Here is a 144,179-nt window from a genome sequence, read left to right as displayed (position 1 = left end):
GATTGTGTCCCCTTGTTCTTGTGTTCACTTTCCTATTAAAAACACTTCCCTCCTGGACCTTATTTAACCCTTTAACATATTTAAATGTTTCGATCATGTCCCCCCTTTTCCTTCTGTCCTCCAGACTATACAGATTGAGTTCATTAAGTCTTTCCTGATACGTTTTATGCTTAAGACCTTCCACCATTCTTGTAGCCCGTCTTTGGACCCGTTCAATTTTGTCAATATCTTTTTGTAGGTGAGGTCTCCAGAACTGAACACAGTATTCCAAATGTGGTCTCACAAGCACTCTATATAGCGGGATCATAATCTCCCTCTTCCTGCTTGTTATACCTCTAGCTATGCAGCCAAGAATCCTACTTGCTTTCCCTACCGCCTGACTGCACTGTTCACCCATTTTGAGACTGTCAGAAATCACTACCCCTAAATCCTTTTCTTCTGAAGTTTTTGCTAACACAGAACTGCCAATACAATACTCAGATTGAGGATTCCTTTTCCCCAAGTGCATTATTTTACATTTGGAAACATTAAACTGCAGTTTCCATTGCTTTGACCATTTATCTAGTAAAGCTAAATCATTTACCATATTACAGACGCCTCCAGGAATATCAACCCTATTGCACACTTTAGAGTCAGTTTCTCCAACATCCATTAGACCAGGACTCTCCAACCTGTATGACAGGTGGACTTTCAACTCCCCAGAATGCCTCAGCCAGCCATGGGTCACCAATCTTTTGGCTGCTTTATGACGTGGGGATATCAACTCCAGCCGGCCTCTGAACTTGCGAAATTGAAGCCTAGTGGCCAAGGTTGTGAAGACCATTAGAAAATCACTTTCACTATGCGATATTCTCGGCAGGCAGCAATGGACGGAGAAGCTAAGCCAGTCCTGGTTAGGATTTGACAAGAAGGACCTCAGGGGACACCCGTCAGCGCTCGAGGCGAGACACACAAGGGAAGGCAATTCCCTAGAAGGAGGCACCTACAAATGACTTCTGTACCACTGCCAGAAAAACTGTGTAGATATGTCTGGGCAATCTCCCGCACTCCAGCTGGAATTGAAGAAGACTTTGCCTGAAACCAAGAGAGACAGGAAACCAGGGGAGGACTTCGCTTTATATTAGCTCAGCTACCAGAGATTTATGTGGCCGTTTCCACAGTGCGCTTAAGCCCAGCTACCTTGTGGAAAACTCAACTTGCAAATCTCTCCGGTCCAAAGCTAGCATAGATAGATAGATAGATAGATAGATTAGATAGATTAGATAGATAGATAGATAGATAGATAGATAGATAGATAGACAGACAGACAGACAGACAGACAGACAGACAGACAGACAGACAGACAGACAGACAGACAGGAGAGAGAAGAGAGAGATACAGATAGATAGATAGATAGATAGATAGATAGATAGATAGATAGATAGATAGATAGATAGATAGATAGATTTGTTTATTTAATTTGTTTATTTAATTTTTATGCCGCCCTTCTCCTTAGACTCAGGGCGGCTTACAACATGTTAGTAATAGCACTTTTTTAACAGAGCTAGGATATTGCCCCCACAATCCGGGTCCTCATTTTACCCACCTCAGAAGGATGGAAGGCTGAGTCAACCTTGAGCCAGTGATGAGATTTGAACCGCTGACCTTCAGATGTACAAGTCAGCTTCAGTGGCCTGCAGTACAGCACTCTACCTGCTGCGCTAGATAGATAGATAGATAGATAGATAGATAGATAGATAGATAGATAGATAGATAGATAGATAGATAGGATGGATGGATGGATGGATGGATGGATGGATGGATGGATGGATGGATGGATGGATGGATGATAGATAGATAGATAGATAGATAGATAGATAGATAGATAGGATGGATGGATGGATGGATGGATGGATGGATAGATAGATGATAGATTGATTGATAGATGATAGATGGATAGATAGATAGATAGATAGATAGATAGATAGATAGATAGATAGATAGATAGATATAGATGAAAAAGAGAGAGAGAAAGAGAGAGAAGAGAGAGAGATACAGATATACTGATATAGAGTATGAGCAATTACAAGTACTCCATGGCTCAAGACCACAATTTAACCCCCAAAATTTCTGTTGCTAATCGAGACAGTTGTTAAGTGAGTTTTGTCCCCATTTCAGTGGCTTTCTTGTCACAGTTGTTAAGTGAATCACTGCAGTTGTGAAACTACAGAAACTACTAGATTTTAAGCCATCCCTGGGTTGGATTCGGCGGCTCTCTACAGGAAACCCCCCCCCCCCGCCGCTTTTGATCTACTTTAAGAGGATTTCTGAACTTGGGGAAAGTGACACCCCGTTTCAGATGAAAGAGGCTTGCATGCTAATTGCAACTCAAGCCCCACAAGAAGCCAAATAAACGTTGCATCTGGCTTTGCGCCGGTCCCGGCAGTTGCCAAAACGAAGGTGTCTGCTCTGCTCTGTAGTTAACCAGAGAGGCATTTCTGGGATCCTGCAAACTTGCAATTTCATTATGCTGGGCAAATAAATGAAACCGCACTGCAGGCAGGCAGCCAACCTGAAAGACCCACCAGGGCAGGGTTACAAAATCGAAAGGACTCCTGAGTCATTTGGGGGGGGGGGATCTCTGGCGTTGAGTTTTTAACTCCTTCGCTGCCCTCCCGTTTCTAAACAAAGGAAAAAAAAACCTCGGTGGGAGTTTCGCGGGAGCTGCTGCGCAGAGACTGACTTCAAGAGAACACATCAAATGCCAAAGCGCAATTAAATAGGTTCCTGGGTATCAAATGCTTCCCTCCCACCCCACAGATAAAGGAAACTGCCAGGAATAATAAAGCCACTGTTCTGAACAAGTAGAACAACTTTCCTTTCCTCCCTTTTATTATTTTTCCTTTCCCTTTCTCCTTTCCTTTCCCTTCCCTTCCCCTTCCTTTTCTTCTTTCTTTCTTTCCTTTCCTCTGCTTTCCTTTACTTCCTGGGGAAATTAAATACAGTGGTATCTCTACTTATTGTTCTGTCTGGGTCACTCCGGAAGCTATGACCAACCCAACAAGATAAGCCAGACACACCGGTAAAATACAAATACAGTTTTATAATGTTCAAGGCAAACGAAGCTAACAGAAAATGTCCTTACAAAGCAAGAAAACACTGGAACTCCAAATATAGACACGAAGGCAATTGTCCATGCATCAATATAGGATTCTTGCTGCCAAGACGAAGCTGTAGATAACAGACATACACCTCACACGGTTCTTCAAGACTGCTGGGCCACAAGCCAGGAACAGAGACGCCGAGAAACAATGCAGGTTACAGGAACTCCAAACTGATAACGCTCCACATGGCTTCAAGAGCTTGCCTGCCTTATAAACCTTTCCCTGCTAATGAGGACCACACCCAAGCCCTGGTGTTCCTTATTCAATGCTGATAATATTTCCTTAATTGCTCCTTCCTTTGATCTAAACGCCTCTGTCGCATGTCAATGACAGCTTGTGCCTCGTCACCTAATGACTCCAAGCTACTGGCAGGGGAGAGCCCCTCCCCGGGGCTCCCATGCTGTTCTTCCTCGTCACATTCCTGACTGGACCCTCCCCCGTCCGACTGCTCAGCCCCCTCCTCTTCGCTGTCAGCCTCCTCCGGGCATGGAGCCAGCAGAGACGCAGCTGGCCTTTGATCTGCCTCAGGCTGAACCACAACACTTATGAACTTAATTCATTCTATGACCAGGTTCCTAAGTAGAAAAGTTTGTAAGAAGAAGCAATTTTTCCCATAGGAATCAATATAAAAGCAAATAATGTGTGCGATTGGGGAAAGCACAGGGAGAGTGGAGGCCCTGTTTCCTCCCAGGAGATTCCTAGAGAGGTCCCACGGAGGCTTCTCCCCGCCTTTTCCTCCCAGGAGATTCCTAGAGAGGCCCCACGGAGGCTTCTCCCCACCTTTTCTGGCCCTGTTTCCTTCCAGGAGATTCCTAGAGAGAAATTACTTACACATTACTTACATCCAAAGAAATCTCTTTGGTCATGTGGCCGGCAGAAGTCAACGCCCAGGGCGCACGGAGCGCTGTTACCTTCCCACCAAATTTGTTCCCTATTTTTCTACTTGCATTTTTTACACACTTTCAAACTGCTAGGTTGGCAGAAGCTGGGACAAGCAACGTAATAGGAGCTCGAGTTGTTATGCGGCGCTAGGGATTCAAACCACCGAACTGCCGACCTGATCGATAAGCTCAGCGTCTTAGCCCCTGAGCCCCTGCGTCCCTGAGCAGCCCTTTAAAGACCTAATAAAAATGGTAATGGGGATGCAAAAATATCTCATAATTATCCTTCTGAGCTCAAGCAAAATCTTCTGCATTTATTCTTTTTTTGCAAAGAGAGAGGAAAAAAAAGCATCAACCTTACCCAGCCAAGAAGGATGATCGTATTTCTCACACATTACTTACTTGTGAACAAAAACCTAATTATTACCAATTAAGAAAGGGTGGGGGGGAGGCTTTTTTATATATTTATTGCCACTTCACCTTCTTATATGGCTCTTGCCTAATTCCTTAATTGATTCCTCTCTTCCAACAGGCAATGAATGAGTAATGAGGCTTCCGTTACAGGAAGGGTCTGTGACTTTCACACTTGCCAGGTTTCTGTGGAAGGAAGACCAAGGTGGCAAGCCAAACCTTAAATCAGGGAGGGGGGAGAAGAAAAGAGGAGAATACGGTGAGGGCCCTGATTCATCAAAGACCCTCGAGATCCTGGCTTTTAACTCTGGAGGGGCCCATTTTGCCCAGCACTTCACTCCACTAGACAAAACAGATTGATTTCCAATCAGACATAATTACGCTCAGTCCCTCTCTCTCTCTTTTCCCCCCCTCCCTTTCTCTCTCTCTCCCTCCCTTTCTCTCTCTTTTTCTCCCTCTCTCTCTCTCTCACACACAATTTAAGCAAATTAAAGCAGAGGGAGGGGAGGAGGAAGAAGGACAAGGAGAAGGAGAAGAGGAGGAGGAGGGGGAGAAAATGAAGAAGAAGAAGAGGAGGAGGAGGAGGAGGAGGAGGAGAAAAGGAGGAGAGGAGGAAGAATAGGAAGAAGAAGAAAAGGAGGAGGAGGAGGAGAAGAGGAAGAAGAAGAAGAAGAAGAAGAAGAAGAAGAAGAAGAAGAAGAAGAAAAGGAGGAGGAGGAGGAGGAGGAGAAAAAGAAAAGGAGGAGGAGGAGAAGAAGATGAAGATGAAGAAAAGGAGGAGGAGGAGGAGGAGGAGGAGGAGAAGGAGAAGAAGAAGAAGAAGAAGAAGAAGAAGAAGAAGAAGAAGAAGAAGAAGAAGAAGAAGAAGAACAGAGAAAAGAAACAAAGAAAAACAGGAGGAAGGCAGAGGAGAGAGAGTGGCCATTCGCATTTTACCTGGGGGAGGGGGTTCATTCTCAGTAAGGTGCAATTTAGAAGCCATTCTGGGAGTGAATACCATAGATATCCCTCCTCCCACCATATTGGTAAAAGACTGTAGGAGTCTATTTCAGTCAAGTCCATTTCTTCCCCCAGCATCCTGCTAAATGCACTAGTTCGTCTTTCCTTGTTCATTTTCCACCCATTATTCCTTGTCTGGCGTTCTGGTGCTTTGGGAAATAGCTCGACCCCCTCCTCCTCTCTGTGGCAGCCCCTCAAATATTGGAAGGCTGCTCTCATGTCTCCCCTGGTCCTTCTCTTCCCTAGACTAGCTGGGCCCAGTTCCTGCAACTGCTGTTCATATGTTTTAGTTCCCCTGGTCCATCTTAGTTGCTCTTCTCTGCACTCTTTCTAGAGCAGTGTTTCCCAACCTTGGCCACTTGAAGATATCTGGATTTCAATTCCCAGAATTCCCCAGCCAGTGAACACTGGCTGGGGAATTCTGGGAGTTGAAGTCCAGATATCTTCAAGTGGCCAAGGTTGGGAAACACTGTTCTAGAGTCTCAACATTCTTTTTATAGTGTGGTGTCCAAAACTGGATGCAGGATTCTAGGTGTGGTTTTAGTAAGGCTTTATAAATTGATATTAGTAATACTTCTATTGATCTTGATTGAATCCCTCTGTTAATGCAATTTAGGATTGCACTGGGGGTTTTTGGCTGCCGTTTCACATTGTTCACTCATATTTAAGTGGTTGGGCACTAAGACTTCAAGATCCCTCTCAGAGTTACCGCTATTAATGATCACAGATGCTGGAACTTTGAAAGTTGGAAAATGCAGAGATGGAGGAGCTGGCTTGTCCTTTGGGCCACCAGACGAGAAGAAGATCCCGAGTAGATTTGCTTAGGAGTCCACAGAGTCCATGTGGAATTGGGCGGCATATAAATTAAATTAGATTTAAATGAATGAATGAATGAATGAATGAATGAATGAATGAATGAATGAATGAATGTAAAGAGGGGCAGCATACAAATCTAATAAATTATATTTAATTTTAATTTTAATTTTAATTTTAAATAATAATAGTAATAATAATAATAATAATAATAATAATAATAATAATTATTATTATTATTATTATTATTATTATTATTATTATTATTATTATTATTATTATTCCACTCTACATAATTACATAAAAGTGTTCAGTTCTGGAGACCTCACCTACAAAAAGATATTGATCAAATGCAACGTGTCCAAAGACGGGCTACAAAAATGGTGGAAGGCCTTAAGCATAAAACATATCAGGAAAGACTTCATGAACTCAACCTGCATAGTCTGGAGGACAGAAGGAAAAGGGGGAACACGATCGAAACATTTAAATATGTGAAATGGTTAAATAAGGTTCAGGAGGGAAGTGTTTTTAATAGGAAAGTGAACCCAAGAACAAGGGGGGCACAATCTGAGGTTAGTTGGGGGAAAGATTATAAGCAACGTGAGAAAATATTATTTGACTGGAAGAGTCGTAGATGCTTCGAACAAACTTCCAGCGGAGGTCGTTTGTAAATCCACAGTAACTAAATTTAAACATGGCTGGGATGAACATAGATCCATCCTAAGATGAAGTAGAGGAAATGGTATAAGGGCAGACTAGATGGACCAGGAGGTCTTTTGCTGCCATCAATCTTCTATGTTTCTATGTAACATGAGAAAATATTATTTGACTGAAAGAGTAGTAGATGCTTGGAACAAACTTCCAGCAGACATGGTTGGTAAATCCACAGTCACTGAATTTAAACATGGCTGGGATAAACATAGATCCATCCTAAGATGAAATAGAGGAAATGGTATAAGGGCAGACTAGATGGACCATGAGGTCTTTTTCTGCCATCAATCTTCTATATTTCTATGTAACATGAGAAAATATTATTTGATTGAAAGAGTAGTAGATGCTTGGAACAAACTTCCAGCAGACGTGGTTGGTAAATCCACAGTCACTGAATTTATACATGGCTGGGATAAACATAGATCCATCCTAAGATGAAATAGAGGAAATGGTATAAGGGCAGACTAGATGGACCAGGAGGTCTTTTGCTGCCATCAATCTTCTATGTTTCTATGTAACATGAGAAAATATTATTTGACTGAAAGAGTAGTAGATGCTTGGAACAAACTTCCAGCAGACGTGGTTGGTAAATCCACAGTAACTGAATTTAAACATGGCTGGGATAAACATAGATCCATCCTAAGATGAAATAGAGGAAATGGTATAAGGGCAGACTAGATGGACCATGAGGTCTTTTTCTGCCATCAATCTCCTATGTTTCTATGTAACATGAGAAAATATTATTTGACTGAAAGAGTAGTAGATGCTTGGAACAAACTTCCAGCAGACGTGGTTGGTAAATCCACAGTCACTGAATTTAAACATGGCTGGGATAAACATAGACCCATCCTAAGATGAAATAAAGGAAATGGTATAAGGGCAGACTAGATGGACCATGAGGTCTTTTTCTGCCGTCAATTTTCTATGTTTCTATGTTTCTAAAAGCCTGAAGGAGGACAGCTCTTCTGGTCTAGGAAAGCTCCTGTATTTCAAGGTGGGGGGGAAGGAGGAGGAGGAGGAAAGAAGGAAGGAGAAGAGGAGGAGGAGGAGGAGGAATAATCCCATAAAAACCAAGGCACTGAGTTAAGGCAATAGATTTTATGTGAAATAGCGTATGGGTCATAAAAATATGATTTAAAAACTGCAAGGCTTGACAAGCTGAAGAGTAAAGGTGGCGCACAGCAAATGCGCTGGATGAAAGGTAATTGAACGCGGTGAGACAAGAATGTAAGTGTTTCTTTTGGGGGGATTTAATACAAGGGTATTAAAGCCCGTATGACAGTGGAATCTGTTTCTGAGATACCAGTCAAGGAGATTAAATTAAGTCTAGAGATGAAAGAGTGAACACACGCCGGCTAATGGAAGGCTCTTCCACTTGAAGAACGTGGGGAAATTTCAAATTCTTTCTGCTGGGATTCCTTTCAGCTGTTCTCTCCTCTCCCCCTGTGAACACGAACATCAGGCAGTTCACAAGAATGCTGCCTATCTTGACCGCTGCAAGACTGCCCTGTGGCTCAATATTGGAAGGAACTGGAATATAACCACAGAAGTTGAAGTTCTATATAAAATATGCTAATGTGAATGGAGATGGACAGACTAACGTTTTGAATTGAAAGGAAAAAAAATGAGACTGAACTTGGAATAAATTATACCACTGGTGGGAAGAAAGGAGAACCAAGATCTCAAATTAAGGAAGTCCAAGGAGAAGTAACATTTATTATTTTATTTATTCATTTGGACTTATATGCCGCCCAACTCCCAAAGGATTCTGGGCGGCTTACGACCAAATACACATTAAAATGTAATATAAAACTCCCTAAAAACAGTACATACCCTTTGTACCCAAATAAAATGAAAATATAGAAACAAGCACCATAAATTGATGGAACCTAAAACCACTAAAAACGAATTTGTACCTTCCTCAGAAATATCCAAACTGAATACAACATAGTGTACAGAACTAAAGAAAAGGAGCAGGGCCTCACTCCTTCTGTTATCTTTTTTTTCCTTTTGGACCAAATTCTTCGGAGAGGGGCGGCATACAAATCTAATAAATTATTATTATTATTTATTATTATTATTATTATTATTATTATTATTATTATTATTATTATTGCTTGGTGGGAAATGTCTCAGTGAAGAATGTGAAACGTTCATAAACATCCTCAAACCTCATTTGTGGGTGTCTCCCTAAATAGTCAGGAGTAAGGGGGCTAATTAGATAATCACTACAGTGGAACCTTTACCTAAGAAGGCCTCTGCTTATGAACTTTTCTAGATAAGAACCCAGTGTTCAAGATTTTTTTGCCTCTTCTCAAGAAGCATTTTCCACTTACAAACTCGAGCCTCCGAAAGTGTAACCTGAAAAGGCGGGGAGAAGCCTCCGTGGGGCCTCTCTAGGAATCTCCTGGGAGTAAACAGGGCCGGAAAAGGTGGGGAGAAGCCTCCTTGGGGTCTCCCTAGGAATCTCCTGGGAGGAAACAGGGCCAGAAAAGGTGGTGAGAAGCCTCTGTGGGGCCTCTCTAGGAACCTCCTGGGAGGAAACAGGGCCAGAAAAGGCGGGGAGAAGCCTCCATGGGGCCTCTCTAGGAATCTCCTGGGAGGAAACAGGGCCAGAAAAGGCGTGGAGAAGCCTCCATGGGGCCTCTCTAGGAATCTCCTGGGAGGAAACAGGGCCAGAAAAGGCAGGGAGAAGCCTCTGTGGTGCCTCTCTAGGAATCTCCTGGGAGGAAACAGGGCCTCCACCCTCCCTGTTGTTTCCCCAATCGCATGCATTATTTGCTCTTACATTGATTCCTATGGGGAAAATTGCTTCTTCTTACAAACATTTCTACTTAAGAATCTGGTCACAAAACGAATTAAGTTCGTAAGTAGTGGGACCACTATACTTCGATTTACTTTAAAACAGGAAAAAATGAGGGGTCCCTGGTGCTCTCTGAGTTTGGTTGTTTCATTACCCAACTATGGAACATCATCGGTGCTAGAAGGGAGGGGCATATATGGAGTTGAGGAGAGGAGGAGGAGGAGGACTGTGGGGTCCTTGGGGCTCTCTGAGCTTGGTAGATTTCTTGCAGATGTTTCATTACCCAACTATGGAACATCATCAGTGTTTCAGGGTAGTGGCATATGCTCCTTGTTTATATATACGCGGTTTCCCATTTGTGCTGAGGTGATCACATGACCGACGGACACTGCAAGAATCATAAATACGAGTCTAAACTTTGATCCCATGACCACGGGGATACTGCTGGCAGTTGTGACAAACAGTCGTACATAACAATCTTTAAATGAATGGTTAAGTCGAGAACTACCTGTGATATTAAAATATCCATTATGCCTTCTCAAAAAAAGAGCGGATTCAAGGACCGGCAATAGCTGTTTTCTAAAGCTTTGGCCAATACTCTCTACGAATTTCTACTTTCTCATCCCGATAGTGATAATGACAAGAATGCAATCCATGAAAGCTTCATGTAAACAGTCTCTCAAATCTCTCTCTCTCCTCTTTCTCTCTATTTCTCCCTCTCTCTCTCCTCCTCCTCCCTCCCTCCCTCTCCCTCCCTCCTTCTTTCTCTCTCTCTCTCCTTCCTGTTCTCCCTCCCTTGCTCTCTCTCCCTCCCTCCCTTTCTCCCTCTCTCTCTCTCCCTCTCTCTCTGATTTCTGCATGCAGCTCTGCAAGGCAATAAATTTCTGAGGCCTTAACGATCGGCTTGCGTGGTGAGAGCCAACACTGTAATTCCCAATTGATTGTAGATGTTAATCTTCCAAAGACTCTTGTTCTCATGCCACGATTTATTAGCCAAATGAATGACAAACGGTTGTGCATGAAGGGGAAGGCCTGCTTTACATGGGAACTCAAGGAACGCCTGCCGAAGGTCAGGGCCCTTTCGAGAGAATCCCTGACCCGCAGAAATGAAGAAAAATGCCAACGATTTTGGAAACGGAGAAGCTCAAGATGGCGCAGACGGAGGCAGATCTAGTTGTCTTCCATTTCATCAGGCATAAATACACGTGGTCCTCAACTTACGACCACAATTGAGCCCAACATTTCCGTTGCTAAGCGAGACAACCCTTAAGTGTCTTTTCTCCCAACTTCCTTGCCAACTTTGTTGTTAAGTGAAACTCTGCATTTGTTAAACGAGTCACACGGTTGTTAAGTGGCTTCCTCATTGCTTGTCAGAAGGTAACAAGAGGGGGTCGCGTGACCCCCAGCAATACTGCATCCGTCATAAACATGAATCGGTTTTCTCTGTTCATGCTGAGTGCATATTTATTTAATGTATTTATCTGCTCTATCATAGAAACATAGAAACATAGAAGTCTGATGGCAGAAAAAGACCTCATGATCCATCTAGTCTGCCCTTATACTATTTTCTGTATTTTATCTTAGGATGGATATATGTTTATCCCAGGCAGGTTTAAATTCAGTTACTGTGGATGTATCAACCACGTCTGCTGGAAGTTTGTTCCAAGGATCTACTACTCTTTCAGTCAAATAATATTTTCTCATGTTACTTTTGATCTTTCCCCCAACTAACTTCAGATTGTGTCCCCTTGTTCTTGTGTTCACTTTCCTATTAAAAACACTTCCCTCCTGGACCTTATTTAACCCTTTAACATATTTAAATGTTTTGATCATGTCCCCCCTTTTCCTTCTGTCCTCCAGACTATACAGATTGAGTTCATTAAGTCTTTCCTGATACGTTTTATGCTTAAGACCTTCCACCGTTCTTTTAGCCCATCTTTGGACCCGTTCAATTTTGTCAATATCTTTTTGTAGGTGAGGTCTCCAAAACTGAATACAGTATTCCAAATGTGGTCTCACCAGCGCTCTATATAGCGGGATCATAATCTCCCTCTTCCTGCTTGTTATACCTCTAGCTATGCAGCCAAGCATCCTACTTGTTTTCCCTACCGCCTGACTGCACTGTTCACCCATATTGAGACTGTCAGAAATCACTACCCCAACCTCATTGGAGATTATATGTAGGATCAATACACCACCTAACTTTAGAGTTTTCAACAATCGGCAGTATCTCTAGGTATGTCTCCTCCCATCACATCTGAAGGTGTTAAGCTTGAATCTGAGACCAAGCAAAATAGGATGGTTTTGGATAATTAGCAAGGCTGGAGAGACCCTCAAATCTTGCCCAAACACCAGCGCCAGTTGCCCATAAAGTAAGAACAAGGCAGCACTGAATTTCAAATTGAGATATTACTGCAGAAAAAGCCTTTTTAAGAGCGAGCATTTTTCTAACCAACTATATTATACTCCACTGAATGGAGTCGCTCGGCTTCTTTCTAATTCTTTCTCTGCTTCCAGAGCTTAATGTGTGTGTTTTGGTTCCATCACCATCCCTGCTTCTTCGCTCCAAGTTCACCCCCACAACACACAGAGTTGACACAGAGTTGGAAAAGCCCTTGGAGTTCTTCTAGTCCAGGGGTAGGCAAAGTTGGCTCTTCTGTGATCTGTGGACTTCAACTCCCAGAATTCCTGAGCTAGCATGGTTGCCTCAGGAATCCTGGGAGTTGAAGTCCACAAGTCATAGAAGAGCCAACTTTGCCTACCCCTGTTCTGTCTGCTCAAGCAGGAAAGCCTATGCCATTTCAAACAGATTGTTACCCAATCTCTTCTTAAAAACCTCCAGGGATGGAGCACCCACAACCTCTGAAGGCAAGCTGTTCCACTGACTAATTGTTCTCACGGTCAAATGTCTCCTTAGTTCTAGGTTGCTTCTCTTCTTGATTAATTTCCAAGCATTGCTTCTTGTCCTGCTTTCAGGTGCTTTGGAGAGTAGGTTGACCCCTGCTTCCTTGGGACAGCCCCTCAAATGTTGGAAGACTACTCTCATGTCACCATAGTCCACCTTTTCATTAGACTCCACACTACTCGAACACTGTGCTGCTATCATGTCTCCCCTAGTCCTTTTGTTCATCCAACCAGACATACCCAGTTCCAGAAACCGTTCATCGTATGTTTTAGCCTCCAGTCTTCAGAGAGGGGCGGCATAAAAATCTAATAAATTATTATTATTATTATTATTATTATTATTATTATTATTATTATTATTATCTCCACATCTTTTTTACATTGCGGTGGCCAGTAATGGATGTGGCTTATTTTCTGGGTGTGGCTTAATGGTCATGTGACTGGGTGGGAGTGGCTTGCCAGCCATGTGATCAGGTGGGAGTGGCTTGAATGACCATCAGCGTTCAAGTGAACTGTTAAGCCCTCGACTTACAACCTTCCCAGTGTTGCTCGCTGGGGTGACAATTTGCTCCGCGTTTCCCGCGCTCTCCTTCCTGGGTCGCCCCCTCGCCTCAGGCTGGGTAGCTAGGCGAACGGGTGCTGCCAGAAGCATAAATGCTGCCAGTATCGCTTCCTCCCACGCCTTCTGCTTGCAACTTAAGCAGGAAGTGGCCGCGTGAGGCTGGGACGGAGCCGGGCAGGATAGAGGGAAGGTCATCCAAGGCCAGGAAGGAGGAAAGATCTGGAATTTTTGGTTAGTGAAAGCTGATTCAGAATTGTTAGAAATTCTGTTTATATAAAGCACCACACAGAGCAAACAAGGAGCACAGTCACCACGTGCTTTACTGCTCAACTACATGACTGTAACAGAAAACAGAAAACTCTCCCAGAAGGTAAAGAAAGCATAGGTTATAACCATAGATGCACCCCAAACACTGCCATCTTGCATTGGCATCCTTCAGTCTCAAAAGACCATGGCATCATGCTCTGGATCCCCCTTAAAAGTGTATTCAAAATATTCCATTGGCTCAAGGTTGACTCAGCCTTCCATCCTTCCGAGGTGGGTAAAATGAGGACCTGGATTGTGGGGGCAATATGCTGGCTCTGTTAAAAAGTGCTGTTGCTAACAAGTTGTAAGCCGCCCTGAGTCCAAGGAGAAGGGCGGCATAAAAATCAAATAAATAAAATAAATAAATAAAATAAATAAAGAGGAAAAAAGCAAGGAGCGTAGACGCAGCAGCAGCAGCAGGGAAAAATAGGACAGCTGAGCCAAGACCAGTAATCCAGGAAGCGACAGCCGCCAATCAGCTGGAGCTGAACACGCATCTTCATTTCTGCCGGTGGAGCTGCGTTCCACCCCATCCTGCCTGATGCCCACCCCTGGCAGTGACCAAAGCTGGATACAGTATTCTAAGTATGGTCTCCCTAAGGCATTATAAGGTGGTACTAACAGTTCACATGATCTTGATTCTAGCCCTATGCAAGATTTTGGGGAAAGGAAAAAGGATACTGGGGGGACAGAGAGAGAGAGAGGGAGGGAGGGAGGGAGGGAGGGAGGGAGAGAGAGCAGGTATGATTCACACAGGCCACCACCAAGGGAGGCAAGATGACACAACTTGAAACACCAACTTCTGGCTTATTAAAAGCAAACCCTGGCCATCTGCTGGTGGTCAGGCTCGGGGAAGTGGCAATCAATTACAGCTGTTATCTCATCGGAGCATGGACAGATGTTTCTCCCTTTGATTGTACAGTAATTACCGCAGAGTTGCCAGCAGGATCTTGGGGTTTAATTGCGGTGCTAATTTGGAACTGACGGAACACAAGAAGGAGAAAAAGCAGAGACAGAAATTGAGAAAGAAGGTGGGCCAGGATAAAAGAAGGGTCATGTTACAAGATGACATGGACTTCAACTTGACTTTGACCAAGAGAAGAATGGTTTGTATCATCAACTGAGGTGATGGGAATTCACAGCCTTCCCCTAAAAGGCAGCCAAAGGTTGCTTTTGCATTTTTACATACCAGAATGATTGTTACAGAAAGGAAGAATACCCAAGTACTTCCTGAATTTCTATTAATTAATTAATTAATTAATTCATTCATTCATGCCTTTAGTAAACAACTCAAGTGATATATGTGATAAGCAACACAATGAATTGCATCTGGAGACGGACTGCAACCCGGTGCAGCTCACAGGGAGTTGGTGTGATGTGGGTGTACCTAGGTGCACCCACAACTGCTCACACGGCTGCGTTCGGGATTAGTTGAGGTCTCCGAACGCTTTATTTATTTGCATTATTGAATTTATTTGCATTATTTCCCAAAGAGGCTGGGTACAAACCAACGTTGCCCCAGGCTGATGTTTAACATAACAGGCTTCCTCCTCCTTTCTTCCCCCAGCCTGTCTTAAAAGCTTGGAAGTGGAAGGGAAAGATAAAATACAGCCAGGGACAATAGTAAGTCTTTCAGATTGAAGGGTGGGGGTGGGGGGTTCTCTCCACCCCACCCCCCCATTCCCAGCCATCTTCGCATCAGCATGAGGATGGTAATTTGACACAGAGCATCAGACTACCACCCTTCAAGAAAGAAAAAAATGCAATAAACATGAAATAAAACTGCAGGAGCCAACCATTGGGCTTAGGCAGTGCCTCCCCCCGCCCCACCTCCCAAAATGCAAACCAGCTTCGAAAGATTAAGATCAGTGGATGGTGGACGGTGGACTTGGGTCCTTGGATATCAGGCTGTTCACCTGATGTTAATCTGATTGTATGGGTGCCTTCTTCCCTCTGAGAGATGGGGCTCCTCCGAGAGGGAAAATGTGCGTTGCGTTTAAAGTCAGCAGTTCAGAAAAAATCACCCAGGAGGAATGTCAGGCTGCTATGACGGCTGGATCTTTAAAAGGCCTTTTCACAGAGAGAGGGAGGGAAGGGCGGTGATGGGGTGGCGGAGAGAGGGGAGGGGGAGAAGAGGGGAGAAAGTGGGGAGGGGGCAACCAGCCACTGAAACCAGCTCCTCTCTCACGTGGTGGATCGTCTGTCTCACTGACTGTCGTACAGAGGAGATAAAACTGGTAGGAATGAACAAGCAGCTTTTTCTCAGCTAAGGTTTAATTCTGCTTCTGCTATTCAATAATATTTATTCACTCTAGTATTAGCCTATCTATCTATCTATCTATCTATCTATCTATCTATCTATCTATCTATCTATTTTTCTATCTTTCTTTCTATCTATCTATCTATCTATCTATCTATCTATCTATCTATCTGTCTGTCTGTCTGTCTATTTTTCTATCTATCTATCTATCTATCTATCTATCTATCTATCTATCTATCTACCTACCTACCTACCCACCCATCCACCCACCCATTGTTCTTTCTTTCTTTTTCTTTCTTTCTTTCTCTCTCACTCCTTTCTGTCTTTCATATTCTCTTCTTTCTTTCTCTCGCTACTTATCTCTATCTATCGCCATCTGTTTCTATCTTTTTATCTCTATCACACTCTCTCAACAGCTGTCTCTCTCTCTTTTTTCTTTCTCTTTCTCTCTCCCTCCCTCCTGTCTTTATTATTTTCTTCTTCCTTCCTTTCTTTTTCTTTTTTTCTTTCTTTCTCTTGCTACTTATCTCTATTTCTATCTATCACCATCTGTTTCTATATATTTCTATCTTTATCACACACTCTCAACAGCTGTCTCTTTCTTTCTTTCTTTCTTTCTTTCTCTCTCTTCCTTCCTCCCTCTCCCTCTTTCCTTCCTCTCATCAACTTTCTTAAAACATTCAAATTGAACAACCTCTAAATCTCTTTATATAAGCAAACATGATATATTTGTACAGTTGATACTCTTTGAGTTTTTTAAACACGCGCACACTGTCCCTTTAATGGGTAGAGATAATCTACTTTTTTTAAAAAAAATACAATGGTAACACTAAAAATATAACTTCCACTTCATGCAGCTGAGCATTGATCCTCTATAGACAGGCAGGCAGACAGATTTTTTTCTAATCTGGGTAAAATCCAAAGGAAAACAGAGGATAGTTTTCTTACTTTCAGTTGGGCTCAATCTGAAACATAGGAAATCCAAACTTGTAACTGTTCTGTCGGGCTCTCTGGTAGACTCCGCCCAAAAATTCACAGCCCCACCCAACCACAGGTGGCCTCATTTTCTTTGATAATAATCTCTCAGTTGTTGTTGCCTATGCATCGCTCTCCGCATGCGTGGCTGTATCATTAACTCTTGTTCTGAATCCAAGGAGGAGCTAGATAATTGATCTCCTTCTGAGCTGTCTGCCCCACTCTCCTCCTCCCTGTCACTCATGTCTTCTTGGTCAGAGGAGCCTTCATCAGCAGATTCCCCCAGGGGGGTGCAAAACAGGCCTGCAGCTTGTGGATGTCTCCCCCACATCCACAGTCCTTGGGGCAGGAGCTGGGCCAGAGCTAACCACAACGGTAACGAGGAGGGGTTGCCTGAAACCAGCGACATGCCAATCTGAAGAACAGCCGGCCTCTAAAGATCATGGAAGCTCCATCTTTGAGGGCTTTCATGCAAAGGTTGACCTCCCAATGGACTAGAACAGGAGTAGGCAAGGTTGGCCCTCCTATGACATGTGAACTTCAACTCCCAGAATTCCTGAGCTTAGCATGATTAGCTCAGGGATTCTGGGAGTTGAAGTCCACAAATCATAGAAGAGCCATCTTTGCCTACCCCTGGACTAGAAGATCTCAAGCCCCTTTGATCCCCAGGATTCTATGATAATATGAATGACTCGTATTTCCTTTTTTTCAAAAAATTCAATTGTCGGTACAAAGCCCTGGGTCTGGAAAACCAGAAGATAAACACCGAAGACGAATTAAACTGTGTTTTGGATATTCCCAAACTGAGCCTCTCTTCTATTTAAATACTGTCAGATGTTTGGAAAGCATGCCCTGATCTTTTTGGCTCCATAAATTAACAAACTATGCAGCAACTATGCAGCAACAAGGGCATTTTAAAAAACAAACAAACCCTTAACAGTCTATATCACTCAAAGGAGAAATGAATCATTTCATTATTTTTTGTCTGCTTGCCAAGACCTTATTAGAGGACTCTCTTCAGACGCTCAGACACATTTCTGGAATGCACCTAAAGGAGGGTGCGCATCACCACACTCGTGTATACAAAGGGATGTGTATCAATCGCAAAGGTACACCTTGCTCCTTAGGCAATACAAACACAGAGAGAGAGAGAGAGAGAGAGAGAGAGAGAGACGCCAGTAAACATGTGCAGGAGAGCATGGATACCTGAGAACAATGAGTGCAATTCTTACTGCAGAAAAAGCAATTGCTGCCAACCTGCCTTCCACTGAGGACCTGTAGACTGCACGAGTCAAAAAGAGGGTGGGAAAATTATTTACTGACCCCCTCGTATCCTGGACACAAATTTTTTCAACTCCTACCCTCAAAACGTCACTACAGAGCACTGCACACCAAGACAACTAGACACAAGAACAGTTTTTCCCCCAAAACGCCATCACTCTGCTAAACAAATAATTCCCTCAACACTGTCAGAACTTTTGCTTAATCTACACTTCTATTTCTACTAGTTTTTCTCATCATTCCTATCATCCTTTTCCTCCCACTTAGGACTGTATGACCGTCACTTGTTGCTTGTATCCTAAGATTTTTGTTAATATTGATTGTTTCTTCATTGCTTACTTGACCCCTATGACAATCATGAAGTGTTGTACTTCATGATTCTTGAGAAATGTATCTTTTTCTTTTATGTACGCTGAGAACATATGCACCAAGACAAATTCCTTGTGTGTCCAATCACACTTGGCCAATAAAGAATTCTATTCTATTCTATTCTAAAGACAGAGTTGAAACCTTCGCCACAATGAGGAGTTCTTGGTGCCCTTTGAGCTTTGGCTGGTGTGTTGTTGGTTTTTTTGCAAATCATTACTCAAACTAGGGAACATCATCAGTGCTCAAAGAAACATCCCCCCATCCCCTCCTCCTCTCACACATAGGTCCATGTTCAACAACTTCCCATACCTTGTGGGTCTACCTCAAAGTTCTCCGTTGCCTCCTCCTCAAACCTCACACCCTTCTAGCGTTAATGATGTTAATTAGTTAAGTAATGAAACATCTGCAAGAAACCACAAAGGTCAGAGAGCACGAAGGACCCCACAGTCCTCCCCCATTCCATGCACACACACACACCTCTCTAACATTGATGATATTCCCTAGTTGAATAATGAAACATCTGCAAGAAACCACAAAGGTCAGAGAGCACCAAGGACCCTGCAGTCTGTCCCCTGAGCTACCAATATTGTCTTTTATGGGTACTTCACCAGTAGGCAAAGGTCTTCCTTGAAGATTGACCCAAACCCATCCGACCGAACTTAAAATGTGCCCAGCTCCCCTCCCCGGACACCTCATTAACAATTAGTCCTTGACAACTGCTTTAAAACACACACACACACACACACACACAAAGAGCTTCCAGACAAACTGAACTGGCTTTTGAACCATCTCCCTCAACAAGAATGACCTTCACTTCTAATTAAAAACTCCTTCAGTCACACCAGGGAAAGTCTATTACAGATGCTTTGTCACAGAATATTATCAGTTCCACTTACTTAACACATCACTCAACAAGCAGGGGGAAAAGAGGAGCAGGAGGAGGAGGCCCCGGGCCTAGAGAGTAATTAATGTGAGGCTCTTGGACGGAGGGGGTGCGAAGAGGAGGCCCAGCCCAGCTGCCCAAATTTTAATCCCTCCCCAAAGGATTAGGGTTGAAAGGTTGGAGATGGTTGCCCTAAACCCAACAAAAGAGTCGGATGAATGAAGGAGGGACGTTAGGATGGAGGAGAGAATCAACCCTGAGTTGGAAACAGAAGTCTCCAGTGAACGGCTCCTCCGCTTCCCATATCTACAAAAAGAGGTCTATTCATCATTCAGATCAGGGCATATTAATCTTCTTTCCTCTGATTCATCTCCTTCTCCCCCCCCTTCCCCTTTCCCCATCTTAAAATTTTGATTGGTCTCCTGGACCAAAAGGATGAAAGTGTTCCACTTTCAAAGGTTGAAAACTAAGTACTTGGGGGGTTTGAAAAGGGAATATTTGCTTCAATAATAATCTTTAAATCACTAACAGAATAAAGGGACTGAAAGAGGGAAAACGCAGCTTCTCCCCTCTCACAATCGCCTACTTTCTAAAGAATTTGGGTCAAAAATGAGTACTATAATAAGATTTCAGTTCATGAGAATATTATTTATTTCCTACCTTTATTATTTTTGTAAATAACTCAAGGCGGTGAGTACCTAATACTCTTCTTCCTAAAGTGGGACAAAAGTTTACAGTCCCCCAGCCAGCTTTGATGGCTAAGGCAGGACTAGAACTCCCAGTCTCCTGGTGATTGGCCCAAAGTCATTCAGTTGGCTTTCATGGCCAAGGAGGGACTAGAACTCCCAGTCTCCTGGTGATTGGCCCAAAGTCATTCAGTTGGCTTTCATGGCCAAGGCGGGACTAGAACTCCCAGTCTCCTGGTGATTGGCCCAAAGTCATTCAGTTGGCTTTCATGGCCAAGGCGGGACTAGAACTCCCAGTCTCCTGGTGATTGGCCCAAAGTCATTCAGTTGGCTTTCATGGCCAAGGCGGGACTAGAACTCCCAGTCTCCTGGTGATTGGCCCAAAGTCATTCAGTTGGCTTTCATGGCCAAGGCGGGACTAGAACTCCCAGTCTCCTGGTGATTGGCCCAAAGTCATTCAGTTGGCTTTCATGGCCAAGGCGGGACTAGAACTCCCAGTCTCCTGGTGATTGGCCCAAAGTCATTCAGTTGGCTTTCATGGCCACGGCGGGACTAGAACTCCCAGTCTCCTGGTGATTGGCCCAAAGTCATTCAGTTGGCTTTCATGGCCAAGGCAGGACTCGAACTCCCATTCTCCTGGTATTACGCCCAGTCACCCACCTGACTGAATTTATATATTTGCAAAAAGAAGTAGTGATTCAGTAACTAAGATACTAAGCTTGTTGATCAGAACGGTTGGCAGTTCGGCGGTTCGAATCCCTAGTGCTGCGTAAGGGAGTGAGCTCCCGTTATTTGCCCCAGCTTCTGCCAACCAGTTCAAAAGCATATAAAAATGCAAGTAGAAAAAATAGGGACCACCTTTGGTGGGAAGGGGTTCTGTCGGGCTCTCTGTTAGACTCCTCCCAAAAATTCACAGGTACAAATTTCAGACACACACACGTTTGAAAATTCAAAACAATGTTCTTTATAATGAAAATTCACTTAAACCAAGCCCTCTTTTGGTATAGCAAAGAGCACTCATCTCCAAACAAACTGGTAATTTGTACAAGTCCCTTATCAGTTCTGTGATACTTTAGCTTGCAGCTGTGAGGCAATTCACAGTCCTTCTTCTTTCACAAAGTGAAACACACTTTGCCCTGGTTTAGTTTCAAAGCGGGGAAAAATCAGCACACAAAAGGTCAAAGTCAGTAAAGCAGTCACAAAACAAAAGATCAGATAATCCTCCACAATGGCAGCCTCACTAATTACCACAGCCCCCACCCAACCACAGGTCGCCTCATTTTCTTTTATAATAATCTCTCAGTTGTTGTTGCCTATGTATCGCTCTCCGCATGCGTGGCTGTATCATTAACTCTTGTTCTGAATCCAAGGAGGAGCTAGATAATTGATCTCCTTCTGAGCTGTCTGCCACACTCTCCTCCTCCCTGTCACTCATGTCTTCTTGGTCAGAGGAGCCTTCATCAGCAGATTCCACCGGGGGCAAAACAGGCCTGCAGCATGTGGATGTCTCCCCCACATCCACAATCCTTGGGGCAGGAGCTGGGCCAGAGCTCACCACAACAGAAGGGAACAGCATTCAGTGCACCTTTGGCATTTAGTCATGCCAGCCAGATGACCATGTCTTCGGACAGCACTGGCTCTTCGGCTTAGAAACGGAAATGAGCACTGCCCCCTAGAGTCGGGAACGATTAGCACATATGTGTGAGGGGAATCTTTAGCTTATATTTGCAAAAACATTTTAAGAACCGCATCCGTGCAACAACTTTCAACATCACATGATGCTGTTGATCAACCGCAGCCAGAATCAGCATTGCACAAAATTGGAAACAGAAGGAGACACCGGACAATCATTCACTGATTAGAAGAATTATGAACCATGCAGTAGCAGATATGATGACAATGAAACTAAATGACAAAAGACTCAGAATACTATAACATCTGGAACACATTTTATGAATGGTTAGAACTAAGAAGAAAGCAAAACTAGAGTATATTAATTACATTAACTAATTATAAAAGTAATGATATTGACTTTGTCTAATGAATAATCTTTTTAAAATAGTACTTAATAGAACGTATGATTTGTATTAACGGAATAATTTCAAAAATAATAACAGTAAGGCGGAATAAAAGTTAAAAAAAAGAATAGATATAAGATAAATAACCACAGTAATTAACATGTTCATAGAAAGAGCCGTAAGAAAACCCAACGGGGAAAAAGCATAAAATATTAATATATTAATTAATGATGTAACTGGAAGGAGAGAAACTTTTAAAACTTTCTCCTTTTGAACTATAAACTTATGTAAGATGTTTTTAGATATGCATTCGTACCTCTACATAAGAACACCTCGACTTAAGAACTTTTCTAGATAATAACCAGGTGTTCAAGATTTTTTTTCCTCTTCTTAAGAACCATTTTTTAGCCTGGAAAAATTTCCCATGAAAATTGCGAGCGGTACGAAGGCCTGGCCAGTTTCCTGCCATTCCCCTTTTAATCCCGGCCATCTCTGGCTTTTCTGGGCTGCCAGAGGAGCCTTTCGGTGGCGCTTGAGGAGGCTTTGGCAGTCCAGAGCAAACGATGCATTTTCCTTTCTCTGGGCGCTTGGAGAGGGAATAAACCTCTGCCAGTGCCCAGAGAAAAGAAATGCTTCCTTCGCTCTGGGCAGCGACTGTCCTCCTCCTCTTCTTCCTCCTCCTCCTCCACCCAAATTCCGAGCTTTTATTTCTTTCCTAATGGGTTTGCACACATTATTTGCTTTTACATTGATTCCTATGGGAACAATTGCTTCTACGTAAGAACTTTTCAACTTAAGAACCTGGTCACGGAACGAATTAAGTTCTGAAGTAGAGGCACCACTGTATATGCTGTTAAAATGTAGATATATATATTCTTAGTTATGATTGATTATGATAATATATGCGTTTTCATTTATGTATGTTTGAAAGGTGCAGAAAAAATTAAAAAACTTGTACCCCCTCCCAAAAAAGAAAACTTTCTCCTCCGCCCCCACTCCCACCCCTTCCTCCCCAGCCCAACTGCAGGGGGACATGTTATACAGCGTATTTCCAAAGCGGGGGAATGGAAGACTTTGAACTTCGGATGTCTAGACTTCACAGCAGGCTCAGAAGGAACCCGTTGCCTGCGGGGGAAGGGTGGGGAGGAAACAGACAGACTAAAACCACAAGGCCTGTAACCCATTACTTTACAAGCCCCGGTTTCTATGCCTCATTGCTCAGGTTAGTGGTCAGGCTTTTAAAAACAAAAAGGCAAAACAAAAAAAACCACTCACCCCACACACCAATTTTCACTCCTGTGGGGATGTAAGGATGGAGGTGAAATTATGGCTTGGAGAAGTGAAAAAGAGTTTTTTGGGTGCGAACGAAAGAAGAGGACAGAAATTGCAATTATGATGTTGGAGGAGGGGGGAGTCGGCCAGAATTAACAGCCTTCCCCTTCCCAGGAGGAGGAGGAGGAGGAGGAGGAGGAGGAGGAGGAGGAGGAGGAGGAGGAGGAGGAGGAGGAGGAGGAGGAGGAGAAGAGGAAGAAGAAGAAGAAGAAGAAGAAGAAGAAGAAGAAGAAGAAGAAGAAGAAGAAGAAGAAGAAGAAGAAGAAGAAGAGAGAAACATAGAAGTCTGACAGCAGGAAAAAGACCTCATGGTCCATCTAGTCTGCCCATATACTATTTTCTGTATTTTATCTTAGGATGGATCTATGTTTATCCCAGGCATGTTTAAATTCAGTTACTGTGGATTTACCAACCACGTCTGCTGGAAATTTGTTCCAAGGATCTACTACTCTTTCAGTAAAATAATATTTTCTCACGTTGCTTTTGATCTTTCCCCCAACTAACTTCAGATTGTGTCCCCTAGGAGGAGGAGGAGGAGGAGGAGGAGGAGGAGGAGGAGGAGGAGGAGGAGGAGGAGGAGAGAGAAGAAGAAGAAGAAGAAGAAGAAGAAGAAGAAGAAGAAGAAGAAGAAGAAGAAATAATAATAAGAAAATAAGACTTTGCTTCTCTTCCTTCCCTGGATGTATTTACGCGTAATCACAAGTTTGGGACAGAAGATTTGAAAACAAGAGGTGAGTTGTGTCCTTTTGTTGAATGTGAGTGCTGGTTTTCTAAAAAAAGCTTAAAAGAGTGAAGGAAAAGCAAATGATGTAACTTCCTATGTAGGCCTTAGTATGGGGGGAGGGAAGTGTGTAGTTTTTATGATGTGTTTATTTGCAATTTATTTATTTATATATTTTAAGCTCAGCTTGTCAAGGGTTAGGGGAAGTCGAAGCTAGGAGCAAAGCCTGGCAGTAGACAAAAAAGGTGACATCAGCTGGGTTCTCTCTTTTCTTGGCTGTGGTCACTCCTCCTGAAAATAGAACCCACACGCCTGAAATTTGGAGAGAGTTAAATATAAAGGCAGCGATCCCACACGTCTAGGCCACAAAGATAGACATGTTTGGTGTTTTTCTGCCATGATTAGGATGAGCAAGATCAGCTCCAGTTCCTTTCTTGGGAACTCTAACCTGATAAGGAACCACCAGAGTTTTCTTGTATATTTCAAATTAAAATCGAAGCAGACCTCAGAGGATGGATATATATCCATCTCTTCCAGGATCTTCTTTATGAAACTGAAAACTTAGAAGTTGGAGGTAAAAGATTGGTCCTCCCTCCCTCCCTTCTCCTTTCCTTCTTTCCTCTCTCTAATCTTTTTCCTTCCTTCCTGCTTTCCTTCCTCCCTCCCTCCCTCCCTTCTTTTTGCTTATAAAAGCATAAACTCAGCTGAGGACTCCAAGAAGAACTTGGAAGAGAAAGAGATAGAGAAAGGGGGACCAGCTGTAAGTAAATAATAAATACCACTAATAACCAGGGTGAGATTTTAATCATTAATCATTAATGCTAATATATGTTTCCACTCAGCTTTCAGTGTGTGCTCAGATCATGCCATACAAGATAGCAAACATCTGCTAAGCATCTCTTATTCTCTCTCTCTCTCTCTCAATATCAATCTGTCTCAATATCTCTCTCAATTTTTTTCTCTCATTCCCTCTCTCTCTCAATATTTCTCATTCTCTCTCTCGTTCTCCCCCCCTCTCTCTCTCTGAATATCTATCAATCTCTCTCTCTCTCTCTGAAACTCTTTCTCTCATTCTCTCTCAATATCTATCTATCTTTCCATCACCCTCCCTCCCTCCCTCCCTCACTCCACACACACACTGCAGCGAAATATATTTATAATACATTTACGGCAGGGTTCTAGAACATGCAAGCAAACAAAATCTTAATCAGATTTCAAAATAACCAGGATGACCTCAAGCATCCTAGCATTAGAGTCCAAGATGTAATTGACTTACTATGTTTTTCGGCTTATAAGATGCACCGGTGTACAAGACGCACCAAGATTTCAAAGAAGTAAGAAAAAAAAGTTTTTGTCCGCCCCAGCCCCCCAGGAGCATTCTGTAAGCCTCCCAAACTCTCTACACACACCCTTTTTTCCAAAAACAGATCCATTTTTCACCCATTTTTGAGAAAAATGGGGCATGTAGAGGGTCAGGGAAGCCTGCAGGGTGCTTAGGAGCTGGAAGAGGAGAGGCAAAATTGCCCCCATTTTTACAAAAAACTGATAATTTGTTTTTTGCAAAAGGGGGTGTTTTTGCCTTCCCCCAACCTCCCAAAAGTACTCTGCAGACCTGCCAAACCATTCTTGCAAAAAAAAAATAATGGGGGGCATTTTTCTCAAAAATGGGATGCGGGGGTGGGGAGGCCAAAAATGACTGTATTCAGTGTATAAGACACACTGATATTTCCATCCTCTTTTGGGGTTGGGGGGAGGGGAGATGTGTCTTATACTCCAAAAAATATGATAATCTACAGGGAATCGCCAGGAAGCTACACTTCCATTGGGAGAGATGATAGCAAGCCTGAGCCCTTACAGTTGGTTTAAACCATGATTTAGTTGTATGAAAGAGGGGATCTGGAAGGAAAAATTAAAGGAGGAATGCGAGTGACCATTATAACTTTGAACCAAGTCATAAGTATCTCTGGGGATGTCTATCCTAACTTCAAACAATCGCTAAGCAACCAGTTTTAAGTCGATGACTACCGTATCCATGTTCCAAATATCACCAACCTTCTTAACAGAACACAATTGCTGGATTCATTGCTTTCAGACTTGTTTCCCTGCTTGGTAACACTCACGAGGCTAACCTCAAATTTTTTAACTGTCCCGAGAATTAGAGCTAAGTTAGTAGCCATCTAAACATTTGAGCAGAAATTATATTCCTGGACAGAGCCACTTCTACCTTTAGCAAACTCACCCTGTTTTCCGGATTTTAATGGCAATAAGAACAAGGTAGCGGAGCCCAAATCCGAGACAGATGTTCGAATACGTCTGACATCTAATGACATTCAGGCTTTTACTACTCTGTAATTTTAAAAGCTAATTATGAAATTATTGGCTGCATCGAAAAAAGAATTCTCTTCCAAACCAGAGCTTAAATTCCTTATAAACATGCTAAACCATAGCCACTTGTCTGGAGAGAAAAGGGCCTTTATGTTAAAAGGAGGCAATTTCCATCGCTGACCCCTTTCCCCGAGGTTATCTGGCAAAGCACCAATAATGCATCTAATGTATGAATACTCTCAGCAACCAGAGGTTAAACAAAACACAGATGCTGTGTTAATATCCAAGCAAGCTTTGGCAACTCCAAACACAACATCGCAAGTGCCAGCAAGCTTGCTACCCCTTAGGTTTTCTGAAGGTGTCATCTGAAATAATCAGACTAATAAATTTTTAAAAACCACCTTTTCCTAAATCAAAACCAACAAGAGAGCATCTGTCACAAGAGTATCTGTCTGGGGGAAGCATGTATTTTGGAGAGACCCAGACTGTGGAGTTTATGCAGTGGTGAAATCCTTTTTTTTTTACTACTGGTTCTGTGAGTGTGGCTTGGTGAGTGTGGAGTGGCTTGGGGGACATGGCAGGGAAAGAATACTGCAAAATCTCCATTCCCAACAGACTCTGTGGCCAGCCAGAGGTGGTGTTTGCCAAACTACTCAAAATTTCCACTACTGGTTCTCCAGAATCTGTCAAAACCTGCTGGATTTCACCCCTGAGTTAATAATAATAATAATAATAATAATAATAATAATAATAATAACAACAACAACAACAACAACAACAATCCTAAGATTTTTATTAATATTGATTGTTTCTTGATTGATTGAATCTTTGGAGAGGGGCGACATACAAATCTAATAAATTATTATTATTATTATTATTATTATTATTATTATTATTATTATTATTATTATTCATTGCTTATTTGACCCCTATGACAATGATTGTCATAGGGGTCATGATTCTTGACAAATGTATCTTTATCTTTTATGTACACTAAGAGCATCTGCACCAAGACAAATTCCTTGTGTGTCCAATCACCCTTGGTCAATAAAATTCTATTCTATAATAATAATAATAATAATAATAATAATAATAATAATAATAATAATAATAATAATTATTATTATTATTATTATTATTATTATTATTATTATTATTATAAAAAATAGATTTGTATACCGCTGCTCTCCGGAGACTCGGAGCAGCCATAAAATCGAAAAGAAGGGAAGAAGGGAGGGAGAGGGAGGGAGGGAGGGAGGGAAGGAAGGAAAAAAGGAAGGAAGGAAGGAAGGAAGGAAGGAAGGAAGGAAGGAAGGAAGGAAGGAAGGAAGGATACTAAGATGGCACTTGGAAAACCTAATCTACTCCTACAGCCAAAGAAATGTGCAGAGAAGCAGAATGGGTAGGCCTCAGAGGTTGCCAGGGGCAACAACGAAATTCATTTTGAAAGGGGCAGCCTTTCAAATGGTTGAAACTGTTGAAAAGAGAAAGCAAGCTGTATACCCAGACAAGAGGGAGAGGGGGAAGGGGAGAGTGGAGAGAGAGAGAGACAGAGACACACAGAGAGAAACAGAATTAGTAATTCAGAGATAGAAATATTTTCAAGGGCACTAGAATGATTGTCAAAAATACAAACTGAGGCACATAGAGAGACAGACAGATATATAAGGAGAAGGGACAGGAAATCAAAATACTGCAGACTGACCTAAAAACTTCAAATATTTTGCAAAGGGCAAAATTGGCAAAAGAAAAATTCATCAAAAAGTTCATTACTGAGTGGAACTCAAATTGCGGTTTTGTTACAAATAACCTCATTGAAATATTGTTACACCAACTAAAGGGAAACAAAGTGTTGTGGAATGTGACCACTAGAAGAAAAAACATGAAAGTAAACAGTTCCATACCATGCTGGATGATACTCAATGAGAAGATTTAGATTTAGATTTAATTGGATTTGTATGCCGCCCATCTCCAAGAATTCAGGGTGGCTCACAGCATATACTACGGAGTCTATGCAGAGGGGCAGCATACAAATTTAATATAATAATGATAATAATAATAATAATAATAATAATAATAATAATAATAATAATAACAACAACAACAACAATAACAATAATGAGCAAACAAAACTACTGTGGGACTTCCGACTTCAGACGGACCGAATTCTGAAGCATAACACACCAGACATTGTGATCGTGGAGAAAAAGAAAGTATGGATCATCCACATCGCAATCCCAAGAGACAGCAGAATTGAGGAGAAGCAGCTAGAGAAATACGAAGATCTAAAAGTCGAGCTGCAACGACTCTGGCATAAGCCAGTGAAAGTGGTCCCAGTGGTGCTTGGCACGCTGGGCACAGTGCCAAAGGATCTCAACGGACATTTGAAAACCATTGGAATTGACAAAATCTCCATCTGTCAATTGCAAAAGGCCGCTTTACTGGGATCGGCAAAAATAATTCGCCGCTACATCACGCAGTCCTAGGTGCTTGGGAAGCGCCCGACTGGTGATGAAATACGACGGTGTGACCTGCACTTGCTTTTTGCTTGTACCTGCATGTGCAGTTTTCCATGGATTTCAGGCTACAGAGCTGGCACCTTTGTGTGTTCCTGGTACAGTCTCTCTCTCTCTCTTTTGCTCTGCTCTTACTCTCCCCAATGATGTAATCAGCATCTCACGTATTAGCATATTCTCTGTTCTGATAACCACCAGCCACGACAGCCTGCAGCCTTTGCTCCAGGCACCTTTCCAAGAAATGAAGGAAAGCAAAGGAAGCAGAAGAAACTAGAGGTGGTGGTGGTGGTGGAGGAAAGAAGAAGAAGAAGAAGAGGAGGAGGAGGAGGAGGAGGAGGAAGGAAGGAAGGAAGGAAGGAAGGAAGGAAGGAAGGAAGGAAGGAAGGAAGGAAGGAGAGCCAGCAGATGATTTACAGGTAGCTCATCGGCTTGGCAACGCTTGTCAAAACCTCACTGAGATTTTTCTAGTCTTGAATTAATGCTTTCAAGTAATTCCCATACACAGCAAGTCATCCTTCATATGAAAAGAAACTAATCCTTTCTCATTTCAAGGGACAGATGAGATTTATATCTGGAGCGGGTATCTTAACTAGGCTTGTATTTCCCAAGGTTTAAGCGCACTCTGGTACATCCGAGCGCATGAATTTCTCCCAGACTAGCAGCAGGAATACTTGATGTACATCACAAAACCCGGGCTCTCTCCAAGCATAACGTATTAATGATGGGAGATGATCTTATTTAACCGATTTATCAGAATTACCGTCTTCCTTTGACACATCAAGACTGACTTCTGGGGAGCGGAAGGAAGGGAGATAAACCATTTATCCAGATTTGTGTCCTTTAGGGTTTTTTTAACCACTGTGGCATGTTCAGTGCAGGTAGTCCTCAACTCACTGCCACAATTGAGTGTCAGGATATTTAACTGTCAGGAAATTTCTCCTCAATTCTTCTCTCCTTAGTTAGTTTCTATCCATTGTTTCTATCATCTATCTATCTATCTATCTATCTACCTACCTACCTATCATCCATCCTATCTATCTGTCTGTCTGTCTGTCTGTCTGTCTGTCTGTCTGTCTGTCTGTTGTGGTTGGCTCTGGCCGAGCTCCTGCCCCAGGGAATGTGGAGGTGGATGCAGGGGAAACTTCAACATGTCATAGGCCTGTGTTATTGCCGACAGAGTCAGTTCAGAGTTTAGTTTCCTTGGATGAAGAAGAAGGTGGGAGTGACTTGGAAGAGGGGGGCTTGGCACACAGCCCAGGCAGTCAATCTCCATTATCTTCCATTGATTCGGATGAAGACGTTTTGGACCAACGCAAGCGCAGAATTATGCGTAGAAGAGATCAAGTAAGGACATATTACAGGAGATAAGAGAGGCCACCTGTGTTTGGGTGGGGCTCCAGTAATTAGGGCTGCTGCTATAAATATCAGCGTGTGGGTTTGGCCAGTTGTGGAAGAGTATCTGATCGCAGTTCTTCAGGAATTGTGTGTTGCTGTTTTCTGGACTTTGTTTGTCGATTTTTCACACCTTTGAAACCAAAGTAGAGCAACCTGTGTGTGTGTCTCACTTCGGTGGAAGAAGAAGGGGTGTGAAGTTTATTCACAGCTGCTAGCTAAGTACTTAATGACTGCTTAAGGGAAATTGTACAGACTACCCGGTTGTTTTGGGACGAGTGCTCTTTGCAATACAAAAAGAGTGCTTAGTCTATTTTGAATTTTGTGATAAAGAACATTGTTTTGAATTTTCAAACGTGTGTGTGTGTCTGAAATTTGTACCCTTGAATTTTCGGGAGACTCCTACCAGACAGCCCGGCAGAACACTATCTATCTATCTATCTATCTATCTATCTATCTATCTATCTATCTATCTATCTATCTATCTATCTATCTATCTATTTTTAGAGTTGAAAGGGACCTTGCAGGTCATCAAGTCCAACCCCCTGCTTAAGCAGGAAATCCTACAGCACCCCAGTCAAATGACAGTCCAATCTCCTGTTGAAAATGTCCAGAGTTGGGGCATTCACAACCTCCGCTGGCAGGTCGTTCCACTGGTTGATCACTCTGACCCTCAGGAAGTTCTTCCTTATTTCTAGGTTGAACCTCTCCTTGGTCAGCTTTCAACCATTGTTCCTCATCTGGCCCCCTGGTGCCCTGGAAAACAGCGTGACACCCTCCCCTCCGTGGCAACCCCTCAAGTACCTGTAGACTGCTATCATGTCAGAGGTGGTCCTTCTCTTCCACAGACTGGCAATGCCCAATTCCTGCAACCGCTCTTCCTATGTTTAATTTCAACCCTCCTTGCCTTTCGTAAGCTCCTTAAAACCCACCTCTGTCGTCAGGCATAGGGGAATTGAGATATTCCCTTCTCCCTAGGCTTATAAAATTTATGCATGGTATGTCTGTATGTATGATTGGTTTCTTAAATTGGGTTTTTTAACATTACTTTTAATATTAGATTTGTTCATATTGTCTTTTTACTGTTGTTAGCCGCCCCGAGTCTACAGAGAGGGGCGGCATACAAATCTAATAAATAAATAAATTAATTAATTAATTTCAAGCACCCCACAGGCTGGATCTGGACCCCTCTTTTGAGACTTCTGCTCTAAATATTCATGGCCCATCTCTCCCCTCCCGGCCAGCGGGATATAAGTAGCAGCTAACTGGCCTGTCTAGTTTTCCTTCCTTTCTGTCCTCTGGAGGGGGCATTCGAATCTTCTCTGCCCATCCGCAGCTCACTTACGCCAATACTTTTAGTGTTTGCTTCCTCCCCTCTTATCGCTTTATTGCTTCCCATTAGCAGAAAATGTATTCCCAACCAGGCCTAGAAGCTCCTTCCAGGGCAAAAGAAACATTTGTTCCCACAAATGCTAATTTAATTCTGTTCCTGTCCTTCTCTGACCCAGTCGGTGATATCACTCAGCAGGGAGTTTGGGATTTTAAAAAGCCAGTAAAAAGCAAGATGTCTGGAAGCGAGGGAGACCTTTTCAGGAGGAGGGGCGGAGAAAGAATTTATGGCAAGATCTTATTTCTTCCGTTCAGGTCGTGCCCAGAAGAAAGTCGTCGGCATGTTTACAGACTTCAAAAGCTAAGCCTTTCTTTGGTGATCGTGTTAAACCATGACTTGTTCCCATCGTGGTTTGAAACATCCGTAGCTCCAGCATCTGAATACATAAGCAAATCTTTATTTAGAATGGAGGGGTTTTGATGGTTTTTAGTCTATCTTTAAAAGCCAAGTTTTAAGATTTTTCAGGTTTGCTTGAACAACAAAGACAGATGAGAAATACAGTGATACCTCGTCTTACAAACGCCTCGTCATACAAACTTTTCGAGATACAAACCCGGGGTTTAAGATTTTTTTGCCTCTTCTTACAAACTATTTTCACTTTACAAACCCACCCCCACGGTTGGAATGCCCCGCCTCTGGACTTCTGTTGCCAGCGAAGCACCCGTTTTTGCGCTGCTGGGATTCCCCTGAGGCTCCCCTCCATGGGAAACACCACCTCTGGACTTCCGTGTTTTTGCGATGCTGCAGGGGAATCCCAGCATCACAAAAACGAGCGCTTCGCTGGCAACGGAAGTCCGGAGGTGGGGTTTCCCCGCGAGGGGAGCCTCAGTGAAATCACAGCATCGCAAAAACACAGGCGTCCGGAGGTGAGGTTTCAAGGACTTTAGTGTTTTTGCAATACTGCGATTTCACTGATGCTCCCTTCGCTGGGAAACCCCACCTCCGGACTTCTGTTGCAAGCAAAGCGCTCATTTTTGCAACACTGGGATTCCCCTGCAGCATCGCAAAAACACAGAAGTCCAGAGGTGGGGTTTCCCATGGAGGGGAGCCTCAGGGAAATCCCGGCAGCGCAAAAATGGGCGCTTTGGCTGGCAAAAGGGATGAATTTTGGGCTTGCACGCATTAATCGCTTTTCCGTTGATTCCTATGGGAAACATTGTTTCGTCTTACAAACTTTTCACCTTAAGAACCTCATCCCGGAACCAATTAAGTTTGTAAGACAAGGTATCACTATATAATCTGAACCCTGCCTTGCCCAAAAGATATTTGCGTTTATAAACATTCACTGGCAGGACCTTTAGTCAGAAGGTGTCATCTAAGTCAGTGTTTCCCAACCTTGGCAACTTGAAGAGATCTGGACTTCAGCTCCCAGAATTCCCCAGCCAGCATTCAATTCAATTCAATTTATTAGATTTGTATGCCGCCTCTCTCCGAAGACTCGGGGCGGCTCACAACAATAATAAAAACAAATCTAATATTAAAAAGTACATAAAACCCTATCATATTTAAAAAAGCAAACAACATATACATACCCAAACATAAATATAAAAAAGCCTGGGGGAAAGGTGTCTCAACTCCCCCATGCCTGGCGGTGTAGATGGGTCTTGAGTAATTTACGAAAGACAAGGAGTGTGGGGGCAGTTCTAATCTCCGGGGGGAGTTGATTCCAGAGGGCCGGGGCTGCCACAGAGAAGGCTCTTCCCCTGGGGCCCGCCAAATGACATTGTTTGGTCGATGGGACCCGGAGAAGGCCAACTCTGTGGGACCTTATCGGTTGCTGGGATTCGTGCGGTAGCAGGCGGTTCCGGAGGTCTAAGTTGGGGATTTTTTCCCCTCCTGTCTTTCATCCTTCCAAAAACAATTTACCCCACTAGATAACATCATCAGTGCTAGAAGGAGGGTGGGGTTTGAATGGCCAAACCATTTGTAGATAAACAGAGAGCAGACCACATTCCTTTCTAGCACGTGTGTCGTGAAACATCTACAAGGAAGCCAGCAAGCTCAGAGAGAACATATACCACTACTAGCAATAGCAATAGCATTTAGACTTATATACCACTTTACAGGTTCGCCATCACTGTCCTAGGCCATCAGACTACTCTTTATCTGTTCTGGGGTGGCGTAGTGGTTAGAGTGCAGCACTGCAGGCTCCTTCAGCTAACTGCTAGCTGTAGTTCAGCAGTTCAAATCTCACCACGGGCTCAAGGTCGACTCAGCCTTCCGTCCTTCCGAGCTGGGTCAAACGAGGATCCAGATTGTTGGGGGCAAGAGGCTGACTCTGTAAACCGCTTAGAGAGGGGTATAAAAGCACTATGAAGCAGTATATAAATCTAAAAGCTATTTCTACTGCTATTGTTCCGTGCGCCAAGCAACTCCTTCAACTGGAGTTGCCAATTGTAAAGGCCAATTGTATGAATGGTGCGTATGTGTATGAGTGTGACCGCCATTTCTTATAATAACTTTTCTATGGGGTTTTGGTTTGTTAATATTTTAGCCTTATGTTCGTCATATTTTACTGTTTTGTATCTATTTATTTTGTACCCATACTTTGGTTGTAAGCCGCCTTGAGTCCTTCACGATTGGGCAGCATAGAAGTCGAATAAATAATAATAATAATAATAATAAACTCTTCAAGGACCCTGATTCCAAATGCTTAGTTCAGTGATGGCAAACCTCTTTTTCCTCGGGTGCCAAAAGAGTGTGTGCATGCATTATCTCGCATGCATGAGTGCCCACACTCTCCCAGAGGCTCTCTGGAACCCAGAAATGGCCTGTTTCCCAACATCTGGTGGGCCCAGTAGGCAATGTGTTTTGACCTCCCCAGGGTCCAAAGGCTTCCCTGGAGCTGGGGGAGGGTAAAAACGCCCTCCCCCATCCTCCAGGAGGCTCTCTGGAAGCCAAAAACGCCCTCCACATACTTCTGGAGGCTCTCTGGAAACCCAAAACGCCCTCCACCATCCCTCTGGAGGCTCTCTGGAAGCCCAAAACACCCTCCACCATCCCTCTGGAGGCTCTCTGGAAGCCCAAAATGCCCTCCACCATCCCTCTGGAGGCTCTCTGGAAGCCCAAAACGCCCTCCACCATCCCTCTGGAGGCTCTCTGGAAGCCCAAAACGCCCTCCACCATCCCTCTGGAGGCTCTCTGGAAGCCCAAAACGCCCTCCACCATCCCTCTGGAGGCTCTCTGGAAGCCCAAAATGCCCTCCACCATCCCTCTGGAGGCTCTCTGGAAGCCAAAAACACCCTCCCAGAGCCTCTGTGCAAGCCAAAACTCAGCTCGCCAGCACACACATGCTCATTGGAGCTGAACTGGGGCAACGGCTCGTGTGCCAGCAGATATGGCTCCGCGTGCCACCTGTGGCACCCGTGCCATAGGTTCGCCATCACTGGCTTAGTTGCTTCCCCTCCATTTACACACACACACCACCACCAGGGAAGCAGCCAAGCTAAAGCTCTAAGTTGACTTTCAGTTGAAAGCCACCTGCATGTGCTAAGTAGACGCAAGTGTTGGAACAAGCCATTTTAAGCACCGACAGGAAGGAGAAGGAGGAGGAGGAAGGGGGAGAAGAAAAAGGGAGAGAAAAAAACACAACACCAACTAAGCAGATCCTCAGTTAAATATTTCAGCAGCTTCAGCCAACATCTGCCTTCCGCTTTACACTTGAGAAAGCCAGCCAGGTAACAGACAAATCGCTCAATTATCATCAAAGAGGGGAGTTCAAAGCGAAACCCAAGAAAAGGAACTGCGATCTCACCCGAGACTTCCAACAGATGCTCCTGGGAGTTTGCAAAAAAAAACCTCTCCAAAATAATAGAAATCACTCCGATGGTCACCTGAGTCAAAACAAATCTGTGCTTTTCCCTTTACCGTGTCTCTGCTTACAAGAGCGGTGTGTGTGTTTGTGCTTGTGTGTGTGTGTTTTTTTTCTGTGCTAGCAGGAGGAAAAGAAACCCCAATCAGAGCCACGCGTTGAAACGGTGTCATCCCTCCATGTCCCTGAATCTGAAGGAGCAGGAGAGGGCGAGGGCAGCCGGCTTTGGTGCGGCTAATGAAATCTCTCGACAGCCGGCTTGCCTAGATGAACAGCTACTTATGCAAGCAAGACAAGAAGCCATCCGCACATGGAGCATCGCCCAAGGAGCTCGGTCAAATGTTAACACAACAGCCGCAACAGCAGCGGCGGCGGTCCAGAGCGAAAACAAGAAGAGGGGAATAAGAAAGCTCCCTGTCCTGAGATGGCCTGGGATTTCCTGGCCAAGTCCAGGGCTTCGTTGTGCTTTTTGGACCTCCTCAATTGGGGAGAGATTGTTATATGTATGTATGTATGTATGTATGTATGTATGTATGTATGTATGTATTCAAACTTACAAAGAACTGATAAAGAAATAAAGGGAGACTACTATAGACCCTTTTCAAGCTATTTAGCTCTCATCAGCTAGCCATGCCCTTCTAGGATTTGAACTTGGGCTACTTGCCTTGTTAGGCAGTGCTTTTACCCTTCATTATCAGCTGAGCCAGGGAAAAGATTAAATGTTTTTCTCTCAAGTCACCTGGTATATCGAAACATGGGAGGGAGCATATATCCTCTGGCTCAGCTGATAAGGGTGGAGAACTTGTGGCTTAGAGGGTTAAAGCGCTGCCTAACAAGGTAAGTAGCCCAGGTTCAAATCCTAGAAGGGTATGGCTAACTGATGAGAGCTAGCTCAAGGTTGACTCAGCTCTTTTTGTTTGTAAGCAGATAAGGAAGGAGGGGGGAAAGGGAGGGAGGGAGGAAGGAAAGAAGGAAGGAAGAAAGGAAGGAAAAGAGGGAGAAAGAGAAAAAGAAAAGAGAAAGCAGAAGGGAGGGAGGGAGGGAGGGAGGAAGGATAATATTCACACAAGTGGGGGCCATTTTGAGAAAGATTCCCAACTTCCAATACACAAGGACTTCAACCAACCAAAAAAACCATGGTTATATTAGAAAGCAAACCATTTATAAACCATTTGACAACATATTCAGGAGGAATAAGATGTTATCAAAAACAACCACCAAAGCAACAACAGAACCCCCTTGAGGGCAGGGGTCAAAGCTGCCTAGAATCAACTGGGGGGGTGAGATAGATTTATTTATTTTATTTATTTATTTATTAGATTTGTATGGCGTATCAATGCAATAAATAAGTAAATAAATATACTGTGTTTCCCTGTCTTTTCTTTTGATCCCCAAAATATGGACTTGGGACTTATTATCCGGGGGAGGGGAGGTTATTATTTTGGAGGTGCAGTAGGCGGTGAGCGTGGGACAGGATGTCCCAACACTGCCGTCTACCCTCCCTGTTTTTGGTGCCAGCCGAGCGGATGGCCCTCTACCGCCTCATGGAGCAGGACTCAGCAAGGCTTGTTATGCTGTCGCATGCATGAATTGCAGGACTGCAACGGGCTACATCATGCCGGCACAACTGGTGCCCTGCCACTAGTGGCTGTGCCAGTACAGGGGTACCTCTACTTAAGAACTTAATTCATTCCGTGACCAGGTTCTTAAGTAGAAACGATTGTAAGTAGAAGCAATTGTTCCCATAGGAATCAATGTAAAAGCAAATAATGTGTGCAGACCCGTTAGGAAAGAAAAAAAAGCTGGGAATTTGGGTGGGGGGAGGAGGAGGAAGAAGAGGAGGAGGACAGTCGCTGCCGAAGGAAGAAGGGGAGGGGAGTCAAAAAGATCCAAAACTTTAAGGCAGTTGTCCCCAAACTATGGCCCGCGGGCCACATGCGGCCCGCTGAAGCCATTTATCCGGCCCGTGGGTGAGTGACAGGAGCACATCTAATTTTCCATGAATAAAATGCGGTATTTTGTTAGTAACTAATATCAATCATCAAAAAAGTTGGAAAAGGTTTTTTTTCTAATTTTGTCATCCAGTTACATTCATTTTCTTTTAATTAAATTCCCTCCTCAAAAAAGTACAACACTAATTATATTTCTAACTTATTAACCATTATGCCAAAGTGCTTCCTTCTTTCTTTATACATTTTTCTATAAGCCAAGAAAACCTTGTATAGCCAATCGAACGTTAAGAAAAGAAAGTTAAAAACAAAACATAAACATATATGAATTTCAGACTTCTTTCCCCGCCCCCCTCTAAATAGTACGTTCCCATTTTGTTTTTTACTTTAAAATAAGGTATGTGCAGTGTGCATAGGGATTTGTTCATAGGGGTTTTTTTAATAGTCCGGCCCTCCAACAGTCCGAGGGACAGTGAACTCCCACACACCCGGAGCGAGGCTGCCTCCCATACACTGCGCCAGAGAGAGAAACCCAGGGGGAATGGCAGGAAATAGGCGTTGATTGCTTACCTGAACGCCTCTTCTCGTACGGTGAGCGGGTACAGCAGTCACATGGGTTGCTCATGTCCAATCCGGTGGAACTGAGCCTAGTATTAAAAAAGCTTGCCGGATCCGCCCCTTCCCCAGAATTCGCGAATCCATAGACTAGGCTCAGTTGTGAAGCTCTGTAGTGTTCAACTCTCATTGTTAGAGGAAGAAAGATATAGAAAGGTAAAGAAGACACATACAAGGGCGGGAAGTGACTGCTGTACCCGCTCACCGTACGAGAAGAGGCGTTCAGGTAAGCAATCAACGCCTATTCTCCGTACTGAAGGAGCGGGTCCAGCAGTCACATGGGACATACCCAATAGATGGTCCCTAGGGTGGGATTAGCTTGCTATCGTGTGAGATAACGGATTGGAGTACCCTTCTGCCGAAGGCAGCGTCCGCTGAAGCGTAAGAATCAATCTTGTAGTGCCTGATGAAGGAATTTGGCGAGGCCCAAGTGGCTGCTTTGCAGACCTCCTCCAACGGGGCTTGAGTCGCCCAAGCGGCCGAGGTGGCTGCGCTCCTGGTGGAATGCGCTGTGATGTTCCTTGGAACTGAGAGGGAGGCCGACTCATAGGCCTTAGATATAGTCCCTCTGATCCAACGGCCTATTACTGTTGAAGACACTTTGGCCCCCATGACTCTGGGATGATAGGCTACAAAAAGTGCTTCTGACCTCCGAAAGGGTCCTGTGCGTTGGATATAGATTCTCAGCGCTCTGGTGAGATCCAGGGTGTGCCATCTAATTGCCAAGGGATGGTCTCGTTGGAGGCAGAAGGAAGGTAGGACAATATCCTGAGATCTGTGGAACATGGAACTGACCTTGGGTAAGAAGGTGGGGTCCAGTCGCAAGACTACCTTGTCCTGATGGAATTGACAAAGGTCCTGCCTGATTGAGAGGGCAGCCAGCTCCGAAATGCGTCGGGCAGAGGTAATAGCCACCAGGAATGCTACCTTAAAGGATAGGTACCTGAGGGACGCCGATTTTAGGGGTTCGTATGGTGCCTGCGTGAGGGAATGGAGAACCCGTGGCAAATCCCAGGATGGATACCTGTGGACCTTGGAAGGTCTGAGGTTGGCTATGCCCTTGAGGAATTCCTGAACTTCAGGGAAGGATCGGAGAGGCTGTCTGCGGGGACCCCCTAGGACAGATGAAATGGCTGCCAGATGACGCCGGAGGGTGCTGGTGGAAAGTCCTTTATGGAAGCCTTGCATAAGGAAGGAAATTATTCTGTGTATGGGAATGCACAGAGGGGAGAGACCTTCCTGTAGACACCACTGGTGAAACTTGGACCACGTGTGGTCGTAGATTCGATTGGTCGAACCCCTTCTGGCCTTTAAAATGACCTCCACTGAATCGGGGTCATGACCACGCAGTTCTAAATCTCTCCTGATAACAGCCAGGCGGTGAGGTGGAACCACTCCGGGTCTGGATGGAAAGAGGCCCCCTGCCGCAGCATATCCCCCGAAACGGGGAGTCGCCAAGGGTCCTGGACGGACAGCTGTTGGAGATCCGCGAACCAGGGCCGGCGGGGCCAGTGAGGGGCGATTAAGATTACTCGGGCCCTCTCGGTGAGGACCTTGTGAATCACGTCCGGGATGATTGGAATTGGAGGAAATGCGTAGAGTAGGCCTGGAGGCCATGGACTCCGGAGGGCATTGATTGCTTCCGCTCCCGGGGATGGAAATCTGGAATAGAAGCGAGGGAGTTGGGCGTTCGCATTGGTCGCGAAGAGATCCAGGATTGGTAGGCCGAATCTGAGGGTGATTTGATGGAACAGGTCTTGATGGAGGTTCCACTCTCCTGGGTCTATCGTTGCTCGGGATAGCCAATCCGCCTGGACGTTGAGACTCCCCGAGATGTGATCGGCTAGGAGCGACTGGAGATGTTTTTCCGCCCAAAGGCCCAACTTGAGGGCCTCCCTCATGAGAGCTTTGGATCTCGTGCCCCCCTGTCTGCAAATATGGCTTTTCGTGGCAATGTTGTCGGTGAGAATGAGAACGTGCCGGTTGGGAATGCGAGGAGAGAAATGCTTCAGAGCCAGGGAAACGGCTCTTAACTCTAGCCAATTGATTGGCCTGGAAGCTTCCTCCGGGGACCACGTGCCCTGGGCTATCATCCCCTGGGCGTGGGCGCCCCATCCCGATAGACTGGCATCTGTGGTGATGACAAATTGATCCGGGCACCTGAACGGAGATCCTCTGTCCATGGCCGGAGACTTCCACCACTTGAAGGATCTGCGAACACTCAGTGGGATGACAATGCGTCGATTTGAGTTGCTGTGCCCTGATCTCTGAAAAGGTAACAGGAGCCACTGGAGTTCCCTAGCATGAAGGCGAGCCCAGGGAATGATGCCTATGCATGACACCATCTTCCCCAAAAGGGAAGATAGAGTAACTATGGAAACTGAAGAATTAGATAAAATGTTAGAAATTAACTCCACTATACTGAGTTTTCTCTCGGGAGAGAGAAAAACCTGGGAGGATTCTGAATCAATAATGGATCCCAGGTGAGAAATGGATGTGGAAGGTTGGAGGTGGCTTTTATCAAAGTTGATGGAAAATCCATGGTCCTGAAGGACTGACATGGTGACAGAAAGGTCTGTTTTCACTTTCTCTAGGGAGTTCCCATGAATCAAAATATCATCAAGATAACATAAAATGTGGATGGGAGACGCCCGGATATAGGCCGCCAGGGACCCCAAGAGCTTTGTAAAGACCCGAGGGGCCGAGGAAAGGCCAAATGGCATCGCCCTATACTGGAAATGCCTGCCTTGAAAGGAAAAACGTAAAAATTTTCTGTGGCATTTGGCTATAGGAATGTGAAGGTAGGCCTCAGTGAGGTCTAAGGAGACCATGAAATCTCCCGAGTGAATGGCGGCCAAAATAGAAGACAAGGAGTGCATCTTAAACTTCCTATATTTGATGAATAGATTTAGTTTCTTTAAATCCAAAATAGCTCTCCAACCTCCGGAGGACTTTGGAACCATAAATAGGATGGAGTAAAAACCTAGGCCCTTCTGACTGGAAGGGACCGGTTGAATGGCTCTGATGGACAATAGATGAGAAATGGCCTCCTCCATACGGTTACAATCTGAGGATGACCTGGGAGAAGGGCAGGAAATAAAACGTTTAGGGGGAGGAGAAATAAATTCTAAAAGAAGGCCTGTTTGAACAGTGTCAATGACCCAAGGGTCCTTGGAGGTGAGACGCCAATTAGAGGCGAAATGAGCTAGGCGACCCCCTATGGGAATAGAGGTAAGATTACCATCTAGGTTTTTTTGAAGCCCTGTTAGAGGAAGCTCCCCTTTGGAAGCGAAACCCTCTACCCCTGGAGTTCCTACCTTGGGAACGAAAGCGGGGGGAATACTGACCTGGAGATCTCTGGTAGGAAGCCGCTTGATCTTGCTGGCGCCCTGGGCGACGAAAGGACTGCGTTTTGGTAGCCTTTTTTGTGGTTGGACCCAAAACTTTCTTCTTGTCCGTGGTTTCCGTGAGGAGTGGATCCAGAAGATCACCGAAGAGAAGGTCGCGCTTTAAGGGACCCTGGGATAACTGCCACTTTTGGCGAACTCCCGCTTGCCAAGGGCGAATCCATAGGAGTCTTCTTGCCGTTGTAGAAGCTGCAATAGACTTAGCAGAAAATCTAGTAGATTGCAAGGTGGCATCAGCCACGTACTGGGCAGCTGCAAAGACCTTGTTGAAGTCTTGTTGACCTCTCAAGTCATCGGGAGGAATATGCTGTTGAAGTTGGCGAAGCCACAGCAGCATGGCTCTGGAGAAAAAGGAAGCCGCTGCAGAGCTTTTAGTGGCCCAGGAATCAGCGGTGAATCCTCTTTTGAGCATTTGCTCAATGCGCTTGTCCTCTGGGCGGAGGACTTCCTCCGCCTCGCCTGGCACAGCCGCTGCCGAGTGAAGAATCTTGACAGGTTCATCCGGTTTGGGAAAGGATAGAAGCTCTTCATAGGAAGAGGAAAGTTTGTACAACTTTCTGTCCTTGGTGGAGGGATTAAGGCCAGAGGCTGGAAATTCCCACTGTTTGAGTAAAGCATCTTTAAACAACTTAGGCATAGGAATTACCTCGTTATCCTCCTGTTCCTCTGTGAAGTAAGGTAAATTCTCCTCCGGGGGATCAGTGGAAGTGGAGGCTTGTTTCTCCTGGGCCGCTAATCCCGTAGAAATTCTAGCTTTGAGGAGGAGAGATTTGAATAATTGAGAAGGAAAAATAGTAATTGGAGGGGGAACCTTTATTTGGGATTCCTCATCATCTGATAAGCCTTGAAAAGGATCCTCATCATCCTCTATATCCTCATATTCATCCTGGGAGGAATCTGAATCATCCTGAATAGGAGCTCTGACCGCTGGGGGAGAACCCAAGGGGCGGGAGGAACGAGAAGGAGGAAGAGGTAAGGGAAGCTCATTGATGGTGGAGAGTTTGGCATCAATGGCTTTGGACAACACAGCAAAAATAGATTGGAACTCAGGAGGTAAGCTGGAAATATCAGCAGAAATGGCAGAAGAATCCCTAAAGGCCTGGGAGGATCCTGGCTGGGGGGAATCTTCAATAATATCTGGTTCCTCTGGACCTATGCCCCATAGGTTAGGTTGGGGTCTGTCTAGGTTTGGCTCATCCAGAGATAACACAGGGACCCCAGAAGGAGGAAGACTAGAAGCCTCTGGGGGGTCTTGACTACTGATTACTTGGGCCTGCACTTTCAAACGTTTTGCTGATTTGTCATGGATTTTTTGTAGGGCTAGGTCCCTTCTCTTCTCGGCCCTGGTGACCTTGGTCGAGGGGCGGGCCCCTGGAGAAGAGGAGGAAGAGGCCTGGGGGATACTAGTAATCTCATCGCCTGTAGGCCTGGCCTCTCTGGGACCTTTAGTTGTGCCTCTCTTGGGAAAAGTAGCCATAGTCTGACAATTAACAGAAGACAAGGCTGAGCCAATAACTGAATAATAAGGAGAAGAATTTCAAGGACTTCCCAAGAGGAATGGATCCTGCTTCGAGGCCTCGAAGCTGCTGAAACTTGAGGACAATCTGGGCAAACCCAGAGTTCGTGCTCCCAAATCCAGCGGGGCCAGCCTCCCTAAACTTTATAATTAAGTAAACCAAGGCACTCTGGTTGGAGGCTTAGCCGGTGGAGAATTTAGCCTGGGACCCCCAAGGCCCGCTCCGGGATCCACGCGGTGGACTGAGGCCTACGCGGCTGGCAGGAGGCCAACACGAGAGGCCTAGATTTAAAAAGGGCGCGAAGGCCTTCGCGCCGAAAAAGTCGCTCCGTAAATTTCTTAAAGGGGAAGCGATCGACTAAGTCCAGGAGACTAGAAGGCGTCTCACTCCGCAGGAGGTAATTCTTAAGCCCTTAAATATATTGTATACAATAAATAATCAATAATTCAATAGATTAATACTTGCACCAGGACCTCCAGGCCAAAGGATTAGAAGAATCCACAAGCGGCCGCAGGAATCGTAACCGGCAAAACCGCCGGGGGAAAACGAAACCGCAACTTCTCCAAAGGAAAAAAGCCGAGCCGCAAACGGCTGGTGCTATTAGTGCAAGTAAATAATAATGATAAAACAAATCTTACTACTTTTGAAGAAAAGGATCGAAGGGAAGGTGTTAGAATGTTGAACGAGCTATCACAATACAACCGCAGGATATGCGAACTGAGCGAATTCTGGGGAAGGGGCGGATCCGGCAAGCTTTTTTAATACTAGGCTCAGTTCCACCGGATTGGACATGAGCAACCCATGTGACTGCTGGACCCGCTCCTTCAGTACGGAGAACTGGCCGGGCTTTTGTGCCGCTCTCAAATTTCCTGTGAAATCTTTCCGAGCTCGGGTTCTTAAGTAGAAAATGGTTCATAGGAAGAGGCAAAAGAACACCCGGCTCTTATCTAGAAAAGTTCTTAAGTAGAGGCATTCTTAGGCAGCGGTGGTGGAGTGACAAGTCCCAGAGAGACTCATTTCTGGCAGGCGGAGTGTGCTGGACAGCGAGGAAAGGAAGGAAATAGGAAGAGAGGCCGTTGTCGCTCGCGTTCTCATATCGCTGGGGCTCAGTCCAAGGCCTGTGGCATTAAATATTTCGCAGCTTCCCCCCCCCCCCCCCTGCATTCGAAGCCAAGAAAGGTTCTGGGCCCGTGAGTCATTGCCTTCACCGGGAGCCTATTGTGAACTGGAGCTAATTAGGGATTCCACAGAGACTCGGGGCACAAGGCAAGGGTATAGTTACCTTAATAACAGCTTTCTACAGCAGGATAAAAAAAGAATATCCTTTCGGTCCTCAGAGGGCAGGTGAGGAATGGAGAGCCGCAGAAGGACATAGAAGTGGTTTTTTTTTTAAAAAAAAAAAAAAGCCAGGAGGCCCTTTTGAGGTTGGCACAGGGAAAGAAACCAAGAGAAAGAAATGTCACCAAGACCCAGCATTTTCCTGCTAATTATTTTGAGCATCCTTGATTGGAAACATGGAGGGCGATCGATACCCACTAATAATTTTGAACGTTCTTGATTGGAAACGTAGGGTGCAATCAATAACGTCATTCCCATTGCCATCTAAGAGTTGCAGGTCTCCAGTGATGGGCTCCTACGAGTATGGTCAATCAACCAACCAACCAACCACAACAGCAGCAACAACAACAACAACAACAATAATTTATTAGATTTGTATGCCACCCCTCTCCGCAGACTCGGGCCGGCTCACAACAACAATAGTACAATATAACAAATCCAATATTTAAAAAACATCTAAAACCCATCATTAAAACCATACAACACAAGCATACCATACATAAACTATATAAGCCTGGGGTCGGGGATATCTCAACTCCCCCATGCCTGGCAAGATAGGTGGGTCTTTAGCAATTTATGAAAGACAAAGAGGGTGGGGGCAGTTGATTCCAGATGGCTGGGGCCACCACAGAGAAGGCTGAGACCTGGATGACCGAGAATTTCCACAAACATTAGTCCTGATTTTCCATGTTTGATGTCAATACTATTCATGTGTTCGGCCTTCGGAAATAAGATTTGGATGCTTCCAGATTGGGGCGAGGAGAAAAGAGGGAGAGATGGATCTAAGGCAGGTGGGGGTGGCTGAGGAATTCTGGGAGTTGAAGTCCACACAAGTCTTAAAAGTTGCCAAGGTTGGAAACCCCTGACCTAACTTGCTTGACCCTGAGGGGCCTAACCATCATTAGCCAGAGATCAGCAATCTTTGTTCACCAGCCCTGTGCTCTTTTCCAGGGAGGCATAGCAAGAGCAATTCCAAGAATGTGTGATTGTGCAGCAACACATTAACACTCAACTCACACCTCTTTCTCTCCGCAAAAGCCTTTATCTTCTAGATTAACAGCAGCTAGGAACAGTTACCAACCGATAGCCTTTTACATCACAATCCCACAGTCTCTGAAAAGCGATTCAATGTACTACACAAAATCTGAATGCTTTGTAATCACGGATACTTCAATTAACTCGGCTGAAAGGAATTAAGTAAGTTAGGTTGGTGCTGTTATATGTTAGCTTGTTTCATAAACATAACTTTGGAATGCAGCAGCTGGATTTCAGTCAAGGATGGCATACTATATACACAATGAGAGGGGCGGCATACAAATCCAAATAATAAATACATAATAAATAAATGAGGGTTTTAGTGGGTATATATCTATATACACATAGTAAAATACATGATGACGGTTATAGAGGAGATACTCATAGTAAAATATATCTAAGAAAGAAGAGAAGAGAAGATATAGTAATAGACCATATCAGTGAAAGAATAGAAGAAGAGATATAGGAATAGAAGAAAGGTATAGGAGATATAGGAGAGCAATAGAACAGGGGACGGAAGGCACTCTAGTGCACTTGTACTCGCCCCTTACTGACCTCTTAGGAATCTGGATAGGTCAACCGTAGATAATCTAAGGGTAAAGTGTTGGGGGTTTGGGGATGACACTATGGAGTCCGGTAATGAGTTCCACGCTTCGACAACTCGGTTACTGAAGTCATATTTTTTACAGTCAAGTTTGGAGCGGTTAATATTAAGTTTAAATCTGTTGCGTGCTCTTGTGTTGTTGTGGTTGAAGCTGAAATAGTCGCCGACAGGCAGGACGTTGCAGCATATGATCTTGTGGGCAATACTTAGATCTCGTTTAAGGCGTCTTAGTTCTAAACTTTCTAGGCCCAGGATTGAAAGTCTAGTCTCGTAGGGTATTCTATTTCGAGTGGAGGAGTGAAGGGCTCTTCTGGTGAAGTATCTTTGGACATTTTCAAGGCTGTTAATGTCTGAGATGTGATATGGGTTCCAAACAGATGAGCTGTATTCGAGGATGGGTCTGGCGAAAGTTTTGTAAGCTCTGGTAAGTAGTGTGAGATTGCCAGAGCAGAAGCTACGTAGGATTAGGTTTACAACTCTTGAAGCCTTCTTGGCTATATTGTTGCAGTGGGCTTTGGCACTTAAATCTTTTGTTATTAGTATACCAAGGTCTTTAACCGAGAGGGGATTATCTGTGACAATTTGATTATTCAGTTCGTATATACTTTGGGTGTTCTCTGAACTTGGATGTTCTCTTGTAGAGGTTCCATGAGCCAAACTAGGTAACCTCATCAGGACTAGCAATAGCACTTAGGCTAATATACTTCACTGTCCTGTCTAAGCTAGTTGCCTAGTTGAATCATAAAACATCTACAAGAAAAGAACCAAGCTAAAGTACTAACACCACTCATTAAAGCCTTAGTAAGAGCACACCTAGAATACTGCACCCAGATTTGGTCACCACACTAACACCTGTTAATGAGAAGCGGTTGAGAGCCTATCAAACATCTGAAGGATTGCCAGCTGAAAATACAGCTGTTTATTATTATTATTCCGAGTCTACGGAAAGGGGCGGCATACAAATCTAATAAACAAACAAACAAACAAACAAACAAATAAATAAATTATTATTGATTGATTGATTATTTAAATTTATATGTCACTAACAATGCCACTGAGCCCTTCGTGTTTAAAAGAGCACCTTAAAATTATCAACTTCACCATTCAAACTCCGTTGGCTTTGCTGAAGAATTTTATGGGATCTCCCATACAGACATTCCTCTTCAATTGAAAACTTCCTTTTTCTTTTTCCTTCTCCTTGCTCAAATTACCAAATTACTATTGTACACTGTTTTATTGTCGCTGTTAGCCGCCCCGAGTCTCTGGAGAGGGGCGGCATACAAATCCAATAAATAAATAAATAAATAAATACATAAATAAATACTTGTTATTGTTGGCGATGGTGAGGGGGAGCTTTGTGTTGTAGCAGTTGGAGTTGGAGTTTGTTTTTTTGTTTTGTTTTTTTGAGGTTTTTATAATAGTGGATGTAGTAGACATCTTAGATGTTTTTCTAGCTCTTCTGAGACGTATACATTTTAATTGTTTCCAAACTGGCATCAATTTAATAAACTTACGATTTCGTTGTTATTGTAAAAATGGTATTAATAGAACACAAAAAAGATAAAAAAGAGAGAAAAGCAAAAGAGAAATACAACTAACAATTAATAAAAACAAATTTCCTTTGATATCCCCAGTTTCCGAAAATGAAACTGTGTCCCTGGATTTTTTTGGTTCTTCCTTCAGCTCTGTCCAAAAGTTCTTGTATTAAATCCAAATATGCCCATGTTACACCAACACTCCGTAGTCTGCATTGGTTGCCGATCAGTTTCCGATCACAATTCAAAGTGTTGGTTATGACCTATAAAGCCCTTCATGGCACCGGACAAGATTATCTCAGAGACCGCCTTCTGTTGCACGAATCCCAGCGACCAGTTAGGTCCCACAGAATGTCGCTTGGTGGGACCCAGGGGAAGAGCCTTCTCTGTTGCGGCCCCGGCCCTCTGGAACCAACTCCCCGCAGAGATTAGAATTGCCCCCACCATCCTTGCCTTTTGTAAGTTGCTTAAAACCCACCTCTGCCATCAGGCATGGGGGAATTGAGACCCTCTTCCCCCTAGGCCTTTACAATTCTATGCATGGTATGTATGTATGTATGTTTGGTTTTTTATATTAATGGGTTTTTAATTGTTTCTAACATTGAACTACTATTGTACACTGCTTTATTGTTGCTGTTAGCCGCCCCGAGTCTCCGGAGAGGGGCGGCCAGTGAGTAAGTAAGTAAGTAAGTAAGTAAGTAAGTCAATCAATCAATCAATCAATCCACAAAAATCCTTCTTCCCTTAACAAGCCACTTTCCCCACATCCATCTTTCACGGGGAATTTGCAATTATTTGGAAGTCCTGAATTGCAAGATGGGCTTGGAGCCGTGATGGAGAATATGCACCAAGACACACTTGCCCAATAAAGAATTATATGCTCTTTAAGGGAGGCAAATACTGTATATCCCCAAAGGACAGGGCCTTTTTTGTGCTGGCCCCAGATTCGAACTCTGGCACACCGTTCAAAAAGAATGGCACGGGGGGCTTACGATCACTGCAAGAAGTAAAAAGCAAAAGCCAACCCACAAAAATGATGGTAGGGCATTTTAAAACGCAAAGCTGATGCCCCATGTCCAGTCAACGAAGCAGTGGAAGTGATGTGCCGGTTCGTGGAGGCTGTTGGGGCCTGGATGGGTGTCAACAAACTCAAGCTCAACCCAGACAAGACGGAGTGGCTGTGGGTTTTGCCTCCCAAGGACAATTCTATCTGTCCATCCACTACCCTGGGGGGGGAATTATTGACCCCCTCAGAGAGGGTCCGCAACTTGGGCGTCCTCCTCGATCCACAGCTCACATTAGAAAAACACCTTTCAGCTGTGGCGAGGGGGGCGTTTGGGCAGGTTCGCCTGGTGCGCCAATTGCGGCCCTATTTGGACCGGGAGTCATTGCTCACAGTCACTCATGCCCTCATCACCTCGAGGCTCGACTACTGTAACGCTCTCTACATGGGGCTACCTTTGAAAAGTGTTCGGAAACTTCAGATTGTGCAGAATGCAGCTGCGAGAGCAATTATGGGCTTCTCTAAGTATGCCCATATTACTCCAACACTCCGCAGTCTGCATTGGTTGCCGATCAGTTTCCGGTCACAATTCAAAGTGTTGGTTATGACCTATAAAGCCCTTCATGGCACCGGACCAGAATATCTTCGGGACCGCCTTCTGCCGCACGAATCCCAGCGACCGGTTAGGTCCCACAGAGTTGGCCTTCTCCGGGTCCCGTCGACTAAACAATGTCGTCTGGCGAGACCCAGGGGAAGAGCCTTCTCTGTGGTGACTCCGACCCTCTGGAACCAGCTCCCGCCTGAGATTAGGATTGCTCCCACGCTCCTTGCCTTTCGTAAACTCCTTAAAACCCACCTCTGCTGTCAGGCATGGGGGAACTAAAACATCTCCCCCTTGCCCATGTTGTTTTGCTGTTTGATTGATTGTGTGCTTATTTATTATATATATTGGGATTGTTTTATGAATTTCTTAACTTAAAATTGTAATTGGATTGGTGGGCATTGGATTTGTCACTATGTACTGTTTTTTGCTATCGTTGTGAGCCGCCCCGAGTCTGCGGAGAGGGGCGGCATATAAATCCAATAAATCTAATCTAATCTAATTGGGTGGGGGGGCAAAGAAAGAAGGAGCAGTCAAAATGAAAGCCACCCGTGCAGAATAAGAAAGAGGACCGACTGACAAGGGAGCCTTTTAAGGTCTGTGTGTTTTGTGCCCCCCCCCCTTCTTGTAACAGAATAAAGTCACCTTAGCAGTTTGATGTCTGGATGAATGACCTTCAAAGACGGCTGTGTTTGTTTTTCCTGATTAAAGCCCTCTTTCTTTGGCTGCAGAAAAGGAGAACTTCCCCTCCTTGAGTCTTTGAAAATGCTTGGGCACCGATCAAATTTTCTCTCCTCAGCTCCTGTTGCAAAACTTCCCCCCGGCAGCCCAGCAGAGCTAAAATTCTGTGGTTGACCACAGAGAGTATTTAACAAGGCTCCCTGATGGAGGCACAATTACAGGCAGAACACACCAGGGCTGAAGGGAAGAAGGGGGAGAAAATGAGAATCCAAAGGAAGATGTAGCTTTTATCTTTTAGGGTTGCCAATCAGCTGGGTTTGATAGGAGATGGGTGGCTCTAAAACAATGTGCTAATTAAAATAATAATATAAAATTAAAAAATTAAAAATAAAGTAAAAAATAAAATATAGCAATCGCATTTAAACTTATATACCACTTCACAGTGCTGTTACAGCCTTCTCTAAGTGGTTTACAGAGTCAGCCTCTTGCCCCCAACAATCTGGGTCCTCATTTGACCCACCTCGGAAGGAGGGAAGGCTGAGTCAACCTTGAGCCAGTGGTGAGATTTGAACTGGTGAACTATAGCTAGCAGTTAGCTGAAGTAGCCTGCAGTGCTGCACTCTAACCACTGTGCCACCCCGTTAGTTTATTATTAACTGATAAACAAATAAAATAAACAAATAATAGAATAGAATGGAATGGAATGCAATGCAATGGAATAGAATAGAATAGAATAGAATAGAATAGAATTAATGAATGAGTGAGTGAGTGTACGTATGGCTTTTTGGAGTCGTAATGTATTTTATACTGTTTAATTTTATTTATTGTTTTTATATTGTTGGTATTTATTGTCATTATTGTAAACCACCCAAAGTCCGTTTGGAGTTGGGCGGCAGATAAATCCCATAAATAAAATAAAAATGATAATGATGATGATGATAATCCTTATCATAATAATATTAAATGTTATGTGTGGATATGATTGTGAAATTATTGATTGTTTTTTAAGATACTGTAATGGGATTTTAGTCATAGTTTTAATTATTAGATTTGTACATATATTGTTTTGTATTGTATGTTGTGAACCGCCCTGGGTCTTCGGAGAGGGGCAGCATATAAGTCTAATTAGTAGTAGTAGTAATAGTAGTAGTAGTAGTAGCAGTAATAATAATAATAATAATAATAATAATAATAATAATAATAATAATAATAATAATGCTGCAAAAGTGAAGGCAAAGTGGATAAGGAAAAGACCTGGTCATGGCTTACAAGTGGAACACTAAAAAAGGAGACAGAAGGACTAATACTGGCGGCACAAGAACAGGCCATTAGAACAAATGCTGTCAAAGCCAGAATTGAAAAATGAACAGACGATCCAAAGTGCAGACTCTGTAAAGAAACAGATGAAACAATCGATCACATACTCAGCTGCTGCAAAAAGATTGCACAGACTGACTACAAGCATAGACATGATGCTGTGGCACAGATGATCCACTGGAACTTGTGCCGGAACTACCATTTACCAGTGGCAAAGAACTGGTGGGATCATAAGCCTGAAAAAGTGGTCGAAAATGAGCAAGCAAAACTACTGTGGGACTTCCGACTTCAGACTGACCAAATTCTGAAGCATAACACACCAGACATTGTGATCGTGGAGAAAAAGAAAGTATGGATCATCGACATCGCAATCCCAGGAGACAGCAGAATTGAGGAGAAGCAGCTAGAGAAATTAGTGAAATACGAAGATCTAAAAATCGAGCTGCAACGACTCTGGCATAAGCCCGTGAAAGTGGTCCCAGTGGTACTTGGCACGCTGGGTGCAGTGCCAAAGGATCTCAGCGGACATTTGAAAACCATCAGAATTGACAAAATCTCCATCTGTCAATTGCAAAAGGCCGCTTTACTGGGATCGGCAAACATAATTCGCCGCTACATCACGCAGTCCTAGGTGCTTGGGAAGCGCCCGACTGGTGATGAAATACGAAATCCAGTATAGTGATCTCGTTTGCTGTGTTGTACTGACATAATAATAATAATAATAACAACAACAACAACAAAAACAAAAACAATAATAATAATAATAAGGATGATTTTTTTTCTTCTGAAAAATGCATCAGGGAGGGGGTTTGTCAGAGAACCATATAGGTTGCATGACAGCCCCCCTCGCACCCTGAAAGGCCTCCCCTGCTCGCCAATCACACAAAGCAAATATTTCTCCATCCCTCTCGTCTTCCCTGTGCCCAAAACGCCAAGCATGTGTTTGCAATTGAAGAATTGGCCTCTTCTGCACTGTTCCCCACCCTCCCACCCCAAAGCCCCTTTAATGGGAGTTTGGCAGAAGACGACTCTATTTCACAGCAACAGAATTGGGGAGGGGGGGCAGTAGAGGAAGGGGAGGATAATAGAAAGGAAAGAGAGAAAGAACGATTCGTAATTGCTGGCGTGCCTTCAAACTCCAATAAGCTTTAGCAACATATAGATTTTGATTAAAAACATTTGCTGCCCCCTACGAATTGAGGGGAGGGGAGAATCATCTTTGTCGGCTTGCCAGATTGTGCCCTGCTAGGTCTGGGAGTGGGGGAGGTCAGGGAAGGGAGAGGAAGGGATCGAATGAATCAGTGATCCCTGAAGGAGTATATAGGTAGTCGTCAATTTATGACCATAAATGAGCCCCAAAATGTCCACTGCTAAGTGAGTCTTGCCCCAGTTTTCCGACATTTCTTGCCCCCCATTTAAAGTGGATCACTGAAGTTGCAGTCACATTATCTATCTACCTACCTACCTACCTACCCACCTACCTATCTATCTATCTATCTATCTTCTATCGATCTATCTATCAATCTATCTATCAATCTATCTTCTATCTCTCTGTCTATTTTCTATCTATCTATCTATCAATCTATCTATCTTCTATCTATCTATCTATCTATCTTCTCTCTAACAATCTATCAATCTATCTATCAATCTATCTATCTATTTATCTATCTTCTATCTCTCTATCTCTCTTATCTCTCTTCTATCTATCTATCTATCCATCTATCCATCCATCCATCCCTCTCTCTCTCTCCCTCTCTCTCTCTCTCCATCCACAGTGGATCCACTGAAGCTGACTGTAGATCTGTAGGTCAATGGTTCAAATCTCATAACCGGCTCAAGGTTGACTCAGCCTTCCTTCCTTTGGAGGTGGGTAAAATGAGGACCCGGATTGCGGGGGCAATAGCCTAGCTCTGTTTAAAAAGTGCTATTGCTAACATGTTGTAAGCCGCCCTGAGTCTAAGGAGAAGGGCGGCATAAAAATCGAATGAATGAATGAATGAATGAATTAATGAATGAATGAATTAATTAATTAATTAATTAATATATATCTGAACTTATACACCACCCAATTCCTGAAGGACTTTTTTAAAATTACTAATAGCAATTTATTTAGCAACTGTGGCAAGGAAGGTCAAAAAACGGAGCAGAACTCAATCACTATCTCGCCGAGAAGAGGATTGCCTGCATAAGGCAAAGAGGTTGGTCTAGAAGACCTCCGAGGTCCTTTCCGGCCCTACAATTCTATGTTCTATTATTTCTGATTTAGGAACCACATTGACAAAGGCACAGTCCTTAAAAAGGTGCTTCTCAAATCCCCCACCCACACACACACACACACAAATTAGAAATAGATCTCATCTTATCCACACTTAGAGTACTGCATTCAATTTTGGTACCACACTGTAAAAAGGACATTGAAACCCTAGAGAAAGTGTAGAAGAGAGCAACCAGAATGATAAAGGGACTGGAAAACAAGACATACGAGGAAAGATTGCAGGAACTGGACATGGATAAGTCTAGCAAAGAGGAGGTACAGGGGTGACATGATAGCAGTCTACAGATATTTGAGGGACTGCCACAGTGAGGAGGGGGCGTCACTATTTTCCAGGGCACTAGAGGGCCAACGGAGAGATTCAACCTGGAAATAAGGAGGAACTTTCAGACGGTGAGAGCGATCAACCAGTGGAACGGCCTGCCCACAGAGGGTGTGAATGGCCAAACAATCAATACTTTCGAAAAGAGATGGACTGCCACCTGTCTGGGATGGTATAGGGTCTCCTGCACAAACAGGGGGTTGGACTAGATGACCTGCAAGGTCCCTTCCAACTCTAGTAATAAGTAAATAAATAACCCAACACCCCCTATTCCTTCCTATCCTAGTTTTTTGCTGTTATCGTAACATTTCAGCCTTAGCCAAAGAGATAACAATTACTTTTTCTAGCCATGTTTATTTTTTAATGAGTTCAGGGTCCATTTCCTTCGGAAGGGCTCCAAGCTGCCACGCACACCATTCACACGCCCGCATGCGTGGAGAGAGACAGACAGACAGACAGACAGACAGACAGACAGACAGACAGACAGACAGAGACAAGAGAAAGACAGGCAGAGGCAGAGGCAGACTGAGAGAGAGAGAGATGAGAAAGAAAGACAGACAGAGGCAGACAGAGAGAGAGAGAGAGAGAGAGATGAGAAAGAAAGACAGACAGAGGCAGACAGACAGACAGACAGAGAGATGAGAAGGAGAGGCAGACAGAGAGAGAGAGAGAGAGAGATGAGAAAGACAGACAGAGGCAGAGGCAGACAGACAGACAGACAGACAGACAGAGAGATGAGAAAGAAAGACAGACAGACAGACAGTCAGAGATAGACAGACAAGGAGAGAGAGAGACCAGAGAAAGACAGACAGACAGACAGACAGACAAACACAGAGAGACAGACAGAGAGAGACAAGAGAAAGACAGACAGACAGAGGCAGAGGCAGACTGAGAGAGAGAGAGATGAGAAAGAAAGACAGACAGAGAGAGAGAGATGAGAAAGAAAGAGAGAGAGATGAGAAGGATAGACAGACAGAGGCAGACAGACACAGAGAGAGAGATGAGAAAGAAAGACAGACAGTCAGACAGAGTCAGAGATAGACAGACAAGGAGAGAGAGAGAGAGACCAGAGAAAGACAGACAGACAGAGTCAGAGACAGACAGACAAAGAGAGGGAGACAAAAGAAAGACAGACAGTCAGTCAGAGTCAGAGACAGACAGAGTCAGAGACAGACAGACAAAGAGAGAGAGAGAGAGAAGAGAAAGACAGTCAGAGGCAGAGAGACAGAGAGAGACAGAGACAGAGAAATAGAGACAGAGAGACAGACACAGAGAGAGAGTGGGAGAAGGAGGGGCAGGCAACACCTCATTTGCAAAAGCTATTATAATTACCAAGTCTGCAAAGAGCAGTTTTCTATTAAAGGAAAAAGAAAAAGAAAACACCATGTTAAAAAAAACCCGCACAAAATCATTTTGCAGCAGATGGATAGAAGACCTCACACAATAGAAATGCCTGAGGACCTTTCATTGTTAAGGTGAAGAGCTTTCTCTCCCCCCCCCCCTCCACTTCACCACCACTTGTCCCTCATTAAGAATGAAAAAGCAGCCAGGCAGGAAGGGGGAATTGGTTCGTCCGCGGAAAAAGAAAAGGCAGAATGAATAAAGCCCGGCGAAAATGTATCAGATTGTCAGCTTGCCAATAAATCCTGATGCTGTTTTTAATACCATTCATCCCTCGGCGTCTCGGGGTGTTTAAAAACAGTGCGGTGTGGCTTCTCAAGAATCTAGGAAGGTAAAGAGGATGCTAATAAAGGAGAATATTTGTAGCTCAGGGCTGAAACGAGGGCTCCTTGGTGCTCTCTGAGCTTGGGGGTTTTCATGCAAATGTTTCATGACCCAACTAGGTGACATCATCATAGCAATCCCTGCTCCCTTCTAGCACTGATGGTGTTTCCTATCTGGGTCACAAAACGTCTGCAAGAAAAACCCCAACTTCGGAGATCAACTGTTCTGTTCTTGCGCTTTCGGAGCGACATCAATGGCTAAACCCCAGTATTTTCAGTTTTAAATCACGCTCTTTATTAGGAAACAATGCATTAAGCAGAAAACAGTCTGTTAAAATGTTCAGGGAGTATTTTTTCTCTGCTGCGCAATGATCAGATTAAGTTCCGGCAAACTTCGGCCTAGTGGCATTCCAACTAGATAAGAAAAGGAATGCAGCATAGAAAAATCAGCTCACTAACTTGCTAAAAGCCATGCAGCGTCTGGCCAAGAGTTTTTAGCAAGGCAGAAATCAGGTTTTGGGGGGGCATTCTCAAGCATCCCAACTCTAACACAGCGTCCATGAAGCAACGCTGAAGCCCCACACTGAATTTCCCCAAATCCTTTGCTTTTATACTGGTTGGGGATGGCATCAAAGAGTGGGCCTTCTCCGAGTCCCGTCAACTAAACAATGTCGGTTGGCGGGCCCCAGGGGAAGAGCCTTCTCTGTGGTGGCCCCGACCCTCTGGAACCAACTCCCCCCGGAGATTAGAACTGCCCCTACTCTCCTTGCCTTTCGCAAGCTCCTTAAGACCCACCTGTGTCGCCAGGCATGGGGGAACTGAGACATCTCCCCCGGGCATATACAATTTATGAATGGTATGTGTGTATGTATGGGTGTTTAGAAATGGGGTTTTTAAATGTTTTTAGTAGAAATTTAGATTTGTTATAAATTGTATTTTTTGCACTTTGTTGTGAGCCGCCCCGAGTCTGCGGAGAGGGGCGGCATACAAATCTAAATAAACATAAACATAAACATAAAGCTGCAAGGTTATTTCCTTTTATCATACAAGTTCTGTTGTCTTCACAGTAACCTCCTGTATCTAGCATCTAAGATACATGTTGTATCTACCATCAAAGATACATGTTGTAAGCCGCCCTGAGTCTAAGGAGAAGGGTGGCATAAAGCTCAAATAAATAAATAAATAAATAAATAAATAAATAAATAAATAAATAAATAAATAAATAAATAAATAAATAAATAAATAAATAAATAAATAAATAAATAAGAGTGGGTCATCCACTCTAATGTCTTCTTCATCCTCTGACTGGGACCACTGCCCCATTGGTACATCAGCCCCCTCTGGTGGTTCCTTGTGTTCTTCCAGGTCACTTTCTCCCTCCCTCTCACTCTCTGCACCAGCTGGCAACCCCACTGTCCCAAGGTATCCAGAGGGGCCTGGCTCATCCTCCTCAGAATCTGACATGACCAGGGGTGGACAAGGAGTGCTCACAACAGCAACAAGGAGCCCACATTTCAACTCTGAGCTGCAAGAAAACAACCAAACATCAAGGACCCCATCCTCCTCCTCCTCCACTCCACCAACCCCACTCCCTTCTAGCATAGATAAAGTAACCTAGTTCAGTAACGAAACATCTGCAAGAAAACAACCAAACATCAAGGACCCCATCCTCCTCCTCCTCCACTCCACCAACCCCACTCCCTTCTAGCATAGATAAAGCAACCTAGTTCAGTAACGAAACATCTGCAAGAAAACCACCAAGCTCAGAGAGTGCCAAGGACCCCTCAGGTAAATTTGAGCTGAGTAGGGTTTGCATTTTAGCAGAAGCGCTGAGGAAATAAAATAAAATGGTTGGTGCCATAAGGATTTAATAGACTTCGGTGCCAAGACACACACCTGCAGTCCTTGCAATTTATTACAATGCTTCCATAATTTATGGGTTGCGCTTTCCAAGTTCGTAATCTGGCCCAGGTGGGTACATATATCTGCAAGGCAGACACCACATCCAGTCCAATGACCAAGGCCAGCCTAGCTTCAGGGGAGAATCCTGGCAAAAACGCTTCTGGGGGTGGGGGTTAACTTTTTTTCCTCCCCAAAACAGAACCAGGGATGGAATTCCCAGGAAAGTGTCTCCATCGCCTTTGTCTCTGACTCCCTTCGCTTCAGAAAACCGAAATCATATTTTTTTTTCTCCACTGTGTTTCACAGCTGGCTAAAAACCTAGCAGCGTCTTGCGCACATTAAACGAATACTTATCAGCCTGAAGTGCTTTAGAAAGGAAAATCTAAAGGATGAAATGGATCCCGCTGCAGCATGATAAAAAGAGATGGGAACCAGTTTTCCGCCAGCTCGAGTGTTGGAAGAAGAGAGGGTGAAAAATGGAGGCTTTGCTAGCTGGGGCAAATACATCCCAGCTGCACAAGGCACAGAGGGGGAGTGGGTTGCAGTCCATCACTTGGGCAGCCCAGAAATACGGAATAACCCAGTTGAGGAATTATCAACTCGGACAATAAGGGATTAAAGCCATCGAGTTCAATCTTCACAAATTAGGCTTCTCCCCAGATTTAATACAGTGATACCTCGTCTTACAAACGCCTCGTCATACAAACTTTTCGAGATACAAACCCGGGTTTTAAGATTTTTTTGCCTCTTCTTACAAACTATTTTCACCTTACAAACCCAAGCCGCTGCCACTGGGATGCCCCACCTCCGGACTTCTGTTGCCAGCGAAGTGCCCGTTTTTGCGTTGCTGGGATTCCCCTGAGGCTCCCCTCCATGGGAAATACCACCTCCAGACTTCTGTGTTTTTGTGATCCTGCAGGGGAATCCCAGCAGTGCATAAATGTGTGCTTCGCTTGCAACAGAAGTCCGTAGGTGGGGTTTCCCAGATAGGAGAGCCTCAGTGATGCTGCAATTTCACTGATGCTCCCTTTGCTGGGAAGCCTCTGCTGGGATTCCCCTGCAGCATCACAAAAACACAGAAGTCTGGAGGTGGGGTTTCCCATGGAGGGGAGCCTCAGGGGAATCCCAGCAGCGCAAAAACGGTCGCTTCAGCTGGCAAAAGGGGTGAATTTTGGACTTGCACGCATTAATCGCTTTTCCATTGATTCCTATGGGAAACATTGTTTCATCTTACAAACTTTTCACCTTAAGAACCTCGTTCCGGAACCAATTAAGTTTGTAAGACAAGGTATCACTGTACATAGAAACATAGAAACATAGAAGTCTGACGACAGAAAAAGACCTCATGGTCCATCTAGTCTGCCCTTATACTATTTTCTGTATTTTATCTTACGATGGATATATGTTTATCCCAGGCATGTTTAAATTCAGTTACTGTGGATTTATCTACCACGTCTGCTGGAAGTTTGTTCCAAGGATCTACTACTCTTTCAGTAAAATAATATTTTCTCATGTTGCTTTTGATCTTTCCGCCAACTAACTTCAGATTGTGTCCCCTTGTTCTTGTGTTCACTTTCCTATTAAAAACACTTCCCTCCTGGGCCTTATTTAACCCTTTAATATATTTAAATTTTTCGATCATGTCCCCCCTTTTCCTTCTGTCCTCCAGACTATACAGATTGAGTTCATTAAGTCTTTCCTGATACGTTTTATGCTCAAGACCTTCCACCATTCTTGTAGCCCGTCTTTGGACCCGTTCAATTTTGTCAATATCTTTTTGTAGGTGAGGTCTCCAGAACTGAACACAGTATTCCAAATGGGGTCTCACCAGCATTCTATATAGCGGGATCATAATCTCCCTCTTCCTGCTTGTTATACCTCTAGCTATGCAGCCAAGCATCCTACTTGCTTTCCCTACCGCCTGACTGCACTGTTCACCCATTTTGAGACTGTCAGAAATCACTACCCCTAAATACTCGAGATGAACCATGATCTAGCAGGACAGACCTTGCAACAAAGGGTGGAGGACATCGAGAGGCAGGAGGACTTGGGTAGAGCTCCGCTGTTTCTGGCCCCAGATGCCACTAGATATGTTGCGGCTCCTGCAAGATACCTGGGACAGCTGGAGTCAGCAAGCCATCGAAAGGCATTTGCTCTTGTACGGTGCCGTACGCTTCCATCCACCATTTTGTACGGCAAGTACAAGGGAACGCCAGCCCCTGAAAGATTTTGCCCTTGTGGCTCAGGAGAGGTGGAGACTGAGGGACCCATGCTCCTGAGATGCTCCTTTTACACTGACATTAGGAGAAAGCATATTCTACCACTTGCTACTGAAAGAGTAGTAGATCCTTGGAACAAACTTCCAGCAGACGTGGTTGGTAAATCCACAGTAACTGAATTTAAACATGCCTGGGATAAACATATATCCATCCTAAGATAAAATACAGCAAATAGTATAAGGGCAGACTAGATGGACCATGAGGTCTTTTTCTGCTGTCAGACTTCTATGTTTCTATGTTATTGAGGGATATCCTAGCCGCTCGGACGTTGCCTATCTCCGGTGGTTGCTTGGGGATGAGCAGGCCAGGGTTACGGCACAGGTGGCCAGATTCTACGCGGCGGCAGTGGGGATTCGTCACAAATGTGTGCCTTCATAGCGAGATATGTACATCTCTTGTATAGTTACAATGGGTCAATCTTGGTTGCTCAGCCAAAAGTCCTGTTTCCTGTTCTTTTTCCTTTTAATTATTATTAATATTATATTGATGGTCTTTGACCGTAAATAAAAATGTATATAATAAAACAATAAACAACCTTCTAATCAAGGCATCAGCAAAACACCCCCAACAACACTGACTTGGCAAGCCACTAGTATATAAACAAGGAGCAAACCCCCACTTCCCTGTAGTACTGATGACTTTACCTAGTTGGGTAATGTCTGTAGGAAAACAACCCAGCTCAGAAAGCACCAAGGACTTTCCTCCTTCTCCTCTACTTCCTCCTCCTCCCTTATCTTCTTCTCTCTGCAAACCTCACTCCTTTCTAGTACTGATGATGTTACCTAGTTGGGTAATGAAACGTCTATAGGAAAACAACCAAGGTCAGAGAGCACCAAGGACCTTCATCCTTCCTTTTATTATTTATTTATTAATCAGATATGTATGCCGCCCCTCTCCATAGACACCAAGGACTTTCCTCCTCCTCCTCCCCACCCTCTCCTCCTTCTCTTTGGAAACTCTTTTCTACTACTGATGTCATTACCTAGTTGGGTCATGAAACATCTTCAAGGAAACAATTAAGAGAACCCCCCAATTCCAAATTCTGTTTTTGTTTTGCCCATGCCTTCGAAGCCTCTTCATTTAATTCTGTAACTCCCTGAACTTCAACATCAAAATGGGTGCGAATGCTTCCAGGAGGACATGTAGCTGAGACACTTGAAGAAGAAAGTGTGACACAGTCTCTCTTGAAGGGTCTTATCTTGAAGGCACGGAGTGTTGACACTGACATCTGGATTGGGTCAGCGGTGAGATGGAAGATTAATTTTCTTCTGGAATCCAAGGGCCCTCACTTACATTGGTACCCCTGCGTGTCTTAGATAGCACGGAATCTGGATTCCACGGAAAAGCTGCAAGGTGTTTCCATTTTTATGTCCACCCCCTGTAAGTCTAAAGGCTATTACTATTGTTCCTTCCTTCCTTTTATTGCTATTACTATTACTATTCTTTGGAACAAGGAGATCCCAAATGTACAATCTGGACAGCCACTTGTTTGAGATAGCATAGGTCTGTGATGGTGAGCCTTTTTTTCCTCGGGGGCTGAAAGAGCATGGGTGTGCACTATTGTGCATGCGAGAGTGCCCACATCCATAGTTCAATGCTTGTGGGGGGGGCGTAAACAGCTTCCCCTGCTCCCGGAGACCGGAAACAGCCTGTTTCCCAACTTCTGATGGGCCCAGTAGGCTCATGTTTCGCCCTCCCCAGGCTCCAAAGACTTCCCTGGAGCCGGGGAAGGGTAAAAATATCCTCCCAGAGGCTCTGTGTGAGCCCAAAATCAGCTGGCTGGCACAAACATGCACGTTGGAACTGATCTAAGGCAACAGCTCACGTGCCAGCAGATTTGGCTCCGCGTGCCACCTGTGGCACCCGTGCCATAGGTTTGCCATCACTGGCATAATTTATTTATTTTAATTATTTATTTATTTTTTTAGATTTATATGCCGCCCCTCTCCGTAGACTCGGGGCGGCTAACAACAATAAGAAGAAACAGCATAAAACAAATCTAATACAGTATTTAAATTACTAAAAGGCCTTATTAAAAACCAAGCATACACACAAACATACCATGCATAAAATTGTAAAGGCCTAGGGGGAAAGGTATATCTCAGTTCCCCCATGCCTGATGACAGAGGTGGGTTTTGAGGAGCTTACGAAAGGCAAGGAGGGTGGGGGCAATTCTGATCTCTGGGGGGGAGCTGGTTCCAGAGGGTCGGGGCCGCCACAGAGAAGGCTTTTCTCCTGGGTCCCGCCAGATGACATTGTTTAGTTGACGGGACCCGAAGAAGACTGACTCTGTGGGACCTAACCGGTCGCTGGGATTCGTTCTCTTACTTGAGTAGGGGGCTGGAGTAGAAGACCTCCAAGGTCCCTTCCAGCTCTATTCTGTTCTACAGTTGCTCCTGGCACGGGAGCTAAATGGTGGCCATACACAGTACTTCTAATATTTCTTTGTTGTGCAACTAAAACATTTAACTTTTTTAAATTTTAAAAAAAAAACCAAACACGTTTGGGTGGTTTGTATTACCACTTCTTTTATCTATGTTTTGTCTTCTTGGATATTGCTCAGGGCACCTCTGGGAAGGAGAGATTAGAAAACAAACAAATCACAGGACGATCAACTCGGGTCTTTGACGTAGGTGTGAAAAATACCAAGGTTTTACTACAGCACAGACAGCAGTTTTCTACCTCTCTCCGGAGACCGAAGCGATCCCAGCTGCTGACTGATGTTTCATCTCAAGCCCTTTTTGAACATGGCTGTGTCTTTAACCTTTCTTAAATAATTAACCTGTCTACCGAGGAAGAGAGGCAGAGCTGTCCAACCGGCAGCAAACAAAAAATATATAAAAACGTGGGCCTCCGTATTGCTAAAAGGGATTTTTATTGGAGAAGCAGGAAAGGAGGGAAGGAAGAAGGGAAAGAAAAAAAGATGATTTGTTTTGCTAAATAGCCATGTGAGAGGCCAAACATCTCTCTCTTTCTTTCTTTTTCTTTCTCTCTCTCTCTCTCCTTCCCTCCCATTCTCCCATTTCCCTAATTTTCTCTCTCATTCTTTTATTGTTTATCCCTCCCTCTCTTTTATTCTCTGCCCCTCTCGTTCTCTCTCCCTTTCTGGTTTTTTCTCTTCCTCTCTCCCCCTCCTCTCTCATTCTCTCTATCTTTCCCTAGCTTTTATTTTTTATCCCCACTCTCATCCTCTCCATTTAATTTCCTTGTACAACAAACTATCTCCCTCTCTCCTATTCTCCCTCTCATTTTTTTCCCTTTCTCTCATTCGTTCCCCCTCTCTACTTTTTCTCCCTCTCTATTATTCTCTCTCTCCCTCTCTCTCTTTCTTTTATTCTCTCATTCTCTCTCTCCCACACTCTCCCCCTCACTCCCCTCTTTCTCTCATCCTTTCTCATTCTTTTATTCTCCCTCTCATTTTTTTCCTTTCTCTCATTCATTCCCCCTCTCTACTTTTTCTCCCTCTCTTTTATTCTCTCTCTCCCTCTCTCTCTTTTATTCTCTCATTCTCTCCCACTCTCCCTCACTCCCCTCTTTCTCTCACCCTTTCTCATTCTTTTATTCTCTCTCTCATTCTGTCTCTTCTCTTTCACTCCCTCTCTCTCTTTCTTTCTTATTCTCTCTCTCTCTCTCTCTCATTTCTCTCTTCCCCCTCTCTCTCTTTGAGGTCCCCCCCAACCATCGCAGCGCTGCAGGAAGACACTTATTGTTTTCCATGTTTACAAACAGCCCTTTCAGATCTCCGTCCCCCGAGGAGGCCTGCATTATAATAAATTCACAGTAGGCATGGCAATGATTTAAACAGCTTTGGAGTGGTGGCTTTTAATGACTTTGTTTCCCATTTGTCAGCCTGTCCTACCTGTCAAGTCTGCATGTCGGCAGAAGGCATTTGTCAACTCGCTAAAGGAGATGCAGGTTTTCCCCCCCACTCTTGTTATCGGTGGCAGGAGGGGTGGAAGGTTTTCTTGGATGGGGGGAAAGACCCCATAATCACATTTGCTTTTAAAACCAAGGCTGCAAAGCTGGAGAGCTCTTTTGCCTTAAGCACGTGAGGGTGGTTGGGAGCTGAAATGTTATGGGTTGAAGATATACAGAATATAGGTTAACAGAGTTGGAAGGGACCTTGGAGGTCTTCTAGTCCAACCCCCTGCTCAGGGAGATAACCATGCCATTTCAGACAAACGGTTGTCCAGTTTCTTCTTTTAAACCCCCCAGTATTGGAGCACCCACAGCTTCTGGTGGCAAGCTGTTCCACTGATTAATTGTTCCCGGTTGCTTCTCTCCTTGGTGAGTTTACATCTGTTGCTTCTTGTCCTGCCCTCAGATGCTTGACTCCCTCTTTTTTGGGGAAGCCCCTCAGATACTAGAAGACTTTGATCATGTCACCCCTAAGTCTTTCTTTTAACCAAACTAGACATACCCAGTTCCTGCAACCGTTCTTTATATGTTTTAGCATTCAGTCCCCTAATTATCCTGGTTGCTCTTCTCTGCACTCTTTCTCTGTATATTCTCTCTCGTGCTCATCTGTTATGGACAGACAGGGGGAAGGAGAAACAGAGAGAGATAAGAGAGAGGCAAGGAGAGAGATGTAGAAGGAGAGAGGAGAGAGAGGAGGGAAGGAGAAAGATAAGAAAGAGAAGGAGAGGGAAGGAGAGAGAGGGAAGGGGAGACAGAGGGAAGGAAGGAGAGAGAAGGAGAGAGAGACAAGGAGAGAGAGGAGAGAGAGGGGGGAGGATAAAGAGAGGAGGGGGGAAGAAGAGAGAGAGAGAAGAAAGGGAGGAGAGGGAGAAAGTGGGAGAGAGGGAGTGGGAGAGAAAGGGAGATGGGGAAAGGAGAGAAGGAGAAAGGAGTGAGAGAGAGGATAAAAAGAGAAAGAGAAGAAGACAGAGGGAAGGAAGGAGAGAGAGACAAGGAGAGAGAGGAGAAAGAGGAGAGAGAGGGGAGGATAAAGAGAGGAGGGGGAAGAAGAGAGAGAGAGAAGAAAGGGAGGAGAGGGAGAAAGTGGGAGAGAGGGAGGGAGGGAGAGGGAGAGAAAGGGAGAGGGGGAAAGGAGAGAAGGAGAAAGAGGAGTGAGAGAGAGGATAAAAAGAGAAAGAAAAGAAGAAAGAGAGAATGAGAGTGGGAAGGAAGGAGACAGAGGAAACAAGAGAGGGAAGGAGAAAGAGAGAAGGAGAGAGGGAAGGAGAGGGAGAGAGAGAGAGAGAGAGAAAGAGAGAGAGAGAGAGAGCTTCCTTCCTTCCTTCTCTGGCCTTGCAGTCCTTCACTCACATCCCAGAGCAGAATCCACCACCCACCACTACAGAATTTTTTTTTATATTGCTGACTAAATGTTATTGCTACGTGATACCGATAAAATGACAAATTGTACCGCAGTAAACCAAGCATGGAGAGATAAAAGTAATTATAACTTGGCAAACATGAGCCCTTTAAGTAGATTACTAATGAGGGCTTCTGCAACGCCCACCTGGGAGCAGAGCGTGGCATACATTTTGCCCGTTGCCCCCTGCCTCTCTGCACACCTGTCCCCAACTTACAACAGTTCACTTAGTGACCGTCCAAAGGTATTTTTATAAATAATCCAAGACGACAAATGTACCGAATATAGTCTGTCCTTGACTTCACAACAGTTTGTTTAGTGACTGTTTGAAGTTACAACGGCACTGAAAAAGGCGACTTGTGACCGTTTTTCACACTTATGACCATTGTGGCATCCCCGTGGTCACGCAATCCAATCCAGACACAGGGCAACTGACTCCTATTAATAATGGCTGCAGAGTCCCAGGGGTTTTGCGATCCCTTTTCTTGTAAGTAATTTTTTAAATTTTTCCTCCACATCACAACATACCAAAAATAATATACCCTCTACCCTGTTACAATAAAATAGTTTTGGATCCCTTTTCTGATGAGCAAAGTCAACGGGGGAAGGCAGATTCGCTTAACGACCATCTTGACTTAAAAACTGCAGCGACTCACTTAATCATTTGTGCTGCGAAAGGTCACAGAAAGGGGCAGAACGCATGTTAACCGCAGTCTCACTTAGCAAGGAAAACTGTATGCAAACCTCAATGCAGATAATAATAATAATAATTTATTAGACTTGTATGCCGCCCCTCTCCGAAGACTCGATACAAGATTATGGGTGCTTCCCCTTCCTGCCTTCCTCTGGCTTTTGCAAGACTTTGTCACTTTGCCCTGATGTGAGACTCCAGGCTCTCAACGCAGGGGAGTGCTGTGTGTTTGTGTAGGCGTGTGTTTAAGTTAGAGTGTGTGTGCTTGTGGCAAAGGGAATCTTGTCGAATGTGTGAGCCTGTACCTGAAGGGTATTTTTATATCTTCGCTCTCTGTTCTGTCCTGGTGCCCCCAGACTTCAACACCAACTGGAAAAAGCAGCCAGACACGCTGGTAAAAGCAAAAGCACTTTATAGTTTGAAAAATAAACACAGAGAAAAACCTGTTCTTCCCAACAGGCAGGCTATGAGGCTTCACAGCAGAGTCCTGATGGCCAGACAATACAGCAGACTTCTTGCTGGCACACCCACCACTGTAGAGAATAAGACCCACACCTTTTCCCCCCAAGGTTTCAGTATTCAAAGTCACAAACCAGAATTCCAAGACGCCAAAGATCACAGCCAGGTCCCAGGACTCCCAAAGATAATACTCCACAAGCCAGGAAGGGTGGGTCTGCCTTTCCAGCCTTTCCAGAGAGCACCACACCCAAACCCAGCTGTTGCCTCTTTAGTGCTGAAAGTACCTGGCTAATTGTCCCCTTCGTTGTGTTGCTCTTCTCTGCCGGAGATCGATGATTGCTTGTGCATTTTCATCTAAGGAATCCAGGCTGCTTGCTGGGGAGAGCTCCCTCTCGGGGGACTCTGGCTGTCCTCCCTCAGCCTGAGATTCCTCCTCCCCGTCTGCCTGAACCTCCTGTTCCTCATCCTCCCCCTCTGAGCAGGAAGCCGGCAGAGGATCAGCCGTTCCCTGAGGGGCCTCAGACGGAATCACAACACTCTCCAACTTTTATCTCTTGAGAAGTTTCCTCTCGTTCCTTTGCCTTTCCACATTGAATACAGGCACCCTTTCGACCTAACGGCTGTAACGGAGCCTGTCCATTACGGTCGTAAGTCGTGGCGGTCCCGTAACCCCAATCTTGTACCCGTAATCTTGTATTGGAGAGGGGCGGCATACAAGTCTAATAAATTATTATTATTATTGTTGTTGTTGTTGTTGTTATTATTATTATTATTATTATTTTGCAACCTTCTGAACAGCAGAGTTGATGCAGAAGACGGATTCACTTAACGACCGTTTATTAATTTAAGAACTGCAGCAATTCACTTAACAAATGCGGCAAGAAAAGGTCCTGAAATGGGACAAAAAAAATTCCTTGAACAAATATCCCGTTTAGCAGCAGTAATGTTGTGACCCGGTTGTTGCATTAAGTCAGGGACTTGCTAGTTGCCCTGAATTCTGATCACCTGACTGGGGGGGGGGGTGCTGCAAAGGTTGTAAGTCCGAGGACTGGATTCTAAGACCCCTTTTTAGAGTGCTGCTGTTTTTTAAAAAAAAAAACAATCGCCAAATGGAAGGTTGTAAGTCAAGGACCGTCTCTATTTTTCCTTCGGCATAAGCAACGTAAACCCCCTATAATATCAAAGCAGAGTCTGGAAGGGGTTGAGCAGCTTATAAATCAAATCAATTAAATTAAAGCTCCTTTTTTTAAAAAAAAAGAAAGCACTGGCATAAAGCTAATAAGGGGGGGGGGGTGTTGTGGGAGGGAGAACCAGAAGCAGAGAAAGCTGCGTTTTCTAATTCTGCCAAGAGACCAAAAGCAGATTTTTTTAACGTGCCAGGGGAAAAAAAAAATCCCGGTTCTTTTCTTTCCTCTTCTAACGCTCAACCCCCCCCCCCCCACCTCGGCCCCACGCAAGGAAGTTTGGGGAAAAAAGCATTTTATTTTTAGCCCCGGCAACGTGTTCCTTTGTTCGCTCCAGTAAATGCCGTTGCATCACCGCAAATGATCCTTTGCAGAGGCAGCATGAACTACAAAGCCAAATAGGGAAGGTCCGAGTCAATAGGGGAAAAAAGCATTGACGGCGCTATAAAGTGCCTTAAAAAAGCCGAAGGAAGGAAGGAAAGTACATCAACGTGACTTTGAGTTTCCCACTCCGGGCAGAGATAAGTAACCCAATCCATACTTGCAAGCCAGGAGTCCAAGCAAGGAAAGGATAATTGGCTTTGTTTTTATTTATTTGTATCTCACCTTTCATTATTTTTACAAATAAAGCCGAGGAGGTGAACCCGTCTGATGCACTTTCCTTCTCTGACTTGCCCCACAGCAACAATCCTGTGAGGTGGATTGGGGAGAAGGGGGAGGAGAGAGAGAGAGAAAGAAGGAAGGAAAGGGAGGGAGGGAGGGAGAGAGAGGGAGAGAGAGAGAGATTCCTCCCTCTCTCTTTCTTTCCTTCTTCCTCTCCCTCCTTTCTCTCTTCCACTCTCTCCCTCGTTCCCTTTTTCTCTCTTCTTTCTCCTTTCTCTGTCTCTCCTTTTTTTCTCTCCCTCACTCTTGCTCTCCCCCTCTCCTCTTTTCTTTCTCTTTCTCCCCCTCCCTCTCTCTCTTTCCCTCCTTTCCCTCTCCTTCTCTCTCTCTCTCGCTTCCTCTTTCTTTCTTCTTTCTCCTTTCTCTCTCATTCTGTCCCTCCTTTTTCTCCCTCCCTCACTCTTGCTCTCCCTCTCTCCTCCTTTCTTTCTCTTTCTCCCCCTCCCTCTCCCTCTTTCCCTCCTTTCCCTCTCCTTCTCTATCTCTCTCCCTCTCTCTCTCTCACCAATTAGTAGCAGTATCTACAGTGAGGGCCAACCAATTTGCTATAATAGTTATGCTTTTAAAGGTTATCAAAACCCCCAAGGCTAATAGCCACGCTGCTCCCTTTGCACAAAGATAAGAGGATGGGCTCTTTTAAATCTGAAAACCTTCTGTTAAATAGATCATTAATTCAAAGGATTTAACAATGGGACATTATGGCCACAGGATTGCCCTCTCAAAGACCCTTGCCCAGAATGACTTCAGTTTAGGTATTAGACTGTGATCCACATACTGATGGGGACAGCTTGTTTTTAAGTATACTTGTGGAAGAATTATTTCGATAAAAAGGGAGGTGGGTTAGCTAAAATGTTTATAAGCTGTGATTGGCAAACAGGCCTCCAGTATCCCAAGGGGCAGTGTGTTCTCCACCAGTTTTCATAGTTACATCTGACACAACTCAAAACTCTTTCTTTTCTTTTCTTTTCCTTTTTCTATTTCCTTTTTCCGTTTCCTTTCCTTTCTCTATTTCCCCTTTCTCTATTTTGTTTCCTTTCCCTTTTCCTTCCCTTCCCCTATTCGCTGATTCCTCATCCATTCCATGCATGCTGGTTGTATTGGATAGCAAAGTCCACCCGACAAGGCTGAGCTCAGAAGCTAAGTAGGATTAGACCTGGATATTTTTTTTGAATGAGAGATTAGCAGAAAATCCCATGATTCTAGGCTGGTAACAGAGAAGGGGGGGGGGGGGCAAGGAACAGTAGAGAGTGACAGCTCATCAGTAAAGGATAATATTTCTAGCTCGGGGTTGAAACCTTGCGGTCCCTGATGATCTCAGAACTTGGTGGTTTTCTTGTAGACATTTCATTATCCAACTGGGTAGCATCATCAATGCTGATATGTTATCTAATTTGGTAATGAAACCTCTACAAGATGTTTCATCCTTCAGATGACTGCTTATTTCATTAAATAAGCAATTTAACCCCAATTTTTTGGGGGGGGGGGCGCGCGCAAATCTCAAAATATTCAGACTCTGCTTTAATTAACTCACCGTACATGGAACATTCTTATTATTGTTCTTAAAATTCAGTGGTTTATTCACTTAGAGCAGTGTTCCCCAACCTTGGCAACTTGGAGATATTTGGACTTCAACTCCCAGTTGAAGTCCAGATATCTTCAAGTTGGCAAGGTTGGGAAACACTGACTTAGAGGACTTATATAGGTGTCTATTTGATATCACAATTCCAGGACGGTTCACAACCAGTCATAAAAAAACAAGATTAAAAAACCTGTGCACATTAAAGGAACATTGAAAGAGACCTTATTGAAATCTAGACACCATTCATTTCCTCGGTCTCACTGGGTTGGGGAAGGCTCAAAAGATAGACCTGGAATTTAACAGCCAATCATTTCCACACTGTTATAAAGAAAACCGCATGGACACGTCTGTTTTATTGTAGTTGTCAAGCCTGACCTCTTGAACCATTTGCCAGGAAGAAAAACAAACAAACAGCCACATTTGTGAGCATTTAGAAGGCAGCCCTTAAAGACTTACTTTACCCAGCAATTATCTGAGGGCTTCTGGGCTTGAGTGCGTCATTCTTAATGGTGAAACCCCACCTACTGTCTAGGGCAGAGGTAGGCAAAGTTGGCTCTTCTATGACTTGTGGACTTCAACTCCCAGAATTCCTGACCCAATCATGCTAGCTCAGGAATTCTGGGAGTTGAAGTCCACGTGTCATAGAAGAGCCAACTTTGCCTACCCCTGGTCTAGGGCAGTAATGGCAAACCATTTTTTTTTTTTTTGCTTGAATGCCAAAAGGGTGCACACATACACGATAGTAGCAAGAGCAAGAGCATTTAGACTTATATACCACTTTATAGTGCTGTTACAGCCCTCTCTAAGCGGTCTGCAGAATCAGCCCCTTGTCCCCAACAATCTTGGTTCCTCATTTGACCCACCTCGGGAGGATGGAAAGCTGAGTCAACCTTGAGTGGGTGGTGAGATTTGAACTGCTGAACTACAGCTAGCAGTTAGCTGAAGGAGCCTGTGTTTGCATGCCTACATCCATATTGCAATGCCCTGTCCCGCACATGCATGCACAACCCTCTGTGCATGCCTGCAGGGCTCACTGAAGCTTCCAGACTTCTGGTAGGCCTACTGGGCCATTTTTCGCCCTCCCCAGGCTTCAGAAAAGCCTCCGGAGCCTGTGGATGGCCAAAAATGGATCCCATGGGCCTACCAGAAGTTCGTAAACAAACTTCCAGTTGGGCTGTTTTTCATCCTCCCCAACCTTCAGGAGGTTTCCTGAAGCCTGGGTAGGGTGGAAAATGGCCCAACGTCCCAGCCGGAAGTTCATTTCCAAACTTCCGGCAGGCCCATTGGGTGCATTTTTTACCATTCACACTCTCCAGAAGTTTCTCTAAAGCCTGGGGAGGGCGAAAACAACCTCCCTCCCACCCTCTGGAAGGCCGAAAAATCAGCTGACCAGAGCACACATGCACGCTGGAGCTGACAAAGGGCAAAGCCTCACGTGTCCTCGGATATGGCTCCACCTGCCACCTGTGTCACGTGTACCATAGGTTCGCCATCTAGGGAATCCAGGCAGAGATTGTGTTGTTGTTTACAATTCTTGAAAGATAGATTCAGAAGGAGAACTGGAATCAACATCCAATCGTTTGAAGATGAGTCAGGGTTTTGTTTTTAATTGGGTCTCCCTTGCCTGGTTGACAGGTTAGGACCAACTTTGGCTGATCTCATCCAGCTTGGCTGAATTAGACCTGATGGTGTCTTGACTTTACTGGGAACCGCAGGGCTGCAGGCTAGCCTGGAAGCCATCAAAGACATCACGAGGCGGCGATGATGAACCGTTTCTGCCACGCCGCCAACAAAATCAGAGGCATGTGTCAAAGCCGTCGTCGGCAAATGAGCTGGACTCAAGGGAGGCTTTGTTCTATGTCAACCTCAAGAGCAGAGGAGCTTAGCCTCTCAGCCTCCGTGAAATTAATAAAACCGCGTCATCTTTCTGGAGTGAAGATCAGTTCTAGATACAGGCTGGGGTGGGGTTTTTTTAATAGCAATATGTCTATTTCAGGACTTAACTTATGTTCCCATCAGCTTTCCAACCTAGCTGACTTTCATGCCTAAGGCGGGACTAGAATTCACCGTCTCCGGGTGATTGGCCCAAAATCACCCAGCTGGCTTTCATGGATAAGGCGGGACTAGAACTCACCGTCTCCAGGTGATTGGCCTAAAATCACCCAGCTGGCTTTCATGCCTAAGGCGGGACTAGAACTCACCATCTCCGGGCGATTGGCCCAAAATCACCCAGCTGGCTTTCATGGATAAGGCAGGACTAGAACTCACCGTCTCCGGGCGATTGGCCCAAAAGCACCCAGCTGGCTTTCATGGATAAGGCGGGACTAGAATTCACCATTTCCTGGTGATTGGCCCAAAATCACCCAGCTGGCTTTCATGGATAAGGCGGGACTAGAACTCACCATCTCCGGGCGATTGGCCCAAAATCATCCAGCTGGCTTTCATGGATAAGGCGGGACTAGAATTCACCATTTCCTGGTGATTGGCCCAAAATCACCCAGCTGGCTTTCATGGATAAGGCGGGACTAGAACTCACCATCTCCTGGTGATTGGCCCAAAGTCACCTAGCTGGCTTTCATGGATAAGGAGGGACTAGAACTCACCATCACCTGGTGATTGGCCCAAAGTCACCCAGCTGGCTTTCATGGATAGAAACATAGAAACATAGAAGACTGACGGCAGAAAAAGACCTCATGGTCCATCTAGTTTGCCCTTATACTATTTTCTGTATTTTATCTTAGGATGGATCTATGTTTATCCCAGGCATGTTTAAATTCAGTTACTGTGGATTTACCAACCACGTCTGCTGGAGGTTTGTTCCAAGGATCTACTACTCTTTCAGGATAAAGCAGGACTAGAACTCACCGCCTCCTGTATTCTAGCCTGATGCTTTAACTGCCAGTCCATAACCAGATCTCAATAGAGTGTGCAGGTTTTCATTAAGCAACCTTTGCTAATAACCACCTGGATTCCCCACGCCTAGCTACGTAGGTGTTTACCAATGCTACACTACATTACGTAAATACTACCAGAAACTTTCCAACATGAACCACAAGAGTCCTGGTTTGTTTTCTCACCACCCCCACCCCGCTTGCATAATTACTTCTCAAGAATATTGCTGCGGTTTTAAAGAACAACCGGATGATCAACACAAGCTGGCATTAAAACACAACCCAACTTAGATAGTGCCAGAATACAAGGCGCAATTGAAAAAAAGAGAAAGAAAAAAGAAATATTCTGCCGAATGCAAGCAGAGATTCAAACCATCAGCAGGGAAAGAAAGAATGTGAGAGACGTTTTTGCTTTTCCTGTCCTTAATCCAGACTTCTTAAAGTAAACACCAGCTAAGTTTCCGGACACTAACCGCAGAGCCTGGGAGCTGCTCGCAGTGGTTTTGGTTGATTCTATATTAGTCTCTCTGTGTGTGTTTTTATTACGATCAGGGTGATTTTTCACGTTTAGCTAAGGATGCTTCGTGCAGAAGGGGGTTAGTGCTTGAATAGAGGCACCGTTCCCTTTACAAATTCAAATAATCTTGCAGCCGCTGATCTGGGAAAATGAACGGTTTCGTGAAAAATGGATAGAAGACCAAATAACATAGAAACATAGAAGTCTGACGGCAGAAAAAAGACCTCATGGTCCATCTAGTCTGCCCTTATACTATTTCCTGTATTTTATCTTAGGATGGATCTATGTTTATCCCAGGCATGTTTAAATTCAGTTACTGTGGATTTATCTACCACGTCTGCTGGAAGTTTGTTCCAAGGATCTACTACTCTATCAGTAAAATAATATTTTCTCATGTTGCTTTTGATCTTTCCCCCAACTAACTTCAGATTGTGTCCCCTTGTTCTTGTGTTCACTTTTCCTATTAAAAACACTTCCCTCCTGGACCTTATTTAACCCTTTAAACATATTTAAATGTTTCGATCATGTCCCCCCTTTTCCTTCTGTCCTCCAGACTATACAGATTGAGTCATTAAGTCTTTCCGATACGTTTTATGCTTAAGACCTTCCCAACAGGAGAGCCAGTTTGTTATAACGGTTAAGGTACCGGTCTAGAAACTGGGAGACTGTGAGTTCTAGCCCCGTTTTAGGCATGAAAGCCAGCTAGGGGAGTTTAGGCCGATCACCAGGTGGTGGCGAGTTCTAGTCTCGCCTTAGGCATGAAGGTGTTTGGGTGACTTTAGGCCAATCACCAGGAACTGTGTGAGTTCTAGTCTCGCCTTAGGCGCAAAAGGCAACTGGGTGACTTTGGGTCAATCCCTCTCTCTCAGCTCACCTCATAGGGTGGTTGTTGTGGGCAAATAAGGGGAGGTAGGGGTTGCTGGATAGGTTTACTGCCTTAAGTTATAATAAATTATATTATAATTTATATTTATATTATAATTTACTCGGATTATAATATAAATTATAATTATATATAATTTATTATATATTTATTTATTTATATTATAAATTATATATAATTTATATTATATCCGAGTCTACGGAGAGGGGTGGCATACAAATCTAATAAATAATAATATTAAAAATTAAAATAACATTAATCGCACAATGCAAAGGGGCAACTTGAAACCCAAGAAATAGACAAGTCTTTATTTTATATTTTATATTTATATTATAATTTATATATATATTAAATTATATATAATTATAATTTATATTATAATCTGAGTCTACGGAGAGGGACGGCATACAAATAACAATAATAATAATAATAATATATAATAATAATAATAATAATAATAATAACAACAACAACAACAACATTAATCGCACAATTCAAAGGAGAAAACTTGAACCCAAGAAACAGACAAGTCATGAGTTCTAACTGCTGGTTCTCAACCACGATCTTGAGAAATATAAACAATGCCCTTATTCCCACCTATGCCGGTCACAAATTGTTGGTGGTGTGTGTAATTTTGCATACTCTTGAGGGATGTAACCAGTGGTGAAATCTACTTACCTTCCCTATCGGTTCAGAGGTGCGTGCTTCCCCTACCTACCAAGCATGCTTTTTCACCCTTGCGCATGCACAGAAGGCTTTGGGCATGCAGAGAGTATAACAAACAAGTGACATCCAGGAGAGTGGGAGGAGCCTCGTGCTACGACCGACACCGGTTCTCCGAACTACCAGCGGCTGCCGCTACCCAATGGGCCCAAACTGGGCATACCAGTAGAGTTTCACTACTGGATGTAACCCATGTGAGTTTGTCCCATTCTCCTGAAAGAACGCTGCACTGAGCATGGGGTGTATGGGGTGCTAGAGAGAGGTAGCCCCTCTGTTATAGGAGCATGTCATGTCCTTTTACAGCAGCTCATTTAGGGCAGCTTTTAGGGCAGATCATTACCCTTTGGTCCTCACCTGTCACTCAGCTCTCACCTGTGGCTCCTACCATGCGCAGCGGCCACACCCCGGGCAACAGCTTCGACAGGCTGGCCAAACCAGGCTGAGAGTGGCTGATGGGTCATTGACCTTCGATGAGATAGGGGCTTGTCTATCCCGAGCATGTGAAAACAGATTCCGGTGGACTGAGAGGATGAAACCTACTAGAATAGGTCAACAGTCATGAAGGCGGTCACTGCAAGCGATGCGGTACGCTAAGATTTAGATTTAAGATTTAATTGGATTTGTAAGACTCGGGGCAGCTCACAGCATGTACAGAAAAAACAGAAGTAACAGTAATAACAATCCAATTAATAATTCATTCAAAAACAATCTTTAAAATTCTAATTAAAAAACGATCAATACCATTCATTCAACAATCAAACTGAAACATTCATTGGTCGGGGGGAAGATCTGCACGAATTCCAGCGACCAGTTAGGTCCCACAGAGTGGGTCTTCTCTGGGTCCCGTCAACTAAACAATGTCGCTTGGCGGGACCCAGGGGAAGAGCCTTCTCTGTGGCGGCCCCGGCCCTCTGGAACCAACTCCCCCCAGAGATTAGAATGCCTCCACCCTCCTTGCCTTTTGTAAGCTCCTTAAAACCACCTCTGCCGCCAGGCATGGGGAAGTGAGATATTCTTTCCCCCTAGGCTTCTACAATTTACGCATGGTATGTTTTGCTTGTATGTATGATTAGTTTTACAATAAGGGTTTTTAACTGTTTTAATATTGGATTGTCATATGCTGTTTTACTGCTGTTGTTAGCCGCCCCGAGTCTACGGAGAGGGGCCGGCATACAAATCCAATAAATGAAAAATCAATCAAAGCAATCTAAGGTAAGATCTAAGCTAAGCTAAGAGCACGGCAAGACACGAAAGACGCCCTGGTCAGCCACTAGGAGAAGGAAACTCTTGACTGCAAACCTCCACTGCCTTGTGGCTCTATCCATCCTTGGAAAAGGCTTCAGGAGTAACCCTTGTGGCCTATCCAGGTCTTCCTGCTCTGGGGAATCCAGAGCATGATACCATGGTCTTTTGAGACTGAAGGATGCGAATGCACCGAGCACGGCTACTCCAGAAAACACCATCCATTATTCATTACTCTTAAATTTCCTCCGCTCTGGCAGCTTCATCCCCAACTCCTTAACCAGGAGATGGTTGTCCGGAAGCCCACGGTTGGCAGCAAGAAGCAGCAAACCCTCTAACTAGGATTCCCCCGCCTCCTCCGTCCTCCCTCACTGCGCCAGCTGTAATGATGCCGGGAGAAAGCTTTTTACCCAGCTTCCTCCTCTCTTTGGGATTATTTTGCAGCTCGAGCAATAAGGCAGCAAAACAATTTCCTGACAAAGTAGGAAAGAGCTTTGGGATGAGTTCAGGAACTTTTGGGGGAGCGGCTTAATTGCTTGGAAGTCGGAGGCCGCCTCAACCGAGCTCGTGTGCTGGTTCTAAAACTGTTCAAGGCACCATCACAGCCCAGCCTGAAGCTCTGACAACGATGATGTTTTTGCAAGATTTTGAACTAAATATTACAAATTGGGAGGTAAAGAGAGACCGTTCCCCCCCCCCTCCAATTTTTTTTTAAATGAGCTCTCCTGTGGATAACCTGGGTGAAAAACCTTTAGATCTAGAACACGATGCCGTGCTTGGTTAAATTGATAGCATTGAATGAGTTTCTATCTATCTATCTATCTATCTATCTATCTATCTATCTATCTATCTATCTATCTATCTATCTATCTATCTATCTACCTACCCACCCACCTATCTCTGTCTCTATCTATCTATCTATCTATCTATCTATCTATCTATCTATCTATCTATCTACCTACCTCTGTCTCTATCTATCTATCTATCTATCTACCTACCTATCTCTGTCTCTATCTATCTACCTACCTACCTACCTATCTCTGTCACTATCTATCTATCTATCTATCTATCTACCTACCTACCTATCTCTGTCTATCTACCTATCTACCCTACCTATCTCTGTCTCTACCTACCTACCTACCTATCTCTGTCTCTATCTACCTACCTACCTACCTATCTCTGTCACTATCTATCTATCTATCTATCTATCTATCTACCTACCTACCTATCTCTGTCTCTATCTACCTATCTACCTACCTATCTCTGTCTCTACCTACCTACCTACCTATCTCTGTCTCTATCTATCTATCTATCTATCTATCTATCTATCTATCTACCTACCTATTTTATATGCCGCCCCTATTGATCAGTAGAGCATTCGCCCATTAGCGGTCGTCTTAATGTAGAACCAAACAGAACATATTTACTTCTCTTTCTGTGCTTATCCCACCACCGGTTTAGGAATATGATTATTTCTCCTCAACTGAAGGGAAAGGGAGGAAGGGCCCTTGTTGCTATCTGTGCTTGATGGTTTTCTTGCAAATGTTTTCATTACCAAACTAGGTAGCATCATCAGTGCTAGAAGAGAGTGGGACAGAGAGCAAACCCCACTGATGATGTTACCGTGTTGAGTCATGAAACATTTGTAGAAATATCACCAAGCTCAAAGAGCACCGAGGACCCAACACCCTAACTATAAACTACAATATCCTCTTCTATGAAGAGAAAGGTGAATATAGAGAAGACATATGCAGATAAAATGTATAAAAGTAACTGGTCTCTGGAGCAGTTTTTATACAAATGACAGGAGGGTCTCCAAAATTGCTCTTCAAAACCCATCTCCCATTGTCATGTTAGATTAAAATCAGAAGATGACTATTTTTTTTTAAAAAAAAATCTTGCTTTTTTTGCCTCCAGAGCCCTCAAGAGTCACGTAGAATACAAATGCTGTTAAAAACTAAAAAAGAACCTCTATCCGAATGAAATGCCAGTAATCCAAAGGAGGCACAGTGGTTAGAGTGCAGCACTGCAGGCTCCTTCAGCTAACTGCTAGCTGTAGTTCAGCAGTTCAAATCTCACCACTCGCTCCAGGTTGACTCAGCCTTCCATCCTTCCGAGGTGGGTCAAATGAGGACCCAGATCGTTGGGGGCAAGAGGCTGATTCTGTAAACCACTTAGAGAGGGCTGTAAAAGTACCATGAAGTGGTATATAAGTCTAAATGCTATTGCTATTAATAACTATTTGGAGGAAGGGAGGGAGATAGAATAGCAAACAAACCTTCAGATAAGAAACTTGGCAAATGTATAAAAAACGAATAACTTAAAACTCATTCTATGAAGAATACCAATTTTTCTCACACATTTGGAATAAGGGCACAGAGAACCCAACTTGCTGACAGAACTGGCCAATCTACAAGAGAAATAACGTAAATCCAGAATTTTTGGAAGCCTGCAACTTTTCTTCCACGCTACATGGTTTAATGTGTGATTCTAAACCATAACATTTATTTAGGGGACGGGGGTTGGTTTCTTGCTTTCTCTCATGTACAAAGTAACTCCATGGAAGAAAATCACATTTTTGGGGGGGGGGGGGGGCATGGTCAGGGGTCAACAATGTATTATTCTACAAAATCTTTAATGAACTCAATCTGTATAGTCTGGAGGACAGAAGGAAAAGGGGGGACATGATCGAAACATTTAAATATATTAAAGGGTTAAATAAGGTCCAGGAGGGAAGTGTTTTTAATAGGAAAGTGAACACAAGAACAAGGGGACACAATCTGAAGTTAGTTGGGGGAAAGATCAAAAGCAACGTGAGAAAATATTATTTTACTGAAAGAGTAGTAGATGCTCGGAACAAACTTCCAGCAGACGTGGTTGGTAAATCCACAGTAACTGAATTTAAACATGCCTGGGATAAACATATATCCATCCTAAGATAAAATACAGGAAATAGTATAAGGGCAGACTAGATGGACCATGAGGTCTTTTTCTGCCGTCAGTCTTCTATGTTTCTATCTTAGTGTGTTTAGGCGATGCGGAGTTGTCAAAGCAAAACCCAGATTCTTTGCTAATTCCTTATTTTGGGCTCCATCCTCTGGTAATTTGAAAAGACAAATCAGGACTTCCCCAAACCAGTTAGCATTGTTCCTCGGAAAGATTAATTCTGGCTCAGCAAGCAATAGATAAAGCCCATCTTGACTTAATGCTGCATCTAATTACAGCTTCCATCAATAAGAGGAAAGACAAATACATACCCAGTCAGTCCCTCTTGCACAGAGTGGCTGAATATAATTCTCCAGTTATTTAGTTATGGATTTCTTATTTAGAATTATTACGGCTGTTTTATGCTACGTATCGTTGTTTATCAACTGCCAAGGGTTTTAGCAGATTACAGTGGATTACAACTCGGGGTAACTACAAATATACATAAATATATATACACATATTCCAGGACTGTCAGTTAAATGGGGTTAGAGCTAGCGCATTAGGATATTATCAAGCAGTGTGTGTGTGAGAGAGAGAGAGGGGGGGGGGGAGGGGGAATGAAACATTGCCCTAGCTGCCCATGGACTTTAACAAGGTTCTTGAAAGCCAAAACATTAATTTGTCCAAGCCACAGTTTTGAAACAGATAGCTATGTTTCAAATTCTTGAAAATTAAAAAGCAGCTTGGTATTTGGCATTCTTAACCATTTCTCTTTCCTTACCAGCGGTTGTTGCCAAGTATAATTAATTGATGTAAGAGAGAGTGTGTGTGTATTTTTAGGATAATTCCTCCCCCCCCCCCCCCATATATATATAGATTGTTCTGAGTTCGGGGTTTTCCCCGTGTAATATTTTGAGTGTCTTTGTAATATTACACGGGGAAAAACCCGAACTCAGAACGATCTACATACATATACCTGGGAAAATCTACGAAAACAAATTCTTTCTCTTTGTTTCTTTCTAAGCAAAACTGTCAAAACATTTGGAGACTTTTGGTGGGAGGGAAAGAAAAGGGGAATTCCGTCCACAGGATGTTTTCAGTTCTCAATATTTGTGATTTCCTTGTTTGAGAATATGAAGAAGTTTGTCGGACTAAAATTGGAGATACTCTTATAGGGATGCAAGGAAGAAAAGGTTTCTCATTTCCTTAACAGATGTATTTTTTTTAAAAGTATCCCATTTAAAGGGGGGGGGGTTTTCCTTTTTGGAGAGGAGGGTCTCTGTATAAAGGAGTTTGCAGAAATTTTTCTCTTGAATATGGAAGCTGGGGAGAGAGAAATTAGTCCTTCTCAGGCTTAAGAGAACAGTTATGTAAATACTCAGCAGATGGTTCCAACTATTAAGACTGGAAAGATAACAGCCAATTTTTTGTTGATTTTAAAAGGCACAAAGAAAAGAGACAAACTATCTCATTTTTACACATCCTTCGTTGGACATATTACGAGAAGACACAGTTCTCTGGAGAAGACTCTGACGCTGACAAAGATGGAAAGAAAGAGGAAATGGAGAAGGCCGCCAGCAAGGTGAACGAGATCCGTTATAATGATGATGGGTGCTTTGTTGGAAGATCTGAAGGATCAGGCGAGGGACAGATCATCATGGAGAACATCTGTCTACGTGGTTGCTAGGAGTCCATGCTGGGCACACAATCAGTCAACCAATGGTACTCAAGACATGGTGACTTGAAGATGTGTGGACCTCAACTCCCAGAATTCCTCAGCCAGCATCCTCAGTCAATGGAGAGACTCTGCTCTCTGGAGAGGGCTCTAAAATGCTGGGAAAAGTAGAAGGACAGAGAAGACAAGGAGGTCCACCAGCAAGATGGATGGAGACAGTTACACTGTTTGTGGGTGCACCGTTAAGAGGATCTGAGGGACCCGTTTAAGGACAACCCGTCATGGAGAAAATCTGGCCATGTTGCTAGGAATTGACACTGTTGCTGTCTGGATGGCGCATCAATCAATCAGAATCAATCCATCAATCAAGGCAAGGACTCATCTCTCTGGAGAGCGCTCAGATTGTGAGATAAGTGGGAAGAGAAGGGGAGGACAACCAGGAGGAAGGTGGACAGACTTGGTTACAGGAGTGATGAGTGGTTCATTGGATGACTAAATTAGAGACAGATTTCCATGGACTGGACACAACATTCCTCGCTGAGTGACTGAGTGAAAAAGCTGTCAAGTTGTGGTTAGCTCTGGCCCAGCTCCTGCCCCAAAAACTGTGGATGTGGGGGAGACATCCACATGCTGCAGGCCTGTTTTGCCCCTGGTGGAATCTGATGATGAAGGCTCCTCTGACCAAGAAGACATGAGTGACAGGGAGGAGGAGAGTGTGGCAGACAGCTCAGAAGGAGATCAATTATCTAGCTCCTCCGTGGATTCAGAACAAGAGTTAATGATACAGCCACGCATGTGGAGAGCGATGCATAGGCAACAACAACTGAGAGATTATTATCAAAGAAAATGAGGCCACCTGTGGTTGGGTGGGGCTGTGGTAATTAGTGAGGCTGCTATAAAGAGCAGCCTGTGGGTTTGGCCATTGTGGAGGATTATCTGATCTTTGTGTTTCGTGCCTGCTTTGCTGACTTTGACCTTTTGTGTGCTGATTTTTCCCCGCTTGGAAACTAAACCAGAGCAAAGTGTGTTTCACTTTGTGAAAGAAGAAGGACTGTGAATTGCCTCACAGCTGCAAGCTAAATATCACAGAACTGATAAGGGGCTTGTACAAATTACCAGTTTGTTTGGAGACGAGTGCTCTTTGCTATACCAAAAGAGGGCTTGGTTTAAGTGAATTTTCATTATAAAGAACATTGTTTTGAATTTTCAAACGTGTGTGTGTCGGAAATTTGTACCTGTGAATTTTTGGGAGGATTCTACCAGAGAGCCCGACAGAACATATAGTGACAAGGGTGGGACATAAACAGCTTTTGACAGACTCAGTCCAATCAGAGAGCAGAAGGATTTAACCCATTCCTGGATATTATATCCACCTTGAGGGAGAATCTATGTTGCCAACAAGAGTTGACGATGACTTATTGGCTCAATGAAATACACACAGAAATTCCACAAATTAGTCTGGAAGTATGGTATGGAAAAGACGAGCGTACTGTATAGTGTAAAACAAAATAAAATAATAAGGAATCCTGGCTCATCCAAAGATGCAGAAATGTAAACCCACAAAGTCAGCACTCTTGTCTCAGGCTGCATCAATTTTCCTTTCAAGAAATCAAAGAGAACACTTCGAACTCCTTTATCATTCTTCAAGGTATAAAACATCCTAAAACCATATTTGTACAACCTCTTTGTTTATGCTTAGAAGTTCCCGCGGTTGCTTTAATGTCTGTCCCGAGAGAGAGGAGAGAAAGGAAAGAGGGAGGCAACGGGGAGGGGGGGGGAAACTTTTAAAAAACAAAGTACACAGCCTCAGCCTCCAGCTACTTATTCATGCTTCTTTTGAAGACCGCCAGGGTAAGTTCAGCTCCAGTGATTCCCAAATGTTGTCGACAAGGACAACGGTCCTTTGTAGAAGAAGGGGAGGGGGGGGCAGACTGGAGAACTTGAGATAGTCTCTTAGGAGTTTCTGATCGACCAGAAATTTGTTCCGACCTGGTCAGAGAATTTAAATCGCCTGCCCAGTTCATTTATTTTTATTTATTTTATTTTATTTGTATGCCGCCCCTCTCCGTAGACTCGGGGCGGCTCACAAGAGCAATAGAACAATTCATAACAAATCTAATAATTTAAAAAAACATTGTTAAAAACCCCATTATTAATCAAATATACATACAAACATACCATACATAAATTGTATAGGCCCGGGGGAGATATCTCAATTCCCCCATGCCTGGCGGCAAAGGTGGGTTTTAAGGAGTTTACGGAAGGCAAGTCACAAAGACACTTTCTCTCTGGGATACCACAAGCAGAGGTTGGTATGATTAAAGCTATATCTGCTTTTGCGAGTCTTCAACCCCCAACACACTTCAGCTGTATTCCCTTAATCCAGCCATCTCTCTTGGGGTCATAGAGTACATCTTAGATGATGTATCGTGGGACACTTCAGGGTCAGTTTTGACCAGATAGTTCCCAATTTTATATACATATATACGTGTGCGTGTGTGTGTGTGTGTGTGCGCGTGTGTGTGCGTGAAAAATATACTTGCACATCATCATGAAATCTCTCTCTCTCTCTCTCTCTGTATATTTGACATATATTTTTGCTGATAATGAAAAGGAAGGAAGACTAATCTAGATCTATTTTGAGCTCTTTTGCTCTCTTCAGCTAGCAATACCCGTACCTTATTTTGGGCTCCATCCTCTGGTAATTTGAAAAGACAAATCAGGGCTTCCCCGAACCAGTCAGCATTGTTCCTCGGAAAGATTAATTCTGGCTCAGAAAGCAATAGATAAAGCCCATATGCAAAATACCACCGACATATCATCACGAAATCTCCAGAACTGTAAAACCTAGAAACTTGAAACTTGGTACATATGTCCCTCTTGACTTCTAGGTGCAAGCCAAGAAAGGATTTTCCAAAATGACCATCAGATCATTAGTTATTTCTTATATTATTATTAACATGCTCTGATGTTAAAGAATTAGAGTTCTACTCCCCCTCCCCACCTGAAAAGAACTCTGTTCCAACTGCCAATGAGCGTGGCCAGCACATGACTCATCCGGCCTGCAGGCTTGGGAGTTTAAACATTCTACGCCATGCTAATGAGTTCAGTTTCATAACGAAGCACAGCTATTCAGCTACTAGTTTTCAATAAAGCTATTCTTTGAGGATTCTACCTGCCTCGCGATGGATCCATTACTTGGAAACTCTGACATTAGCTACACAACCTTGCCACTCTTAGCAACAGGCCAGAAGTTAAAACAAAGCTCCGAAAGACTCTTCTAATCGGGTCTACAACAACTGTCTGCACATACAAATCACTGCGGCCAATTCGCCATAGCCAACTTTCCGCAGGACAAGAATTACACTAACTAACGTGGAAAAAATAGTGGAATAGAATTATTAAAGAAAGGATGCCAAAGGAGGGACAAAATTGAAACATAAATGACAAGATATATTTTTAAAAATTATTTTAAGTGACTAAATTGAATCGTTGAATTGTCCTGCAACGACTTGTCCCACCATTCCACTCCAAATCACCTGGATAAATTTCCCATCGTCGCCCTACTCTCAGCAAGACTCAGTATTTTCTTGACAAGCCTTACAATTTGTCTGCACAGAAGCCTCTGCTCTTTTTTGAGTTTCTTAATTTTATTTATTTTTTTATTAGACAAGGAGTATTTTTAGCTGCTGAGCTGTTGCAGCAGGACGATTCTTCCTCCATTCCCCCCTTTTCTAGCAGACATATTCTCTCTCACACACACACATTCTCTCACACACACACAAATACACACACACATTCTCTCTCACACATTCTCTCTCTCTCTCACACACACACACACACACATACACACACAGAGATGGGTTTTTGCTCACTCTCTCACATACAGAGAGAGAGAGAGAGAGAGAGATGGGTTTTTGCTCGCTCTCACTCTCTCTCTCACACAGAGAGAGAGAGAGAGAGAGAGAGAGATGGGTTTTTGCTCTCTCTCTTTCTCTCTCTCTCTCTCACATACACACACAGAGAGAGAGAGAGATGGGTTTTTGCTCGCTCTCACTCTCTCTCTCTCTCTCTCACACAGAGAGAGAGAGAGAGAGAGATGGGTTTTTGCTCTCTCTCTTTCTCTCTCTCTCACACACATACACAGAGAGAGAGAGAGAGAGAGAGATGGGTTTTTGCTCTCTCTCTCTCTCTCTCTTTAAGTGGGAATGTGAAAAATGCGGCTGTTCTTTCTGGCAGTCAACCCGATGCATCTCAATTTGGTGCTTTCATGAGGCAATGCAAATGTTTGTTATATTTCATACTTCAATTCTTAGGCAAAAGGATCCTAAAAAGAACAAGCTGCGTTTCCACGCTTTCCCAGCCATTTTGAGCTGCCACCTCCCCTCCAAGTTTCAGAGAAGCAAGTGAGGGAGGGAAATATCCTAGAGTGGGTGTGCTCTAAGGCAGTGTTTTTCAACCAGTGTGCTGTGGCACACTAGTGTGCTGCGAAACATGGTCAGGTGTGCCGCGAAGAAGGAAGCTCAGGTTCCGGTCTCGCAACTTTTTGCTGAGAGAGTGAGTGAGAGTGAGAGAGAGAGAGAAAGAAAGAAAGAAAGAAAGAGAGAAAGAGAGTGTGAGAGAGAAAGCAAGAGAGATAGATAAGAGAGAAACAGAGAGAAAGAAAGAGTGAGAGAGAGAGAAAGCAAGAAAGCAAGAGAGAGAGAGAGAAAAGGAGAGGAAGGGAGAGAGAAATTAGGAAAAAGGGGAGGAAAAGGGAGAAATAAGAAAATGATTGAGACAGAGAATGAGAGGAAAGAGAGAGAAACAAAAGAGAGAGAAGTGACTCTTGATTTAAAGCATATGATAAAAAGCATCCAAAGAATAAGAGAGAAAAAACCCCCAGCCCTCACCTGTTTGGGGAAATGGTTCAAGAGTGTGTATACACACACAAGGGTGGGGAGGAGACAGATGGAAAAAGAGAGGAGAGTGTCTTAGGGTGTCATTTTGTGTCATTTTGGTTGGTGGTGTGCCCCAGGATTTTAAAATGTAAAAAATGTGCTGCGGCTCAAAAAAGGTTGAAAATCTGCTCTAAGGAGTACACAAACTGCTTACCCCATGCTTGAAGCATGATTTGTATTTGTTGGTGGGCATTCCCATGGCTAGGGAGGGAGGGGAGGGACATAGGAAGGAAGGAAGGAAGGAAGGAAGGAAGGAAGGAAGGAAGGAAGGAAGGAAGGAAGGAAGGAAGGAAGGAAGGAAGGAAGGAAGTCCTCAACTCTGGACATTTTCAAGAGGAGATTGGACTGTCATTTGGCTGGGGTGCTGTAGGATTTCCTGCTTAGGCAGGGGGTTGGACTTGATGACCTGCAAGGTTCCTTTCAACTCTAATAGAAAGAAAGAAAGAAAGAAAGAAAGAAAGAAAGAAAGAAAGAAAGAAAGAAAGAAAGAAAGAAAGAAAGAAAGAAAGAAAGAAAGAAAGAAAGAAAGAAAGAAAGTTTTTATTTATTTGTTTGTTTGTTTGTTTGTTTTTTATTTATTTGATTTTTTTAAGATAAAGAAATAAGAAGTAGAAGTATAAAGGTTATAATAAGAGTGAGTCCTGCCTTAGCACTTGGTCAGCAGCACAGTGACCCTTACAGAAGTCCGGTGTCAAATCCACCCTGGCCACATCCACCCAAATCCCGGCCTGGCCCTCCAAGGTTAAACACAGCCCTGATGTGGCCCTTAATGAAATCGAGTTCGAGACCCCTGTTCTGCAACTTTTTTTTTTTTTTTTGGTATCACGGTTGATAGGAAATCGCTAAACGCTTGGATAATGAAACCAAACTTTTAATCGTTGTGTCTCCTTCTGGTTTCCAAACTATGCAAGTGGGATGGGAAACTCCCTCTGTTGTTAAGAGGCCTATTTTCCACCTGCTTGGGGAATAAGACAGCCTTGGTATCGGGTTGTTTACTACGGACTGCATGAGAATTCACTCCCACACGCACCTGAGAACATTTGGTGAAAGGTGTTTGGAAAGGGCTGGTGGAATTTTTTTTTTTTTTAAGTCCTGTTGGTCGCAAGCCATGAAAGACAAAATTCACCCCCAGCTCTTCTTCCTGGTTCTAAACATCGAAGGCAAGCCTGAAGCTAGGATCTGGCCAACTTTATTTCCGTTCTGAGCCACGCCGTGGGCCCTTCAGATGTACTTAGGAAATGGCGGCTTCCTTTTAGAGGCTTCCCCATTTAAGAAGCCTTTAAACCACCGTGAAAACCTGTAGAAATACAGTAGATGTTTGAATCTCTTTGAATGTCTCTGGATTCATACTCCATGCCTGGAGACTATAAACAAAAGTGTTCTTTTTCTTGGCAATCATAAGGAAGTACTTTGAAAATTAATTCTGGATGGGTTTTTTTTTCAACTTCATAGTCTAGGGGTCTCCAACCAGCGACAGGTTGCATTTATGTATGTGTGTGTGTGTGTATGTATGTATATTTCTTTATTTATTTGGTTTATATGCCGCCCGTCTCCTTAGACTCAGGGTGGCTTACAACATGTTAGCAATAGCACTTTTTAACAGAGCCAGCCTATTGCCCCCACAATCCGGGTCCTCATTTTACCCACCTCCAAAGGAAGGAAGGCTGAGTCAACCTTGAGCCGGTGATGAGATTTGAACCGCTGACCTACAGATCTACAGTCAGCTTCAGTGGCCTAAAGTACTGCACTCTACCTGCTGCGCCACCCCGGCTCAACTTAGTTGCAAAGATTAACCCATTAGTCCTATTTCAAGTCTCAGACAACATGAAGTGGTGACGATCACAGTTAAAAAAAGTGAATGCCCAAACTATGGGTTCCACGTCTTTGAAGATGTTTCTCTTCTCATCCAAGAAGCTTCTTCAGAGCTTCTGCTAAGCAACCTTAACTTGGAAGCCAGATTCACTTAACAACGGGGTTACTGATTTAAGAACTGCAGTGATTCACTTAACAAATGTGGCAAAAAAATAATAATCTTAAAATGGAGCAAACCTGCCGTAACAAATTTCTTATTAACAACATAAATGTTGGGCTCAATTGAGGTCGCAGGTTGAGGACTACTGGTATTCAAAGTTACGACAATACTGAAAAAGTGAGCTATGACCGTTTTTCACACTTATGACCATTGCAGCCTCCCTCGTGGTCCTGGGATCACCATTGGAGACTTTTCCCACCCCTCACCTCACAATCAGTAGGCTGTGAGTTCAATCCTAGGTAGAGGCTGATATTTCTCTCTCTCTGGGCACACTGAGAATATATCTCAGTTATAGGTTATGACCTATAATGCCCTTCATGGCATCAGACCAGAATACCTCCGAGACTGCCTTCTGCCGCACCAATCCCAGCGACTGATTAGGTCCCACAGAGTTGGCCTTCTCTGGGTCCCGTCGACTAAACCAGTGTTTCCCAACCTTGGCAACTTGGAGATATCTGGACTTCAACTCCCAGAATTCGCCAGCCAGCATTTGCTGGCTGGGGAATTCTGGGAGTTGAACTCCAAATATCTTCAAGTTGTCACGGTTGGGAAACACTGGACTAAACAATGCTGTTTGGCAGGACCCAGGGGAAGAGCCCCTCTCTGTGGTGGCCCCGGCCCTCTGGAATCAATTCCCCTCCCCCAGAGATTAGGACTGCCCCCACCCTCCTTGCCTTCCGCAAACTTCTGAAAACCTACCTATGTCGCCAGGCTTGGGGAAATTGACATACCCCTATCTGTTCCATTTCATGAATGGTTTGTTTGGATTGTATGACTGTTTTATAATGGAGTTTTTATAATTGTTTTCAATATTAGATTTGTATTTCTGTATTATTTGTTATGAGCCGCTCCAAGTCTTCGGAGAGGGGCGGCACACAAGTCTAATAAATTATTATTACTATTATTATTATTATTATTATTATTATTATTATTTATTATATCTGCTGAACAAAAACTCTGCATTGGCGACAGGAAGGGCAATGGGCCAGTCAACACTCCGCTCCATTCCGTTGCCCAGATTCCACTCCGCAAGGAATTGTGGAGTTATTAAAAGATGACAATTGTCTTTGCAAGTTGAGGACTAGTTGCACTTTGGAACCAGCATGCAACGGCTTGCAGATCTCCTTCAACAACGGGGTTGCTTGGCTATGTATTTCATGGCTGCACCCTCCAGGGAGCTTCCTTTTCCAAAATAGCAGCTAAGGGGAAAAGCAAAGACGGGGTTGGCCTCCGATATTCTCCGGCTGTGCTTCTCTTCTCCTCCTCAAGCTTGTTTCTGCCCGATTTGGAAGCAAAGTGGTGGTGATCACCATGGAAACCTTTAACGGAGGAGACAATGCACAGGCCATCAATCCCCGTCTCCCCCCCCCCCCATTACAAGACGTTGGCGCACAAGCTGTGTGAAATATAATTAAGCGGTGATTAACAGAACATTGTAGGTAGAGGCGGCTGCTTTGTCCCTAATCTGCCCTCTGGATAAATATCAACATGATGGGTTATTAAGAAATACGCGAAGTAAAGAGACGGGATAAAGATTTCTGTTCTTTTTGCATTATCATTGTCATCTTTGCGCCATTGGTCTCGGTGTGTTGTGGGTTTTTTGGGTTTGTTTTTAATGTAACATTTGTTCAAACAATCTCTGGACTGCCCTTTGTTTGTTTGTGTTTTTGCTTCTTTAAATACAGTTTCAACTTGTTTCCATTCACCTACAATGTATAGGAATTTAGACAAAGGAAGGAAGGAAGGAAGGAAGGAAGGAAGGAAGGAAGGAAGGAAGGAGGGAGGGAGGGAAAAAGCAAGTGAGTGAGTGGGAGGGAGGGAGGGAGGGAGAAAGAGAATGTGAGATGTGAGAAACAGAGAGAGAGAAAGGAAGGAAGGAAAGAAGGGAGGGAAGGAAGGAAGGAGGGAGGGAGGGAAAAAGCAAGTGAGTGAGCGGGAGGGAGAAAGAGAATGTGAGATGTGAGAAAGAGAGAGAGAAAGGAAGGAAAGAAGGGAGGGAGGGAGGGAAAGAAGGAAGGAAGGAGGGAGGGAATGGAGGGAAAAAGCAAGTGAGTGAGCGAGAGGGAGAAAGAGAATAGGCGTTGATTGCTTACCTGAACGCCTCTTCTCGTACGGTGAGCGGGTACAGCAGTCACATGGGTTGCTCATGTCCAATCCGGTGGAACTGAGCCTAGTATTAAAAAAGCTTGCCGGATCCGCCCCTTCCCCAGAATTCGCGAATCCATAGACTAGGCTCAGTTGTGAAGCTCTGTAGTGTTCAACTCTCATTGTTAGAGGAAGAAAGAGATAGAAAGGTAAGGAAGACACATACAAGGGCGGGAAGTGACTGCTGTACCCGCTCACCGTACGAGAAGAGGCGTTCAGGTAAGCAATCAACGCCTATTCTCCGTACTGAAGGAGCGGGTCCAGCAGTCACATGGGACATACCCAATAGATGGTCCCTAGGGTGGGATTAGCTTGCTATCGTGTGAGATAACGGATTGGAGTACCCTTCTGCCGAAGGCAGCGTCCGCTGAAGCGTAAGAATCAATTTTGTAGTGCCTGATGAAGGAATTTGGCGAGGCCCAAGTGGCTGCTTTGCAGACCTCCTCCAACGGGGCTTGAGTCGCCCAAGCGGCGGAGGTGGCTGCGCTCCTGGTGGAATGCGCAGTGATGTTCCTTGGAACTGAGAGGGAGGCCGACTCATAGGCCTTAGATATAGTCCCTCTGATCCAACGGCCTATTACTGTTGAAGACACTTTGGCCCCCATGACTCTGGGATGATAGGCTACAAAAAGTGCTTCTGACCTCCGAAAGGGTCCTGTGCGTTGGATATATATTCTCAGCGCTCTGGTGAGATCCAGGGTGTGCCATCTAATTGCCAAGGGATGGTCTCGTTGGAGGCAGAAGGAAGGTAGGACAATATCCTGAGATCTGTGGAACATGGAACTGACCTTGGGTAAGAAGGTGGGGTCCAGTCGCAAGACTACCTTGTCCTGATGGAATTGACAAAGGTCCTGCCTGATTGAGAGGGCAGCCAGCTCCGAAATGCGTCGGGCAGAGGTAATAGCCACCAGGAAGGCTACCTTAAAGGATAGGTATCTGAGGGACGCCGATTTTAGGGGTTCGTATGGTGCCTGCGTGAGGGAGTGGAGAACCCGTGGCAAATCCCAGGATGGATACCTGTGGACCTTGGAAGGTCTGAGGTTGGCTATGCCCTTGAGGAATTCCTGAACTTCAGGGAAGGATCGGAGAGGCTGTCTGCGGGGGCCCCCTAGGACAGATGAAATGGCTGCCAGATGACGCCGGAGGGTGCTGGTGGAGAGTCCTTTATGGAAACCTTGCATAAGGAAGGAAATAATTCTGTGTATGGGGATGCACAGAGGGGAGAGACCTTCCTGAAGACACCACTGGTGAAACTTGGACCACGTGTGGTCGTAGATTCGATTGGTCGAGCCCCTTCTGGCCTTTAGAATGACCTCCACTGAATCGGTGTCATGCCCACGCAGTTCTAAATCTCTCCTGATAACAGCCAGGCGGTGAGGTGGAACCACTCCGGGTCTGGATGGAAAGAGGCCCCCTGCCGCAGCATATCCCCCGAAACGGGGAGTCGCCAAGGGTCCTGGACGGACAGCTGTTGGAGATCTGCGAACCAGGGCCGGCGGGGCCAATGAGGGGCGATTAAGATTACTCGGGCCCTCTCGGTGAGGACCTTGTGAATCACGTCCGGGAGGATTGGAATTGGAGGAAATGCATAGAGTAGGCCTGGAGGCCATGGACTCCGGAGGGCATTGATCGCTTCCGCTCCCGGGGATGGAAATCTGGAATAGAAGCGAGGGAGTTGGGCGTTCGCATTGGTCGCGAAGAGATCCAGGACTGGTAGGCCGAATCTGAGGGTGATTTGATGGAACAGGTCTTGATGGAGGTTCCACTCTCCTGGGTCTATCGTTGCTCGGGATAGCCAATCCGCCTGGATGTTGAGACTCCCCGAGATGTGATCGGCTAGGAGCGACTGGAGATGTTTTTCCGCCCAAAGGCCCAGCTTGAGGGCCTCCCTCATGAGAGCCTTGGATCTCGTGCCCCCTTGCCTGCAGATATGGCTTTTTGTGGCAATGTTGTCGGTGAGAATGAGAACGTGCCGGTTGGGGATGCGAGGAGAGAAATGCTTCAGAGCCAGGGAGACGGCTCTTAACTCTAGCCAATTTATTGGCCTGGAAGCTTCCTCCGGGGACCACGTGCCCTGGGCTATCATCCCCTGGGCGTGGGCGCCCCATCCCGATAGACTGGCATCTGTGGTGATGACAAATTGATCCGGGCACCTGAACGGGGATCCTCTGTCCATGGCCGGAGACTTCCACCACTTGAAGGATCTGCGAACACTCAGTGGAATGACGATGCGTCGATTTGAGTTGCTGTGCCCCGATCTCTGAAAAGGCAACAGAAGCCACTGGAGTTCCCTAGCATGAAGGCGAGCCCAGGGAATGATGCCTATGCATGACACCATCTTCCCCAAAAGGGAAGATAGAGTAACTATGGATACTGAAGGATTAGATAAAATGTTAGAAATTAACTCCACAATACTGAGTTTTCTCTCGGGAGAGAGGAAAACCTGGGAAGATTTTGAATCAATAATGGCTCCCAGATGAGAAATGGAAGTGGAAGGTTGGAGGTGACTTTTCTCAAAGTTGATGGAAAACCCATGGTCCTGAAGGACTGACATGGTGAGAAAAAGGTCTGATTTCACTCTCTCTAGGGAGTTCCCATGAATTAAAATATCATCAAGATAACATAAAATGTGGATGGGAGACGCCCGGATATAGGCCGCCAGGGACCCCAAGAGCTTTGTGAAGACCCGAGGGGCCGAGGAAAGGCCAAATGGCATCGCCCTATACTGGAAATGCCTGCCTTGAAAGGAAAAACGTAAAAATTTTCTGTGGCATTTGGCTATAGGAATGTGAAGGTAGGCCTCAGTGAGGTCTAAGGAGACCATGAAATCTCCCGAGTGAATGGCGGCCAAAATAGAAGACAAGGAGTGCATTTTAAACTTCCTATATTTGATGAATAGGTTTAGTTTCTTTAAATCCAAAATGGCTCTCCAACCTCCGGAGGACTTTGGAACCATAAATAGGATGGAGTAAAAACCTAGGCCCTTCTGACCGGAAGGGACCGGCTGAATGGCTCTAATGGACAATAGATGAGAAATGGCCTCCTCCATACGGTTACAATCTGAGGACGACCTGGGCGAAGGGCAGGAAATAAAACGTTTAGGGGGAGGAGAAATAAATTCTAAAAGAAGGCCTGTTTGAACAGTGTCAATGACCCAAGGGTCCTTGGAGGTGAGACGCCAATTTGCAGCGAAATGAGCTAGGCGACCCCCTATGGGAATGGAGGAAAGGTTACCATCTAGGTTTTTTTGAAGCCCTGTTAGAGGCAGCTCCCCTTTGGAAACGAAAACCCCTACCCCTGGAGTTCCTACCTTGGGAACGAAAGCGGGGGGAATACTGACCTGGAGATCTCTGATAGGAAGCCGCTTGATCTTGCTGGCGCCCTGGGCGACGAAAGGACTGCGTTTTAGTAACCTTTTTTGTGGTTGGACCCAAAACCTTCTTCTTGTCTGTGGTCTCCGTGAGGAGAGGATCCAGAAGATCACCGAAGAGAAGGTCGCGCTTTAAGGGGCCCTGGGATAACTGCCACTTTTGGCGAACTCCCGCTTGCCAAGGGCGAATCCATAGGAGTCTTCGTGCCGTTGTAGAGGCTGCAATAGACTTAGCAGAAAATCTAGTAGATTGTAAGGTGGCATCAGCCACGTACTGGGCAGCTGCAAAGACCTTGTTGAAGTCTTGTTGACCTCTCAAGTCATCTGGAGGAATGTGCTGTTGAAGTTGGCGAAGCCACAGCAGCATGGCTCTGGAGAAGAAGGAGGCTGCTGCAGAACTTTTAATGGCCCAGGAATCAGTGGAGAATCCTCTTTTGAGCATTTGCTCGATGCGCTTGTCCTCTGGGCGGAGGACTTCCTCTGCCTCGCCTGGCACAGCCGCTGCCGAGTGAAGAATTTTGACAGGTTCATCTGGTTTGGGAAAAGATAGAAGCTCTTCATAGGAAGAGGAGAGTTTATACAACTTCCTGTCCTTGGTAGAGGGATTAAGGCCAGAGGCTGGAAATTCCCACTGTTTAAGTAAGGCATCTTTAAATAATTTAGGCATAGGGATTACCTCGTTATCCTCCTGTTCCTCTGTGAAGTAAGGTAAATTCTCCTCCGGGGGATCAGTGGAAGTGGAGGCTTGTTTCTCCTGGGCCGCTAATCCCGTAGAAATTCTAGCTTTGAGGAGGAGAGATTTGAATAGTTGAGAAGGGAAAATAGTAATAGGAGGAGGGACCTTTATTTGGGATTCCTCATCCTCTGATAAGCCCTGGAAAGGGTCTTCATCCTCCTCTACGTCCTCATATTCATCTTGGGAGGACTCTGAGTCATCCTGAATAGGAGCTCTGACCGCTGGGGAAGAACCCAAGGGGCGGGAGGAACGAGAAGGAGGAAGAGGTAAAGGAAGCTCATTGATGGAGGAGAGTTTGGCATCAATGGCTTTGGACAACACAGCAAAAATAGATTGAAACTCAGGAGGTAGACTGGAAATATCAGCAGAAATGGCAGAAGAATCCCTAAAGGCCTGGGAGGATCCTGGCTGGGGGGAATCTTCCATAATATCTGGTTCCTCTGGACCTATGCCCCATAGGTTAGGTTGGGGTCTGTCTAGGTTTGGCTCATCCAGAGATAACACAGGGACCCCAGAAGGAGGCAGACTAGAGGCCTCTGGTGGGTCTTGACTACTGATTACTTGGGCCTGCACTTTCAAACGTTTTGCTGATTTATCATGAATCTTTTGTAGGGCTAGGTCCCTTCTCTTCTCGGCCCTGGTGACCTTGGTCGAGGGGCGGGCCCCTGGAGAAGAGGAGGAGGAGGCCTGGGGGATACTAGTAATCTCATCGCCTGTAGGCCTGGCCTCTCTGGGACCTTTAGTTGTGCCTCTCTTGGGAAAAGTAGCCATAGTCTGACAATTAACAGAAGACAAGGCTGAGCCAATAACTAAATTATAAGGAGAAGATTTCAAGGACTTCCCAAGAGGAATGGATCCTGCTTCGAGGCCTCGAAGCTGCTGAAACGTGAGGACAATCTGGGCAAACCCAGAGTTCGTGCCCCCAAATCCAGCGGGGCCAGCCTCCCTAAACTTTGCAATTAAGTAAAACCAAGGCACTCTGGTTGGAGGCTAGGCCGGTGGAGAATTTAGCCTGGGACCCCCAAGGCCCGCTCCCGGATCCACGCGGTGGACTGAGGCCTACGCGGCTGGCAGGAGGCCAACACGAGAGGCCTAGATATTTTAAGAAGAGGCGCGAAGGCCTTCGCGCCAAAAAATCGCTTCGTAGAATTTCTTAAGGGAAAAGCGATCGACTAAGTCCAGGAGACTAGAGGCGTCCCACTCCGCAGGAGGTATATTAAAAGCCCTTAAATATATTTTTATACAATAAATAAGCAATAATCCAATGATAAATACTTGCACCAGGACCTCCAGGCCAAGGGATTAGAAGAATCCACAAGCGGCCGCAGGAATCGTAACCGGCAAAACCGCCGGGGGAAAACGAAACCGCAACTTCTCCCAAGTAAAAAAGCCTAGCCGCCTTTACTTTTTTTCCTTTTTAAAACGGCTGGCGCAAATAGTGCAAGTAATACAATAAAGACAATAAATCTTACTACTTTTTTTGAAGGAAAGATCGAAGGGAAGGTGTTAGAATGTTGAACGAGCTATCACATACAACCGCAGGATATGCGAACTGAGCGAATTCTGGGGAAGGGGCGGATCCGGCAAGCTTTTTTAATACTAGGCTCAGTTCCACCGGATTGGACATGAGCAACCCATGTGACTGCTGGACCCGCTCCTTCAGTACGGAGAATGTGAGATGTGAGAAAGAGAGGGAGAGAAAGGAAGGAAGGAAAGAAGGGAGGGAGGGAGGAAGAAAGGAAGGAAGGAAGAAAGGAAAGAATGCAGGCAGGCAGGCAGGCAGGAAGGAAAGAAGAAAGAAAGAAAGAGAGAGAGAGAGAAAGAAAGAAAGAAAGAAAGAAAGAAAGAAAGAAAGAAAGAAAGCAGGCAGGCAAGATCCAGACGAATTCCAAGGATTAACAATGGAATTCAAATCAAGGGCAAATCAAGGACGAAATAAGAGTTTCCTGACGCTTCAAACTAACTTAAATGGAAAGTTGTGAGTCACTTTTCATTTCCTGGTTAAAGGGAGTTCTCAACTTACAACTAAAACTGAGCCAGCAAATTGCGCTAAGCCATTAAGCGGGTTGCCTGATATTAGAATAATTTTTGCGGCCGCTGTTAAGTGAATGATTACAGCCATGAAGTGAACGTGGCAATTGTTAAGCAAAATCCATTGTCCGCAGTGGGGTTCTTTTGTCAGAAACTGGTAGTAAAAACATCAGTTTCTGGCAAAACTATGGGATGCTGGAAACGTCTGTAAATGCAGGCTGGTTGCTGAGTGCGCCAAAGGCCAACATCAGTGATGTTCTTTGACCAACATCTTTGAGCAGGGATTGGACTAGAAGACCTCAAAGGTCCCTTCCAACTGTAGAATTCTATGTTCTTCCAATATGCAGACGTTTGAAAACGTCGAATGTATTAAACATGCAACCAGCTACCAAGCAGAATGCAAACAGGCTGCTAAACATTGAGAAGGGTTGAAGGATTCTGAACGTCAACCCAAAGACCTTTTTTTTTTTTTGCCTTATTTCCCAGAGAAAATTAATTAAATAAAGAGCAATGTTTTCTCTTTGGGGGCACGAATCTACAGGCTGGATTTGCAGAGCCATGAAGTTTCGAGTCTGGCACTTGCCAGGTTAAGGAGAATGAAATGCAAATTGAAGCAACCTGGGATACAGGTGCAATTAACTTCAGTCCTGAAGCCGATGTCTGATTTCCCCTGTGGTTCTAATGTTGAGCACATTGTCTGCTCCTGTTCCGCAGTTTACCCTTCTCCAAACTCCTTCGGGACAGGTAGCTGATGTTTTTCGTATCTTTGACTTGCTGAGAGGGAGAGAAAGTGTATTTTTTTATAAAAAAAAAAACAGCCCCCAAATATTGAAGTCCCATGAAAGACTATACCATTCAAAGCACGGATCAGGAAGCTAGAGTCATGCAAACTTTTAAATGTTTCTCCCTGTTAAAATGCTCTTCTCTAAATATCTTCCTGAGGTTGGAAAGGATATAGCCGCCCCGAGTCTATGGAGAGGGGCGGCATACAAATCTAACAAATGAATGAATGAATGAATGAATGAATGAATGAATGAATGAATGAATGAATGAATGAATGAATGAAATATTTACTGACCCCTCACATCCTGGACACAAATTGTTTCAACTCCTACCCTCAAAACGTCGCTACAGAGCACTGCACACCAAGACAACTAGACACAAGAACAGTTTTTTTTCCGAACGCCATCACTCTACTAAACAAATAATTCCCTCAACACTGTCAGACTTCCTACTAAATCTGCACTTCTATTCTACTAGTTTTTCTCATCATTCCTTTCACCCATTTCCTCCCATGTTGACTGTATGACTGTAGCTTGTTGCTTATATCCTAAGATTTTTATTAATATTGCTTCTTCATTGCTTATTTGACCCCTATGACAATCATTAAGTGCTGTACCACATGATTCTTGACAAATGTATATTTTATTTTATGTACGCTGAGAGCATATGCACCAAGACAAATTCCTTGTGTGTCCAATCACACTTGGCCAATAAAATTCTATTCTATTCTATTCTATTCTATGAATGAATAAATAATAATAATAATAATAATAATAATAATAATAATAATAATAATAATAATATACCAGTGATGGCGAACGTATGGCACTAAGCCACTGCACCAGAAGGCTAGGAGACAAGCAGATGTATAAATAAGTCAATAAATGGCCAACTCTCTTCTTCTCTGCAAGCAAGATCCCTCAGCTTGGTCCCAAGGATGCCAAAATAGGAGCAGCTTTGATGGCCACAGTATAAAAAAAGATGCTGAGACTCTAGAAATAGTGCAGAGAAGAGCAACCAAGATGATGAAGGGACTGGAAGCTAAAACATATGAAGAACGGTTGCAGGAACTGGGCATGGCTAGCCTAGTGAAGGAAAGGACCAGGGGAGACATGACTTCCAATATTTGAGGGGCTGCCACAGAGAGGAGGTGGTCCAAAGTACCAGAAGGCCAGACAAGGAACAATGGATGGAAACTGATCCAGGAGAGATCCAACATGGAAATAAGGAGAATTTTTCTGACAGTGACAGCAATCAACCCATGGAAAAGACGTTGCCTTCTGACGTTGTGGGAGTTTCATTACTGGAGGCTTTCAAGAAGAGACCGGACTGCAATCTGTCAGAAATGGTGTGGGGTTCTCCTGCTTGGGTGAGGGGTTGGATTAGATGACCTATTTCTCCCTTTCCGGCTCTGTTATTCTGTTATTATTCTGTTAATTCTCACATTTTACAGTGCATGAATGTCCACGCATTGGGCACCTCTGGAAAAAAGGCCAAGACTGGACCACCTAGAGCAGTGATGGCGAACCTATGGCCCGGGTGCCACTGGTGGCATGCAGAGCCATATCTACTGGCACACGAGCCTAGCTAAGCTCCAACAGGCATGTGTGTGCCGGCTGGCTGATTTTTGGCTTGCATAGAGGCTCTGGGAGGGCCTTTTTGGTTTCCAGAGAACCTCCAGGGGGAAGGGGGAGAGTTTTTTTACCCTCCCCAGGTTCCTGGGAAACCTTTGGAGCCTGGGGAGGGCAAAACATGAGTCTACTGGGCCAAATTGGGAAATAGGCCGTTTCTGGCCTCCAGAGGGCCTTTGGCAGGTGGGAGAAGCTGTTTTCGCCCTTCCCAGGCATAGAACTATGGGTGTGGGCACTAGCACATGCGTGTTTTTGGCACCCGAGGAAAAATAGGTTCGACATCACTGGCCTAGAGGTTGCTCTGTATCCTGTCACTGAGCAATTTCAGCTCAATGTAGAAGTCTACCAAAGGTCTAACGGAGAAGGGGGGGGGGGAAGCTGAGTTGGAAAAGGACGCCAAAGAACTATTTACACCCAGTGACTGACTCAGCTGTAACATGACCTTGATTGTGTCTTCTTTGCTAAGGAGAACATGAAGTGCCAATTGCTTCTATTCAGCACCTTTTGCCAAAAAAGAAAAAGAGAAAAACCAACACACTAGACTGGAGCCTCTTCCCTTGGCTGTTTTTCAGCATTCACTCCTTCCTTTTTCTCTTCCTGTACATTGCTTCCACCCCTCCTCCTTTTTCCAGACTGTTTCAAATGCTGAAAATATTCCTTGGTTTGTTGTCTCTTTGGTGTCTACTCAGGTTAAAAAAAAGCTCTATTAGAGACCCACACATACACAAACACACCATGGTCTGTTTGTGTTGCTCCCCTCCGGGAGTCCCAGCAACCAGTTAGGTCCCACAGAGTGGGTCTTCTCCGGGTTCCGTCAACTAAACAATGCCGCTTAGCGGGACTCAGGGGAAGAGCCTTCTCTGAGGCGGCCCCCGCCCTCTGGAACCAACTCCCCCCAGAGATTAGAATTGCCCCCACCCTCCTTGCCTTTCGTAAGCTACTTAAAACCCACCTCTGCCGCTAGGCATGGGGGAACTGAGATACCCTTTCCCCCTAGGTCTTTACAATTTTATGCATGGTATGTCTGTATGTATGTTTGGTTTTTTATAACAATGGGATTTTTAATTGTTTTTAGTATTGGATTATTATTATATGCTGTTTTATTATTGCTGTTAGCTGCCCCGAGTCTTCGGAGAGGGGCGGCATACAAATCCAATAAATAAATAAATAAATAAAGTATGTGCAATGGACAATCCATTATGCAACCAAGCAAACATCCAAGAGCCGTGGTGGCGCAGTGGTTAGAATGCAGCACTGCAGGCTACTTCTGCTGACTGCCGGCTAACTTCAATTTTGGCAGTTCAAATCTCACCAGGCTCAATAACACTAGCAATAGCACTTTATAAGAGTCAGCATTTGCCAACAGCAACCTGGGTCTTCGTTTTACCACCACCACCCTCGGAAGGATGGAAGGCTGAGTCAGCCTCGAGCTGGTGAGAATAGGCGTTGATTGCTTACCTGAACGCCTCTTCTCGTACGGTGAGTGGGTACAGCAGTCACGTGGGTTGCTCCTGTCCAATCCGATGGGACTGAGCCTAGTATTAAAAAAGCCTGCTGGATCCGCCCCTTCCCCAGAATTCGCGAATCCGTAGACTAGGCTCAGATGTGAAGGCTCAATAATGTTCAACTCTCATGTGTTAGAAGAAAGGTAGGAATAGAAGACATAGAAGACCACATAAAAGGGAGGGAAGTGACTGCTGTACCCACTCACCGTACGAGAAGAGGCGTTCAGGTAAGCAATCAACGCCTATTCTCCGTACTGAAGGAGTGGGTCCAGCAGTCACGTGGGACATACCCAATAGATAGGTCCCTAGGGTGGGATTAGATTGCTATCGTGAGAGATAACGGATTGGAGTACCCTTCTGCCGAAGGCAGCGTCCGCTGAGGCGTAAGAATCGATTTTGTAGTGCCTTATGAAGGAATTTGGCGAGGCCCAAGTGGCTGCTTTGCAGACTTCTTCCAACGGGGCTTGAGTCGCCCAAGCGGCAGATGTGGCAGCACTTCTGGTGGAGTGCGCTGTAATATTCTTTGGAATGGAGAGGGAGGCTGTCTCATAGGCCTTAGAGATGGTCCCTCTGATCCAACGGCCTATTACTGATGAGGACACCTTGGATCCCATGGATCTGGGATGATAGGCCACGAAGAGTGCCTCAGACCTCCGAATGGGTCCTGTGCGTTGAATATAAATTTTTAGCGCTCTAGTGAGATCCAGAGTGTGCCATCTAATTGCCAGGGGATGCTCCCGTTGGAGACAGAAAGAAGGTAAGACAATATCCTGGGATCTGTGGAACATGGAACTGACCTTGGGTAGAAAGGTGGGGTCCAGTCGCAGAACCACCTTGTCCTGATGGAACTGACAGAGGTCCTGTCTGATAGAGAGAGCTGCCAACTCAGATATGCGTCGGGCGGATGTAATCGCCACCAGGAATGCTACCTTAAAGGATAGGTACCTGAGGGACGCAGATTTCAGGGGTTCATAGGGTGCCTGAGTAAGGGAATGGAGAACCCGTGGCAAGTCCCAGGAAGGATATCTGTGGACCTTAGAAGGCCTGAGGTTGGCCACTCCTCTGAGAAATTCTTGGATTTCCGGAAGGGAGCGGAGAGGCTGCCTGCGAGGCCCCGCCAAGACAGAAGAGATAGCTGCCAGGTGGCGACGGATGGTGCTGGTAGAGAGGCCTTGGTGGAAACCTTTAATGAGGAAGGAGATTATCCTGTGAATGGGAAGACACAGGGGAGATAAGCCCTCCTGCGAGCACCACTGATGGAATTTGGACCAGGTATGGTCGTATATCCGGTTGGTAGACCCTCTTCTAGACTTCAGGATGATTTCCACTGTGTCCGGGTCGTACCCTCACAGGTCTAGGTCTCTCCGGATAATAGCCAGGCGGTGAGGTGGAACCACTCCGGGTCTGGATGAAAGGAGGCCCCCTGCCGCAACATATCCTCCGAAACGGGGAGTCGCCAGGGGTCCTGGACGGACAGCTGTTGGAGGTCCGCGAACCAGGGCCGGCGAGGCCAGTGGGGGGCGATCAGGATTACTCGAGCCCTCTCTAGGATGATCTTGTGGACCACGTCTGGGAGAATTGGAATTGGAGGGAAGGCATACAGAAGACCTGGAGGCCAAGGGATCCTGAGAGCATTGATTGCCTCTGCTCCCGGGGATGGAAATCTGGAGATGAAGCGAGGGAGCTGGGCATTGGCTTCGGTCGCAAACAGATCCAGCACTGGATGGCCGAACCTGAGGCAGATTTGGTGGAACAGTGCCTGATGGAGATTCCACTCTCCTGGATCTATGGTCGCTCGCGAGAGCCAGTCCGCTTGGACGTTGAGGCTCCCCGAGATGTGATTGGCTAGAAGCGACTGGAGATGTTTCTCCGCCCAAAGGCCTAACTTTAGGGCCTCCCTCATGAGGGCCTTGGATCTTGTGCCTCCTTGTCTGCTAATGTGGCTTTTTGTGGCTATGTTGTCGGTAAGAATCAGAACATGCTGGTTGGAGATGTGAGGTTTGAACTGTTTTAGAGCTAGGGACACAGCTCTTAATTCTAGCCAATTGATGGGCCTGGAGGCTTCCTCCGGTGACCACGTGCCCTGGGCTATTAGACCCTGGGCATGGGCTCCCCAGCCCGATAGGCTGGCATCTGTGATGACAACAAACTAGTCTGGGCACCTGAAGGGAGATCCCTTGTCTAGGGCTGGAGAAGTCCACCACTTGAGGGATCTGCGAACTGCCGGTGGAATGGCGATGCGACGAGTCGAGTTGCTGTGCCCCGATCTCTGGAATGGTAGCAGCAGCCACTGTAGTTCCCTGGCGTGAAGACGAGCCCAGGGGACAATGCCAATACACGACACCATCTTTCCCAGTAGGGAAGATAGGGTGACAATGGAGGCAGATTGTTGGGATAGAATACGAGAAATAAGATCCAACATGCAGTGTTTTCTGTCAGAAGAGAGGAAAACCTGGGATATCTCAGAATTAATGATAGTTCCCAGATGTAGAATGGAAGTAGATGGCTTAAGGTGGCTCTTTTTGAAATTTATGGAGAAACCATGGTTCTGTAGGACCGACATGAGATCTGCAGCCACTCCATTTTTAGAATTCCCATGAATTAAAATGTCATCTAAATAACATAAAATATGAATGGGCGTGGCCTGGATATGTGCTGCCAGGGATCCCAAGAGCTTGGTAAAGACTCTGGGAGCCGAGGAGAGCCCAAATGGCATAGCCCTATACTGAAAATGCCTGCCCTGGAAGGCAAAACGTAGAAATTTTCTATGGCCTTTGGCAATGGGGATATGGAGGTAAGCTTCTGTAAGGTCCAGAGAGACCATGAAATCCCCAGGATGCAGGGCGGCTAAGATGGAAGATAAGGAATGCATTTCAAATTTCCTATATTTAATGAATTGGTTCAAATTCTTTAGGTCTAAGATGGCTCTCCAGCCTCCAGAGGTCTTAGGGACCATGAAGAGGATGGAATAGAAGCCCAAGCCTCTCTGGAGAGAGGGGACCGGTTGGATAGCTTTAATAGCCAACAAGTGGGAAATAGCTTCCTCCATTCGGATACGAGATGGAGAGGAGCTGGGAGAGGGACAAGAAATAAAATGCTTAGGGGGAGGAGAAATAAACTCTAAACGGAGACCCCTTTCCACAGTATCAATGACCCAGGGGTCCTTACAAGAACGGTGCCAGGAGGTGGAAAACCAGGCCAGGCGACCGCCTATGGGAAAAGAGGAAGACTCACCATCTGGGTTTTTTGGAAGCCCTGGTAGAGGAGGATCCTCTCTGGTAGCGGGAACCTCTGCCCCTGGTGTTTCTAGATTGGGATCGAAACCGAGGGGAATACTGACCTGGATTCCTTTGAAAGGCGAAACCCTGATCCTGTTGATGACCTGTGCGCCGAAAGGACTGCGGTTTAGGGGCCTTCTTGGTGGTAGGTCCTAATACCTTTTTCTTGTCCGTGGTCTCTGTGAGGAGAGGGTCCAGAAGGTCTCCGAAGAGGAGATTGCGTTTCAGAGGACCCATGGCTAACTGCCACTTCTGCCTTACTCCCGCCTGCCAAGGGCGGAGCCATAGAAGTCTTCTGGCCGTTGTGGAGGCCGCTACTGACCTGGCTGCAAATCTGGAAGATTGGAGAGTAGCATCCGCTATGTATTGGGCAGCTGCGAAGATTTTGTTGAAATCTTGTTGGCCTCGTAGATCATCTGGAGGTAGATGTTGTTGGAGCTGACGAAGCCACAAGAGCATAGCTCTGGAGAAGAAAGATGCTGCTGCAGCACTTTTAATGGCCCATGAGTCTGCGAAGAAACCTCTCTTGAGCATTTACTCAAGACGCTTGTCTTCTGGACGGAGGACCTCCTCTGCTTCGCCAGGCATGGCAGCAGCCGAGTGGAGAGTCTTCACCGGTTCATCTGGCCTGGGACAGGCTAGGAGCTCCTCATAAGAGGGAGAGAGCTTGTAGAGCTTCCTGTCCTTGGAAGTGGGAGTGAAGCCAGAGGTTGGATGGTCCCACTGTTTGAGCAAGGCGTCCTTAAACAATTTGGGCATAGGAATTACCTCATTGTCTTCCTGTTCTCCCATGAAGAAAGGAAGATTTTCCTCCGGAGGATCTGTGGAAGGAGTAGCCTGCTTTTCTTGCCCGGCTAGCCCCGTGGATACTCTTGCTTTGAGAAGGGGAGATTTGAAGAGTTGAGATGGAAAGATGGCAGCTGGGGCTGGAATCTTAATTTGAGATTCCTCATCTTCCGACAGACGCTGAAAGGGGTCATCATCCTCCTCTGCTTCCACATCCTCATTCTCTTCCTGAGAAGAATCTGAGTCCTCCATGACTGGGGCTCTGTAGGAAGGAGAAGAACTCACGGGACGGGAGGAGCGTGGAGGGGGATGAGACAGAGAAGGAACATTGATGGCCGAGAGTTTAGCATCAATGGTTTTAGTCAAAACAGACAAGATAGACTGAAACTCCGGAGGCAAGGAAGAAATATCAGCCGGAAAGTTAGAAGGATCCCTGAAGGCCTGAGAAGGTTCTGGCTGGGAGGAATCTTCAGTAATATCTGGCTCCTCTGGACCTAAGCCCCATAGATTAGGTTGGGGTGGATTTAGGTTTGGCTCATCCAGGGATAGCACAGGAACCCCAGAGGGAGGCAGATTAAGGGCCTCTGGGGGGGCTGGGTTTACGTGCACTTGGGCCTGCACCTTTAAACGTTTGGCTGATTTATCATGTATTTTTTGCAGGGCTAGGTCCCTTCTCTTCTCAGCCCTGGTGGACTTGGCCAAGGAATGGGCTCCTGAAGAAGAGGAGGAAGAGGCCTGGGGGATATTAGTAGATTCATCACCAATAGGCCTAACCTCTCTGGGACCTTTGGTAGTGCCTCTCTTGGGAAAAGAAGCCATAGTCTGAACAAATTACAGAAGACGAGGCTTGAGCCAAAGAAAATAGGGGGGAGAAGAATTTAATAGCTTTCCCAAGAGGAGAGGTGACCCTGCTCCTAGGCCCAGGAGCGGCTGCGACTTAGGGGCAATCCGGACGGAACCAAGAGTTCGTGTCCCTAAATGCACCGTGGCAGGCCTCACTAAACTTAACTTAAGTAAACCAAGGCACACTGGTTGGAGGCCACTTCCGTGGAGAATGGACCTGAGGAAACTCACAGCTACTCCAGGGTCAAGCGGCGGACTGGAAGCACTGATGGATGACCAAGCAGGGCAAACCGAAAGTGCGAAGTTACTGGGCGCGAGGGCCTTCGAACCAAAAAACCCGCTCCGGTTTTTTTGCAATCGGAGGGAACTAAGTCCGGGAGACAAATGAGTCCCACACCGCAGGAGGTAAATAGCCCTTTTAATCCTTATATAAACAATGGCTTGCCCGGCAGGACCTCCAGGCCGAGAGGAATAAGATAAAATTCCAGGACGGCTGCAGCGACAGCACGGAGGGGGGAAAAGCCGCGAATGGCTGCACCGCCCACTTCTCCCCCAAACTCGAAGCCCGATACGGCTGAGTAGATTTCACTGCCGGCAAGCTTTAGTAATAAAATAATCTTACTGTTTTAGATGAGAAAGGATCAAAGGGAAGGTGTTTTGAGAGGAACGAGCGTTCACGCGACCCACTGGATGCGGGGACTGAGCGAATTCTGGGGAAGGGGCGGGTCCAGCAGGCTTTTTTAATACTAGGCTCAGTCCCATCGGATTGGACAGGAGCAACCCACGTGACTGCTGGACCCACTCCTTCAGTACGGAGAATCGAACTGCTAAATTGCAGACAGCCGGTAGGCAGAAGAAGTAGCCTGCATTCTAAACACTGCGCCACCATGGCTTAAGGTTGACTCAGCTTTCTAGTTATTTATTTATTGGATTTGTATGCCGCCCCTCTCCGTGAACTCGGGACGGCTAACAACAGTGGTAAAAACAGCATGTGACAATCCAATACTAAAAACAGCTAAAAACCCTTGTTATAAAACCAATCATACATTCAAACATACCATGCATAAATTGTAGAAGCCTAGGGGGAAAGAATATCTCAGTTCCCCCATGCCTGACGGCAGAGGTGGGTTTTAAGGAGCTTACGAAAGGCAAGGAGGGTGGGGGCTATTCTAATCTCTGGGGGGAGTTGGTTCCAGAGGGCCGGGGCTGCCACAGAGAAGGCTCTTCCCCTGGGCCCCGCCAAATGGCATTGTTTAATTGACGGGACCCGGAGAAGGCCCACGCTGTGGGACCTAACTGGTTGCTGGGATTCGTGCGGCAGAAGGCGGTCTCGGAGATAATTTGGTCCGGTGCCATGAAGGGCTATCCTTCTGAGGTGTGTAAAAGGCAGAGACCCAGATTGTTTGGGGAAATAGGCTGTAAACCGCTTGGAGAGGGCTGTGAAATGGTATGTAAGTCTAAGTGCTATTGCTGTTATACAACGTTGACTTGGTTGACATGAATGATCAATGCAAGTGGTGCAGATAAGTTTTCATTCTCTCCAGGGTGGCCTCTAGGTCGAATGGTACAGCCCCCAGGGCTTCTCATCTCAGCAAGGCGAATGGCCAACCAAACCCAGCCCACCTTGAAAGAGACAAACAAAAACGGAAAGATTGGACGGAAGCAAAGATATCCTCTGCTTTTTCTCCCAGAGATTCTTCGAAAGCTGAACACCCCGCAGGGGTTTTTTCTCTCCCAATATTTTGAGGACCTTGTGGACTTTGGCAAACGGTTGATCGCATATAGATTTTTGTTTGAATAGTATTCCATCTGTTTGAAGGGTTATTTATATTTGAAAAGCAGAAAGGGAGAGAATAGGTGTCCTACTTTTAAAAGAACTGAAAGGAGGGGAAAAGAGGAGGGGGGAAAATAATAATCTTTGCGTAGTACATTCTACAGGGTTAAACCAAGATAGTAAGAATTTGTTACATGGAATGAACTGATCTACAGGGCTCTACACTCAGCTATGGTGTATTTTGACTCTCAAGGAAAGGTGAAAATGCTGCAATTAATGAGTTCACACATCATCATCATTATTATTATTATTATTATTATTATTATTATTATTATTATTATTAATTAGATTTGTATGCCGCCCCTCTCCGAAGACTCGGAGCGGCTAACAACTGTTATGATTCCGTCTGAGGCCCCTCAGGGAACGGCTGATCCTCTGCCGGCTTCCTGCTCAGAGGGGGAGGATGAGGAACAGGAGGTTCAGGCAGACGGGGAGGAAGAATCTCAGGCTGAGGGAGAGGGAGGACAGCCAGAGTCCCCCGAGAGGGAGCTCTCCCCAGCAAGCAGCCTGGATTCCTTAGATGAAAATGCACAAGCAATCATAGATCTCCGGCAGAGAAGAGCAACACAACGAAGGGGACAATTAGCCAGGTACTTTCAGCACTAAAGAGGCAACAGCTGGGTTTGGGTGTGGTGCTCTATGGAAAGGCTGAAAAGGCAGACCCACCCTTCCTGGCTTGTGGAGTATTATCTTTGGGAGTCCTGGGACCTGGCTGTGATCTTTGGCGTCTTGGAATTCTGGTTTGTGACTTTGAATACTGAAACCTTGGGGGGAAAAGGTGTGGGTCTTATTCTCTACAGTGGTGGGTGTGCCAACAAGAAGTCTGCTGTATTGTCTGGCCATCAGGACTCTGCTGTGAAGTCTCATAGCCTGCCTGTTGGGAAGAACAGGTTTTTTTCTGTGTTTATTTTTCAAATTATAAAGTGCTTTTGCTTTTACCAGCGTGTCTGGCTGCTTTTTCCAGTTGGTGTTGAAGTCTGGGGGCACCCAGACAGAACAACAACAATATAAAAAGACAATGTAAACAAATCTAATATTAAAAACAATCTAAAAAAACCCAATTTAAAGAACCACTCAATTCAATTCAATTCAATTTATTGGATTTATATGCCGCCCCTCTCTGAAAACTCGGGGCGGCTAACAACAGTCATGAACTATATACATGAACAATATACACTCATACATACAAACATACCATGTATACATTCTATAAGCCTAGGGGGAAGGGAAATTTCAATTCCCCCGTGCCTGACGACAGAGGTGGGTTTTAAGGAGCTTGCGAAAGGCAAGGAGGGTGGGGGCAACTCTGATATCTGGGGGGAGCTGGTTCCAGAGGGTCGGGGCTGCCACAGAGAAGGCTCTTCTCCTGGGTCCCGCCAAACGACATCGCTTAGTCGACGGGACCCGGAGAAGGCCAACTCTGTGGGACCTAACATATCGCTGGGATTATTATTATTATTTATTAGATTTGTTTGCCGCCCCTCTCCGCAGACTCGGGGCGGCATGTCAATAAGCTACTAGCCCTCACTGATAAATTACAGTGGTTGAGTTTAGACAATAGCCGAAACATTTTGGAACCGGAACAGCATTACAACTGGGGGAAAGATCTTAATTTGCACAAATGCAGAATATTTTTTATTTATTAATTAGATTTGTATGTCACCCTTCTGGTTTTTACAACCTTTACAACCATGATAGTTAAGCAAAGACAGAGATGTGTAAAGAGAAGATATATTCTCAATGATCCACCATCCAAGTTGGCTGACCACAAACAGTAGGGATAAAGGAAGGCCAGAGCGGACATGATAGCAGTCTACAGGTATACGAGGGGTTGCCACAGAGAGGAGGGGATCACTTTATTCTCCAGGGCACCGGAGGGCCGTACGAGGAACAACGGCTGGAAGCTGACCAAGGAGAGATTCAACCTGGAAATAAGGAAGAACTTCCTGGCGGTCAGAACGATCAACCAGTGGAACAACCTACCAGCGGACGTTGTGAACTCCAATACTCTGGACATTTTTAAGAGGAAATTGGACTGCCATTTGGCTGGGATGCTATAGGGTTCCTGCTTAGGCAGGGGGTTGGACTTGATGACCCGCATGGTCCCTTCCAACTCTAACAATAAATGAATGAATGAATGAATGAATGAATGAAAGAATGAATGAATGAATGAGACAATGTCCTCATCATCAGAGGGATACAATCAAGATCAAGGGAGGTACTAGCAACACTCTGTAAAGCCTTAGTAAAACCACACCTAGAATCCTGCATCCAGTTTTGGTCACCACAGCATGCATGCATGCATGCATGCATTTATTGATTGATTGATTGATTGACTGATTGATTAGATTTGTATGCCGTCCCTCTCCGTAGACTCGGGGCAGCTCACAACACAATAAAACAGTTCATGACAAATCTAATAATTTACAATTTAAAATATTTTTTAAAAACCCATTATTAGGCAGAATACATATATAAATCAAATAGGCCCAGGGGAGATATCTCAGTTCCCCCATGCCTGACAACAAAGGTGGGTTTTGAGAAGTTTATGAAAGGCAAGGAGGGTAGGGGCAGTTCTAATCTCTGGGGGGAACTGGTTCCAGAGAGTCGGGGCCACCACAGAGAAGGCTCTTCCCCTGGGGCCCGCCAACCGACATTGTTTAGTTGACGGGACCCGGAGTAGGCCCACTTTGTGGGACCTAATCGGTCGCTGGAATTCGTGCAGCAGAAGGCGGTCTCGGAGATATAACAAAGATGTTGAGACTATGGAAAGAGTGCAGAGAAAAGCAACCAGGATTATTAGGGGACTGGAGACTAAAAGAAACAAAGAACAGTTGCAGGAACTGGCCATGTCTAGTCTAGTGAAGAGAAGGACCAGGGGAGACATCATAGCATTCTTCCAACATTTGAGGGGCTGCCACAGAGAGGAGGGGGGTCAAGCTGTTTTCAAAAATATCTGAAGGTCAGACAACGGATGGAACAGAAGTTGCCTTCGGAAGTGATGGGAGCTTCATCAGTGGAGGCTTTCGAGACTGGACTGCCATGTGTCAGAAACGGTGTAGGGTCTTTTGCTTGGGTGGTGGGCAGGACTAGATGACCTACAAGGCCCCTTCGAATCTAACCAACCTACTCATTACAACCAGCATCACACTGACAGCCCAAAAGCAGAACACACAACAAATTGCATTTGGAGAATTTAAGTTTCATGTTCAACCATTGGAACTTGCATCAAGAGGAGGGGGGTTTTGTGTGTGTTTTCAAGTCCCAAATGTGCCTTTTTTTCCAACTTTGTTTTTTCTTTGAAAGTGAAGTTTCTCATCTAAGAAACTTCCTCAGTTCTGACTTGGGTGAGAAGAGAAAACATCTTCAAAGGAAATCCAGAAAGTCCAGTTGCCTCTTGGGGAAAAAAGGATATTTGGGACCACCGTGATCTGGATGACCGAGAATCTCCGCAGACCAGTTCTTTATCTATCGCCTGAGTTGCTTCCCAAATATAATATCAGAAGACTAAATCAGATAGCACTCTGGGAGTGAATACCAATAAAAGAGACTGCTGCCCTATGGGAAAAGACAAAGATCAGATGCTTTCTGCGTGGAGATAAGTATATCAGTTTAGCTATTTAAATTGCCGCTAGTCCCTCAGCTCTCCAAATCCACAATAATACCTGAATATCAAAGTTATTTCCCCAAAGGAGGAAGTCCATAGGAGGTGTTGGCGATATAGATTTGCAGAGCAAAAGCATAGAAGTGCTCCTCCACTTACAACCATAATTGGGACGGGAACTTTAGTTTTTAGTTGTACTTTTTAAATATATTAGATTTGTTCTATATGCTTTGTTTTATACTTATTTTGTGAGCCAGCCCGAGTTTTCGGAGAGGGGCGGCATACAAATCTAATAAATTGAATTGAATTGAACTTCCGTTGCTAAGCAAGGCACATTGGTTGCCGTTCAGTTTCCGGTCACAATTCAAAGTGTTGGTTATGACCAATAAAGCCCTTCATGGCACCGGACCAGATTATCTCCAGGACTGCCTTCTGCCGCACGAATCCCAGCGACCAGTTAGGTCCCACAGAGTGGGCATTCTCCGAGTCCCGTCAACTAAACAATGTTGTTTGGTGGGACCCAGGGGAAGAGCCTTCTCTGTGGCGGCCCCGGCCCTCTGGAACCAACTCCCCCCAGAGATTAGAACAGCCCCCACCCTCCTCGCCTTTCGTAAGCTCCTTAAAACCCAACTCTGCCGTCAGGCATGGGGGAACTGAGATATTCTTTCCCCCTAGGCTTCTACAATTTATGCATGGTATGTTTGAATGTATGTTTGTTTTTATAATAAGGGTTTTTAGTTGTTTTAGTATTGGATTGTTACATGCTGTTTTTTATCACTGTTGTTAGCCGCCCCGAGTCCATGGAGAGGGGCAGCATACAAATCCAATCAAGCAAGCAAGCAAGCAACCGTTAAGGGAGTCCTGCCCAAATTTATGATTATTTTTTGCTTAAGCGATTCCCCATGGTTGTTAAGTGAATTGTGCGGCCACTAAGCAAATCCACATTGATGTTGCTTGTTGGAAACCGGATGGGTGGGGAGATCACAGATTTATTTATCGGTTTGTTCCTTTATTTATTTTCCTACCCATCTCATTCCAAAGCCACTCTGTGATCCTAGGATGCTTCAAGCATGCTGGTTACCAAGTGCCTGAATTTTGATCAGGGACGCTGAGAGCCTCAAGTCTCTCTTTTCAGCAATGCTGCGACTTTGAACAGTCGCTAAAGGAATGCTCTTTGATCCCTACCAATGGACGAATGGTGGCAAAAGCTTGTGGAGTTAGCAGAATTGGCAAACTAACTGCTTTGATTAAAGAAAAAAAGTGCAATTGCTTTGGTTTCTACTTGGAAACCGCTTCTGGATTTTGTGCTTGGGGTGGAAAAAAATTCAAAAACTTTGATTTTTGAGGTTTACCGATTAATAGGTTTGTTGTCTTAGAAATGGCTATAATTTATATTATATCGTATGTTGTGAGCCGCCCCCAGTCTACAGAGGGGCGGCATACAAATCCATCCATCCATCTATCCATCTATCCATCTATCCATCTATCTATCTATTTATTGGATTTGTATGCCGCCCCTCTCCGTAGACTCAGGGCGGCTAATAACAATAATAAGACAGCATATAATAATAACCCAATACTAAAAACAATTAAAAACCCATTATAATAAAAACCAAACAGACATACAGACATGCATGAAATTGTAACGGCCTAGGGGGAAAGAGTACAGTATCTCAGTTCCCCCATGCCTGGCGGCAGAGGTGGGTTTTAAGTAGCTTACGAAAAGCAAGGAGGGTGGGGGCAATTCTAATCTCTGGGGGGAGTTGGTTCCAGAGGGCCGGGGCCGCCACACAAATCTAATAAATAAATAAATAAATAGATAGATAGATAGATAGATAGATAGAGAGGTAGACAGACAGACAGACAGACAGATAATGTAAAAGTAAAAAGTTGAGGTTTGATGGTATTATCTTATTTGAGTGCACCAAAGGGGGGTCATGCGTCGAGAGGCCTTTTTCTTTCTTTTTTCCTCTTGCCCAACATTTTTCCCTTTCCTTCTTCCTCCCCTGTTTTCCTACTGTTTTCTTTCGCACTTTCATATAGTGTATCATAAACTAATAAAAATAATAATTACAGCTAAACAAATGGTCTTAACTCAAGGACTCCCTGCACACTTTCTAAATTTGTTTTGAAGACAGTTGTAGATAAGATCCTGGCTACAATTTCCATGCACCAGCAACCTTGTGCCATGCCAGCTCACATCAATTTCAAAACCGACAACAAATGTTGAGGTTGATATTTTAATTGCCTCTCGCGAGGGTGCAACTCTTCCGCTCGCGTCCAAGAAACAGCTACGGTCACACTCTTTTGGCTGCCCTTAATAATCGGTCTTTTTATCCGCACTTGGCTCACTCTGCAAGGGATCATCAGCGGTCCAAAGGAGGAGAGGACTGAACGGGGGGGAAGGGGTGTGTGTGTGTGAAATGTCTTTTTACACCACCCGCCAATCAATACAGAAGCGTTATTATTATTATTTTGGAACTGACAATGGAATGAAACTTTGCAAACAAACAGGGGAAGAAAACCAAAATGAACACCAGTACGCAGAGTGCGAAGATAAAAGCAGGAAACCCGTTTCGTTTTAATGAGAACAAAAGAGATGGTTTTCATGGTCATTTTTCATACATTCCGAAGCGATAAATAAAAAGCCAGAACAACAGGCCCTTTCTTGAACGAACACCTGCTCTCCAAATGGATGCGCGGTTTGCTATGAGTTTTGCCCGCAATTATCTGTGCACATACGTGTTAGTTTGCCATTCAAAAAATGAGTTTCTGTTGTTTCATTAAAGCCGGGTTTTTGTTGTGGTGGTGGTGGTTGTTTTGGTTCCGCGCGGGGCACAATCACCGAACATTGTCTTCCCCTGACAGTGCCGAGAGGACTGGGGAAGATGGTCTCGCAGACAATTAGTGCAAAGCTGCCTGATGCCGTCAGCGCTTAAAATAAACCCTGCATGCTAAGTAGCATCGGAGCAAGTTCAAAAAACCCTGAGAGGGAGGAGAGGAAGCCAGGAGAAAAATGCAAGAGGGAGGGGGGAGGAAAGGCCCAAAGAATGCAAGCAAAAATGAAGAAGGAAGCCACTGGCGCACACACATCTTTGGGGAGAAGACCAGCCTGCCAACGCACCGTGAATAAAGGCAGCTCCTCCTTTTGCATTTTAACTACAGTACTTGGACACTGATGTCCCGTAAGGCCGTTGGGAGTTAAAAGCCCAGCAGCTTCTAGAGTTCGTTTGGAAAGTGTCCATTTGTCTAAGGAGATAGTAGCCAGGGAGCAAGAGATGGATAGAGCAATAGCCTTGTAAGAATCATGTACTCGTACCGTGTTTCCCTGAAAATAAGACCCTGTCTTATATATTTTTGAACCCTGGAATAAGCATTTGGCCTTATTGTCATGCACTCAAAAGCTGGATTGGGCTTTATTATCAGGGGAGGTCTTATTTTGGGGGAAACAGAGTATCCTATCTATCTATCTATCTATCTATCTATCATATCTAATCTATCTAATCTGTCTGTCTGTCTGTCTGTCTGTCTGTCTGTCTGTCTATCTATCTATCTATCTATCTATCTATCTATCTATCTATCTATCTATCTATCTATCTATCTTGTGAGCCGCCCTGAGTCTACGGAGAGGGGCGGCATACAAATCTAATAAATAATAATAATAAATAATATCTACCTACCTACCTACCTACCTACCTACCTACCTATCTATCTATCTATCTATCTATCTACAGTATCTATCTATCTATCTATCTACAGTCTCTCTCTCTCTCTCTCTCTCTCTCTCTCTCTCTCTCTCTCTCTCTCTCTCTCTCTATCTATCTATCTATCTATCATGTTTCACTGAAAATAAGACCCTGTCTTATATTTTTTGAACCCTGAAATAAGTGCTTGGCCTTATTGCCATGCACTCAAAAGCCCAATTGAACTTATTATCAGCGGATGTTTTATTTTGGGAAAACAAGGTATGTATGTATGTATGTACCTACGTACGTGCGTATTTTTTTATTTTTTTATTTATTTGATTGATTGATTGATTGATTGATTGATTGATTGATTTCTGTGCCGCCCTTCTCGAGGCGAATCAGGGCAGCTTCCTTGCCATTGCAGATAATCCTTGACTTATGACCACAATTGAGCCCAAATTTCTGTTGCTAAGTGAGACTGTGGCTTAAGAACCCATCAGAATTCATTTTATGTATTGTTGTTTTATTTAACCAATCTATACAGCTGCCCACCGGACAGGTCACTGGAAGGCAAAATCACAGAATTGTGTCTCACGTACTTGGGCTAAGCCAGGCGGGAGAATTCGCTGGAAGAAGCAATTATTCTTTGCAAGAGTTAGCGGTAAAAGGAAGCCAGGATGTCAAAGCAGATGATGGCTGGAAATCATCGAAGCTGACACTGGCCAGAAGAGAAAGATCTCAAAGAAATAAATATAGATTTGTCGTCGACTTGCAGCAGTTTGTTTAGTGACCATTCGAAGTTACAATGTCACTGGGGGGGAAAAAGGAGGCTTGTGACCATTTTTCACACTTATGACCTTTGTAGCATCCACACGGTCATGTGGCCAAAATTCAGAGGCTTGTCAAATGGCTTGCATTTATAGCGGTCGACACGGTAATGTGATTTCCCTTTGGAGATTTTCCGACGAGCAAAATCAAATGGGGAGGATATTTATTTATTTATTTATTTATTTATTTATTTATTTATTTGATTTGATTTGATTTGATTTGATTTGATTTGATTTGTATGCCGCCCCTCTCCGTAGACTCGGGGCGGCTAACAACAATGATAAAACCAGCATGTAACAATCCAATCCAATACTAAAATAACTAAAAAAAACCCTTATTATAAAAACCAAACATACATACAGACATACCATGTGTAAATTGTAAAGGCCTAGGGGGAAAGAATATGTCAGTTCCCTCATGCCTGACGGCAAAGGTGGGTTTTAAGAAGTTTACGAAAGGCAAGGAGGATGGGGGCAATTCTAATCTCTGGGGGGCGTTGGTTCCAAAGGGCTGGGGCCGCCACAGAGAAGGCTCTTCCCCTGGGTCCCGCCAAACAACATTGCTTAGTTGACGGGACCTGGAGTAGGCCCACTCTGTGGGACCTAACTGGTCGCTGGGATTCGTGCACGTGGCTAGCTTAGCTGGTGATTTGCTTAACAATCGTGGCAAGAAAAGTCATAAAACGGGGCAAAGCAAGCCTAACAAATGTCTCACTTAGCAACGAAAATTTGGGCTCAATTGTGGTCACGCATCAAGGACTACCTGCGGTGGCAGGAAACATCGTAAAACAGGGTGGAAGTCCCGCTTAGCACAGGATAAATTTTCAGCCCAGTTGTGGTCGTAAGTCAAGGATTACTTGTAATCAAGATAAAAAGGTGTGGAGAGCTTTTGACAGACTCGGTCCAATCAACAGAGCAGATGGATTTAACCCATTCCTGGATGCTACATCCATCTTGAGGGAGAACTGGCCCATAACGTTGCCAAGAATCAGACATAGCATCTAGACTTAGCGTTTAGACTTATATACTGCTTCATAGTGCTTTTCTAGCCCTTTCTAAGCAGTTTACAGAATCAGCCTATTGCTCCCAACAATCTGGGTCCTCATTTGACCCACCTTGGAAGGATGGAAGGCTGAGTCAACCTTGAGCCAGTGGTGAGATTTGAACTGCTCAACTACAGCTAGCAGTTAGCTAAAGTAGCCTGCAGTGCTTCACTCTAACAACTGTGCCACTCCAGACATGACTGAGTGAATATTATTATTATTATTATTATTATTATTATTATTATTATTATTATTATTATTATTATGTCAGTACAACACAGCAAATGAGATCACTATGCTGGATTTCGTATTTCATCACCAGTCGGGCGCTTCCCAAGCACCTAGGACTGCGTGATGTAGCGGCGAATTATGTTTGCCGATCCCAGTAACGCGGCCTTTTGCAATTGAAGATGGAGATTTTGTCAATTCCGATGGTTTTCAAATGTCCGCTGAGATCCATTGGCACTGCGCCCAGCGTGCCAAGTACCACTGGGACCACTTTCACTGGCTTATGCCAGAGTCGTTGCAGCTCGATTTTTAGATCTTCGTATTTCACTCATTTCTCTAGCTGCTTCTCCTCAATTCTGCTGTCTCCTGGGATTGCGATGTCGATGATCCATACTTTCTTTTTCTCCACGATCACAATGTCTGGTGTGTTATGCTTCAGAATTCGGTCAGTCTGAAGTCGAAAGTCCCACAGTAGTTTTGCTTGCTCATTTTTGACCACTTTTTCGGGCTTATGATCCCACCAGTTCTTTGTCACTGGTAAATGGTAGTTCCGGCACAAGTTCCAGTGGATCATCTGTGCCACAGCATCATGTCTATGCTTGTAGTCAGTCTGTGCGATCTTTTTGCAGCAGCTGAGTATGTGATCGATTGTTTCATCTGTTTCTTTACAGAGTCGGCACTTTGGATCGTCTGTTGATTTTTCAATTCTGGCTTTGACAGCATTTGTTCTAATGGCCTGTTCTTGCACCGCCAGTATTATTATTATTATTATTATTATTATTATTATTATTATTATTATTATCATCATCATCATCATCATCATCATCATCATCATCATCAATTAGATTTGTATGCCGCCCCTCTCCGAAGACTTGCCATCACCATCTAGCTGTCCAATTCATACATAGGGGACGCCAGGAAGCTTACAAATTTAGAAAGCCCGCTATGTTAAAAAGAAAAAAAACTCACAAAAATATCTCATCCCACCTACTCGCACAGTCTCAGCTGCAGCAATAACAATCAAATCAGTCACTTGATTGCTTTTGCCCCAGGTCCACTGGCAAAACCACTTTTTAACATACATATATTAACAGAGTTGGAAGGGATCTTGCAGGTCATCTAGTCCAACCCCCTGCCCAAGAAGGAAACCCTACACCTGCTACTACCTAGGATAGAACTCCTCAATGTGAGGATTGTCTCATTGTCACAACCTCCTCATTGTGAGGCAAGAGCTCCACCTCTAGGTTTTAATATACCGCGTAGATTCTCCTGCTTGAGCAAGGGGCTAGATTAGAAGACCTCCACCAAGGCCCCTTCCAGCTTGATTCTTACCGCTTTCCATTCTTTTAAATGGCTTTAATTAAGGAGGAAAAAGAAGGCTGGCGGTGTTGTAAAGAAAAGAAGTCTCTGGCACTATTTTTAATTACAAGAATGCCTCTTGGCCCCTAAGTATACTTCAGACGTTTGCAAGGCACCAATATGAAGGGTTAGTAGCAACGACTGCTCCTAGGAGCAGCTGTTAGCAGCAGCCGTGATGGCTAATAATTATCATTATTAGTCTTCCTTATGAGTTCCTGTTCTTCGTCATTAATGTAATCTATTATTACCAGCTCACTAGCCAAAGGAAGACATTGGAAGGAGAAGGGAACAGGAAGCTCAGGCAAAATAATTGCATTTTTGACTCTCGAATAACAGAAATTAGGAATACGGTCAGCAGATCCGAGGCAAATCAGAGGGAAGAGAAAGGCCAGGAGCTGAGACAAAACAAAACAAAACTGCAGCAGAGAAACAGCAGGGAGGCGAATGGTCTTTAGTGTGCTAAAGCTTCACAGCCATCCTGCTTTCATTAATTCCCCCCCCCCAATTGAAGGCATCAGTGGTCTAACTTTCTGAACAACAGAACGGCTTCTGGGCCAGAGACCACAGATTTTGCATGGAAGGGGGAATGGGGGGGGGGGGCAGTTGCATTTTAAAAAAAAACCCTTCCCATCGTTGATCTGAGCAAGTGTGAAAAATACACAAACCCAGCCCCTCCATCATCATCCTCCATAATGTCAAAAACTCTCAGGGGTGGGAAAACCACGCAGGCAGATACATACTTCAGCTTCAACCGCAACAACACAAGAGCACACAACAGATTCAAACTTAATATTAACCGCTCCAAACTTGACTGTAAAAAATATGACTTTAACAATCGAGTTGTTGAAGCGTGGAACTCATTACCGGACTCAATAGTGTCAACTCCCAACCCCCAACACTTCTCCCTTAGACTCTCCACGATTGACCTCTCCAGGTTCCTAAGAGGCCAGTAAGGGGCGTATATAACTGCACTGATGTGCCTATCGTCCCCTGTCCAATTGTCTTTCCTTAACTCATATATCATATATATTCTCTCCTTATCTCTTATATCATATATATTCTCTCCCTCTCATCTACTCTTCTTTTACTTTCTATCGTTATACATATATATTACTTAATGCCTATTCTCTTCCATATGTATTGTATATTGGACAAAGAATAAATAAATAAATAAAATAAAATAAAATACACAGCCCTGTGGTTTGTGTGGAAAGATGAGGATGTCGTGAGTTTTCCCATTTTTCACGGAATGACCACGCGAAGAACGTGGTTGGGGAAAAGCCCCGTGGCTCAGTGGGGAAAGTGCTCCAGCGTTATCTAGTTCAAAAGGGATCCTTTGCAGACCGCTAACCTGAGGTCTTGAAAATTCCCCCAGCCATCTCGGACAGATAGAACTGCACAATAACCGTTGAGATGAGCACAAGTTTCCTAAGACGCTTACCCAATCCAGTTCCAATCCTTTTAGCCTCTCTGCCAGAAGGACCGCAACAACACAAGAGCACGCAACAAATTCAAACTCAATACGAACCGCGCCAAACTTGACTGTAAAAAATATGATTTCAACAATCGAGTTATCGAAGCATGGAACTCATTACCGGACTCAATTGTGTCAACCCCTAACCCCCAACACTTCTCCCTCAGACTCTCCACGATTGACCTCTCCAGATTCCTAAGAGGCCAGTAAGGGGCGTACATAAGTGCACTGGTGTGCCTTTCATCCCTTGCCCAATTGTCTTTCCTTTCTCTCACTTATCATATATATTTTCTTTCTTTCATATTTCCTCTCCTCTAAGCCCACTTTCACCCTTCTTATATTATCACGTCTATTTTCTTCCTATGTACTTGTGTATTGGACAAATGAATAAAAATAAATAAATGAGAAAAACATAAAAGGATCAAGTTTTCACATTCTGCTAAAAAAACCCCTATTTTTTAAAAAAATATTGTTGGGCGAAGATGGAACAACGGGGTGATTTTTGCCCAAGGAAGGACTGGAACCAAGGAATTTTTACATTGAAACGATGCTGGTTTAGGGTAGACATCTGGGGGGATGTTCAGACCATAGAAGCCATCAAACAGTGGATCAGCCCACTACGCAAACCAATCGGTTCCCAATGACTGCAGACCTTCAGATAGAAGCCATTCAGATGGATGGTCTTTTATCAGACATGTTGTAATAGATTCTGAGCAGGAGGTTAATCTAGAAAACTTATTGGGTCATTTCCAACTCTATGATTCTATGACTGGCAGTTAGGAAGAGCACCTCGTGAGTTCGCTTTCTGTAAATATGGTGTTTTGTGGCTGGCCACTAACATCACAGCTGTCATTCTGGGTATCAACAAAGAAGAAGAAGAAAGAAGAAAGAAGAAAGAAGAAGAAGAAGAAGAAGAAGAGAGGAGGAGGAGGAGAGAAGGAAGAAGAAGAAGAGGAGGAGGAGGAGGAGGAGGAGGAGAAGAAGAAGAAGAAGAAGAAGAAGAAGAAGAAGAAGAAGAAGAAGAAGAAGAAGAAGAAGAAGAAGAAGAAAAAGACAAACCCGTATTATGTTGGTGGTGGCTGTCAACCTGTCCCTAACCTCTCAACACTTCCAATAGTCAACCTATGGCTCTTTTACTTGAATCCATTTACCTTCTTATTGGTCATCCTTCTCTCTTTCCTTCTACTTTTCACAGCATTCAAGACGTTCAAATCCCTCTACTCCTATTATGGAAGCATAAAAGGATACAAATGGTAGCATTCTCTATACTGGCACATTTCCACCTCTGGCCCAACCCTGGAAATCTTGAGGAAAACCCCGCTGTTCTTCCAACTGCTTAAGTCGATAAACTGTGTATCCGGGTGGCACTACACAAGTTTTAAAATAAATAAATAAATAAATAAAAATGAACCACGATCAGATCAATAATTCTGGCAGGAGATAAGCACAAACAGGTTCTGCGGTTAGCCGTATGACAAATTGCCAGAACAACACCACAATCACCTAGGAACCAGCTGGATTTGGGCAACAACACAACAGGCATTTTGGAAGGCTCACAATATTGGCTCGGGTGTCTGTGCTGCAGCTGCAAAAGCAGCTGGATTTTGATTTAATGCCTGCATTTTTTTTCCTACTGTCCCTCCAGGCACAAAGTTTAAGTTCTCTGACTTCTTTTCCTGGATGACAACAACCCCGAGCCAAACTTACATTTCAAGGAAAACAAAAAAAAAATTAAAAGAGTAGCGAAGCTACAGCTAAGTCGTTTAACGAAACCATCCCAGTAAATGAGTTTTCCTTCCACCCTGCAGCTCTCAAAAAGTTATCCATGTTGCAGGCTTTTTTTCAAAATTCACTCTCCTGAGTGCAAAACTCCCAGACTGTAAATCAGGGGTCTCCAAACTGGGCAACTTTAAGACTTGTGGACTTCAACTCCCAGAATTCTCCAGCCAGCTATAGCTGGCTGGAGAATTCTGGGAGTTGAAGTCCACATGTCTTAAAGTGGCCATGTTCGAAGACCTCTGCTGTAGATGTTGGTTTTCTAGCATTGATCGCAAAAGCAGACGTAGACAGACAGGGCAAGGTGGGAGGATAAGCCACCCACCAAAAGCACAGACAGTGGGCGTACAACAGTTCACTTAATGACCCGTCCTCACTTGCAGTGGAACTGAAAAAGTAACGTTTTTCCCACACTTATGACCGTTGCAGTATCCACACGGCCACGTGATCAAAATTCAGATGCTTGGCAACTGACCAGTACCAGTAACCCCTTTTTTAACCTTCTTTAAAGCCAATGGGGAAGGCTGATTAACTAATTTCACAGCTGCAATGATTCAACTCAACACCTGTGGCAAGAAACAGGGCAAAAATCCCATTTGCAACTGTCTGACTGAGCAACGTTGAGCTCAATTGTGGTCGTTAAGTGGAGCATCCGTTGAGATGCCCTGGTTTTTATTTTTTTTACTCTAAACGCACAGCAGCCTCGGGAAATATGCTCACAGTCAAGATTTATGGCAGCAGTCAATGAATTATAATCTGTTTCGGGAGGCGGGCCAACACTTGAGTTAGAAATTATATCTACACCCAAGTTTGTGTGCGTTAAGGGGTGTAGCTATAAACAGAATACACCGCCGGAGTAACAGATTTTAATAACGGGCTTTATTAACAAGGGCCATTCGCAAAATAGTTGGGTGATAAGGTGAGGGTGGACATGTGGTTAAGGCAGTGTTTTTCAACCAAGGGTCCGCGGAACCCAGGGGCTCCACAAGGGCCAGCCAAGGGTTCCACGATTTAATAATAATTTTTTAAAAATGATTTTAAAAATTAGGGCAAAACCAACCAGGAACGTATCTTCGGAGAGGGGAGGCCTACAAATCTAATAAATTATTATTATTATTATTATTATTATTATTATTATTATTATTATTATTATTATTATCATGCCTAACCTGTGTACCTACACCGTGCAATTCATGCGCACTATGCGGTTATTAGTTGTTGCACTTGTTTACCTTCATACTATTTCAGTTTCCGTTGTTAGACCATACGTACGGTGTCGTGGGCATTAATTTTCAATATAGTTTAAATCTAAATGTATTTTTACCGCTAACATGGAGCGATTTATTAAAAAACGAAAGTTAGATGAAGCTGACATTACTGAGCAATCGGCTGACGTTGCATCCGAATCCACAGAGCTGTCGGTGCAGAAAATTGATGCTGTCGATTCTCGTCGTAAGATTCGTCAGTACAGTAACAATTATTTAGCCATGGGATTCACTTGGACAGGAGACCCAGACTGTCCATTGCCTCTTTGCATTGTTTGCGGAGAAGAGTTTGCTAACCGTGCCACGGCGCCGGATAAATTGAAACGACACTTAATTACATTACATCCCGATCCAACTCACCTACAAACCTTTATAGATTGGGAAAAAAACTGGGGGCTCGCTTTGAAGGGACATAAACGGTACCGGTACACGGTACAGGTTACACCAGAAATCTGACGACACCAAAGGGTTCCCCTGAAGAAAAAAGGTTGAAAAACGCTGTGATGGCTAAACCCCACAATGCAGTCAAAAAGACTACAAACGGAGCCAATCCTTGAAGGCTTAGGTGCCTCTCCTGTGTGTGATCCTGACCTTGTTAGTGTTCTGGAAAGTCTTTAGGGCTTGCTGTTTACTTAAGACATGGGAGACAAGGTGGCCTGGGGTTGTAGCTGTGATTGTTTAGAGCAGCCTCCCTTGACGGTTGTTGAATTTATTGACATTTATTGACACCAGTTTGGTCTAGTGCAGGGGTAGGCAAAGTCGGCTCTTCTTTGTGGACTTCAATTCCCAGAATTCCTGAGCCGATCATTCTAGCTCTGGAACTCTGGGAGTTGAAGTCCACATGTCATAGAAGAGCCAACTTTGCCTACACCTAGTCTAGTGGCTAGGACACCAAGCTAGAAACCAGGAGACTGTGAGTTCTAGCCCTGCCATGAAAGCCAGCTGGGTGACTGTGGGCTAATCACCAAGAGAAGGCGAATTCTAGTCCTGCTTTAGCCCTGAAAACCAACTGGGTGACTGTGGGCCAATCACCAGGAGATGGTGGGTTCTTAGACCGGCCTTAGCCTTGAAATCTAGCGGGGTGATTTGGCGCCAATCACCAGGAGACTGTGAGTTCTAGTTCCTCTGTCTCTGCCCAACCCACTTCACGGGGATTGTTGTTGTGGGGAAAAATAGAAAGAGGCAGGGTATAATATGCCTTCACTGTTTTATGTTACTTATAAAGTAAAGACAGTAGGATTAAAAAACGAAATCAAATAAAGGAAATATAATGTTCCTCAAGCTTTCTCCCCCCGGTCACTCCACTCCTGCTCAGATTCCTCCCGTACACACACACACACAAGTTCCAAAGTGACCCCACTCTCTTTCGACTCCAAGCCACCGAGTGTGCCCATCACTCACCCTCTTGCTGGAGTGCCAGGCCACTTTCCCCTCCGAGTCTCCAGCGATTACTTAAAATTATAAGCACACCCAGCTGCTTCCACTTAGAACCTCTTGAGCCTGCAGACCCCCGACACCCACCCACCCTTCTTAGCCCAGCGGGGAAAAGGGGAGGGCAGAGGATCCGCGCCAGATCCCCAGCGATCTTTTTTCTCTCCTTCCCCTGCTGCCACTAGAAATGCGGCACGGGGAGAGAATGCAATCGGGAGCTACGCTGATTTATTTCGTCCAAGGAATTCCTGGGAGGGAGCAGGGAGGGGAGGGAAGTGTATGTGAGAGAGAGCGTCCTCTCTCTCTCTCTCTCTCTCTCTCTCTCTCTCTCTCTCTCTCTCTCCCTCCTCGGAAAGGGCCGACCTCATGCACGGCTTGTGCTGGGAAGAACAATGCTCCCATTCTCCGGCCTGGTTCGGAGCCACCCTGCGCACAGAGCATGCCCTGTTGAAATCAGCTGGTGCGCCATGTTCGGCTGATATAAGGTTACCCCCCCCCCCCTTGAATGGCAGGCTGCGCCAAACCCAGACAGTGCCAGCTCCATTATTTACATACACCCTTCCAGCAGGAACAAAGCAGAAGAACTAGTTTGTTTCTTCAAGAGCTGGATGGCTAAGAGGGAGAGAGAGGCAGGAGGAGAACCGACAGAGGAGGGTTCAAGGAGAGCATCCGCCAGGTATTCTGGACAACAAGGAAAGGCTCAACTTGGGCCACACTGTTCTGAGGACTCCAAGTGTGCCACGCTAAAGCTGATTCTCCCAAAGGAAATGTCCACCCATCATAAAGCTGCCATGGTTAAGAAAAACTGGTCCACTCTGAGGACCTTAGCCACAGAGTTGGAAGGGACCTTGGAGGTCTTCTAGTCCAGTGTTTTTCCCAAACCTGGCAACTTGAAGATATTTGGACTTCAACTCCCAGAATTCCCCAGCCAGCATCTGCTGGCTGGGGAATTCTGGGAGTTGAAGTCCAAATATCTTCAAGTTGCCAAGGTTAGGAAACACTGGACTAGTCCAACCCCCTACTCAGGGAGGAGACCTTTCTGGATGAAGTACAAGCTGTAAAATGTTTAACAAAAAAAACACCAAACCCTTGGTTCTAGCCCTGCTGGCTTACTTAGCTGCTTAAGCTTATGAAGACACAGAGCCCAGGATGACTAAAAATAATTTAATATATGCATAGAAACATAGAAGATTGATGGCAGAAAAAGATCTCATGGTCCATCTAGTCTGCCCTTATATTATTTCTTGTATTTTATCTTAGGATGGACATATGTTTATCCCAGGCATGTTTAAATTGTCACTGTGGATTTACCAACCACGTCTGCTGGAAGTTTGTTCCAAGCATCTACTACTCTTTCAGTAAAATATTTCCTCACGTTACTTCTAATCTTTCCCCCAACTAACTTCAGATTGTGCCCCCTTGTTCTTGGGTTCACTTTCCTATTAAAAACACTCCCCTCCTGAACCTTATTTAACCCTTTGACATATTTATATGTTTTGATCATGTCCCCCCTTTCCCTTCTGTCCTCCAGACTATACAGATTGAGTTCATTAAGTCTTTCTTGATAAGTTTTATGCTTAAAACCTTCGACCATTTTTGTAGCCCATCTTTGGACCCGTTCAATTTTATCAATATCTTTTTGTAGATGAGGTCCCCAGAACTGAACACAGTATTCCAAATGGGGTCTCAGCAGCGCTCTATACAGCAGGATCACAATCTCTCTCTTCCTGCTTTCTACTTGCTTTCTACTTGCTTTCCCTACCGCCTGACTGACATTGTCCTCCCCTACCATCTCTAGTAAGGTAAAAGGAAAGAAACCTATTCTCCACACAGAGGAATTGTCACTAGAAAAGAATATTTGTAGCTCAGGATTAAAGTAAAATCTCCTTGGGAAACAGGCCCTCTGGAGGCTGCAAACGGTCTGTTTCTCAACTTCTAGTGGGCCCAGTAGGCTCGTGTTTCACCCTCCCCAGGCTCCAAGGGCTTCCCTGGAGCCAGAGAAGGGTAAAAACTCCCTCCCCGATCCACCCGAGGCTCTCTGGAAGCCATAAACGCCCTCCCGGATCCTCCGTGCAGGCCAAAAATCAGCTGGCTGGCACACACATTAACACTGGAGACGAGCTAAGGCAACGGCTTCCGTGCCAGCAGACATAGCTCCGCGTGCCACCTGTGGCACCCGTGCCATAGGTTCGCCATCACTGCCCTAATGCCTTCGAAGTCCACATTCAAGGATAGTTTTAAAATCAAGTCTGTAGATATTCTCAGGTCTCCAGGTCATGGTTGCCCCAAGACGCCCTTTCAAGGGGCAACTGGACTTTCCGGCTTTTCTTTGAAGACGTTTCACTTCTCATCCAAGAAGCTTCTTCAGCTCTGACTTGGGTGGGGGGAAATGGAAGGATTGATACTCCTTGCAGACAGCTGGTCATTTGCATGCTTTTGGAGGGCCCTTAAAGCACTTGGGAGATTTATGGAGGTTTGAAAATCAGGCTAGAAGTGCAACCAGACAGCGTTTTACAGATGTGTGCGTTTCTTTCTCTCTGTTTCTCTTTTTTCTTTTTTTCCTAAGCAGACGACGACGTTGTCACCGTACATCAAGCCTTTTGTCAAAGGCAAAATACTGCTTTGTTCCAGTGCTGTCTTCACTTTCTTACTGATGAATTAATGAGGACGTTTTTCTTTTTTTCATCCTCCTCGGCTGCAAGACAGCAGATCACAGGGGAGAAGTTGAGAGAGAGAGAGAGAGAGAAGGAAGCACTGAAAGGAAACAGGTTTTGCCACTTACAAAGCAAATTCAGAGGAGGAAGAAACAATTTGATTGCAGCCACAAACCAGGTTTTTCTAGTGTTGGTTTCAAATGCCGGATGAATATGAGCAAAAGGACAGCTGGGTGGAAACAGACTAGGATTCGTCAGCCACTTGAAGGCTTCCCTAGTTGGCTAGTTATACAACAAGCTTTCTTTCGCTCTATTTCTGGCAATCAAAACCTGTTTATTTTCCAAATTGCAGAAAAAAACCTCATCCATTGTACCTCTCCCAAACAGCTGGAAAAGAGGCTTCAGGCACAGAGAGATCAGGATGATGGGAAAGGGGTTCCCTACCCCCAAGGCTTCCTTCCTTCCTTCCTTCCTTCCTTCCTTCCTTCCTTCCTTCCTTCCTTCTCCCTCTTCTTTTTCTTGGATGAATGGGAGCTGCTTTCTGAAAAAAATTCAGTAACTGGTCCTTTTCTGAAAGGAGTGGACTGTAGGGGGAATAGGCTTCTTTCCCCCTCAGATAAAAAATAAAATAAATAACTGGTAGAATTTGCAGAGAAACTGCTCTGTCTCTCTCTTTCTCTCTCTCTCTCTCTCTCTCTCTCTCTTTCTCTCTCTCTCTCTCTCTCTCTGTGTGTGTATTTTAATACCTTTCTTTTTAATTAGAGAACGGGACACTCAGGGACAGATGGAGAGGGTTCAAGTGTCCAGTTTGGGGCTCAGGAGTTTGAAAGACACAAATCTGGAAGGGTGACAAAGGAGGGAAATGAGATAAAAGGAAAGCAAGTTATAAGCTGTGGACTTCATGATGGAAGAATTTAAAGTATTGGGGGAAGGGTGGGGGGGGGAACTGAGCCAAGGAAAAAATTCTTTATCTTGCAACTCCTCTACTTAGAAAGGATTCCTTGTGCAACTTCACCAAACCTTAGAAAACCAACAGAAATGTGGGGAGAAGCTCATTAAACAGACCAAGCTCAACAACCCGGCAGCCCTGAGCAGTCAATCCCAGCCAACCCAATCAAAGATGCCCATCAATCAATCAATCAAATAAAAAAGGACAGCACTATTTGCAGTGGTCTGTACTGGCCTAAGCTGGATTCAGCAGAGGAGTGTGTGAAGAACTCAAAGGGAGAATTTCAAAATATGGTAAAGGAAAAAATGGATGCATTTCAGTCCTATCTTGTAAAAGAGCTGTTGGCCCTGCAGTTAAAACAAACCAGGAGAAAGGAGTTCAAATGATTTTCCAGAGACTCAGAGATATTTATGAATAAATGCAGGGTGGACTTTATTTATTCTGTATTTCAACCTCCTTTTCTATTAATTAAACCTAGCATGGAGCTCTGTGACAATCTTCTCGCTTCTGGGGTATTGCTCTTGAGAAGGGCATCCAACTTGGGGAAATAACCTAGTTACCATATTTTTCGTAGCATAAGACACTCCTGACTATAAGACACAACTAGTTTTTGGGGAGGAAAATAAGGGAAAAAAATCTGCCTCTGCCTCCCAGCAATTTGCCTCCTTGCAGCAAACAGCTTGTTCAAGCTTCAGCAGATTGATTTAGCACAAGCAGATGATTGGCGGTTGAATCTAGCTTTTGGAATACCACCAATCAGCTGTTCCAGGCTGTGGGGTTGCCACTGCCCATCGCCATCTCTCATCGCATGCCCCATTTTCAGCCTTCATGTGTATCCACCAACGGCAAGAGGCGGCGACGATCCCATCAGATAAGCTCCCATTCCTTGCTCCAGCTCCTGCCAATCTAGCAGTTCGAAAGCATGCAAATGAGAGTAGATAAATAGGTACCACTTCAATGGTCAATTAAAAGCATTCCATGCAGTTCAGTGTATTGACATGTTGGCCACTGACCCCAGCAGTGTCTTCAGACAGCACTCTCTTGGCTAAAAAATGAAGATTAGTGCCATGGCCTAGTGGCCTAGATTCAAATATAACTGAACAGTGGAAACTTTTACAATCTTGCCATCCTCGGGGTTGGTGGTCAATATCTGAATAGCTCTGACCAATCTCTTTCGCTAGATTCAAACAATCTTACCTGGGCTAAATCAAATCTTCTCACCTGTTACAAGAGCGGATAGATTTAATTCCTGCCCATTTATTTCCATTAATCTACTGACACTGCACTTCAAAAAAAAAAAACCCACCACCTTTTCTCAATTTCCTTCTATTTCTCATTCCAAACCATCCATCAAGATACATTTTCCCCCTAAAAGAGACATCAGAAAGATTTAGCAGTTGAGCCACCAACCTTCAAAGACTTCGGATATCATATTTCTCATTGGCAAATATTGGAAGAACAGAAGACACACGCCGTTGCATTTTACTGTTCACTTTAGCATGTCATAAATCTGTTCCCAATACGTAAATCAATAATTTGCTGGCGTGGCCTTGTCCCTGTCAGTGAATTACTTAGTTTTCTGGCAACCTGGGAGAGAGGAAAAGATGCTTAAACCTCTTTCGTGCGTTATAGAAACAAGGAACTATCGACTCTGCAAAGGACAGACTACAAAAACTCACATCTACAACAGAATGTGGAATGTTCTGTCAGGCTCTCTGGCAGACTCCTCCCAAAAATTCACAGGTACAAATTTCAGACACATACACGTTTGAAAATTCAAAAGAATGTTCTTTATAATGAAAAGTCACTTAACCTAAGCCCTCTTTTGGTATAGCAAAGAGCACAGTCTCCAAACAAACTGGTAATTTGTACAAGTCCCTTATCAGTTCTGTGATACTTAGCTTGCAGCTGTGAGGCAATTCACAGTCCTTCTTCTTTCACAAAGTGAAACACACTTTGCTCTGGTTTAGTTTCAAAGCAGGGAAAAATCAGCACACAAAGGTCGAAGTCAGCAAAGCAGTCACAAATGCATCGCTCTCCGCATGCATGGCTGTTTCATTAACTCTTGTTCTGAATCCAAGGAGGAGCTAGATAATTGATCTCCTTCTGAGCTGTCTGCCACACTCTCCTCCTCCCTGTCACTCATGTCTTCTTGGTCAGAGGAGCCTTCGTCAGCAGATTCCACCGGAGGCAAAACTGGCCTGCGGCATGTGGATGTCTCCCCCACATCCACAGTCCTTGGGGCAGGAGCTGGGCCAGAGCTAACCACAACAGTGGAATATGCTTTTTTCTCCTCCATTGTATACGTCAATTGCCTTCAGGAAGCATCTGGTTCCCAAAATTACAGTGCAGGGACTTTCCATTAAGTGGGTAGAATCAATAAATAAATCCCTGCATGTATGCATATGTTGTAGTAATAAAATGGGTTTTTCCCCCCTTTGAATATATAAATGGGAGTCAAAACAAAACTAGGACCTACCAGTAGATATTAATTTGTGCCAGAAGTTCAAGTATGGAAGTCTTTGTTTTGCAAACACCTCCATCTTCCTAATTATCTTCTTTGGCTTGGTAGAAGTAAATTGTACTCCAGTATTAACTAAGTGGCTAGAGCCGGGGTGTCAAACTTGTGTCATCACAGTGGTATCATGTGATGTAACGGGACTTTCCTTCCCCCCTTCGCTAAGCTGGGGGGGGGCAAGACCACCACAGGACACGTCCCCTTGGTGGGTTTCTCCAGGCACAAAACCTTAACTGTTGTTGGCCTTTCTGTTTCTCACCGAATGCAACTCGGAGTGAACCGCTCTGAGTCTCCGGGGAGGGGCAGTATACAAATCTAATAAATAATAATAATAATCCAGAATTGGGCACTTAGCTGAAACACGTCCACTCCCCAAATATACTGTCCCAAGCACCTGTCTCTAAGGGGCCCCATATCCAGAGGAAATTCCAGCAAGTTTGAAGTCGGTGCATGAATTCATATCTGAAATCCTTCCAATCTCTAGGCCGGTGCGAAACACACATTTTTATCCCAATCTAGCTTCACCTACAAAGATGAAGGGATTCCCTTCTCTCGAGCATCCTTCTCTGCTCTGAACCAGCCTAAACTTGGTAGGAAGACCTCTGCATCCTTTTAGCAGGAAGCCCTTGAGGATAAAAACACAATCAACCAATTGTACAGGGTTGATCAATATCCCTGTTAAAAATCAAAAGACGGCACCCCCATCCTCCTCTCCGATTTTACTTTGTTTGCTGATTCCTTAAATTTATGTCCTATTTTGGCAGTAGAGCACATCCTTTTCCAATTTCTCTGTCCAACCACCACTTTGTAACCACAGTGGTTGGCCTCAAATCATCCATGGCTGGGCATCAGGTTGACCCTGAATCCCTCAAACTTCATCTAGTGTTTTTAAATCAAGACTCTTTGCAGTATCTATATATATAAAAGCCAAATCATCACGAAATCTCCAGAACTCCACAGCCGTAAAGCCTACAAACTTGAAATCTGCCACGTATGTTCCTCTTGGCTTCTAGGTGCTCACTAAGAAAGGATTTTTTGAAATCACCATCCGATCATTAGTTATTTCTTATATTATTATTAACACACTCTGATGCTAAGGAGTTAGACGTTCTACTCCCCCTCCCCACATGAAAAGAACTCTGTTCCAACTGCCAGTGCGGGTGGCCAGTGCAGGACTCATCCAGTCTGCGGGCTAAGAGTTTAGACATTCTACTCTACGCTAAGGAATAAGATGTTCTACTCCTCCTCTCTACCTGAAAGGGAGAAAAGGGGATAAGATAGAGGAGGATTCTGTGGGGCAAGCCTGAGGGAGAGATGGGGATAGGAGAGGATCGATGGGGTCAGCCTGAGGAGAGAAGGGGGATAGGAGAGCAGAGGATTCTGTGGGGCAAGGCTAAGGGAGGAGAGAAGAGGCTTCTGTACGCCAAGCCTGGGGGAGAGAAGGAGAGAGACTGATTGTAACTACTCATTAATGTTCCAGCTTTAACGGACAATTTATCAAGCCGAATCATAGTTTCCTAGCAAAGCACAGGTAACCAGCGACGTACATGTCTGTCTGTCTGTCTGTCTGTCTGTCTGTCTGTCTGTCTGTCTGTCTGTGTGTATGCGTAAAACATTTTTTGCTGATAATGAAGTATAGATCTATTTCAAGCTATTTTGCTCTCATCAGCTAGCCATACTCTTACCTGGATTTGAACCTGGGGATTCCGCTCGTAAGGCAGTAATGTATGTATGTGTATATACATACATACATACATACATATGTATGAGGTCAGAACATGGCCAAAATAGATCTATCCTAGTTTCCCTTAATTTTCAAATTCAGCAAAAAAACATGTGACACATACAGATAGAATTGTCGGCTATCAATAAAATTAGCTGCCTTGGAAATGGCCCTGGGTTGGGCCGAGAGGCAAATAAGGAGCTGTGATGTTCCTTCAATACACCAGGGTGATTCGACACAAAAATATGTAACCCTTCCCTGGTGCAGAGCTGAAGGGATTGGATACTGTAGCCTAGAGGATAATTCTCTGCCTTACAAGGCCAAGGTTGCAGGTTCAAGTCCCAGTGGGTATGGCTAGCTGATGAGGCCAAAATAAGGCCGAAATAGATCTATCCTAAATCTCCCTTAATTTTCAAATTCAGCAAAAGAAATGTGACATATATATATATATAATGGGGGGAAGGGAACCCTGCTTTCACCCTCCTTAAAGCTTTCCTTCCAATCCTGTTCTTGCCTGTTTCTTTTACTTGGTCCCTCTAAAAAAGCAACCCTTTTGTGTGAGGAGCACAAAAGGTTAATTATGCTGCTGTTGTCAGATCAACTGAGAAGCTGCCAGAAGGGACTGCCACACCCCCAATGTTAGCAGCTGTTGACCCAAATATAACATGGCCAGAGGGAGAGAGGGAGGGGGGGAAAACACCAGCACACATTTTGCACCTACTTCTCTAGAAACACAAGCTTGCTCCTTGAAATGAGGAAATCGCTGGGTTGGGATGGCAGATTGGGAGAGCCTTCCTGGATTCCAGCGGATCCGACCTGTCTTGAGGTAGCTGCCTTCTCCGCCTCCCTCTTGCCAAATACGGCCCCGTGTGGGAGGTGGATTCGGTGGCTGAGAGCCTGGCAGATCCTTTGGATAAGAGTTACCGAGCATTATGGTATTACGAGCAGCCTGCACAAGGGATTAAAAATGTACAAGCACAGATTTGCTTTGAGGAATAGGGAGAAAGTCCCTTCCAGGGTTCTTTGGAAGGCGCATTCAAACACCCGGTTCTTATGTTGCAGGAAGCCAAAATGTGGCTTCGTTTGGCTCCTGGGCTTAGCTTTTTTTCTTTCTTTTTTTTGTGAAAAGCCAGTCACTGTAGCTAGGTCAGACCACGAAGGCTTCACTAATGGGTGAATGAAACTTGGATTCCCTCCCGATTCTCCTTACGGTTGGTTACAAGATCAGAAAATAGATCTGCTCCTGGCAGCCTCGCCGCGCTTGGCAAATCAGCCCGGAGTCACTTTTTGCTAACTTCCTGTATTTGTCCAGTCCGAAGCTCATCGGCGGAGTCTGGCTTGCGGTTTTAAAAAAAAGGATTCTTAGTGCAAACCTCACACACACACCCCACAGCCAAAGGTTTGGTTATGCACGTTATCTGGAAAGTTCTCATTTGCAGGTAGAAAAGCTGTTTTTTAAGCTGTGAACTTAAAAGGTCTCTGTAGGAAAAGGAGTGTTGTTCAGCAAACCATCCAGGTTGGCAGAAACACTTCTGGAGTTCTTATCGTTAATTACACAGACTTCATTGTTTTGCAACCGTTGCGTATACTTTTGTAAGTAGCCACAACACGAACTGCGGTTAAACATCTTTTTTTTTCCCCCTTCCTGTTCATTTTTCTTCCTTTCGACTACCCAGGGTCTAGCCACCGAGTCCCAGAGTTCAGACTTAGAATAATTTGTACAGCGCATTCATGCCCAAGGTCAGGCTCGACATGTCTTGCAAAAGTCAAGCCAGATGCGATTTGGTTGATTTTTAGCTTGGAAGGTGCCTTGATCTTACCTGATACGCTCCATCTCGTAGCCGTAGATACGTCTATTCTGTCTATTATCCTATCAGGACTGAGTTTGGCAATAAATGGCCCGCCTCCTCACTCTGTGACTTCCAGTTTTTTGACGGAGGTGTTAATGCAGAGAGATGTGGTGCTCCCGCTGCTGAGAAAACCCTCAAAGGGCAAGGCCGGCCGCCATCTGGGTGGGGATGGATGCTGTCTCCATGGCTACGAGATGGAACACACTACTATATATTCATTCATTCATTCATTCATTCAATTTTTTATGCCACCCTTCTCCTTAGACCCAGGGCAGCTTACAACATGTTAGCAATAGCACTTTTTAACACAGCCAACATATTTCCCCCACGATCCAGGTCCTCATTTTACCCACCTCGGAAGAATGGAATATATCCATCCTAAGATAAAATACAAGAAATGGTATAAGGGCAGACTAGATGGATCATGAGGTCTTTTTCTGCCGTCAGCAGTGTTTTTGGGGGGTGGGCGGAAAAGTATAGTGTCTGAGCGGCAGTCCCTTCAGGACTGGGCGGCACAGAAATAATAAACAAACAAACAAACAAAAAACCCACCCTGTTTTGCCTCAGAGAATTTCAAAATAAAATACTGTACTGTGTGTCTATAACAGTGAGCTCATAATAGGGCAACTCTATCAATATCAAAATGCCACTTAAATAATTGAGCTAGTTTCAAACTAGATTTTGATTTTCTTTCTCTCTTCCTTACTCCCATTCTTTTTCTTTCTCTTTTCCTTCCTCTCTTTTTTCTGTCTGTTCCTCTCTCTTCCTCTCTTCCTCTCTCTCTCCTTCCCTCTCACTCTTTCCCTCTCGGCTTCTGGGCAGGTTTGGAAAACTCTGAGTTGATGATGATTTTTAAGTGAGCGATTGCTCACTGCTCAGCTTAGAGGGAACTATGGCCGTCAGTCTTCTATGTGTCTATGTTTCTAAGAGACCAATTGAAGCAATATTACAGGAGATAAGAGAGGGCACCTGTGTTTGGGTGGGGCTCCAGTAATTAGTGCAGCTGATATAAATAGCAGCATGTGGGTTTGGCCATTGTGGAAGATTATCTGATCGTTGTGCTTCAGGACCCTGCCTTGCTGTTTCCGGACTTTGTTTGTTGATTTTTCAGGACTTTCAAACCAAAGCAGAGCAAAGTGTGTGTGTGTTTCACTTCATGGAAGAAGAAGGGCTGTGAGGTTTCTTCACAGCTGCTAGCTAAGGACTTAAGGACTGATTAAGAGGATTGTACAGACTACCAGGTTGTTTTGGGAAGAGTGCTCTTTGCAATACAAAAAGGGTGCTTTGTTTCTTTTGAATTTTTGGGATAAAGAACATTGTTTTTGAACTTTCAAGTGTGTGTGTGTCTGAAATTTGTACCCTTGAATTTTCGGGAGACTCTTACCATAGAGCCTGGCAGAAACATAGAAATATAGAAGACTGACGGCAGAAAAAGACCTCATGGTCCATCTAGTCTGCCCTTATACTATTTCCTGTATTTTATCTTACAATGGATATATGTTTATCCCAGGCATGTTTAAATTCAGTTACTGTGGATTTACCAACCGCGTCTGCTGGAAGTTTGTTCCAAAGATCTACTACTCTTTCAGTAAAATATTTTCTCATGTTGCTTTCGATCTTTCCCCCAACTAACTTCAGATTGTGTCCCCTTGTTCTTGTGTTCACTTTCCTATTAAAAACACTTCCCTCCTGAACCTTATTTAACCCTGTAACATATTTAAATGTTTCGATCATGTCTCCCCTTTTCCTTCTGTCCTCCAGACTATACAGATTGAGTTCATTAAGTCTTTCCTGATATGTTTTATGCTTAAGACCTTCCACCATTCTTGTAGCTTGTCTTTGGACCCGTTCAATTTTGTCAATATCTTTTTGTAGGTGAGGTCTCCAGAACTGAACACAGTACAGTACTCCAAATGTGGTCTCACCAGCGCTCTATATAAGGGGATCACAATCTCCCTCTTCCTGCTTGTTATACCTCTAGCTATGCCGCCAAGCATCCTACTTGCTTTTCCTACCGCCCGACCACACTGCTCACCCATTTTGAGACTGTCAGAAATCACTTCCCCTAAATCCTTCTCTTCTGAAGTTTTTGCTAACACAGAACTGCCAATGCAATAGAACAGGTACTAGAGAAGGAAGGACGATTAAAAAAACCTATTACCGTAAGTATTCAATAAATAGTGCATAAACTTACTAGCCCCACTGCATCCCCCCCCCCCATGGGGCAGCAGCCCATTACTGCCTGGACTCGACTGTGTAGATGATTGCCCCAAAGTGTTGGATACAAAAGGTGGGAATCCACTGACTCTTGGCCCTGTTGATGGAGAAACTGTGTTCCTGGAGGACGAGAATGGTTGTCTTCGAATCTCTGGTCACCTACTTTTGAGAGGCTGACAGCATCAGGATGTCGTGGAGAAAATATATTGTTATGTTTTGCATGTGTTTTTAAAAAACCTTTATATATATATATATATATAAAGAGATGGAAAGGGAGAGGGTGGGAAATTTGTGGCTGGGGTTTGGGTTGAACACTGAATTATTCTGGAGGATCAAGGTGTATGTGAAAACCTTTTGCAGGTCCTGTCACTTTCTCAGGGCTGAGCTTTTGATCTTCTGCTGTGAAAGGAAGAGCCAGATCCCTCAACAAAAACGTTCTTAACTCCTTCTCCTGTGATCTTGTGTTTTAATGGTTGCCAATGCCCAGAGCTATTTTTAGAGCAAGGCAATTGGCAGCCGCTGAAATAACAGGCAGTTCTTCTGCTTTTACATATTATTCTGCAAATAACTTTTTTTTAAAAAGTAGCTATTGAAGAATCTATACATAATAGACAGAGCAGTTTTGTCAATCTCTAGAAATGCTCTTTACTGGCAGCAGAATGTCAAGTTTTTTTCTGATGTTTTTCTTTATTGCAGTGGGTTGGACCAAACCTCTTTATCGATTGCTGTTGGTTAGTATTGATTGATATTGGTGGTGTCGATGCTTTGTTTGTTTATTGTTAGAGTTGGAAGGGACCATGTGGGTCATCAAGTCCAACCCCCTGCCTAAGCAGGAACCCTATAGCATCCCAGCCAAATGGCAGCCCAATTCCCTCTTTAAAATGTCCAGAGTGTTGGAGTTCACAACGTCCGCTGGTAGGTTGTTCCACTGGTTGATCGTTCTGACCGTCAGGAAGTTCTTCCTTTTTTCCAGGTTGAATCTCTCCTTGCCGTTGTTCCTCGTCCGGCCCTCCAGTGCCCTGGAGAATAAAGTGATCCCCTCCTCTCTGTGGCAACCCCTCGTATACCTGTAGACTGCTATCATGTCCGCTCTGGCCCTCCTTTTCTCTAGGTATCCATGCCCAGTTCCCACAGTCTCTCTTCGTAAGTCTTGGTTTCTAGACCCCTGATCATTTTGGTTGCTCTTTTCTGCACCTTCTCCAGAGTTTCAATGTCTTTTTTGAAGTGTGGTGACCAGAACTGAACACAGTAAATCAGAGGTCTTCAAACATTGCAACTTTAAGACTTGTGGACTCCAGCTGGCTGGAGAATTTGGGAGTTGAAGTCCACAAGTCTTAAAGTTGCGAAGTTTGGTGGGGGCTGCCTTTTCTGCTTCCTTCTTCCTGTTCTGGTGGGCTGGTTAGACATAAATGGGAAAAGATGGTCCTTCAAATAATCTGACCACTGGCCAGTACAAGGGGAGGCATCCCTGTGGTCATACAGGTCGGTCAGCACAGGAGTATAATTTGCTCAACAACTAGCAACCGACCCCTTGGGGCTCCATCCAAAGAGGTGAGGTAGATTTCCACAAGGTAGGCAGACCTTACATACATAGAAACAGAAACATAGAAACATAGAAGACTGATGGCAGAAAAAGACCTCATGGTCCATCTAGTCTGCCCTTATACTATTTCTTGTATTTTATCTTACCATGGATATACAGTATGTTTATCCCAGGCATGTTTAAATTCAGTTACTGTGGATTTATCTACCACGTCTGCTGGAAGTTTGTTCCAAGGATCTACTACTCTTTCAGTAAAATAATATTTTCTCATGTTGCCTTTGATCATTCCCCCAACTAACTTCAGATTGTGTCCCCTTGTTCTTGTGTTCACTTTCCTATCAAAAACACTTCCCTCCTGGACCTTATTTAACCCTTTAACATATTTAAATGTTTCGATCATGTCCCCCCTTTTCCTTCTGTCCTCCAGACTATACAGATTGAGTAGACTGGATCTTCAACTCATGGGGGTTTGGAAATGGAAGCCTACAGACCTGCAACTTGTCCAAATCAGCATGAGGTACTACAGGAAATTCTCACAACAGTTCAATTAGTGACCATTCAAAGTTACAACAGCACTGGGGAAAAAAATGACTTGTGACAGCTTTTCACACATGACTGTTGCGTGATCATGTGATCAAAATTCGGACACTTGGCATGTGGTCATGACAGTTGCAATGTCCCAAGGTCAGCTTTTAGCATCCTTCTGACAAGTAAAATCAGCGGGGAAGCCAGATTCTATTAACAACCATGTTACTAACTTAACAACTGGCTGATTCAGCCTTCCATCCTTCCGAGGTGGGTAAAATGAGGACCCGGATTGTGGGGGCAATAGCCTGGCTCTGTTAAAAAGTGCTATTGCTAACATGTTGTAAGCCGCCCTGGGTCTAAGGAGAAGGGCGGCATAAAAATTGAATAAATAAATAAATAAACTGCAGTGGTTCACTTAACAACGAGAGGAGAGGAGAGGGAAGAGAAGTTAGAAGTTAGGGACCTTGGAGGTTTTCTAGTCCAACCACCTGCTCAGGCAGGAAACTCAATACCAATTCAGACCAATGGTCATCCAACCTCTTCTTAAGAACTTCTAGTATTGGAGCATTCACAACTTGCAGAGGCAAGTAGTTATTCCACTGATTATTCTGTCAGTGTGGTCAGAAAAGTTGTAAAATGGGACAAAGCTCATTTAACAACAGAAATTTTGGGCTCAATCACGGTCTCAAGTCAAGTATTACGTATGTTTCCTCACCAACTGGGTTTCTACCAGCTTGGGACTCTATTGCATTCCTGGGCAGTTGCTCTTTTACAGGAGTCAATTGTTCTAGGCTTGTTCTAAGTCAGCATGTTGAACAACTCTCTTCCATTAGAGTGAAACTAGCAGGCCACTCAATGAGATGTTAAGAAAGAAGCAATCCAAAACTTCCCTGCGTTTATTCCTCCCACATCCCCACCCCACCCCAAAAATGAATCTTGATCAAAAGCAATTAGTTAAACGCCAGGAGCAATTTGGCGATAAATAAATATTCTTTTGTTGTTAGATATGCTGCAGCCTAACTGGGAAACACAAATTCCTGAACCATTTATATTTGAACTTGTGATCTAATATTTTGAGGGGGGGAGGGAAGGGGAGGGACAGCAGGGGCCCCTTCTGTCTTTAGTCAATAATCGCATAATTATGCAATCCCTAAAGTACATGGCACTGGACCAGAATATCTCCGGGACCGCCTTCTGCCGCACGAATCCCAGCGACCAGTTAGGTCCCACAGAGTTGGCCTTGTCCGGGTCCCGTCAACTAAACAATGTCGTTTGGCGGGACCCAGGGGAAGAGCCTTCTCTGTGGCGGCCCTGACCCTTTGGAACCAACTCCCCCCAGATATCAGAGTTGCCCCCACCCTCCTACCCTTTCGTAAGCTCCTTAAAACCCACCTCTGTCGTCAGGCATGGGGGAATTGATATTTCCCCTCCCCCTAGGCTTATAAAATTTATGCATGGTATGCTAGTATGTATGATTGGTTTCTAAATTGGGGTTTTTTTTAAATTAACTTGAATATTGGATTTGTTTACATTGTATTATTGTTGCTGTGAGCCGCCCCGAGTCTGCGGAGAGGGGCGGCATATAAATCTGATAAATAAATAAATAAATAAATAAATAAATAAATAAATAAATAAATAAATAAATAAATAAATAAATAAATAAATAGATAGATAGATAGATAGATATAGATAGATAGATAGATAGATAAATAAATAAATAAATACTGGTTGGCAAGGTTTCAGATTTTAATCATTGTAGGTGACAAGGTTATCTTTTCCCACCAAGTTGCAAACGAGATATGCCCATTTTATTTAGAATAGAATAGAATAGAATAGAATAGAATTCTTTATTGGCCGAGTGTGATTGGACACACAAAGAATTTGTCTTTGGTGCATATGCATATTCAATATTTAACCTTCAAATGCGTCAAATTTACCAAATTTACCAAGAACTGGGTTTTTTTAACAGCCTCGCAGGTCAAAGCAACATCCAACATGAAATGCAGCAGCCATCTTCATGAGACCCCAAAGTTTCTTTTTTAATTATTATTTTTATTTTAATGAATCATCTCAAGAGCTCTGCGATCCCAACCGTTTTTTTTAATGGATTTCACATCCTTTATTTAGTTTTACAAATCTTGACAGAAATGCCAGGAAACTTGCAATGCTATAATTATATTTCTTCCAATGGTTGTAAGTTATTAACAAGGCTGTCAAAACACCATAATTATTTTATACCAAGTTTGACTGATTCCATAAGCTGCCTCTTTTTAACTCTACAACATCCCTCTTTTCTAGCTTCCTCCCTTCAATTAACACTGGCTGTGGGCACACATACGATCTGGCGGCTATTTAAAAGAAACGGTGCCTCCTTTGAAACTATGTCTTGCAATCCAGGGAATGCGATCAAATCAACAGAGGAGTTGGAAGGGACCTTGAAGGTCATCTAGTCCAGCCCCTCGCCCAAGCAGGAGACCCTACACCATTTCTAGATAGTTGGCCGTCAAGGCTCTTCTTGAAAGCCTCCAAGGATGACCTTCCCACAATGTGTTAAGGCAACTTCTGTTGTATTGGTCAACTGAATCACATTCATTCATTCATTCATTCATTCATTCATTCATTTAGATTTGTATGCCACCCCTCTCTAATCACATTGGTGATTAGATCACATTAATCACAACCAATGCAGACTCCGCAGTGTGCATTGGTTGCCGATCAATTTCCAGTCACAATTCAAAGTGTTGGTTATGACCTATAAAGCCCTTCATGGCATCGGACCAGATTATCTCTGGGACCGCCTTCTGCCGCATGAATCCCAGCGACCAGTTAGGTCCCAGAGAGTTTGACCTTCTCTGGGTCCCGTCGACTAAGCAATGTCATTTGGCGTGACCCAGGAGAAGAGCCTTCTCTGTGGTGGCCCCAACCCTCTGGAACCAGCTCCCCCCAGATATCAGAGTTGCCCCCACCCTCCTTGCCTTTCGCAAGCTCCTTAAAATCCACCTCTGTCGTCAGGCATGGGGGAATTGAAATTTCCCTTCCCCCTAGGCTTATAGAATTTATACATGGTAAGCTTGTATGTATGAGTGGTTCTTTAAATTGGGGTTTTTTAGATTGTTTTAAAATTAGATTTGTTTACATTGTCTTTTTATATTGTTGTTAGCCGCCCCGAGTCTTCGGAGAGAGGCGGCATACAAATCTAATAAATAAATAATAATAATAATAACAACAACAACAACAACAACAACTGCAAATAGTCCTCAACTTATAACCACAATCGAGCCCAAATTTCTGCTGCTAAGTGAGATGCTTGAGTTTTGCCACATTTTATGATCTTTCTTGACATAGTTGTTAAATTAATCACTGCGGTTAAGTCAATTTATTGTTAAGTGGATTCACTACTGACCCTGGGACATTGCAACTGTCAAAAATATGAGTCGGCTGTCATTTTGATGATGTGACCACGGGGATGCTGCAATGGCCGTTAAGTGTGAAAAATGGTCGTAGGTCATTGATCTCAGTGCTGTTGTAATTTAGAATGGTCACTAAATGAACTATTGTTATATTGAACACTATCTGCACTTTACAGTCTTCAAAAACCAAAGGATCCAGTTTTAACTTCCTTATTAAAAAGCAAAATGAAGGTGCAAGAATAAAGGAAATACTCAAACAACAAATGGGTAATAAGTATATTTTTCCCCCTTAAACTCTCCAACATATGAATGCAATAAGAAGCAATGTGTCTGTTTTGTATTATTAAAGTGCCCAGTGGCAAGAATCAAGTCAACAAAGCGATTGTGAACAATGCCCGTTTTAGGAACCCGGTAGGAGTGAGAACATCCGTTATAAATGAACACATATCTCTCAAACTTTGATAATTGATGAGCGTTAATAGGCATTGGAAACAGGGAACTTTTGGGGGGGGGGGCGAACCAATGAATAACAATCAATAAGATAGAAGAGAATATTTGTAGATCAGGGATGAACCGTGGGGTCTTTAGTGCTCTCTACGCTGGGCTGCTTTCCTGAAGACATTTCATTACCCAACTAGGTAACATTATCAGTGCATTGATGTCATTGACAATATTGCCTAGTTGGATAATGAATCGTCTGTAAGAAAACAATCATGTTCAGAGAGCATCAAGAACTCCACTCCTTAGTCCAAATATTTCCTCCAATCCTTGTAGGACTTTTTGCAACAGCTTGCAGGGTGGATTTCATTTAAATCATGTTGATTTAAATGACGATTTAAATCCTCATTTAAATCACAATTTAAATCACAATTTAAATCCGGACTTAAATCCTGATTTAAATCACAATTTAAATCCTCATTTAAATCACTAGTAAAAAGGTTTGATTTAAATCAACTCAATTTAAATCATAATTTTTAAATAGCAAATGTCATTTCTATCGCACAGCAGCTCCTCCTCTGACCCGCTGATGACTCACCGACGGTCCTAATATTGCAGAATATACAGACACGTCACTGAACTCTATTTCATGCGGAATAAACTAAATTGTTAATGTATCTTACATAGAAAACTATCTCTAGATTTTTACTCCAAAAGCATTTTACTAAAATAAATTTGATTTTTTTAAAAATCCAATTTAATTTTAAAAATCCAATTTTTTAATTTTTATTTTTTGCAAATCATTGATTTTTATCCACCCTGACATCTTGCTTCATGGCATAGTACAAGTGCACTAGAGTGCCTTCCGTCCCCTGTCCTACTGCTCTCTTATATCGCCTATACCTTTCTTCTATTCCTATATCTCTTCTTCTATTCTTTCATTGATATGTTCTATTACTATATCTTATTTTCTATTCTTTCATAGATATATTTTACTATGAGTATCTCCTCTATAACCTTCATCATGCATTTTACTATGTGTATATAGATATATAGCCACTAAAACCATCATTGTGTATCATACAAAATAAATAAATAAATAAATGAATGAATAAATAAATAAATATTCTTGAAAACTAAATTTAAAATCCTGCAGGTTTTTTCCACAGGCTTTTTAGCTGGGCCTAATACAACCGCCCCACTATAAAAAGTCCATCTGCAATCTCATCCCTCCGTGTGAAATATCACTGAATAAAATTCACATATGGTTGAATAAAAATTTTGGTGTTTTTTTTTTAAATTGTAGGCGAGCAGATATCAGTCTTTATTCCAACACCACCTAACCCCCTTGTCATTCCTGGCTGACTTTCTAGAGGCAAGGTTTTTTTTAGCAGGAGAGATTAAGCCAATTATCTCTCCAGGAAGATTCATCAAGTTTTCAACTGTCAAATCCTGACAAAACAACAATAACCCAGCAGAAACATCTGTTTGCTTGCAGGGCAGGGCATGTCGGGGGCACAACAGTGGAGTCTCTGCGTGTTTATGCGGTTTAAGAACCACCGAATTGGCCTCAGAAGCACAGTTACCCTCAAGAACATGGCGATCTCTTTAAAAGAAGGACCGGGTCTATCTGCAGAAAATAAAGACCTTCAGTGCTAAGCACAACCTCCCTGAGCTGTCTCTGAAATCAGACACTGCTGGAAACAAGAGCAAGATTTTTTTTAAAAAAAATTCTTTCTTTGCATTCTCTCCTTAAACACTTCCTGAATAAAGCTATTTGCTTGTTATTGAAAACAGGATATTAAGTTAAAAGGGCTATTTAACCCCGATCCAGAAAAAGAGCCCCCAAAACATTTTCTTCTATCTTCTATTCCTATATCTCTTCTTCTATTCTTTCATTGATACGTTCTATTACTATATCTTCTTTTCTATTCTTTCTTATATTTATTTTACTATGAGTATCTCCTCTATAACCTTCATCATGTATTTTACTATGTGTATATAGATATACTGTATACCTACTAAAATCCTCATTGTGTATTGGACAAAATAAATAAATATATAAATAAATATATAAATAAAACATACTTATCCATCCTGCAGAATCAGGCATAGGTGGCAAACCTCTGTTAGGGTTGAAGGGGAAGTCAGGGTCTCGGAATATTGTAGTTTTGTAACTACAATATTCCAAGAAACTACAATATTCCAAGACCCTGACTTCCCCTTCAACCCTAACAGAGGTTTGCCACCTATGCCTGATTCTGCAGGATGGATAAGTATGTTTCGGGGGCCCTTTTTCTGGACCTGAGTTAAAAAGCCCCTTTTTTACCATAAAAAAGATGTTGAGACTCTAGAAGAGAGGCATCAAATTCAAGACCGGGGGGGGGGTGTTTAGATCCAGCCTGTGGGGTAACTTATATCTGGCCCGCAGAACTGCCATGGAGACAGTGAAGGACCGGTTCATGGTGCATCTCCCAGTGTTGCCTTCCCAAGCTGCATTTTCACCCATGGAGGGTTGCAGGAGGCTGCGGCAGCCGAGAACTGTGCTCGGGAGCCGGTTTTTGCTGGCAAAGTGCGGCTGCCACAAAGAAGATGGAGTCAGGCTATTCTCCAAAGCACCTGAAGGCAGGACAACAAGCAACAAACGGAAAGTAATCAAGGAGGAAAACAATTAGGTTTTCCTCCAGAAGTTGTGAATCACCGGAGGTTTTTTAAGATTATTATTTTATTATTATTTATTAGATTTGTATGCTGCCCCTCTCCGGAGTCTCGGAGCAGCTCACAACAATAAAACACAGTACAAATCCAATGATTAAAAACAATTTAAAACCCTTTATATAAAAACAATCATACATCCCAGACAAACCATGCCAAGATGAGACTGGGCAACCATGTGTCTGAAATGATGCTTCCCTGCTTGAGCAAGGAGTTGGGCTGGATGACCAATGAGGTCTCCTTCAAGGGGAGCCGAGGTGGCGCAGTGGGTAGAGTGCAGTACTGCAGGCCACTAAAGCTGACTGCTAGATCTGCAGGTCAGCGGTTCAAATCTCATCACCGGCTCAAGGTTGACTCAGCCTTCCAGCCTTCCAAGGTGAGTAAAATGAGGACCCGGATTGTGGGGGCAATAGCCTAGCTCTGTTATAAAGTGCTATTGCTAACATGTTGTAAGCCGCCCTGAGTCTAAAGAGAAGGGCGGCATAAAAATTTAATAAACTTATGTTAGGTACCAATAGGAAAGTTCCTACTGAGATTCTAAGACGTTATCCCTACTTTAGAGGGCAAGAGATGGTCTTTAGAACATGACTGAAGAAATACTAAAACGGAATCCCGCTCCTTTTGTCTTTCAGTCCCAATGCTCCACCATCCCCTGGCCGGACCATACAAAATGCAAATGACC

This window comes from Erythrolamprus reginae, chromosome 10, assembly GCF_031021105.1.
Source record: "Erythrolamprus reginae isolate rEryReg1 chromosome 10, rEryReg1.hap1, whole genome shotgun sequence".
NCBI classification, from domain to species: Eukaryota; Metazoa; Chordata; class Lepidosauria; order Squamata; family Dipsadidae; genus Erythrolamprus; species Erythrolamprus reginae.
Note: the sequence above shows the minus strand (reverse complement) of the source record.